At 38.0% G+C, this 144,179-nt stretch overlaps 3 protein-coding genes across 3 annotated transcripts; 1 reads left to right on the forward strand and 2 right to left on the reverse strand.

Moving 5' to 3' along the window:
- Positions 1 to 13,497: 13,497 nt before the first annotated feature.
- On the forward strand, positions 13,498 to 59,655 carry LOC149287590 (dual specificity calcium/calmodulin-dependent 3',5'-cyclic nucleotide phosphodiesterase 1A-like). Its single transcript, XM_089492775.1, has 12 exons — positions 13,498 to 13,634; positions 25,713 to 25,895; positions 26,208 to 26,274; positions 31,715 to 31,831; positions 35,910 to 36,050; positions 41,686 to 41,786; positions 42,419 to 42,544; positions 47,503 to 47,604; positions 48,682 to 48,802; positions 51,965 to 52,046; positions 56,286 to 56,406; positions 59,433 to 59,655. The coding sequence occupies exons 2-12, from the start codon at positions 25,810 to 25,812 to the stop codon at positions 59,653 to 59,655; spliced, it is 1,287 nt and encodes a 428-aa protein (XP_089348901.1). The 5' UTR covers positions 13,498 to 13,634; positions 25,713 to 25,809.
- Positions 59,656 to 63,450: 3,795 nt separating this feature from the next.
- On the reverse strand, positions 63,451 to 82,932 carry LOC149287591 (protein phosphatase 1 regulatory subunit 1C-like). Its single transcript, XM_089492795.1, has 5 exons — positions 82,852 to 82,932; positions 80,947 to 81,010; positions 75,253 to 75,290; positions 73,760 to 73,814; positions 63,451 to 63,536 (listed from the first exon to the last, which is right to left on the reverse strand). Exons 1-5 carry the CDS (start codon positions 82,930 to 82,932, stop codon positions 63,451 to 63,453), a joined length of 324 nt encoding a protein of 107 aa, XP_089348921.1.
- An 8,283-nt stretch (positions 82,933 to 91,215) lies between these two features.
- Positions 91,216 to 129,208, reverse strand: LOC149287592 (protein ITPRID2-like). Its single transcript, XM_089492776.1, has 17 exons — positions 129,073 to 129,208; positions 126,003 to 126,048; positions 118,626 to 118,681; positions 117,542 to 117,598; positions 113,675 to 113,717; positions 113,483 to 113,581; positions 113,045 to 113,253; positions 112,043 to 112,731; positions 106,571 to 106,643; positions 106,167 to 106,255; positions 101,903 to 103,066; positions 101,261 to 101,323; positions 100,998 to 101,125; positions 100,414 to 100,564; positions 99,979 to 100,044; positions 99,033 to 99,458; positions 91,216 to 91,314 (listed from the first exon to the last, which is right to left on the reverse strand). Exons 4-17 carry the CDS (start codon positions 117,594 to 117,596, stop codon positions 91,216 to 91,218), a joined length of 3,354 nt encoding a protein of 1,117 aa, XP_089348902.1. The 5' UTR covers positions 117,597 to 117,598; positions 118,626 to 118,681; positions 126,003 to 126,048; positions 129,073 to 129,208.
- Between the last annotated feature and the right edge of the window lie 14,971 nt (positions 129,209 to 144,179).

Consider the following 144,179-nt stretch of genomic DNA (forward strand, 5'->3'; position numbering starts at 1 on the left):
TGCTTTGGTTTAACCTTATTTACTTGGTTTTCTTTCTCTATTGTTATTGCTAAAAACATAATACAGGGAAATGGGTGAAAATATTAGCTAGTGACACACCACCATAATTGATTTCTTATATGGATATTTAAGCAGATTTTCGGTATATAATAGCTAAAGCTTGGTCACATAACTTTATACACTTTTCTTTCAGTCATGGGAATGAATGTAACTAAAAATGGAATCTCCCAAAAATATGTCTTGTTAGTGCAGATGGAGGAAATATTTGGGTTTGCCAAAACAAAAAAAGTTACATAACACATTAGAGACACACTTTTCCCTGCAGGATCTGGCAACATATTTTCATTCCACTAAGTTTCATCAGACCAATTTAATGTAAAAGTGCATTCTATATGTAAATCAAAATATGTTACCCTTATTGCTTCAGTTACTAATTACCAGTGAAAATATGCTTACTGTTTAGTGGAAGAGGCACTTGAAGAAATGCTCCACCTAGAAGATTTCAACTAACCCTGCATAAAGTTATATATATATATATATATATATATATATATATATATATATATATATCACTTTAACAGCTAGTTTATGCAGTTTTCACTGCAAAAGAGGTTTCTCTTGGAAATTCTGATTAATAACTACATACATACATACCTCTTAAAAACTGTAAGGACTCCTCCACTTTTAAAAACTATTTTTTCTGCAGGATTGGTGCCACTGCTGAAAAATAACCCAATATGTGTTAATCAACATCTCCAAATTACAGTAAGATCCCACATGAATATTTTTTGTTAATGTTTTGCAGGACTCCTTTTTATTTAGGGTTTTTTTTTTTAAACACCGTCTCTCTATTGGTAGGGATAAAGGTAGATGTTTTCTTTCTTATTATTTTTATTATTTTGCACTGGTCTTAATGCACAATGAGTAGAGATCCCCTTGGGAAAATCTTGGTTCTTGGGAACCCGAGAAATGTCGTAGTGATATCGCTGTATAGTTTTTTTTTTTGTTTTTTTTTTTAAATGTTTACATTTATAATGCTATTTATTCAATTTTTGGAGAGAGAAATGTTGTCTTCAGGATGCTTACAACCTGCACAAATTATATATATATTTTTTTAAATTTAAACTGGAAAAAATATATGCTATTTTATTGACAGTTCTTCATTTTGTTTTTACTGGAGTTCCCTTTCGGGTCTTGGTCTTTTATTACAGAACAGCACCCCATATGATCTCATTGTGACATTATTGTGGTCTGTGTATTTATTTTTTAAAATACTATTTTCAATATTTATTTATTTTTGAAGAAGGAAAAGCTCTGTGTTTCTCCCTTTCGTACTTTGTGATCAGGAAGCAGGGCTCCATAGCACTACATTCCTGATTACTATAGCAGCGATGAGCCAGCAAAGGGGAAGGTGGGATCATTAGAGATTCTAGCAGGATCTGGGAATGTTTTTCATTTTTTAAATGTTTTCAGCAGTTTCTTGTGTATCAGCATCCAAAGGAAATTTGTGATGCCCTATAGTCAGGGCCGGCCCGACAATGGAGCCGAGTGGGGCAACCGCTCCAGGCGGCACTTTTGAAGGGGCGGCACTTTGCCGCCCCAAGCCCTTTTTTTTTTTTTTTTTTTTTTTAAAGCGAAAGAGAGAGAAAGGGGCGCCGAGCTTACCAAGCTGTCAGTACCCGCTCGGCGCTCCTCTCTCTCTCCTCTGCGGCGAGTCTTCCTGTTCGGTCTCGGTGCCGGCTTGTAATGCTGAGTGCCGGAAGATTTCCGGCGCTCAGCATTACAAGCCGGCACCGAGACCGAACAGGGAGACTCGCCGCAGGACTGCTGAAAGGTAAGTACAAGGGGGGGGGGGAAGGGTAGATAATGGGGGGGCGGCGAGGAAGGGTAAATAAGGGGGGGGCGGCATTTTAAAATTCGCCCCAGGCGGCATTTTGCCTTGGGCCGGCCCTGCCTATAGTGTATCAGTATTTATGTAGAGATGCATAGCACCTCAGATGTCCCTTAGAGAGCTCTGAGGTCCTGGAATCTCATATGACGCTACATCTTATTGGTCAGCAAAAATGTATCACCATCTTCTTTAGACTATTTTTTAAGAAATCAAAGTAGCATTTCATATTTCTCTCATACTAATAATGCAAACTATGGTGGAACAGGGAAGTGTTTGATTAGCTTTAGTATCCTTGATGCCAAAACTGGCTTTTATTGGTCGCATTGGCACAGATATGGCAAATAGGCCCACTGGCCATTTGTCCAGACTTTGCAGATGTACATCTTTAGCTGTCTAGTAAGGTATGCGTACGTTTTTACTTTTTCGATAATTATTTTGAAATGTTAATTAATATTTAATTAAGAAATAAAAGAATGTGCATACCTCTAAATTTGTTAATATTTAACTTAATACAACATTAAGATGTTAGAAATGTTAATCAACACTGGCCAAATATATTAGATGCATAGCTTGTTAAGGGCAACAGTAACATTAATATTGACTTATTGGCAATATTGGAAAATGTTAAAGAATACTATGTACAGAAATACATTGGGTGCCCTAAATGTATAAACTTTCAAAACATAACTTTCTTTTTTCCATAGTTACTTTCCCTTTATCTTTCCACACAACACTCTAAGTGTTTAGGAAAGATTTAAAATATTTTGAAACGTTTGTTTAGTGCTTGCAAGACCTGTCCTATGACTGAATTATTTATTTTTGAAATAATACATCTTATAGTTTTATGGTACAAACATATCTCAGTATAAAATTCTATATACCTCAGTTATATTTAGATGTTTCCAATAGTTAAATGAATGTTGTGTCATTGTAGATATTTTTGAAAACTGAGGGCATAAAAAACATAGCTTTCCATATTAAAAAAATATTGTATTATTGCACTTTTTCCATCCGAATTTCAACAAAAGACATATTATAGTTAAAAACACAAATAGTCACTGAAGGACGAAGCGTGAGTAAAAACCGGGACTTAATTTGGGTGGGATCCAAGCTGTGAAATGTATGTTCTTCACCTGCTTACTGTCCAAAGGATGCAATCTGAATCCCTTATTGTGTAAGACCTCAATAAAAATAACATTTGAGAAAAAACAAATAGTGTTAATTTAGCTGTTAACAAAAATCATCTACATGAGAAGACCAGAAGTCTGACTAAAAACTCAAATATTTAAACAAATGGCAATAATTACTTTGTATCAAATATTATATTCTTTACAATTTAAGGATTTTACTTTTTACATTGCATTTTTTAACCTTTTTCTGCTAGACCCTGTTCATATTAACTCAAGCTTCCCTAGCCTTCCCTAGTGCTTAGTGTTCGATCATTGTATCCTTCCTTGGGGTTGTGATCCTGGATCTGCATTTGTTGACTGCTTCCCTAGCTTTAGACCATGGTTTTGTGCATTTGTCTTGTCCCACGGTACCTGTGATAGGCTTCCTCATTCAGTGCATGACCCAGGCCAGTGTTTGCCTGTTGCTTGGCACCTAGCTTGATTTTGCTTTGCATGGAAACTAGCAACAGTAGCGCTACACCAACTGATAGACACATTCAGCAGAATGCTAAAGGATTCTTCTCAACAAAAATGACACCAATTGTTGACATTGATCCCTTAGAGTAAGAAAAGCGATAGAGCGGCCGCAGCATCAGCAGTAGGACAATGGACAGGCAGTGGCAGAAAGACACATCTAGAAGCATCATTATGAATTGCTTCATTAGAGCAAAGAAGTTGATAGAACCTCAGCAGCAGTAGGCCAGGCACTGGCAGATAAACACATTCAGCCACATGCTATAGAACCGATTTTTCCCCAAACATGCTACGCTGACATTGACCCTCAGTCTAACACTCTCCACTTCATGCTAGGATTGTATTGGCTACTAATATTTATCAATCGTGTCCCTGTGATTGCTGAAAGAGCTTCAGAACAAATGGAAAATTTATATTTTTTTGTTGGGGGTCCCTCCTCTACTTTGTAATTCTGCTGGAGTACTAAATTGCTATGGCATACTTACATTGCATAAGAGCTAGGGAGATTTTCCTGTTTTCTGTTTAATTTATTTTTCCTTTCCACTAAGGGACCTTAAAACATCTCCAATAATAGTTTTTATTTTGCTCACGGGAGAGAACATTGCAGAACTAATTGGGTATTGAGTCAACGCCCATCATGATTTTTCCAATTAGAACAGCTCTACTCAGTTTTCAATGCTTGGCAATATAATTTTATTAGTATTCTATGTTCTTTAATTCATTATTCTGGAAAAGCAGACATTCTGCACTTGCCATTTGTCCCAGAAAAAAAAAATATAAATGTGATAGCCATATAATGGGTGTATATTCATCTAAATGTTTGAGCATGTTCTCTTCATGATGAAACCACTAGTAAAATGGAGAAAGTCAAAGTCATAGATTGCATTAAACACATACGGTTCACTTTGTATATGAATAGAATAAATAGGCAGATCAGAGGTGGGAGAAGAGTTAGTGGAGTTAAACATTTCATTTTGTTTTTGCTTGGTTCAAAAGCAAGAGGCGGTTCCTTTTTATTTTTGCAGGAAGTCATGACAATGAAACATATAGTTTTGTACAATTTCAAGTTTATGTATATAGTATATAATGACACATAATCTAACTATATAATTACCTGAACAAGACTCGTCTTTCAATGTACTGAACGAACATCTAATGTAGCATTTCAGAATGAACTGCACACTCTTTGACAAGTTAAATAGTAAAGTAATGCTAAGTAGGATTTAAATTGCAATATAAAAATATTTGCATGGACATTCCTGTAGCAAGTGGGACACTTACTACATCATTCTATAATGATAATTTGGCATGGTGCCACTATACAGTTAAAGTGCACCTGTCATGGAATAATACTTTGTAGTAATATATATATATATGTATATATATATATATATATATACATCCCCCGCCCCCATCTTTTTTGATACTTGGCAAAAATGTCCATACCCGGATCTGTTTGCAGCTACCTACCCCTGAACTACATCATCAGATATTGGCAGGAAACAGATGACATCAGGTTGGAGGGAAAACATACAGATAGTAACATCATATACTGATGCTCTAAATGTTAAGAATGAGCAGGGCCAAGTAAGTTTGCCATGGAATCTGTGTCAGTTATCCTTTATAGCTGGCTCGTAGGCAGGAGGACAGTGTCTATCTCTGACCTGCCCCAATATGAGGAGCAGAGTATACTCATAGAGTATGATCTTCCCAGGTTATACAGAAGAGGGTCTGGAGCTGCTGTCCTAGACCTAGTTGGCCAAGTCCAGAATTCTCCACAGGTACCTGGTATTCCCTCTCAAAGATTTTAAAAACACAAATCCCCAAGGTATTCACCTGTGAGACTGCATACTGATGGATGGGACAATCAGACGTGGAAAGCGTTTTTGCAAAACATCTGGTGGCAGGCAAGGTTAATTAATTTAGCAATTACAGGGATGTGTCAAGAACATTAGTTAATAGTTAAAATGAGGTGCAGATTTGTGGTATGAATTACAGTCATGGGCACAGTGAGTTGCACAGAACTGTTCTGCGAGTCATATCCTGCAAAGGCTCAAGACACAGACACTTATCATCAATTTTCGGTAAATATACACAGATGTACTTTTTCCCATGACATTTCTTTACTGATGTCATACTAGCATGGAAAACAGCCTCTCCAATAATTTATTATGTTGTTACCGTAGGAAGGTTAGGACTTCCATCTGTTGAGTCTACAATGTCTTGGTTTAATCTATTTTTTATAATGTTTCTCTGGTTAAAAAGATTATTATATTTAGATTTTTTTTCCAGTTTTCATATTTTAATTCTCTTTCCTAGTGTAGGAGGATTATGTTTATTCCTTATGCCTAAATTGCAAGGCTAACTTGCTTAACCCCTTGATGACGATTGCCGGTCCAGGCACGTCACGGAAAAACAAGTCGTTTACCACAAATGACGTGCCAGGACCGTCATTTGTTAAAACGGGTGAAAAAAATCGATCCGTAATCGATTTTTTTCACCCAAACGACGTTGCTATAATGCCTTGACCTCGAGGCATTCAGCAACGCCACGATCGGCACCAGGGGCCATGTCTGGCCCCTCCCCGGGGCGTCAACATCCGCCATACAATGTATGGCGGCGGACGCCCGTTGTAAAAGCGTTTAGGAGGCGATCAACGATCACCTCCTAAACTTAAATGGTGTCGCTGGAATGCCTTGATCAGGAGGCATCCAGCGACACCAAACACTTACCCCAGGATGGACTGTGACCGCTCCGGAGAGCGGTCACAGCCGCAGCTGCACGCAGTCTTCACCATCCGCAAGATGGTGGCGGCCCGGGAAAAAAAACAATAAAGATGCAAAAGTTCGCTAGAAGGTGTCCAGACCCTCTAGAGAACTCTGGATCCACTTGCAGGTTGAATACAGGTACTGCATTCAACCATGCAAGTCAATGGAGCCCAGCTTTCTAATCACAGTGTGATTAGTAAAAATAAATTAAAATATAAAATTAATAATAATTAGAAAAAAATAGTAAAAAAAAACAGTAAAATGTAAAAATAATTTCCCAATGATGTCACTATCAGGGGAACCTTCAAGTTGAAAAAAAATGGCAAAAAAAAAATAAAAATATATATATATAAAAAATATATTTTTGTGAGCAAGTCCTAAAATTAGCACATTAGCTTAAAACAATTCTCGCATGGAAAGAGTTAAAATACTGGCATATTAAATGCCCATGGGGTGTCTACTTTTAAAAAATGTATGATTTGATGGGGTAAATTGAATTGGCTGGGTTCAACAATGTCCCAATAAACACAGGGGGAAGGATGGCCACACATCTAATTTCCAATTAGAAAAATGCACACGTACCAAATGTGGCCTTTTAGTTCCCCCAAAAAATGACAAACCCATGCATGTGGGGTATCACTGTACTCAGGAGATGTTGCTGAACACATATTGGGGTGTCGTGTGACAGTGGCATATACCAGGAGCTGTAAATTCATACATAACATAGGTGTGTGGGGGAAAAATATACACACAAAAGAATACTACTGCAGACTTCGAAAAAATTCTGCTGGTAAAATGTGTGCATGCAAAGAGTTAAAATACCAGCATTTAAAATACCCCGGGGTGTCTAGTTAAAAATATATGGTTTTGTTGGACACACTGAAATGGCCTGGCTCAAAGATGTACCAAATAGGGCATGGGCAGTGGATCCCCAAATGCCAAAGTTCAACATTGAAAATGTGCATGCCCCAAATGTGGCCCTTTTGCCCCCAAACAGCAAGGCAAAATCATTCATGTGAGGTATCGCTGTACTCAGGAGATGTTGCTGAACACATATTGGGGTGTTTTGTGATAGTGACATATACAACAACCTTTTAATTCATACCTGAAGTAAAATGTGTGTGACAAAACAAATGCAAAAAAATGACTACCACAAAGTTTGACAAAGACTGGTGGTAGATATGGTGCATAGAAAGAGTTAAAATACTTGCATTTGAAATACCCTGGGGTGTCTAGTTTTCAAAAATATATGACTTGATGGAGTAAATTGCATTGGCCGGCTTCAAAGATACCCGAAATGGCACGTGGGGGGAAGAATTACCAGATTTGGAAAAAATGGCTTTGAAATAGCAAAACGCTACCTGTACTTATTGTCCTATAATGTGTAGAAAAAAGCATAAAAACATTGGGTAAACTCAGGACAAATAGTAGAATCTATTTAGCAGGTTTTTTCATTACCTTTTATAGATGAGTAAAAGATTTTTTTTCTAAAGTTTTCACTTTAATTTTTCATTTTATACTTTTTTTAATAGTAAATAATATGATACAATCAAAACAATGTCATCTAAAGAAAGCCCTTCTTGTCCTGAAAAAAACAATATCTAATGTGTGTGGGTTCAGTAAACAGGAAAGAAGAAAATTACAGCTAAACACGAGCAGCGCAGGAATGTTAAAACGGCCATTGTCACAAAGGGTACAAAAAGTAAAATCAGCCTTTGTCATGAAAGTGTTAATCTGCTCTGTGTTGATTTCTTGTTTATTTGGCATCTGCTACATTTCTGCACTCTTACTTGAGTTTTGCAGTTTTATGTGTAAAATAAATCATTACATTTTTATGGTTGTACACTTGAGAATCTGATCCTATATAAGGTTGTCACATTATACTTTTACATTTTCCTACACAAAGGTATGTGGATAATGCTTAGTTATCTATTTTTAAAGTATTTAATCAAAGGTGATTAATTTGATTCCTGAAGCTACATTTTCTGACAACATTGTTAGGTCATTTACTGCGCAAAGGGTTTGGGGGTGCTTCACTGTGAAACAAAGCATTTCTGAATGTGATTCTAACGTACTTAAAAAATGCCAAAAAAAATAAAAGTTTCCTTAAAGTGGCAGTCATGTTTTGATTTCAACTTTGTTGGCTTCACTTATCCCTGTATTTACAATTAATGAGCATCTTAGAAGTGCAATTTTTTGCTATAGCCCACCTGCTGCTTCCTTACTACAGAATGTTCAATCAGGTCACTAATTACTTGCGGTTATTGAGAGTGTGCAGTCTTGCACTTGACCCATCTGACTCATTAGAACCATTTGGTAGATATTGTTAGCAACTCCAAAATAATAATTGTGGCAAACCATTAACCCTTTGCGTGCAAGCTACATACAGACCTATGTTTCTGTATGGCAATAGAGTCTTCTGATTGGCATTTGAGCTTATCCTCGAACCATCTTATCTACTCCCGACAGAAGAGAAAACAACAAAAAGAAATACAACAAAAACTTTGATCTGATAGTTGGCTTTAGACATTAAGGCAAGATAAACATAACCTATCTAGAATAAAAAAACATCAACCAAGTTGTAACAGTTACAATTCTGAAGAAATATGAAGCCAAGTGGAATGATGTATATCAGCAGAGTCTACTAAATAATAAATGGTTTCAGATTTATTATGTATGAACTCTCTCCATTTTAAAAGTTTTATGTCAAGCATTTTTGCTAAAGCCCTGGATGTCCCGTCATCTTATGAGATTTGTATACATATTCATAGAAGTTTAACAATGTAACAGTAAATATATATATATATATATATATATATATATATATATATATATATATATATATATATATATATATATATATATATATATATACTATTAGAATTGAATTTCCCTTTATCCTTAAGTAACTTTTTCTTAGATGAAATGCTGCTGTAGGAATGAGTCACCGGGTTAAATACTCCAAACCACTATGCAGTATATTACATTATAGAAATTGATGGGATATCTGGTTAGTGAATGAACTGATAATCCATTAAAATGTCGTTGTTAGTATACAGTATTAACTTTTAATGATAGGGCTTGCCAGATGTGATCCTCCAAACTCTACATTTCTGGAGGTTAAATTGAATTACCCTTTTAAAATGTGTAAATATGTTCTGAGAGTAATTGACTGAAGACTTAGTTTTGGACAAAAGTTGAGTGGCTCCAACTAAGATGTGAGCACAAAGCAAGATCACTACTGTATCTCGCAGAGAAATCAGAAGTACAATTGCAGCAGCTTTACTATGCTTTGTGTATCAAATATGATGTAGTCCCAAGCAGGGCTATGTTCATTGCGACCCATCAGTGACTGCAATCTATGTTGCCTAGTGTGATATAGGAATCACACACCCATCTATAGCTGGAATGTGGATATCTTGCTTGGAGCCCGTAGCCTGGCTCCAGGTGTAAACAGCACTGTGCTGACTTAGGGCAGCACTCCCCCTTTAGGGTGAATAGTTTGGACAGCAAAGCAATGGATGGGGTAGGTAAGTATAAAACGGACAGCTTGTAGCCTAAAAATATATTTCATATTCATATACAACATAAATATATTTTAAAAACTCAGTGCTAAAATTAATACTTAAGTGTCCTCTCCCCAGTCACTGATACGCGTTTTGCCCGTGGGCTTCCACAAGTCGGTATGATACTGATGGTCGCACCACCATTACCTTTGTTTATACTATTGTTATTATGGGATTCCCATAGAACAGGGGCGTCCAACCTGCGGCCCTCCAGCTGCTGCAGGACTACATCTCCCATAATGCTCTTTCAGCTAAGGAGCTGGCTGAGGAGTATGGAAGATGTAGTCCTGCAGCAGCTGGAGGGCGGCAGGTTGGACGCCCCTGCCATAGAATGTTGTAGTGTGTGTATGCTTTTACCTATTGTTTTTACTTTATCCAAAAAGTATATGGACACCTGATCATCGCGTTCAAAACCATGGGCATTAATATGTAGTTGTAGTCTCCACTCTTCTTGGAAGGTGATCCATCAGATGTTTGAGTGTGTATGTGGGAATTTGTATCCAAAAAATGAGGATTTGTAAAGACAGGCACTGATGTTGGATAAAAAGACCTGATACTAATTCATCCCAAAATCTTTTCAATGGGATTAAGGGAAGTACTCTGTACCGGCCTCTTGAGTTCCTCCACACCAAACTCATCAAACCATGTTTGTGCACCTCGTTTTCTGCACAGGGGCAAGGTCACGCTGCAACACGAAAGGGCCTTCTCCAAATTGTTGCCACAAAATTCAGTAGCATATAATTGTCTAAATATTGTATGTTGTAGCAGTAACACTATCCTTCACTGGAACTAAGCAGCCTAGCCTAAACCCTGAAGAACAGCTACAGTCTATCAGAATTACAGATGAAGCATGGTTACTCCAAAAAACACTGCTCCAGAGTTCAGTGGCAATATGCATAGTGTTCTTCAGCTTGTGTGCAGCTGTTTAGCAATGGAAACATAGGAAGTTTCTGATGCAGAGTGGTTATGTTGATGTTGCTTCCCGAAGAAGTTTGGAACTCTACAGTGAATGATGCTTCAGAGGAAATGGAGCTTTTACACGCTATGTGCTTCACCAATTTGCAGCCCTGCTCTGGGGTGTGCATGGTCTACCATGTTGTGTCTGAGCTATTGTTACTTCTAAATGCTTCCACTTCACAATAAAGCACAATGGACCGGGCGGATCTAGCGGGGCAGAAATTCCCAAACTGACTTTTGGCAAAGATGGCATCCTATGACCGTGCTATGTCTCAAATCACTGAGCTCTTCAGTACGATCCCTTCTACTGACAATGTTGGTATATGGGGATGGCTCCCTTTGTGCTTGGTTTACACCTTTTAGCAATTAATGTGGCTGGGAGGAGGCAGACAGACACAGTGCCATGCAGGGCCTTTAAAATGCAAAAAACAATAGAGGCCAGTAGCACACAAAAGTGTTGAGTGAAAAAAATTGTATGAATAGGGCCCTTTCCCATTTAAATAGTTTGATGAGGGGACTATTCCTTCATAGTGTCCATTAGTCATGTTAGATATTGGAATACAAAGGAGATTGATGGACTTTTGCCTTGTACTGGAGTGTTTTCACGCTCCTGGGTTAATGTCGTTGGCATAAATCCGTTCCTGGGCAATCTTGCAGCTCTTGGAGTCAGTGTGGGAAAAGAAGGCCATTTGTTGTAAAACCACTCGATCGCTTCAGCGATAGTAGAAATTGCTGTCTTCTGGGTCTTCCACTTCTCTGTTCGTGGTACTCCACACTTGCGCACTATGCGTTTTACTGCTGATGGGCTTCCTCAAAGTGCTATTGAGTCCCTTTCTTCCTCTCTATAAATACCCTGTTCTTATGGGTCTGTTCTTCGTATGGAGCAGTGCCCCTTTGATGAATGGAAAAGACTTCACGTGTATGTTTTTACAAATCATGAATCCCATACACAATTCAATCTTAATCAATCAACTTCCCAATATGTATATAAAATATTGTTAATCATGTAGCCACAATTTTTGGAGCAGTTACTTTGTATATTAAGTTTGCAATTGAAAGACTTCTTTTTCCACATTGCATTATTTGACTCAAAGAACTGCGAGATTACATATTCATGTAAGCGGAGAATGTTATTTTTATTTGATATTATTAAGTTATACTTTTAATCGTCCCCCCCTTCTCTCTATTTCTTCTTCCCATGTATCTCTACAAAGCTGCCTGGCAAAAGATTAATCTAGGAGAGTGGAAATACTCCAGTACAATGGAAGAGTCCATCTATTACCCTTGTATTCCAAAATCTTACACAACTAAGCAGCACTTTTTTGTGCTTTGTTTTTTTTCTATTTGACATACATGATCAATGTTTAACCCTTAAGAACTGTGAAGGAACAGTCCCCTCATCAAATACCCAATTCATACAATTTATTTTCACCTGGTGCTCAACACTTTTGTAGGCTACTGGCCTCTATAGTTTTTTGCACCTGTTTAAGTACAATTGGTAGAATATATTATAGTGTTTAGTAGTACAACAATATTCACTTATTTAGATGAATATTATTTGCCCTTATTCACGTCACCTGTTTAGGACCTTCATAATGAATTGTCCTAACTGCACAGTGACCACATTTCTGCTGTGACCTCCCTGATCAACATTATATAGCATGTAGCCAATATCAACAGAGACATGTGCGGGAGTCTGATGACTGAGCAAAATAGACTGTTACAACAAATAATGGAACAACTATATGAAGGTTCAATGTCATCCTTCATAGTGACGCCTGCCTACACCCCTGACCCTCATAGCCATGGTTTACAAGGAGTATCCAGAACTAGCAAAACACATCAAAAAAAGGTTAACATCAAAAAAAGGTTAACACATACTATTTTTGTTATGTAACATTTATATTTTGTTTTCATGTAATTTGGTCTCCTTTTTAAAAAAAAAAAAATTGCCCATGTTTAAAGTGACAGTATGATGATGCGAACAGCCTTACCAAACATGAATGCATATTAAAGTACTTAAGTACTTACTATAAGTATTTTCCTTCTGTCAAGGGGCCACTGTCCTGCATTTGTGGTAGTGCCCATTAAGCTGTGAAAATGATCAAAGTCTATGTTTTTGCTCTTATGTAACCTCTTGTTATGTCTAGTAGCAGAGGGGAGTGATATGATGATGTTATGTTTTAATACATTGCAATGTGTACAAATATGTATTAATAAGTTGGTTACCTGTTTGGTAACATTGGTCAATGCTGAAGCAGAGAACAATTATTGTATATTACAAAATAATTTTAAGTCTATAAAAATACACATCAAAGTATCAATTTACTTTTTTACTGTACCCTGATTTCACATGCTTAGTTAAATTACCAAACGTATCTCTATTATTATAACCATGTTTTTTCTATAGATATGACATACCTATGTGTATGGTTTTATATACCTGTTAGCATTGTGTGTTTCTGAAACACCTAAACTCAATAATTTGGAGGGGTGTATACAAATGTAAATAAATACATTGATTGATTGGTTTTTATCTAGACCAATATGCCCATATTGTTGTTTTCTGTCATTATGTTCAAAATGTGGCTGTATCATCTAAACTGCAATAATGTTATTAAGCCAGTTTGCAAAGGCATACATGTTACCTTATTTATTGATAGTTTTTATTAATTGTTACTTTTGTTTCTTATAGATTAAGATGTTTGGTAAAGCAGCTCGAGAAAGGAGACATTAATGTGACCGACCTGAAAAATAACATTGAATATGCAGCATCAGTGTTGGAAGCAGTATATATTGACGAAACCAGGTAAAATTATTTTTATAATTATGTACAATTCTGGAGACCCCATCTCCAGAATGATATTGGCATTAATGTTGAACTGACTAGTGTGAGCATGGATGTGTACTTTTGTGTGCGTGTGAGCATGGATGTATTATTATGTGTGTGTGTGTGAGCATGGATGTGTACTTTTGTGTGAGCATGGATGTGTACTTTTGTGTGTGAGCATGAATTTGTGTGTGTGTGAGCATGGATGTGTAGTTGTGTGTGTGTGAGCACGGGTGTGTACTTTTGTGTGTGTGAGCATGGATATGTACTTTACTGTGTGTGCATGGATTTTTGTGTGTGTGTCTGAGCATAGATGTGGACTTGTGTGTGTGAGCATGGACTTGTGTGTGAGCATGAATGTGTAATTGTGTGTGCATGTGAGCATGGGTGTATACTTTTGTGTGTGTGAGCATGAATGTGTACTTTTGTGTGTTTTAGCAGAACTGATTTTAACTTGTGAGGTGGGAAAGTAATTGGTGTGAATTATATTCATTACATTTATGGATTGGAATATGCTATTTGGTATGCAAACTCAAGTCAGGTATTACCCACCACGTCAAGGCACACTTTCAATAGGGTGAGAGTAAGTTCTCACCCTATTGAGAGTGTGCCTTGATGTGGCGGGTGAGCTTAATTATGCTTTGGCCAATTCATATAACCAAAACCTCTCATTTATATTATGTTTATATATTTGTTGCCAACTTTATTAGGGTAAGAAGTGCAGACAGTTTTTGTTTTTTGTATACATTGTACAGCCAATACACTGTATTTGCAGCATGCTTACACCTGTTTGGTAGGCCTTGTATTATACATTCGTATTAGTTGATCCTGAAACTAGCTTAGCGCCCCACCATTTTTTCTTTTGTAAAGTCAAGAATTGTTTGGAGTCTATTTATGTGATAATATTATACTTAAGTTTCAAACGCACTGTATTATTATTGCATATGTTTTAGTTACCCTGTTGCCCCTGTGACTTCATTTTTAGACATTGTGGAGATGTTTTGAGGTGGCTGAAGACCTCAAACCAGTAACTATACTCTCTTCACTAAAAGCTGAGATTCTGTTTGGTTGAATGTTATATGTCCCACACACTGTACAAGTGTTGGGCAGCAACTGAAATGTGAATGTGTCCTGGAAAAGTATGGCTTTCATAAGCGATAAGTCTCACTAGTCAGTTCAACTGAACTGTCCCCTTTAAGTGTGCAGTGTCCTTTGAAAGTACTGAATTACCCAGTGTAAATGATGTAGACAGCTATCAACTTAAACTGCAGAAATATAGCCACAAACAGGGGAGGGCTGGCAGCCTAAGGCCTGGGGGGCAAGTCTAGTCAAGTGGCCCGTTGCGCCACCGAGTCAGCACACCATCCATGCCCATCTTTTCCTGATTTTCTAACGCATATTGATGTAATGTGATGGGACTGGGAGTAAAAAAAATTATGTTTAATACATTAAAAAAAACAGCTAATCTTTGTAACAAAATAAAATTGTCCCTCATTCACTAAGCCACACCTGTGTTTTACTTACTCCCTGTAGTTCAGGTATAGATCAAATAAACAACACATGTAAACAGCACGTGCATGTATAGATCAACTGAATAAGAAATACAAACCCTGCATTTGCAGGTGTACATAAATAATGTATGGAAACATAGCATAGCAGATACAGAGCAACAGAATAACACACAAACCCAGCTTTGCAGGTACAGATCAACTGGAAATCACATAACAACTAAGCATTAAAGATATAGATAAAACCCCCTAAATTATAGGCATAGATCACAGGATGCATACCCCCAAAGCCAGCCCTGGTGTCTACACTGCCCACATAGAACCCGACCAGCACCAAGATAACATTAACAAATTACAGTCCAGAGTAAGCAAACTTTGTCCCCAAACAGCCCAGCGTGAATTAATTTTGTCCCCAAAAAGCCCGCCCTGACACCAGGACAGGCTCTGCCACACCGACACCCAAACAGACACACCAGGACAGGCTCTGCCCCACAGATACCAGGAAAGGCTATACCACACTGACACCCAAACACACACACCAGGACAGGCTCTACCACACCGACACACACACACCAGGACAGGCTCTACCACACCGACACCCAGACACTCACACCAGGACAGGCTCTGTCACATCAACACCCAAACACACACCAGGACAGGCTCTGCCACACCCACAACCAAACACACACCAGGACAGGCTCTGCGACACTGACACCTACATCCAAAATGCTTTCCACACTGGTTTGCTGTTTGTTTGATGCCCCAGCCAGCCCCCCCTTTGGTTTTAATGTATTTCCCCCCACACCCTTGTGTATTGTCCCATGTGGATTTGTGCCCCCAGCCAGCCCCCTTTGTACATTATGTCCCTTGTGTATTGCCCCATGTGGATTTGTGCCCCCAGCCAGCCCCCTTTGTACATTATGCCCCAACACCCTTTTGTATTGATTTATGTGATGTCCCCAGCCACCCCCCCACCCTTGTGTATTGATTTATGTGGTGCCCAACCACCCTGTTGTGTACTTATACCCCCAGCCACCCCCATTTTGCATTTAATTGTTGTCCCAATGCAGCCCCCCCTTTGAATATGGCTCCCCTTCCGCCTATTACCCCTAACAATTTTTTTAATACTTACGTTTTTGCTGCCATCCTTCACTGCTGCTGTCCTCCAACGTGCTCTTCTAGCTGTCACGAGGAGCTGTTCCGTGTGGCTCCGCCCCTTGAGCGGCCCATCACATTGAGAATGTGACGTGCCACTCAAGGGGGCGGAGTCACACGGAACAGGACACAGGGTGGCACTGTGCAGGCACGCTGGGCGCTTAATGATTTTAAAACGGCCAGTGTGTCTTACCGCCGCTTTAAGAGTCACAGCCACATCGGCTGCAATGGCATCTCGGTGTGTCGGCCAGTTCGGCGGATGCTGCGGGCATTAAAGACGGTCCTGGCGTGGCCGAATTGGCCACTTAAATGGGCGGCCACGCGGCCATTTAATGTAGATTCAGGGCGGCCTGGGGGGGCAATTACCCCCCTGCCCCCCGGCCCAGCCCGCCCCTGGCCACAAACTTGAAAGGAACCTCCACTACACTTCCCAGTTGCCTGCAAACACTCATTCTTGTACCACTGCCTCCTGGTATAAACAAATGTTTACATTTTTTACTCATCAGTTCAGAGCACTTCTGCCATTTTTCTGCACTCCAGTTCCTGTGTTTTTGTGACTAGCTGAGTCGCTTGGCCTTGTTTCCACATCGGAGATATGGCTTTTCGACCGCACGCCTTCAGTTAAGATTACTTCTGACCAGACTTCTCCAGACAGTAGATGGGTATACCAGGGTGCAACTGTTTTCTGCCAGTGCTGAATGCCCATTTCTTTGTGATTTTTGACTTAAACAAAACATCTGAAAACCCATGTCTTCCTTGAAATTTCTGCCTGAGTGCAGTTTAGCTACCTTGTGTCTTGTTGTTGTTCTCAGTCTTGCCATGGTGAAGACTTTAAACATTAAACTTCAGAATCTTCTCTGTCACCCAGTTTCACGGTTTCCCTTTCAGCTAATGATTGTGTTTCAATCTACTTATTACATGGATGCTCATTAGAACATATTTTGTATAATTGTTTAATCACACACCTAACTATATGCCTACAAAATCCCTGACTTTGGAGGTGTACATAGAATATTTGATGCTGTTTTGAAGGCAAAGGGTCACATCAAATAGTGATTTGATTTAGATTTTTTTTCTGTTCACTCCTTTTCTAAATTAATTTTATAATTAAATAGTAACATGTCAATTTTTGAAAACATTTTTACTTTACAGCACACCATTTTTCAAACCTGCCTAAACCTTTACACAGTAAAAAAAAAAAACATTTTCCTGATGTAAGAGGTTTAAACCCCAATCGGTTTTTAGTCAGGTCCTATAGTGAGGAAAGCTTTATGTCTATGGGATACTGTCCCATTAATCTTCTACCCTATGAGTAAAGTAGAACTTTCTTACGTTACATCTAAGCCACTGGCATTCAGGTTTTATACCCTGACCTCTTGCCCTAACATTGCTACTCCTTTCAAATAAGCTTGCTTTCTGTACTTTATTAAATCCCTTTAAGTATTTAAATGTTTCTATTGCGTCCCCTTCTCTCTCTTCTTTTCTCCAAGCTATACGTATTAAGATAATTTATCCTTTTCCTGATAATTTCTGTCCTGCAAACCACTTACTGTGTTTGTAGCTCTCCTCTGAACTCTCTCCATTGTGTCAATATCCTTCTGGAGATGGAGTCTCCAGAACTGTACGCAATACTCTAGGTGAGGCCTGACCAGAGATCTGTAAAGTAACATCCTTCTTTCTGCTACTAATGCCTCTCCCTATGCAACCAACACCCTGCTTTCTTTTTGATGTACTGTATTGCATTGTCTGCTTACAGTGGCGACTCTAGAAACAATATATAGGGGGGGGGGCACACAAGATACCACAGTCAAACTGGGGGGGGCAGTCATAATTTCCAAAAGTAATGTGCTATGGAATTATACTTTTGTTATTGGGCTAAAATAATACTTGATCATTCAACATGGGAAGCCTGAAGCCACAATTGAGTGCGACTAATCCTTGAAATAAATATTATAACACAATAAATAACTTTTCCACTAAATGATTTCAGGGCCTTGAACGTTTTGTCCCCTGAAGTTACTACAACTTCAGGAGGGCATTTTATCTCTGGATAAATATAAATTAAATAATTCCTACTGTAAGTTAAGTGCCAGGAAACAGATGACCAAACACACACACCAACACAGGCTCTGCCACACCGACAACCAAACACACACCAGGACAGGCTCTGCCACACAGACACCCACACACATCAGGACAGGCTCTGCAACACCCACATCCAAACACACACACACACACCAGGACAGGCTCTGCCACACAGACACCCACACACATCAGGACAGGCTCTGCAACACCCACATCCAAACACACACACACACACACCAGGACAGGCTCTGACACACTGACACCCAAACACACATCCTAGGACAGGCTCTGCCACACCAACACCCAAACACACACAGGACAGGCTCTGTCACACCAACACCTATAGACACATACCCGAGGACAGGCTCTGCTACACTGATAACCAAAAACACACAAACAGCAGAACACAATCTACGTCACAGACGTCTACATAAGGATGGATTTTTCACACTGCGTTGTCGTTTATATCCCCATTAGTGTTTTTGCCCCTTGTGTATTGATGCCCCTGCTGCCCATATATATTAATATTAGCCCCAGTTGCTGATAGCAGGTATAGATCAACACATTAACACACAAACCAAGCTTTGCATGTATAGATCAACTGAAATTCACTTGTGATCTCAGCACTGAAGGTATTTATCAAACAGAATCAGACATACAAATCCTGTATTTGCAGGTATACAATAGTATAGGAAACGTAGCATTGCAGGTATAGATCAAATAAATACATGGAAACAGCATTGCAGGTATTAATCAACTGAATAAGACATACAAACACTGTATTTGCAGGTATACATAAATAATGTATGGAAAACCAGCTTTGCAGGTATAGATCAATTGGAATTCACATAAAAACACCTCATTAAAAGGTATATTTAAAACCCCCTTAATTACAGGCATACATCACAGGTTCCACACCCCAAAGCCAGCCCTGGCGTCCACACTGCCCACACAGCAATCACACTCCTGTCATACCCAGGCAACCAGTAAATGCTGGTACCTAGGCATGATGGGACTGTGCTTGCTGTGATTGCTGTTAGCAATTACACTCCTATCATGCCAGGTCAGCCAGTACATGCTGGTACAGGTTGGCTGTAAGTGATGTGTAGACCCCATACTGCTGGCAGCATCAATACACATGGGGGGCAGCTAGCTAGGTTTCAGCATGTACTGGCTGACTTGGCATGATAGTAGTGTGATTGCTAACAGCAATCAAAGTCCCATCATGCCTAGGTTCCAGCACTTACACATCCAACCAGTAAATGATGGAACCTAGGCATGATGGGACTGTGATTGCTGTTAGCAATCACACTCCTATAATGCCAAGTCAGCCAGTACATGCTGGTACAGGGTGGCTGTAAGTAATGTGCAGACCCCATACTGCTGGCAGCATCAATACACATGGGGGGGGCAGCTAGCTAGGTTTCAGCATGTACTGGCTGACTTGGCATGATAGGAGTGTGATTGCTAACAGCAATCAAAGTCCCATCATGCCTAGGTTCCACACACTCATTCATTCATATACTCATTCACTCACAGATTAATTCCCTCAATCACGCATACTCATTCAAACACCCTCTCCACCCCCTTACCTGCACTGCAGCTCCTCGATGCCGCTCACAGACTTCAGCAGAGGGCGCGGCCTCCCTCTGCGTTCTCTGGTACTGCACAGAGGAAGCAGGACTGGAGCAGAGTCATGTGATGTCACGTGAAATCTGCTAGGTTCCGCTTCCTCTATGCAGTACAGAAGACCCTCCCACAGGTAAGTAGCAGGGCTCGAGGTATGGCCCGCGTAAGATCGGTTGCCGATCTTATGCGGGCCGCACCCTCTCCTCCGCATTAAAAAAAATAAAAAATAAAAGATGGGATTTAAAGTCGCATTTCGGCAGGGGGGCCCCCCCTTGCCCCCCTGTAGCGACGCCACTGTCTGCTTACCTTTAAGTTATCAGAAATAATTACTCCTAAGTCCCTCTCTTCTTTTGTTACTGACAGTACAGTGCCATATAAGACATATCATATAAGATATTATGTAATATTATTAATAAAAATATTAAAAAGTACAGGTCCCAATACAGACACTGTTAGAAGCATAGTACGGGCCAGAAAAGGAAGCTATCGATGGCTGCAACCAGATTTCTGAGAAGGCAGGTTGAGAAAACCCTAAAATGACTGCAAACTACCTTCAGCAAGACTTGATGGCAACAGGCACTAAGGTTTCTGTGAGCATAGTAACGCACATACTAAACGTAGAAGGTTTCCATGCAAGAACCCCAAGGCATATACCACTACTGACACCTGAAAGCACAAATTGGCTCTAATATGCTCAAAATCATATGAATAAGCCACAAATGTATTGGGATTCTGTTCTGAAACAAAACTGGAACTTTTTGGCCTGATAGATCAGTGGTATGTCTGGAGGAACAAGAATGAAACACATGCTGAAAAGAGCACTTCCTACAGTTAAACATAGTGCTCTAGGGCTGCTTTGCATCCGCTGGCACTAGAAACCTGCAGCTTATGGAAGCACGATGGATTCATTGAAGTATCAGGAAATCCTAGGAGAAAACTTAATGCTGTCTGTGAGGAAGCTGAAACTTGGACCTTCCAACAGGACAATGATCACAAGCATATCTTAAATTCCACCAAGTCTTGGTTGAAGAAGAAGACCTGGAAGATTTTACAGTGGCCACCACAGTTACCTGACTTGATCTCCAGCTCAGTAATATTCTTGGATTTGAAGAAAGCGGTCGCAGCACACAAATCCAAGAATATTACTGAACCATTGCTCATGAGGAATGGACTAAGATTCCTCAGGAACTCTGCCAAAAGCTTGTGTCTGGCTATGCATGTCGTTTGTATCAGGTCATAAAAGCAAAAGGGTGCTCTACTTTGTACTTCCCATGCTTGCCATGAAAGGGTTAAATCATTTTGAGAGTGGAGAAGTCATTATAAGTTGCATTTTCAGTTGAATTTGGGGAAACCACTTGAAGCATTAATTGTGCTGAGCTATTTCGATTGCTTTTTTGTTTCATTTGTTCATTGCTAACAGCTAAAAGTCTATAGACAATAAACCTGATTTGCAATGGGGGTTGAATAATTTTGATTGCAAATATATATACACACACACACACACACACACACACACACACTATATTAACAAAAATGTTGGGAAACCTCACCAATACTGGAAATACATGTAATTATTATAAAGAAGTATTCATAATTTTTCTTAAAGAAGGACAGCTGACTATATAAAATAGGATAGCATTAAATATCGTTTTCTAAAAATAAAATAACAATGTAAATTCATGAAACAATAAATTATGTTTCACAAATTTCAGTCTTGTAATGGTAAATGAGTCACACAATAATATACTAATACATTATGTATAATTTACAATGAGTAATATATATGATATAATATGAGTAATAATCATATTCAATGACTAAACTGTTTCATTTGGAGCTTGGTCAATAATTAATACCGTGTAATTTAGATATTTTCACAAGAAAAATCTGATCAATACATGTACAAAAATAATCTGCAGAAAACAGAATAAAGGGACTTTTAAAGTCATTTTTTACAGGCTCTAAACAACTATTTTAAAATGTCATAGACCCTCAGTTTTGAAAAAAAAAATGGAAGGGGAGGAGTGCAGAGGGAGGGATGCATTCAAAAGAGGTCTGTGCTGGTAGAAGAATTTCTTATTTATACTACTCGATTCATAAGCATTACATCTACATGAATAGGTATGGAATTTAGACACGATGAGCAGTGTTTCGTGGAGTGGGAAGCGCAGTTCTGGTGGCATTCACAAGCTCAGAGTTATGAGAATTAATATGACAACCTTTTTCTTAACAAAAACCAATTCATAATGTGTTAAATGAAACTGCAATTAGGCTGGGAGCAATTGGAAGAAAAATATTGACCATTTTTATCAAAGATTTACATGTCATTATTAGAAATGGATATTAAAAAAATACTTGATTATACCATGAATCTTATATATTTTGTAGTAGTTTTATCTGAAACATGGGAATATTGAAATACATTAATTATTTCCAATCCAAGAAAATCAGGAAAACAATTTCACCAGAAATCTGGAGGCAAAATCCCTATATCACTGATATTAAAATAGAATGTGCTTCTCAAGTAAATGCAGATTATTTAATTGAACTTGATACCTTTGAAGCCAGCATAGAAAATATTACATCCGTATTTGGGACCCCCGGTCTCTTCTTCAGATGAAAAAACAGTGATGTATTTGCCTTTGACACCACCCTAGTGCCAAGCCAGGGCAGCTCCACCAGCCGCCCCCTGGATGCTGACATGTTTTACTGCTGAGTTACTAATGGTTGGTTTAACATATAATTACCAAAAGTTCCAAGCCATTGTATGCTTTGTTACTGAATTTATCTTTGTTACAACCTGTTGTATAGTTTGAATATTTGTGGGTTTTCAATTCTGGGCAGCTACAAGGCTATGCATAATTATTTTCCACAGGTTTAGATACACCCAATGGTATCATATGATGACATATTGCCGTGACATTTGCACACAATTGGGGATAATCTCTTTAAGACTACTTTGCCTTAGACCAAACTTTCTTTATTGTGGGGGAATTTTCACCACATGTGTTGTTCTTGAATACACTCACCTTCATGTATTGGGGGCATTAGGAAACATATGGGCTAACTTGACTGGAACATAGTACCATCTGTAAAAAAAAACAAAACATTTTCTATTGGCCTCCCAATGTGTAATGCACCCAAAGAATCCAGACATATTTTTACCAATCTTCTTTTGAGAAACTCATTTGGAGATCTCTCTCCATTGGATCAAGGGTAGTATGGGCTGAATCTTTTGAGTTCTATGCAAATCATAACATCTACAAACAGCCCTCTTATTATCTTTACCCTGCAGACATTTACTTATTAATATATGTGGTCTATTCAAATTTGTTCCCATCAGACTAAACTGTTGTATGATATCTTTGACACATAAATATTTAAATATGTCAGAAGGTGGGAAAGCAAACTTCTCCTGTAACACTGGGAACAGGATAATCTCAAAATGCTTAAGGATATCTTGGACACATAAAATGCTATTCTTTTCCAATCGTGTAAAAATAATTCAGTTGTAAAACACCGATATAGGTAATAAATAGCTTTAAATATAGAAGGAATCAATAAAAATTATCTAACGTCCTAAATGGTGAGCAAGTATTTTGTAAAATGTAGCCGCTTGGAAAATTAGGTCAGTCTTGCTTAGCCAGCCATAAAAGTCTTAGAAATGTCAATTAATTTAACATAATTTTCTATGGATACCCACAAAGTGGTGTCAGTGTGAACATAGGCCACAATGGACTGTGTTATATATATAGATATATATAATAATATACTGAAATGTGTGGAAATCTCACCTTTGTGTTTGCATGATGATTTTTGATAGGGGGGATCTTTTATTATTCCTAATTCAATTTATGAATGCTTTTTGATATTTATGCTTTTTGGAACATGATGCATATCATCATTTAGGAAGGATGTTTAATTTAACCACCTTACACCGCCAAGAAATGCATTGGCTGGTTGTTTAGTTACTTTTATACCAAGATATGTAATATCGTCCGTACACTATTCAGAAGGAAAGAGGTTTTCTAGTAATATTAGAGGCAACAGTATTTATTGGCTGAACTTGAGTTTTAGCAACATTGTTTTTATAAAAAGACCTACCATATTCTTCTAAAGTTGAATGTAATACCTATAGTGACATGAAAGATATCTAATAATATATCATCAGCAAACCATCCAAGTTTATGTACTTGATTTTTGATTGTTATACCCTGGATTACACTACTTTTCTTTTTCCTAATAGCTAGCGGTTCAAGCACAACACAAAACGTAATGGGGATAATGGGCATCCCTGTCTTGTCTATTTCAGTGAAAGTCACTGTTCAAAGAAGGCAACTCTCCATAAACCAAAGGTAGCCCTTTGGATCTATTAGAGGTGGAGATACAGGCAGATCCGGTGTATTGTCTGTGGGGAAATGTAGAAGAGGGGGAAACATATGAGTTTTCATCCTAAAGGGTATATTGTTGGGCCATCATAAACCATGGCTGAGCAATACCCAGGAGTCAATTTCTTAGGATCCGCAGAAATTGTACAGATAAAATACCATTTCTCCAGCAAGCAGATATTCTGCAAAACAAACTAAAAAAAAAGCTGCCGGAAAACAATAGTGTTTAAAGGGACCCCTAATTTGCACAAAAGTGGTGCCATAACCATAGAAATGGTTAGACGCAGCCCATGTAGGTGACAGCACACAACATTTTGCAGGCAGACATAAGAGTGGATGAAATTGGAGCAAAAGAAACAAAATATAGGTAAGAAATACATCCACAAGTATGATCTGCTTTTTTGCACCTTTGCTGCACGCACTTTTCGCAGCCACAAATCCCGATTACCTCATCATCATTCTGGCTAAAGGTGATGGGAGTTGTAGTCAAGAAAAACCCATCAGTTCATTTTAGGGTTTAAAAAAATTTATTCTTTGTAATGAATTGTTAAAATTCAAAATTAAAATAAAGGTAGTGTTTTGAAACTTAAAATAAACCTTGTATAATAATGGATAGTTTTTAAATATTTTGGATTAGCTCATAAAAATAGTTCCTTTTATTAATAAATGCACTATTCCTGGCTGTTTTGAAGGAAAGAGTAATTTAAGAAACCATTTTCCCATAAGCCATGACCTAAAGCCTATCCTTGCTGAAAGACTTGTCTTAATATAGTTCAATAAATATCAAAGCTCTGTCCATACATGGTTGTGTTCAATGCTCGTTTGTTTGAGGTATTTTGAGATAATTTTTAATATATCAGATACAATAGACTGCTGGAAAAGCCTGATGTGTCTTTATAATTATTCAGTTTTTGAGAGCTTGATTTCAGCAGCTGAATTATATGTGGGGGTTTTTTCTGCTAAACATAAAGTTAGCTTAATTTAAACTGTGAATTTTTTTAATCATTTATGTAATTATTCCTGGGTGGTCTAGCTACTCATATTGTTATCATCGTAGTAAGAAGCCTTCTTGCCCATGATGTGTCTGATTTCTGTGCGTGTTCTAGAATATGATGGCAGATAAGAACCATCCAGCCCAGCTAGTCTGTCCATTATTTCTGCTATAAAGACTCAAATCCATATTGCTCCTTGGTCATGTCTTGTATTCATGACTCAATGCCATGTGGACTCACAAGTCTGTTTATAGCAAAAAATAACCCTAAATACTTGTGGTTTTCTTTATAACGTTCTAGACGACTACTTGACACAGAGGATGAACTTTCTGATATACACACTGACTCTGTTCCATTGGAAGTACGAGATTGGTTAGCATCCACCTTCACAAGAAAAATGGGAATGAGGAGAAGACGTCCAGAGGAAAAGCCAAAGTTTCGAAGCATTGTCCATGCTGTCCAGGCTGGAATATTTGTTGAAAGGTGAAATAACAGTTTATTATTAGTTTGGTGAATGTATTATTTTTAAGCTATGTACAATTCGATTTGTATTAATTTGAGTATATGCACATTATATGACCACTGATCAGTGACTGTCAAAGTTTAAAAAAAATAAAAGCTATGTAGGTTTAAAACGCTCCAGGGAAATACGTTCTGAACATTAGGCACTTAACATTTTATAAGATAGAAAAAACAGCTTTATTGTTGCCTACATTTCAATTTCAATATGAATTTGTTTATTTCTAGACAAAAATATTTTAATTAATTAAAATGCTGTCTCATTTGCTTTCTTAGAATGTACAGACGATCCTCTAATATGGCCGGTCTCACCTACCCATCATCAGTGATTGCATCATTAAAGGTGAATTACAAGTGTATCTGTATATGGTTAAGGGAGAGTTGACAAGAGTGTTGTGGTTTCATGTTTCAGCCCTTTATCTTCACTACACATTATCAAAGTGAGTGAGCTTCTGGGGGAGCGTGACTAGCATTTTATAATGCATAGTGAATTCAGTGACATTTCTTCAAAGCCTCCTCTCATATTGCATTATGCATTAAGAGCCAGCTCAACCATTCTTGTTGGAGAAACTTGACAATTATGGCCCTTCATAATGAATAGTGACGTTAGGGAGTTTAAACCTCAGTCCTCTTGCAAACTCTCTCACCAACTCTTCCTTTAGTGAATAGACTTCTGTGGTTCCTGAGTACACATGGATCATGTTTTACATGTTGTGCTGATTGTAATCGCTGCAGTGATGGTCACTCTACTGAACCAAGAGATGTTTTGTGCAAACTTTTAATAGGCATTTCATATTTGTCTATATGTAATGATCTATCTATCTATCTATCTATCTATATATTTCAGAAGCTGAAAATATGACATCTTTGTTGGGGGGGTGATAAGAGATAAGTGACATATGACTATGTGTGGACAGGGTGTAGCTAGAGGTTGGGCTGGGACTAGACTTGGCTCTTACCTTGTCATGGATTGAAGGAGAATGCAAGAATATGACAACATACTGTATGCTTTCATGCAACTTCACTGTGACACAAGAAGCCCATGTGGGCGCTGTGATTGAATGTCTGTTCTGCTCATTGCATGCTTGATAACTGTTTTTAGATCAAAAGCTGAATAGTAGTATTTTGAGCTGTAGTTAGCTCTAAAATAGCAAATGTAAAGGGATTTGAGATCTTTTCACTACATGACCTGTCAGAAACCGCTCGAGAATAGTGTTTTTACCTTATTAAACTTTGCAAAAAGCATGTTACCAATATTATTAAGATTGAACCTTGATGTGCTACAAAACTAAATGAAGGGTTATGAAGAAATTTGATTGTCATTTTTTGAAAAAAACATGTCATAATTTGCCAATCACTGGGCAAAGCTTGGCACTGTGTTGTTATTTCTTAAATTAGCCTGTTTTGATGCACAGTTAATGTTCTGTGAAGTTAATGAATGCTTTTGTCAAACTTTCACATGAATAAATATGAAATGTACTTTATATTATATATAGTTGTTTTTAGGTGACTGTGTCCCTACCGATTAAACGTGTAGCTCCCACTCACTATTCCGTTTCCTGCCACCACACGGAGAACATTGCCACACTAATTCTTGCTCCTGTCTTTCCTTGATGCCTGTGCTAGACCAATGCTGTTTTAGACCAGTGTGGTCTAACTGAATGGCTGCAGGCCCTATGAAGCCCATTATAGTTAATTTGTGCAACTATCATCAAATTAAATAGATACTATTTATTACATCATTTACTCAATTGCATTAAGCATCTGAATGGCATGGGGCCTTTTGGGTTAAAAAGCTAGTTAGACAGCAATGCTCTAGACTGAGTTAAAACTAGGGCTGAAACAACGAATCGATAAAATCGATAATAATCGATAACGGAAATCGTTGTCGACGATTTCCGTTATCGCTTAATTGAGTGATCGATTCGTTATTGGAGCACTCGGCTCCTTTTACTTACCTCCGCGAGCGTTCCCCGCTTCCGCTACACGCGCCTTCTTTTAGTTGCGGTTCGCTCTGTGCGAGTGGCTCCGTTCGCACAGAGCGGTTGGCTCTGTGCGAGTGGCTCCATTCGCACAGAGCGGTTGGCTCTGTGCGAGTGGCTCCATTCGCACAGAGCGATTCGCGGGGGTGGGGGTGGGGTTTCAGGGGATGCAGGGCAGAGTGGGGGTGGGGGGGCAGGCCAGGGTAGGAGACTGAGTGCAGGGCAGGGTGGGGATGCAGGGCAGGGTGTGAGTGTGAGGGCAGGGCAGGAGACTGGGTGCAGGGCAGAGTGGGGGTGGGGGTGCAGGGCAGAGTTGGAGACTGGGTGCAGGGCAGAGTGTGAGTGTGGGTGCAGAGCAGAGTGGGTGCAGGGTGTGAGTGTTGGGGCAGGGCAGAATGTGGGGGCAGGGCTGGGTGCAGGGCAGAGTTGGAGACTGGGTGCAGGGGCACAGTGCAAAGTGCTGGGTGCAAAGTGCCAGGGCTGGGTGCAAAGTTCTGGGTGCAAAGTGCCAGGGCTGGGTGCAAAGTGCTGGGTGCAAAGTGCCAGGTCTGGGTGCAAAGTGCTGGGTGCAAAGTGCCAGGGCTGGGTGCAAAGTGCCAGGGCTGGGTGCAAAGTTCTGGGTGCAAAGTGCCAGGGCTGGGTGCAAAGTGCTGGGTGCAAAGTTCTGGGTGCAAAGTGCCAGGGCTGGGGCAAAGTGCTGGGTGCAAAGTGCTGGGTGCAAAGCGCCGGGTGCAAAGTGCCGGGTGCAAAGTGCCAGGGGTGGGGCAAAGTGCTGGGTGCAAAGTGCAAAGTGCCGGGTGCAAAGTGCCGTGTGCAAAGTGCTGGGTGCAAAGTGCTGGGTGCAAAGTTTCTTGAACAGTAATAGTCCACCTCTTTTCAGAATGTTTGGGGTTATTTTGTTTCATAAATATTGTGTTTGGGTTTTTGTACTTTGAAAATATTGTTTTTTTATTACATCATAACAAAATAAGAATGTTAATGTAAATTTTAAGTTGTTTTTTAACATCCAGTTCATTAAATTATTTTAAATAAACAAAAAATTTGCATATTGTTTTTTTTTATCCGATTAATCGATTAATCGAAAAAATAATCGGCCAACTAATCGATTATTAAAATAATCGTTAGTTGCAGCCCTAGTTAAAACACATTGCTGTATGACGAAAAAACATTTATGAATTTTGCCTTATTAAACTACATTGGGTGGATTGATCCTTAGTTTTCAAAGAGCAAAGATAAACATTTGTCATACAAAAATTAAATGGTGTGTTTGATAAGTCGTGTGCATTAGATCAGCAGTAAAAGAGATAACATCTCACATTAACGATAAGAAAAAAAACCATCTGAAAATGATTAAAACATGAAACATCTGTGCTTCCAAGAATATTTTCTATGAGCTATAGTTTTCGGGTGTCCTAAATTTTATGACTTGATATGGTTTTGACACCTTTAGTTCAAAATTATGAGATGTTTTGCTAACGATGGGACCAGCAATATTTCCAAGGTGTGGCATATATTAAATAGATAGTGGAATCATAGTGTTCTATTATCTTTTATTTACATAACACCAGCAAAAGTTGTAGGCAGGTGTGAAAAAATGCTGAAAAGTAAGAAGGCGTTCAAAAATAGTCAAAAATATGTGCTTTCAAACATAGACATGTTAATAGTTTATTTTTCTGGTTTAACAAAATGCAAAGTTAGTGAACTGAAGAAAAATCTAAATTAAATCAATATTTGGTGTGACCAGGGGAGTAACTAGAAACCCTGGCGCGTAAATTGCAACAGCTGGTTGGTGCCATCATTGTCAAACAATGTATCTGGGCCTTCTTTGTCCCTTCCAACATACACTCTGTGTCAGGGTTCAGCCCCAGCCCTGCAAACTGCCAGGCGTGGCCACCCCTTTAAGTAGTCTGCCTGGAGTTAAACTCCTCTCCACAGCTTGCTGTCCTGTTTATTTCTGTCTGTATTTTATGTACCTTTGCCCTCTTTCCCTTATACATCTCAGTTCTTCGCTCCATCCCCTGTGTTCTTTGCCTTGTTGCCTGTCCTTTGTGGCATCCTGTACCATGTATGCATGTCTTGCTATGTATATAATTAATGTGCTGTGTATTTATGTTCAGCTGTGTTTTGTTATACCATTACCCTGCCTCCCTCACCTGAAGCCTAGACAACTCACACTTGATCTGATTAACAGGCTTTATATCCCTGCCTCCCAGTAACAGAGGTGTGAGTTCATTAAGTTCTTTGGAGCCATAGTTCATGCCAGACGCTGGATCTGCCTGTTGGATTTACATGCCTGCCTGTTACCTCTTTCACCCGGACTGCCTACTGGATTTCCATTTTTTGCTTGCTACCTGTCCCACACCCTTTTGAATACGTACCTGGACTTTTCTACTCTCATACTCCCCAGCAGTCTGTATGCATGATATGCCTCCTACTCTGCTGCTTCTGGTGAGATGTCTTGCGTTGCTTTTGTATTATAACCTATAACCAAACATTCTGCTTGTGTCATTTGTTCCTACACTCCTGCGCTCTGGACTCCAACATCCAGTTAAGGGCTACTATGATGAGCCTGACACTCTGGCACACATATATAAACACACTTACACAAATAACACACACTTACTCATACTCACTAACACACACACATTGATTCTAATGCACACTCCATCTCACTTACTCATACATGCTTACACACAAACACTTACATATACACAATTACACATTTGTGCTCTCACACACAATAACACATTTGTGCTCTCACACACAATTACACATCCATACTCACACACACCATTACATATCCATGCTCAATCACACACAATTACATATCCATGCTCACAAACACAATTACATAACTATGCTCTCACACACAATCACACATCCATGCTCAAACCCACACAATTGCACATCCATGCTCACACACACACACAATTAAACATCCATGCTCACAAACAATTACACATCCATGCTCACATCCATACATATATACAAACACACATACATACATTCCCACCCTCGCTTACCTCTCACCTTTCCTGCAGCTTTCTGTCTGGCTGCTTGGACACTGTGCGGGCAGCCTCAGTTTCACTGCGGTGTCATGTTACGCAACGTAATTTTTTAGACCAAAACATGTGCTAATGATTATCAATTTATGATGTATGTTGAAACACAATCATTAACTGAAACAGAAACATCTGAGGAACAGCCAAACTCACCACCAATTGTCTCGCTGAAGACAATGTTTAAAGTTAAAAGTCATACACCATGGCAAGATTGAGCACAGCAACAAGGCACAAAGTATACTGCATCAGCAAAGTCTCTCCCGGGCAGAAATTACAAGGCAGACAGGGGATTCCAGATGTTCTGCCCAAGCTCTTTTGAAAAAGCACAAAGAAATGAGCAATGTTAAGGACTGTATACGCGGTGGTCACCCAAGGAAATTTAGTACAGCAGATAAAATAAAAATCATGCTTACTCCACTTTGCAATTAGAAGATGTTCAGCAGTGCCATCAGCTCAGCATTGGCAGAAAAGAGTGGGACCCCGGTACACCTATCTATTGTCCAGTGAAGTCTTGTCAGAAGTGGTCTTCATGGAAGACTTGTGGCCAAAAAGTCTGTCAGTGGATTGGTCCCTCAAGTTCCCCACAGTTACCTGTTAACTCAGATTGCATAATTTTTAATTATTTAGTTGGCATAATTATTTAAAATCATTTAACTAATGTTCATACTTTTTTGTTTTAGATTGTGCTAATTGCATAATTCTGTTTACGTGTAATATATGTCTCCATTTTCTTTAACAGGATCTTGACCGTTGGTCTTTTAATGTGTTTTCCTTGAATGAGGCAAGCGGAGAACATTCTCTTAAATTCATGGTCTATGAATTGTTTACCAGATATGACCTTGTAAATCGCTTTAAGGTAAAAATGTTTCCTTTTTCCTAAAATAGCACAGTTGCCTATTCTGCACAATTTCTATTTAATGAGAACTAGTTAAAAGAAACTATGAAAATTAATTCATAGCAAGTGACATGTTAAGGATCTGTTTTAGATTTTAGTTATATCTATGCATATACTGTACTGATGAATTAAGAAGTACCCAGCTGTAGCCAGAAATACCACTTTTTTATGACATACATGTTGGTAAACCTAATGTAAGTTTTAATATAAACTTATAACTATCTTAAAATATAGCCCATTATAACACCATTTGTTTAATTACAACATTGCAATATTATATTTCATGCATTGTGTTAGAAAGACACACAAAGTTTATTATTATAAGAACAATAAGGATATCAAATTCATACCCACAGAGGTTATCCTATCAAATTCAATAGCAGCCTTTAACTATGGGCTGTAATATACAGGGATATAATTGGTTATAAGGCCATGGTTTGTTATCCTTTTTTGATTAAGTGAGAAATCCAATTGCCATTTTAGAGCTAAGAAAGGATTTTTTTTTCTTCTCCTGCATCAACAGCAAGGTGGAACTTAATGGAGATGTGTCCACTGATACTGGCACCCTTGTTACATATGAGCAAAGAAGGCTGTGAAAAATTGTCTTTATTGTTTAACCTTTTGATCTTTTCTTCAAAAAATACTCTGCTCTCATGGATATAAAACAATTGCAAACACAACACAGTTTTATTCAAAAAAATGTTAAATATATGTGTGGCACAATTATTGGCACCCCTATGAATTCAAATATTCCCATTTATATTTTACATTTTTTAGTACACCTGGTTGACTAGGAACAGAAAATTGTTCAACCATGACCTCCTGTTTCAGAAGGGTATAAATATTAGGTAATTCTGTGATTCTGTATGGAGGAATGGTCTCAGATCCCTTGCCATGTATTGTCAAACCTCATCAAGCTTTATAGGAAAACGATTTTCCTCTTGAAGAAGCCAGTGCCGAACCGTGCTGAGGACAGTGGATCTTATTTGAGGAAAGTGGACTTCAAAGTGACTTTCGGTTTATTGTATTTATCTATATATTTTGAATGGCCAAATGCTTTTGAATTAAGGCACCTATCACTTTAATTAAAGTAAGTGGCTTCAATATAGTGTCTTAAGGAGGCACATAGCACTTTAAAGAAGCAAAGGTACTTTAGAGGCAGAGTGGCATATACGGGGTTAAAAGGCATTTATGGAGACAGAGTGGTATATAGGGGTTAAAAGGCATTTATAGAGGCAGAGTGGCATAAAGGGTGTTAAAAAGGCATATCATGGGGCACTCTGCCTCCTGAATGGGGACAGAGGTGACACTGGGGAGCTGAATGGAGACAGGGGTGACACTGGGAGGGGCTCATTGGGACAGAGATTACATGGGGGGCTGAATTGGGACAGCAATGACATGGGGAGGCTGAACATGTGAACACATACAGAGATTTCTTTTTTTGTTTAATCATTTAAAAATAATTAATTTAAAAAAGCACACTTACATACACACACATTTTTAAAAAATACAAAAAAATATTATACAGTTTGTACAAAAAATAAATTAGTTTACTGACCTTCTACTTCTTCCACTTTGGGGCTTTTTCATCTTGTCCTCCGTCCTCTGGTAGCTGCAGACTGCCGTTTTCTATGGTAACAGGATGTCACTGACCCGACATCAGGTGCGAGGGGGCGGAGCGTTCACCCCTCACCCTGCTCTCAGTCTCATCATCACTAGGCGGCCATCAGATTGCTGGAAATTTTATCTAAACGGCCGGTGCGTGCTGATCCTGCCGGCCAGAGCTACTTTAATCCTTTATTTAATTTATTTCATATGCCGGATCGGCTTGCCATATTAAAAATAAATAAAGTATTAAACGACTTTTTTCTGACTTTTACTTAAAAAATCTTGTACTCATCTATAAAAGCTAATTAAAAAACCTGCTAAGTAGATTCTACTATTTGTCCTGAGTTTAGAAATACCCAATATTTTTTGGGTTTTTTTCTTGTTTTTGCAAGTTATGGGGCAATAAGTACAAGGAGTGTTATTGATTGATTTTTCCAAATCTGGTAATTCTGCCCCCATGTGCTATTTGGGACATCTTTGAAGCTGACCAATGCAATTTATACTAGGGTATTTCAAATGCTAGTATTTTAACTCTTTCTATGCACTTTTTCTACCACCAGTCTTTGTCAAACTTTGTGGTAGTAACTGCCAAACAACACCCCAATATGTGTTCAGCAACATCTCCCTAGTACAGTGATACCACCCATAGGTTTGTTAGGTTGCTTCGGGGGCAAAAGGCTGAATTTAGGGCAATTCACTATTTTAACCTGGAATTGTGTCCCAATTTAACCCTTTCCAGGCACTAATTCTACTGCCAATCATAGTCAAAATTTGTCACATTTGGGAAGTGTGCATTTTTCAAATTGGAATTTTGACATGTTGAAAATTCTGCCCATGTCCTATTTGGGAGAACTTTAAAGTAGGTCAGTTCAATTTACCCCATCAAATCATATATTTTTGAAAACTAGACACCTCAGGGTATTTCAAATACTGCACACCCTTTTCATGCACACATTTTACCACCAGCCTTTGTCATAATTTTTGGTGGTATTTTGTGTGCTTTTATTTCCACACACATTGTACTTCAGGTATGAATTTACCGCTCCTGGTATATGTCACTTATGTCACTCAGGAGATGTTGCTAGACCCCAATATGGGTTTAGCAACATCTCCTGAGCACAGTAATACCACCATGCATGGGTTTGTTGGATTCTTTGGGAGGTAAAAGGCCACCTTTGTGAGGTGTGCATTTTTTTGGAATTTTTGACATCTGGTCAGCCTGTCCTATTTTTGGAACATCTTTGAACCCTGGCCAATTTGATTACCCCTTAAAATCATACGTTTTCAAAAACTATACACTCCATGGGCATTTAGCATGCCAATATTTTAACTCTTTCCATGCAAAATTGTTGTGAAGATATAGCGTTGATTTTACAACTTGCTCATAAAAATAAACTTTTTAAAATATATATATATATATATTAAAATTTTATTGGAACTGGAAGGTTTCCTTGATGGTGGGGAATTATTTTTACATGTTACCAATTATATATATATATATATATATATATATATATATTTACATTTATTTTGACAATCATATTGTGATTAGAAAGCTAGGCCCCATTGACTTGCATGGTTGAATGCAATAATGCAGAGTTCTCAGGAGGGTCTGGGGAGACTTTTGATCGCCTCCTACGCGCTTTTAAATCTGGCGACCATCACCATACAATATATGGTGGACATTGGCGTCTGATGCCACACGGGGCCCCTGCTACCGATCTCTGTGTTGCTGAATGCCTCGACAACAAGGCATTACAGCCACACCACTTGGGTGAAGAAAGAAATTGTAGATTGGAGTCATGATGAACATCTGAAGATTATATTCATGTGCGTGCACCATTGTGAGTAGTTTGAATTTCTTTACCCTTATTTTGCGTTTGTGATATTGCACAATAGGATGTGTTTCTGTTTAATATTAAGGATCGTAGAAGTAAAGATATGGTTTTTTGAAGAGCCTTTTCATATTTAGAGTTTGGTGAGTGCATAGACACACATTCTTCTTTTTTATTTTTTAGTTTGAACATTCTACATCTACACTATGTATTTTTTCTTGTTTCTTTTCCCTGTATGTTATTTGGAATTATTGGAAAAAACCCTCTTATATTTAGGTAGCACAAAGTATTGACGAAATACAATAATTGTGTCACACATATATTTCACAATTTTTTAGAAACCTGTGTTGTGTTTGCAGTGTGCAGAATATTTTTAAATAAAAGATAATAAGTTTAAACAATAAAAACTATTTTTCATTGCCTTCTTTGCTCATATTTACCAAGGTGCCAATATTAGTGGAGGGAATTGTCTATATGCAAAAAAAATTAACAAGCACATGTTCTGTTCAAGGCAATGGAAATTCTAGGTGTGCTGTCTTGCTTTCTTTAGATAAGTTATATGATAACATTATATATATAATGATAACCTATTTCAGATCCCTGTTGCCTGTCTTGTTTCATTTGTGGAAGCTTTGGAAGCTGGCTACAGTAAGTACAGGAATCCATACCACAATTTGGTTCATGCAGCTGATGTTGCCCAAACTGTGCACTACATAATTCTTCATACGGGTATCATGGTAAGTAAACAGGTTAAACAAATCTGATTATTTTTGCCATTGAAAAATGTCCTTCTGCAATTACAACCTCTATGTCCCTTGTATGAAAGTGATTCTTTCTTTGGTTTCTCATTCTAAGCAGACCCTTATGTCAAACATAATTTTCATGCATTTAAACATATTTGTTTTTCACAATACCAGGTCTTTTGTTTTTTATTGTATGTAGTGTTTTTTTATTAATAATACTAAAAGGCATACTGCACTCTAAATTTCCTTTCATTTTAAATTATTTCAGTAATTCATAAGCAGTGTATAGTTACATTTGTAATTTTATTATGTTTACAGTAAAAACAAAAATAAACTAGGTAAATATTAAAAATGGATGACGGTGCAAGTTTAAAGAATTGTTTAAAAATGCTAGCAACAAACAAGAAATTGACCCAGACAAGTATCATTTAGAAACAGTATTAAGAAATGGGTTTTATTGCAAGGGATTCATGCAAGTGCATACATCCATGTATATCATAAAGAACACCTCATAATCTTACAATTGTGGATTGCATTTCACCTATTTTACATCCTATGCCAGGCTGAACAACTACTTCGTGTTCGTTTTCATGTTCGTCGAACAGAGCAATGGAGGGCACTCCAGATGAGTCAACCTGGGATGTACTTAGATAGGATGATGAGGAAAAGGACACCAATGGTCTATGTGCCTAAGCCATCTGTGATATTACTAGTAGACTTCATTTTATCATGTTGAAGCTTCAAATATATAAAATTTAAGCAAATATGTATAATCCTTTTCAAATCATGTATTTTTTTAACTCTCCATATAATTTGCCAATGTTTATCTAATATGAATGAAATTTCTGGCGCAAAGTTATTTTTGATAACAGCCACTTAGTTATCATTCACTGCAAATAAAGTACATTTTATTAATGACAGCACTACTTGTTCCTGGCAAGCACATTTGGCTAAATCACCTCAGCATTTCTTGGCTGTAAACACGTTTTCCCTATTTTGTTTTCCTTTCATTAAAGTTATTTGTGGCATAACACATAGGAACAGAATACCTTCAAATGTTTGATGTTAACGTATTTAATGCTCATGATTCTTGACATATGCAAATGTGGTTCACAGGTAGCAGAGTTACTAGTCATTCTGGCATAAATGAATGCAAGCTGTTTTCAGAAGTGCATAAAATGCTTAAAACATTATTAAGAAAAAAATCATTACATAGGAAATACTAGTGAAACGAAATTATTACTTTTCAACAAATTATGTAAATATACACTATCCAGGCAATACATTGACTACTTAGGCCTATAGCTATGCCTTTCTAGGTCAATGGCAGATGAATCCGATCCTCCTTCCTCAAGTCCCTATGCCGAAACACAAAATCACCTAACGTATGAAACATACACTGCCATGTTTAATTTCCTGTGACCTCACTTTAAACATCTACCCCTATCAATTACAGACCAAAGAGGCAAATGAGTATTATCAGGACAGAAAATAGTCACCTCTATGAATAGTGCATGTTATCATGGAACAACATTTACATTACACGTAGATAGATATTTCTTTAAAAACCCTTAAAAGGTTCAGACATGTTCCTGCATGCACCAAGAATGTTCCCAAGCCAACAGTCATGACCACCCTTCCTTAGCTATTCAAGACATCTCATAAATTAACAGGCACAAATACTCCTGAGGAAAGAAAAAAAAGTTAAACAAAATAGTCTACTACTAGGCATGCACATTTCTTAAGTCTATAATTATAGAATATTTACATCCAGCACAATATATATGTACATTAAATCCCCCATATGGCCACACTTGTCAGTAAATTTGGCGATTCATAAGAAGCCACAAAAACGAGGCCAAACCCCTCCTCTTTTCTCTTCTACCTTTAATCTGCTATTTTCAGTTTTCTATTCTCATCTGCATCTCTGCGGTCATAAATTGGATTGGAGGATCGGCAGAAGACATCACTGGTGCTGCCATATTTACCTTAGGGCAAAATGACAGAAGTTTCAGTGATGTTTTCTACTATAATTAGAGGATTTGGGGAGAGGACGTGACCTGAAACACCACCATTTTGGCTGAGGTTATGTCCATGGAGATGCGGATGAAGATAGAAGATGAATAAGAAAAAATGTGAAAGCAGAAGTGGTCAGGAGAAGCAGATGTGGTAGGGAAACATTTAGAGGGTGTGAAAGAATGAGTAGGAGGGTGAGAGAATGAGTGAGAATAAACATGGGCACCAGGCAACAAATTATGTTCCTGAATTAAAAATGCTCTAGAATTTTCAGGCAAACCGAATTGGCGAGAAACGTAATCCATTGCCTCAAAATAAATGGGCCAAAAACAAATAAAAAAATGTGTCAGAATCATTTTTGGTCAATTTGAATTGGCTGCTAAAACCACATGAATAGCACCAAATATAACACTTTGGAATGTCAGTTTGCCTGAACACCCCCTATTAAATTATGATTTTATACTAGATTTGACTGTAAACTGTGTGAGCTTTTTTTTTTAAATAGCAAGACACTTCTGGAACAAAACACAGAAGGAATGTTTATTAAAATGAGACCACATGAGCATAAGTGGTAATTTCTTTGTGAATTAAAATATGAGGCTAATGTCCAAGCTCAATGTTTTGCTTCACACTTACAAAGAAAGCAACAAACTTCTGATTATTCTAGTAAGAAACAGTTATTCTTAAAGTTCATTAAAAAATACATATTATAATACTATTTATAAAGGATTAATCCAGTAATATATATATAAGACCTGTCACTGTAGGAACTGTTATTCCTACATACAGGTCCAATCATAGTGGATGCTGAGTCTGTCAAGTGCCATTGTGGAATTTCTACATAGATAAGTAATAGCTATCTTAAAGACTACTATAACAGAAGGGGTTGGACAGTGGTCTGAAATGTGAGTGGAAGCTTTAGCTAATATAATGTACATATAAAAAATACATCAGAAATGTATACATTCTAGAACAAAAGTTACATATGTTCTTTTGGAAGCTTGTGGTCTATATGCAGTGCCACTAATATTGGCAACCTTGGTAAATATGGGCATAGAAGACTATGAAAATATGTAAAATTGAGGATGGATGAGGTTGGAGAATACATAGCAAGAAATCTAAGAGACCATTCCTAAATACAGAACCTCTTGTGGACTCTCCTCTTCAGGTCACCCTACATATTTTTTATGTGGTTCAAATCTTGGGACTGGGGTGGCCATGGTAGGAACCTGATTTTGTCATCAGTAAACCATTTTTGTGTTGGTTTAGATGTATGTTCTGGATCATTGTTCTGCTGGAAGATCCAACCACAGGCAATGTTAAGCTTTTTTTGGTAGAGTCTGGTGTTGATATTTGATAGAGTCCATTATGTCATGTATCTGAACAAAATGTCCAAGTCCTCTGTTAGAAAAACAGCTCCATATCTAACCTTGGGCATGAGGTACTTTTCTACATGGCTATCTCTCTGTGTGCCACCTCTAGTATTTATTGGCCAAAAACTCTATTTTGGTTTCATCTGACCTAGAACCCGATCCTGTTTAAAGTTCCAGTAATGTCTGAAAAAATGAAAATGGTTGAGTTTGCTTTTAGATGAGAGTACAGGCTTTTTTTCTTGAAACCCTTCCAAACAACTTGTGATGTGGGTGATGTCAGATTGTAGATTTGGAGACCCCAAGAGCCAATTAACTTCTGCAATTCTCCAATTGTGATCCTTGGAGATTTTTTGGACACTCAGTCCATCCTCTTTACAGTGCATTGAGACAATATAGACACACATCCTCTTCCAGGTTGATTCATAACATTTCCAGTTGACTGGAACTTCCTAATTATTGCCCTGATTGTGGAAATTGGCATTTTCAGTGCTTTGCTATTTTCTTATAGCCCATTTTGTAAAACTCAACAACCTTTTGCGGCACATGACAGCTATATTTCTTGACCTTACCCATTGTAATGAATGACTAAGGGAATGTGTTACTTAATAGTTTTACCCCTGTGACTAGTGTTTCTAGTCACTCAAGTGTACTAAAAATGTAAAATATTAGTTGAAATATACTTCAAATATATTTTTGTCTTGTGAATTCACGGGGGTGCCAATAATTGTGCCACATATATATATATATTTCACATTTTTGGGGGCAAAAACCTGGGTTGTGTTTGCAATTGTTTGAGAGAATGCAGCATATTAAAAGGTTAAACTTTGACCTTGAAGGTCAAAGGGTTAGAGGGTTAAACAATAAAAACACTTTTTCACAGCTTTCTTTGCTCATACTTACCAAGGGTGACAAAATTAGCAGAGGGCACTGTAATGTTGGGATCTAGTCATCCGTTTATGCTGTTTATATGCAATGACTAAGGATTATCCAGACATAAAGCCCTAACTCACTAGGCCTATACTGCTGTTATGGGTGGACATTTTCCCTCTGCACTGGCACAATGTAGTTGACACTCCAAAATTGGGACTTATTAAGCATTAAGTGTGTTTTCAAATTTGGAAATGTGAAAGATTGTTCAAATTTGACACTATCCTGATATCGTTAGACAAGAATTTAATAAGATTTAAGTAACCAACAGAGTCGCTAGAGATGCCTGCTTAAGGGGTTAAAGGTCCGTATGAGCGACCAATAGAGTCACTCGTGCAGACCTTTCATCTGACGCTGAAACTTGGCCTGGGGAGGGAACAGGAGTTAAGAGCGACTCTATTGGTTCGCCGGCAGGGGCCTCCTCTAGCATCAACCAATGATGGGCAGCTGCCCTTTATTGGTAGAGTTGCTCGCACAGACTGTTAACTCCTGTGATGCTGCGTAGACAAGGTAAGCTAGAGGGGGAAGAGACCAGGGAGATTAGTTATGAGATATTAACAAAGACGAAGATGAACATGAAGATTCTTTGTGTTGTACGTCTTAGTGTATGTTTTGCAGCGGCCATGTTCGTTTCTTCAGTATTCAGGCTGAACAACTAAAACGCACCCTTCGTTTTCGTTTTCATGTTCGTCCGAATACGAATGCAAAAGTCTATTAAAAAATAATATCTTAAGGTACTAAATAATTAAAAGTATTTTAAAAATATATGGTATTAGATGTGAACGTGGCCCATTCTGCATGTAAATTACAGCAAAGGGTTATTGTCCTTGAAATAAATATTTTATTAAGATGCATTTGTTTGTTGTTTTCTTGGAAGCAGTGTTCCTGAAAGAAAGCAAAAATCCATCCTCTAAATCCTATATTGATGGCCCTAATCCAGCTTTCCCTTTTACCTCATGAGTAATTAGAGTTGCAAACCAAAATAGACAATATGGACAACTCCAGAAACTTGTTAAGAGCCGTCGGCATACTGGGTACTCTAGAGGTACCATAATTTTGCCTCAATTCAAGGATGAACTTGAATTGTTTATAGGAAACATATTCTGATCCTGCCTGCATCCTTGTTTATTTATTTTAATGATCATTAATGACAAATCACCCATAGAACCCCAGGGTTTGGCTTGTGTAAACATACCTTAGCATCCATATAGTCCTGGTTTGGTATGAATATGGTTTGCATATTTGTCAGTATATACACACAAAGTTGTGTATGTGTGGGTGTATAATAATATGTAGGTACTTGAATTTGACAGCACTGGCTCACAGAACTGGAAATTTTGGGAATGATCTTTGCTGCTGCTATCCATGACTATGAGCACACTGGGACCACAAATAACTTCCATATACAGACTAGGTATGTCCATTTTTAAAATGTTCTACTTAAATGAATTAATTTGCAATAGAATGTTTAAACCATACTAATAAGAGTACATAGATAACAGCATTGTTGCAACTGTCTTCTATAAGTGCAGAGTTTGGTCAATACCAGACCAGAATATAATATTTAAGGTCAACAGAAAACAAAAATTAGTACTGTTATCTTTAATTTGCTGTTTAATGGTATAGGTTAGAAAACTGTCTCCCCCTCACCGGGTTTTGGTACAGCAAATAGTTGGGGGTTTTTTTGGTGTCTCAAAACTAGCTAGCACTTATATAATTAACTTAACAACTTGGTCATTTAAGTTAGGAGATATGGGATGGCATTTGGGTACATTTAGTGGATAGTGAAAGTGTGAGGTATGGTTAGATGTCAGGGATAGGTTAGAGTTAGTGTATAGTGTTGGAGTTTTGAAGGACATAGTAGTTTCAACTCACCATCTTAATAATACATTATGAAAAGTCACGTTTTTACTGGAAGAAAAGGTGAGCAAACACACCTTGCAACTCCTGATTTAGTCAATAAGCTAAGGACAGTGCTTCTTTAAAATTTTTCTCTGTTTTACATATTTTCCAAAAAATGGTGTTATATTCCCCCTGTTTCTGTAGGTCAGAGGTTGCAATATTGTACAATGATCGTTCTGTTCTTGAAAATCATCATGTGAGTGCTGCCTACCGAATTATGCAAGATGAGGAAATGAATATATTGATAAATTTGTCCAAAGATGATTGGAGGTAAGACAGAGTCATTTGTAAGTGTTAAGCTTGTCTAGAGGGCTAAAAACAGGCAAGGTTTTTTGAATAACTCAGCACACCCCTAAAACAGCCTGCCTGTGCCACCGCTGCCCATTTAACTGCCTGCCTGTGGCACCGCTGCCCCTGAAGCAGCCTGCCTGTGCCCCAAAATAGCCTGCCTGTGCCTCCTTGGCCGCTGAAACAGGCTGCCTGTGCCACGGCTGCCCCTGAAGTAGCCAGCCTATGCCACTGCTGCCCCTGAAGCAGCCTGCCTGTGCCCCAAAATAGCCTGCCTGTGCCTCCTCGGCCGCTGAAACAGCATGCCTGTGTCACCTCACCAATATGTATTTATCAATGAAAATAACAGATGATATCATAGAAAGATTATAAAAAATAACTTGTCCACAAATTACAAGTTTGTCTAGTTGAAAAAAATGGACAACTAAACTCCACTCAGGAACAGGGGAACATGTCTGCTGCAGTCCCTGTAATACACTACAGTAGTTACTACAGCTTCTCCAATCCTCTCCACAACAGTAAATTGTCTGCACTAAAATAAAAAAATAAGGGAAAAACTCCCACAGGTTGCTGGGCCCACCAATCACAGCCATAACCATCCTGTTTTTTGGCTAATTCATTGATATGTACACTTCCACACACAGTCCCTCCCGCTTTACCTTATCAAGGAGCACCAAAATGGCTTGTATTGGCAGCAGCTACACATGGGGACAGATGGACAAATCATTGTAACATGTTGGCACTTTTGCGTTTTTCCCTCATTTTTGTTGATTAATACGAACACACAATACAAGCAATTTTCATTATAAATAAAGTTTGTACAAAACAAATGCACAAGTCTAATGAATATATAAAATGTTTAATTTGTTTGTGGCCCTTTAAGCTCAGAGTTGGCTACTCCTGTAATAGTTTTTGGTGAGATAATTTGCAAGCAACTACTCTCTGCAAATTGGGTTCCAATATCTTAGCAATATATGTTTTAAGACTCCATAGTAGACTTCATTCTTACCAACTTTGGGCTAATTCGTACAATCAAAAGAAAATGAACGTTAAATCTCTGAATATTGGCACTCTTTCAAGTGGGAAAAGACTGTGTCTAGGAGGCTACAGAATAAATGATTGAAGTAGCCAAAACAATCTTGGCATGAAGTAGCTGTGATACTTCCAACAGCCTGTGGGTTAATCATAGACATATACCCATACTGATCCAATTTTAACTCTGGGCAGCCAGAAACAGATGAGAGTTAGAAGTCAGACGTCAGTGGAGTCTCTAGGGGGGCCCAGAGGGCACCATGGCCCCCCTAAATAATATGCTGCTCCAACTGAAAACTTCAGCCAGCAACTTTTTATGCCGTACAGCCCGTGCAGAGATGCAGTGTGATTTTTGTACTCTATTTCACGCTGACATATTTAAAAGACACCCACGTTTTGGCTGTTCGGGAAAGTTAGTCGAGGATAGGTAGTCAGCCTGTCCAGAGCAACATTGTAGAATTAGTGAAGGGTATCCAAGCAAGCAAGTAAGCAGAGAGCAGAAAAGCATGCGCAGAGGACCGCAGGGGTATGGTGTGTGCATCCTTCTGTTTAATATAAATGAAAATGCTTTTTTATATGCATGACACATGTTATTTAAATGGGAAATGGGATTTAGTTTTTGGTGATTATTTATTGGGTGGGGATAAATGTAATCTTTTATTTGGTGTTTATGTATTTGGTGGAAATTAGATTAATCCCCATCCAATAAAAAAGAAACAAATAAAATAAATCTTATCTTCTCTGTTTTATTTTGGAAAAGAATGCACATCATCCAAGTCTTTCATTCACATTAGCAGTACCCCTCCATCCAGTCCCTGCAGACTCCTACAATTGATGAGGGGGACTGAGGTTGCTGGAAATCAGACTTTAAATTTATAAATGCTTTGTAAATATAGTGTGTATAGGTATCTAAGGTATCTGTTCCTTAGCAGTTCTAAACATTTGGTAAAACCAACTTCAGATGAACAACAACACATGACATATTACACCGTCATGATTTATTCAACAAAAGTAAAGCCAAAATGGAGAAGCCATATTTACCTAAATTTTAGACCTTACTAAGAAACAGATGATTGTTATTATGTCCTGATATGTAAAAACATAGAATTCAAAGAGGGTGTGCTTTCTATTTTTGCAAGACTATAGATATATAGGGTCACGTCATCTCCTTGTTTTTTTTTGGGGGGTGGGGTACTACTACTGCAGAAAATTTACTGGGGTGTAGTGGATTCTAGAAGCTGTAAAACTACTAATATTTTACTACCCTACTTGGACTGCAGCCAAAGGCTTTTTCATTGTTTTTATTTAATAATTGATTATTTTAGGGCTCTTTTTTAAAGTTAAAATTAGATGCCATTTCTTCAAATGTTTCACCAAATCATCAAATCTTTGTAGAGGATTAAATAAATAAATAAGAAAATATTGTTCACAAAGCACTGCCAGTTTGGGCTAGGCCATCACCTTATTTACCTGCAGAAAATTAATGACTACCTGGAATGCAATGAGATCAGACATCTGAGGGTTAAAACGCTGATCAGGAGGCTAATAGAGGAGCTGAGAGGTTGCATGAAAGCAATCATATACACACCAGAGTACATTCTAGCCACCCTTTATGACCCAAGGCTAAAGGGCAAGTTGACCCTTAAAAATAATAACTTTAAAGCTTGGAGGGGCATAATTGTCCATAACGTTTATGAGATGTAGCACAAAAAAGTGCATATTTAGCAAAGGAGAGAATGCAGCTCACCTTGCAGATGGCTTTCCTAAAACTCAGTCTGCCGCAATTAGGTTACCCATCACTCAATATTCAAACTGAATGAGGCTCTGGTATTGCTGCTCTGTCACCTTCCTTACCCTGAGGAATCAATTCACCAAAGTTATCCTGTTTCGGAGGAAATTCAGTCTCATCCATGCTGCTTGGTGTGTTTGTCCATTGATGTAGTGCTACTGTTGCTGGAAGTGATTATCCTGTAATGCAAAACCTAGTCTGAAAAAACAAATTGACTATTTATAAACATTCAAAGCATAAATATGTTTTTGTAAAACCTTGTGTTTAGATGAACTGTCATCTTAAATACTGAAATTGCCAGTACATGTAGTATTAATAAACTCAAAGGATATTGTCATAAAATTTTGTTATCTAATTGTAAATAGTGACCTTGATTTTCTTGTGCAGACAGTGTTACAGAATCATTTGCATTATTTCTTTTAAAATGATATAGAAAACAAAGATCTAAGATTTATATACCAGTTGGTATTGAAAAGAAAAAAATCCTTGGTCTAGTATGTTTCAGTCTAATTATCCATTAAGTGTTTGCTGGTCATGCTCTGGAACTTAGCCTTAGGGGGGAAACAACGCATAACCAGTAAGACGTGCTTATTTTAGACTGTACACAGGTAATTACATCACAAAGTTAAAGTAGTATATGCAGTGCTAAAACCTGTCTAATCTGCACCAGAGTGAGAATATATATACGTAAACTGCCTCAAAATAAACAAAACAAGGGTGATTTTCATGTTACAACACATAGAACCAATATGAGATTATTCATTTTCTTGAAACTTCCCATAAAAAGTGGAATTGCCATTTTTGGTATATGTATTACTAATAATAAGTAGTATTTGATAATGGAAAACTTTTAATAAAAAGTATATAAATGGCTTGCCTATTCTGTAAAAAGACTCTGCCATGTGCCATGTTATTCTCTTTAGCATCATGGGATGTCTATGTTTATCAGTACATACATGATTATTATTTAAATAGCATGGCTGCTAAATTTCTACCTGAAAAAGTTATCTTTAAATGGGAAGTGCAATTAACTGCAGTTTGATGACATTATCACATCTGCTTGAAGCTGCCATCTTGGACATTTGCATAGGCAACATGAAAATGAGTGTAGTTACAGCAAGATTTTTTTTCTTTTTAGAGATGTCTTATAACACTCTTTATATAAGAAAACACAAATAGAGTACAGGGTGAGTTGATGTAGAATATTTTATCTCACCATATTAAAGTAGCGGTCATGTCCAATTTGTTTTAAGTAAGCCGATAAGAAAACTTATTTTGTGTCACTTTTCTTGTGCTTATCTTATGCCTATGCAAAAGTTCAGTTTGGATTTGAATAGCAACTCTTTGGTGTTGATCTAGGCGTTACACAGGGTATCACTTCCTCTGCTGCCCCCTCCACGACTGCAGTTCCTAGTGCTGGGATATGACATCATATCTGTTATGTGTATTTGCATGTCTATTATGGACATGTTGTAAATAGGAACATCGTGCTATAGATCTCCCTTGTAACTTGGAGTCTGATCACTCAGTAGGGCACTACTATGTATAGGCTGGGCAGTGATAAGCATACCTGGGAACTTCTGGGCTCCAGCTACCCAGAGCCTTCCCTTGCGGGACACGGCCAGGAAGTCAGTGGGCGGCCCCCCTGATGTCAGTGGGCGGTCCCCCTGACATTAGTGGGAGGTACCGATGATGTCAGGGGAGTTTCTACGTTTCTATTGGAACACCCCCAATGTCAGCGGGAAGCACCCCCATTTAAATGAAAAATGGGCAGGGAGCAGGGCATTTCAAGAGCCTGCTCCCGCGACCTGGAGGATTCGGGTCTTGACTCTGAGAACCGGAGAAGTGGTTCTCCCCATTTGGTGATAAGTCAAATGGGGAGAGAGACTTAAATGCATTCAATTGAAATATGTACTATATAAACTATATTGTAGTTATGACTACGTTTGTTTCCATGCTTGCAATAAAGAATGCACACAATGCAATACTATTTTTTTCCAGCATTTTCTCCCATATTTTTTGTCCAACTTTTTTTTATTTTTATATTTCTTAGAAAATATACAAATATACACAGGTTGGTGAACTTTGTAACAATTTTGTATTTTGTTATTCTTTGCAGAGACTTAAGAACACTGGTGATAGAGATGGTTTTGTCTACAGATATGTCCTGCCACTTTCAGCAGATAAAAACCATGAGAAGTACATTGCAGCAGCCAGAGGGGTAAGTTACAGTATGTTCTATTACAGGGCAGGTAAACTGCTATTCTATTTTGGAAATCATATCAATAAATGACTGTACTATTTCACTGGAAAACATGCTAACCATTAAAATGATTTTCCATCAAAAGCAGATGTAATAAAATGGCAATTCTACAATTGTGCTTAAAATATTTTTCAAAGGGACTTTATCATAATACACAACAATATATTTTAATATTCATAACCTAATTTTGTTGTAAAAAAATGAATTCATATAAATCCCTGACTTTATACAACTTTGTTTTTCAAATACGTTTAGGTCACTCTTAGTTTGTTCTAAGAAAACCCAATAAAATATTACTATATTACTTAACACAGCTGCTTCAAATATACTTTAGAACTCTCTGGATTTCACCTGTAGGCTCTAGAAATCAGAACTGATTACGGGGCATCTGGGATAGCTCAAAGTGATATATAAGTAGTGCATGTGATTCACAAGTAGGGTCCGCAAATATTTATAAAGCTATTTTTGAGTCGGCTTCATGAAAAATGAAAAGTGATCTTATTTATATATGTATCTTTATACATGTTTTTATATATACCGGTATATAATATAAATGTGTGCTATTTTTCTAGATCGCCTTATTGCGCTACAAATCTCTACTGTCTCTATCTGTGGCTTTATGTATACTGTATATAAAAAAGTCAAAATGCATTACAGAAATAGCTTAAAAAATATTTTGAAACACATTCAGACAGCTTAACAAACAGCATTTTACCACATATGTTAAATATGAGTTGGATAATCATGGTTACAGTTAAATAGCACCGTTATCAATGGATATGAGAATTTCTGCTCGCCTCTTACCTCAGCGGTATCTGTCTACAACCAATAAAAATGTGAAGTTATAAAAGGAGATCAAACTGTTTTTTTTAACACAGAGGGAATAGCAACTTATGTGATTTATTAGCAGGTATATACAGAAAAGTGGGTCAGACTAACATCACTTGAGGTCACTTCCTGTAATTTTCTCCTCTTTGCCTGCTGCCAAGTTTCATGTTTATGATAATTGGATTATTCATGTTCTTTGTTTGACAGGATAGATAAAGCAAAAGCCATGTCTTTGATTCTTCATGCAGCAGACATCAGTCATCCAGCAAAAACATGGGATATGCATCGGCGATGGACCAATTTACTGATGGAAGAATTCTTTCTACAGGTGCTAGTTCAATATTCTATTTTATACCCAATACCTGTTTCTGGACAGATGGACTTAAATTGATCTAACTGACCCCTCTGCGGGCATAGAGGTCCCAAGAAACCTGTACTAACCCGGGTCAGGACGGCTACACAATCACAGCTGTGTCCTCGTCAGCTCGAAATGCCTGCAAGCGCAGCTGGAGGCAGGGCTTGCTAGGCGCCGGATTTAAAAATCCGGAACTGCTCAGCACGGGCACCCTGTTGTGGTCTTGTCTGCTATTCTTTGTATTGAGTTGGCATTCGTGTTTGCTGTTATTGGCTTTCCTGACTACTCTTCTGCTAAGTGATCGTGATCCTGCATTGCCCTACCTGTGTAACGTACCTGGCTTGTCTGACTACCTGCGCTGTGTACCAACCTCTGGTTTGTATGACTGCACATTTAGTGTATCGAACTTGACTTTGTCTGACCATCTGTTCTGCGATAACTGCTGGCATCCCGTTTAACCAATCTGTGACTTCAACCTGCAGTATACCTTTACAGGTTTCTGGATCTGTCTGTGCATTGCCTACTATACTCAGTACTGAACTTTACCTGCTTAAACCTGAGCCTCCTCACTGTTGGGTTTATCAAAGTCCCTCTCTACTTAGTTTGGGGCCCCATACCTTGCTAGGTAACTCAGAGCTGAAGAACTTCTTGATGGCAGACTTGACATAGATAATTTAAGAAAGTGATATTTTTACCATATTGTTTGTATCCTCTAAGACTTTACATCATATTCATTGTAATGAATGCCAACCTGATTTGCGCATTCGGATTCGTAAACATTTTAATTTAAAAACAAGGCTAAACAAGCTTTGATTAGCATTTTTGGCAGCATTCCCAGAAAATGTGGTCAAAGTTCAAAGTGGGTGCATGTGTTAAGTATTCAACAAAGCAGTCAAATAAATCTAACAGGTGCTGCTTATTAAGATTAGCAAATACAAACTGCCCAAGAAACAATCAAGGACATGGTGCAAAAGGTTACATACAGAAAAAAGAAAAAAGGCTATCGTTCCCCATTCCATATCTATGCTAAAAAATCATCTATGCTGTCTTTCTCAGCTTGTAGGGATAGCCTTTACATGATTAGTGTCTCTACATCATTAGTTGCCTACTGGTACGTAGTTTTGCTAGTTCCCAATTTAAGTTTTTTGAACGGGTGGACTAACACTCTGGATAGGCAGTTTCTGTTGTCTTCCTTCGAGGCATATCACCACTAAATTTGTTTATGGGTTACTGCGAGACGCCTCTGGTGGTGCCCGCATTTCTAAAGGCCTGGAAGCGTGGATGACTCGCTTCTCTGACATTGACAGGTCGGATTTAATCAGCTCTACAGTATCGATGTGTAGGCTGCTGGGTGCCTGATTATCCTACTGCGACCAAAAATCTTTGGGGCCCAGTACATGCTTAATGACTGGGCTCTGATGCTCCTCCCATAAGCACGCACCATGACCATCCCACTGTCCCACCCACTGCCATTCCCAAACAACATACACTGACTCATACACACTTTAACACCATGCCGTGACAGACACACACTAAAATCATATGCTCAGAAACATTAACACCTTAACCCACACATGCTAACACCATATACTCATACAAAGCCATGCTAACCCCATACACCAATACATACACACTCTAACACTATATGCAAATATACACACTCATCCTAATGCCATACAGTAACATACACAGCATCATACACACATGCTAACACTACCCAACAACATACACTAATACACACCCACTGACTCTAACACTATACATATATACACCGATCAGCCATAAAATTATGATTACTGACAGGTGAAGTGAATAATTGTGTTATCATGGCACCTGTCATTGGGTGGGATATATTAGGCAGCAAGTGAACATTTCATCCTTAGGCTAGGTTTCTACTTGGTTTTTTTTTGCTAAAAACGCCCATTAAAACGCCAATAGCGCCACCTGGCGTTTTTTTTGTGAAAAAACGTTGCAGCCAGATGTTAGCTGTTCTTCAATAGGAAATCGCAGAATGCCATATCCACTTGGCGTTTTTCTGTTTGGCGTTTTTTCAGTCCTCTTTGGCGTTTTTCTGCTTTTTTGGGCTCTGTGGCAGTTTTTCAAAATCGCAGCATGTTGACACTCTGGCGTTTTTTGCAAGGAAATCTTGGCGTTTTTCTCCAATAGAAGTCTATGGGAGAGAAAAAACGCCATGAAAAAGCCATGTGGGTTTATTGCCTTGGCGTTTTTTATGGCGTTTTTTCCCGTTACAATGCAGAGGATGGACCCAGTATCTGTGTGTCCTACGAGAAATAGGCTGGAAACAAACAGTTTCACACAAAACAAAGTTCATATTGAATTCTACACCATTTGGAACAAACATGCCATTACAAACAAACATACGCAACGCATCAACTGGATCCTGCTGTGCCAAAAGCAACAGCAAACAATTTGCACCATCATTTGGGGCCAATCTTCCTAGAGGAGCAGACATTCGGAATAAAGCATGCCTTACAAACCACAGAAAAGTGACATAAGGGTCCGCCGGGGCGTTTAAGTAGAACTCTACCACGTAAATGACATCAGGGGGCAGATACTTGCCATTTATCCTAATCCCTTTTAGCTGGGTGAAACTTCTAACTTGTAAAGGCTGGAAAAACTGCCTAAGGTCAAAAAAAGCAATTTCCACAGAAAGGCTAAACCGCCAGAAAAAACTCCAGAAAAAAACGCCAAAACGCAGGAAAATGCAGTTTTCTTGGCGTTTTTCATCAAGAAAAAAAACGCAGGACAAAAACCCAAGTGGAAACCTAGCCTTAAAGTTGTGTTAGAAGCAGGAAAAATATTAGGATCTGAGCGACAAAGGGGGGACCAACTATATTTTAATGTCTATGTATTTAGGATGCAATGTCATAAGAGTCCCTGTTGGTGTAAACAGACACAGGCACTTATCATATGATTTCGTATCATATAACAAAACATATAAAAAACATCAAATGCTATACGGATTAATCAGTCAACAGTTCTAGCACAAAAGGGGGTAATCTTTATAGACTGGAAAAAAATACTCAAATAATACTATGTCTTACATATATATGTAATTCTGCATGTTTTTTTAATATTAAAGTTGGCAAGCTTATATCAGTTTTGCATTTACAGGGGGACAAAGAAGCTGAATTAGGTCTTCCATTCTCACCACTCTGTGACCGTAAATCGACAATGGTGGCACAGTCACAAATAGGTAATACCTTTATTTTTTATTATTTTATTTTGATTCTCGAGCAAATAATGAGCTTTATTTGAAAATGTATGCTGCCTTACAGGGAGCAGTTAAATTGAATTGTGTTTTTGGTGATAAAGTAGAACATTCCATTGTAGGGGAGTTTCATATATGACCATGTTCTCCAGGTCCATGATGGAACATTTGGTTTCAGCCTTTGTATCACTGCAGAATTTGATAATGTTATTTGTTTTTGGTTGCTAGAATCAGCCATTGATTATGTTTTTACAATATAATTGTACATGTGCTGTTAATTGTATCAAACATTTTATCAAGGAATCAGTAACACACAAGATCAATCTCAGTCAATCATGGCACAAGGATAGACACATAATATAAGTGATGACTACTGGCTGAGATCTCTAAGTCAGAAGTTTGCAGCAAAGTTAAACAATTCAGCTCCCCATCTTCACTGCGTTTTGAGAGGCTAACACCAGTGAACCTCACCTACTAGATGGGATGGGTTCCCTCTTTGTAATGTGACTATGCATTCTGCAGGGCCACAGTCCTGATTTTCAGGTATGTTCCTGCTATCCTGGATAGCTGCCCCCCTTTCTGCCTTTACAGGTTATGGAGAGCATTGGCTTTTTAGGGAGATCTTCCGAATGCCACTGACTGGCCCAGGGGAGTGAAAATAAGCAGTAGCAGCAGCTCTGACTTTACCTTGTAGCCATGATAGTGCTGTGGGGTGGCTATCCAAGGGCCAACTCTTGCCACACACCCCCAACACTGGTATCTCGATTTGGGCACTTGAAATGTAAGGGGATATGGAGCCAACTCAGCCCTTATTTTAGCAGTTTGTCACTAGAGTTGACTCTCATCATTAAAAAAAAAATACTCTTTTGATTCTATGTTCTCTTGATAAGGCTAACAAATGGAAAAGCTGAACAAATAATACTTCCAGATGATCACACTCCATAACATGTATGTAAGTGTAATGAAACATACTGTAACATTTTCCAAGCTGTCATCTGTGACTCTGAGGAGCAGTTTGCCACTGAAAAGAAGTTGGTCAGACCTGACATATATTGTAGTTACAGCAGGTTGTCTTTGAATAACATGACTGTACATTACTTGTATGACAAAAAAACTCCTCCACAATGAGAAGCAACATGCACATTTACATAATGATGATCATCAAAAGAGTGTTTTTCATGTGTATGTTTTCCCATGTTTTATATTTATCAAATTTTTAGTTTAAAAAGAGAAAAACATTATTTTGTTATAACAGTTTTTTTTTTAAATATATGCATCAAGAATAAAGTGGTATGGATCCACAGAAAGCAAATGTCTTTATATGCAAGATTTAGAACTTGTGCATTGAAATAAACAATAAACACATAAGGATACCATTGTCAAAAACATGGTTTTGTTTAATTTAGTTCTAAAAAACCAAAACAAAAAAACCCTCACTTTATTCCCAGACCTGGGGTCTGCAATTATTGTTCATGTGCTATTTTGGCTAACTTTCCCTGCTCAGACACCACACTGAGCTGATTTTTTATGGCAATGCTAATGAAGTCTGTTTCTTCCTAAATTTTCATTAGTCAGAATGCCCAGCTGGTTGGTAAAGACTGAACAATTGTGTTTTTAGTAGATTGGTCTACAATAACAGATCTTTAACACATACAAATAGAGAATTTGCAGCTGCCTGAAAATATTATGCAAGAAGTAAATAAAACGATTTTTTAAAAACTGATATTTAATCTGAAATGTATACATTTGGTGGGTGTTCCCTATTAAACAAGATTTGGTTTGGTGAACTACATTTTATTTGTCTTAGGTAGACATAATGCAGAAGTTGATGACCTTACCTAGGATATTTATCAATTAGGAAGAGATTAATATATATTTTCACAGTTGTGTAGGATAGCATAGGCATCTCCCTCAATACTACTGTGTCTTGAATATGGCCTCAGTCATGCTTCCAGATTTATGGTTTCGTAGATAGAAATTTAAAATATTCATGCCCATCAACAAGGTGTTATGGCTTCCACACTCCAAGAGGTGTTTCTTCTCTATCATACCCATCATCTCCCTAATGCAGATATGGCATGTTTCAGACAAGGTGACCTCATCCTGTTACTGTTTGCCTCAGTATGTAATGATAACAATTATGCTGTTCCCCTGTCAATGTCTGCCTCAGTATATAATGATAACAGTTATGTTGCACCCCTATCAATGTCTGCTTCAGTATATAATGATAACAGTTATGTTGTGTACCCGTCAATGTTTGCCTAATGATAGAAGCTATGCAAATTTAAAGTGTGTGTGTGGGGGGGAGGGGATGTGCCACATACAGGATCCGATGCCCCAGGTGCCAAATACTCTAGGTACGCCCCTGATGGGTGGCATCCCAGATCTATCTCTGCATTTCTAGGTGAATATGCTTTTAGGGAGAATTTTCTAGGTGTTTTGCTCAACTACAGGAAAAGTGTAATTAGAACCCCAGGTGTAGGTACCTTCAAATAAAATACTATACTCCAATACAAACTAATCTGTTTCCGTTCAAGTGAGGTTAGCAAACATTATTAAATCCATTTCATTTTGGTCAAAGGGGGCCATTTCATCTTGGTGCAAATTCTTCAACACCCAAATTTGATTAAATGCAGTTTTCTGGTTAAATCTACTAGCATTCAACTTGATATACCATATACCATTCGTTTTCGTACAAACTTTATTATTAACGAAAATTGCCTGTTTTGTGTGTTCGAACGAGTCAATGAAAACGAAGGCCATCTCCGGCGAAACAGCAAAAGTTCTGAAAAGTCATCAAGATTCATCCATTTGTAGCTACGTGTAGCCGCTGCCATCACAAGCCGTTTCGGTGCCATTATAAGCGCTCGTTGATGAGGTTAAGTGGGACGGATTGTGTGTAGGAGGGTACATATCAATGACTGTAGCCAAAAAATGGGGGGTGGTCTCATTGACGGCTATGGCTGTGAATGATGGGTCCAACAACCTGTGGACGTTTTTCCTTACTTTTTTCACTCTGGCCAATCAGCATTTACAAGGGAGGGGACAAGCATTAGACATATAAGTGTGATGACGGCATTTTGATTTGTCAGTAACTTGGTTACAGGCTAATGGAGTTGGAGTGTGAGACAATAACAGTTAGCTTACCAGAGGCCGAGGTAAATGCTCATTGCTCACCTATCATACTGCAAGTTAATAGTTTATTTTAGTGCAGAAAATGTACTGTTGTAGGGTGGATTTGAGAAGCTGTAGTCTCTACTGTGGTGTACTACAGGGACTGCAGTAGACATTTTTCCCCTATTCCTGAGTAGAGTTTAGTTGATCATGACAGTTGCCCACTTATGCTACTAGCCAAATCTGCAATTTGTGGACGAGTTATTTTTTATAATCTTTCTATCATATCATCTATTATTCTCCATTGATAAATAGATATTGGTGACAATATAACATGTATAATATATAATATTGAATATTAAATTCAGTCCTGCTGCGCGGGGCTGCATGCGCCTATCACCTGTCAGTGTCTACCTGCCCAGTCCCAGTGTCCTACTATGACAGCTACTCCTCTTTGACCTCTAGGTTTTAAAAAAAAAATAAAAAAAAATCTATAATATTGTGGTAGAAATGTAGTCCTGCTCCATGGGGTTGCATGTGCCTATTATCTGCCAGTGTCTGCCTGCCTAGGCCCAGTGTCTTGCTACTACTACTGCTGCTGTACCTATTTGACCGTACTAACTCTATAATGAAAGGTGAGTCCAGAAGAACTCTGGAATACTCCAGGAATACCCCTGAATGTCGTTCTGAATAAAAAAAAAAAAGGGCCCTCAAATTTCGTCAGAGCCAAATGGCCATGAAACAAAATTTGCTGCCCAAAAATGCTGTCAAAACGAAACGAAAATTTTGTGTGAAGCGATTTTGCTTGTGGTGTACATGTCTTTTACATACCCCTACATACTGGCTTTCGTAGCTTTGCGTGGTACCCCTTCTATGGTAGTAAACACCAGGACTTTAGCTTACATTTTTCAGCTTAATATTAAAATATCGTCTGTGGATCTGAAACTTTGCAAAGGGATCACTCTTTATGAATAATCACTGCTGACTATGACATACATGGAGTGATCTAAAAACGTACAGTTCAAAGTATTGTATTTTGTTTTTAATTTTTGTTGTGCTATGCTTTTCTTAACACTACTTAAGAAATATCAACTGTTATGTAACTTCCAGGTTTTATTGACTTCATAGTGGAGCCAACATTCACCCTTCTAACTGACTCAACAGAGAAAATTGTTATTCCTCTTATAGAGGAAGCTGCAAAGCAAGACCATTCAATCTTTGATAAGTCCAGGTTAGTTATTCTTTTTTGTAAGCGCAATTACATTTTTTTATTGCTAAAAGTCGCCTGTAATAGTTGAGTTCTAAACTGTTATACAGTAGTGCCACCTAGTGGCACATTAACATATTAACTGAGTTTGTTCTTCCCATTTGTTGCCTTCTAGAAGGCCTGAGAGTTTAACTGTATTAGAAAATTATTGTGAGTTGACCCGATAATATATACTTATTTATTTATATTTATTATTTGTTTTTATTCTTTAGACTTGGTTACATGAGCCCACACATTTGCATATGCCTTCTGTTTTTTATTTACAGCCTTTAAGCACACCATAGGGTCCACAAGCTAAGCTTTACATCTACAGACAGACTATCTCAGTCTATATATATATATATATATATATATATACATATATATATATATATATATATATATATATAATCAGTGCAGGTTAGGAACAGCTTCCAACATATGCAAATAAATCTTGAACAGCACATAGCTAACAATTTATCATGCTTACCATTGTACAGAGCACTTTATGTCTTTGAGCATGTTCAAAGAATTAATTATGTGGTTGGCACAAAAGGGCTTATGTACCAACTACGTATAGCACTTTCTGATCCATTTAGGTATGACTAGTGTATATTTTCTATAGGTATTGGGGTTGCATATTGGTTATATAGGGGAGAGTCTTGTTTATATTTAATAAACTGACCAGGTTTTTTCAAGGGAATCCAGGGACATTATTTGCAGATTTTCTTTTCTTAATTTGGTATCAGTAATATTTTATTTAAGCGTAACAATAAAGAGAAAAACGTCTGTTGTGAATTTTTGTAATGATGTTAAATATGCTACAAACCTCTGATGTGCCCCTGTTTTAAGTGAAACTGTGCTCCTTTGGGACTCAAATCCCCCTTTTCCTCTTTTCTTTTAATACGTAGAATGCTTGCTGGGTATGAGTGTATTACAGTGTTCTACAGCCATAAAAGTTCCAATGATACCGATCAGGAGGGTACAGCTGATATGGCTTTAAGGTGCCCAGCCACCGGTTATCCCAATCCCCTCAAGGAGACACAAAGACCCTAACGTTTTGTGCCTACCTTTCTTTCATGTTGTGTATGCAGTGTGTAGAGCTGTGCGGCAGCAGGAAGCAGGAGATAATCCTTGCGATGTCAACAGCCCTACACTGATGTCACACTTTGCACTTCCTGCAGCTGGGCTCTCCTCTACATACCAGGTCCATGGCAGGAGCAGATTGGTATGCAGATGAGTGATGGGAACAGGGAGGGATTGGTACAGAGAGTAGAGACACTATGGAGGAAGGAGGAAGGCAGAGGGGTATGGACACTGTGGGGAGGGAGGAAGGCAGGGGGAAACTGAGTGGTGTGGTGTGAACACTGAGGTATGAAGTGAGATAGCCACTGAAGGAGAAGATAAATGGTCGAGAATATGGGGAGCAGTTGTGATAATGATGGGGGCCCAGACACATACATACAATGACGAATACACAACAGAGGTAAAGGGATTAGGGAATTAACACTAAACGATAGGCTAGACAGTCATTCCTGAAACACATTGAATTGAAAAACAAAAGAGTGGAAATACAAAACTATAGCAATTTCATAAAATTTCAGTCCCTATAATCTTCGTTAAATAGGTGTCCAGCGTCCGTTACAAACTGTACCAAAATACTTTTTTTACAGCAATCATTGTTACTCTGCCTAAGCCGGGAAAGTTCCCAGATATAAACCCTAACTTATTGTTTAATAGCGTTGGCCCACCAATGCAAAATTCCAAATGTTTGATAGGGTGACCTAGTTTTATTTGCATGTGGTTTCTTCAAATAGGGTCAAGTCGAAGCTCTTTTTATAATTTTGGGGCGGATCCCATCAGGTCTCATTAATTTGTCTGTTTTTACTTCAAATAGAACTTCTTTCTCTGTAATACATCATTATCGTATGTTCTGGTCCTTGAACTGCTGGTGGTTATGATTCAGAGGACATTCAGGGCCTCCTCAAACAGGAGATAGGGATCTTTACACATATGTAATGATATATTACTAAAGCTTTTGAAGCCATTAATATTCCAAATCTGTTGCAAGCCTCACACCAATACAACTATGTGTAATTTCATCTGGTAAATGGATCTAAATCTCAGGCTCTGGGGATCTACCTATCTACTCATATACAGGCCCAACTGAATATATTTTGTTTTGATGGAAAAACACATTAATTATCTGTGTGTAAGTTTCCATTGCACCTGGATACATTATTCAAGATACATTTTAAAGTGGAAAGATTTTCTTAGAAGACTAGGCACCTTCAATAAAGGTACTATATTTAATCAGAAATTAATCTGGTTTCAGGTCAAGTGGTTTTAGCAACCAGTATTGAAGCTATTGCATTTCAGGTATCTGAACCATTTAATCTTGCTACAAAATGGTTCTCCTACTTCCAAACTGGATGAAATATAGTTGTATGGGCAAATGGGAGAACAGTCTCCCAAATGCCAAATGGAAACTCTGTTGAAGTTGTTGTTGTTTCAATATTATTAGGTCCCCCAAACAACTGTAAAACATAATTCATTTGTATCAACATGAAGAATTGTTCAGATATGGGCAAATTATATTTGCTGCCAGTGTCTTCCAAAATGTCCCTAATGCCTTTTCCCCAGTCAGGGGGGGTCCTCATTAAACATATTCATACCATGGAGCATATACACTGTGCTTGTATGAGAGCAAATGTACTTGATCTTTTGGCTTACGTGAGTTGGTAATAGCAAATATTGTGATTTTGCTTTAAACATCATTGTACTACTGTTGTTGATTTTATTGGTAACATATATTATTTGAATTCTGTTGTCTCTATCACATGTATAATGATGATAACTCATAACCCCTACTCAGCGACCCTTAAATTACATTGTAAAGTTGCCAAACTGAATTCAACTCTGTGAAACAACATAAATATATCTTATATGCAAAACATACGTTTGCTTAATGTCTTTACCATTTTAGATTGATATATCTCTTATTATTTTAGTCAGAATAATTCTGAAGTTGGACGCGGTACTGACACACAAAGAAAACCTACAGTACGGACGACACAAACAGAAGGAGGATCTACAACAGAATACTCGTTAGCCACTGTAGATTTGTACAATTTCAAAAAGAATTTGGTTGAAATTATTCAAGCAAATAAAGAACGATGGAAAGAATTGGCACTTCAAGGTACAGCTTATAAAGGGCAAAATTACATGGGGTGAAAACATGCCAATTGAAAAAATCGTTTTTGTTTCCCTGCACTGAATAACCCCATGTAATGGTGTGTACAATAGATATCTTTTAAGGCTAACAAATTAGCCTGTAGGTATGGGGCCGGGGCACTGGTTATTTAACCAATGCTTCTACCTCCAGCGAGTTGTAGTTTTCCTCCCTTGGTTCCCTCCCTTCTTTAAATTCTCTCCTCTTTTATCTCTCCTTTGCTTTCATTTCTTTATTTCCATAAGGGATTTCTTTTTTTTCTTTTTACCTCCTATATCCTCACCCTTACCAATCCAGCTGAAGGCATCAGGATCCAATTATCTATTTTCATTGGTGTCATATTTTGTTCCGTCAGCGGCCACCTTCCAACCTGTTCTCAGGTCTTATCCATTATATCCGCATCCTTCATAGGCTCAGTTGACCATTTAATGCTTAATTATTTTAAAAGGAAGGGGTTAGTTTAAGGCTGTTTATAACCCCGCTCCTTGAATATTTCCCCTTGATTATGAAAAATGTATGCATTCATTATTGCAACCCTGAAAAGTACATGTTTAAGTAACACTTTTACTACTGTCACCGGTCTGGCTTCAGGGCCAACTTTTTTGTTCTGTCCACTCCCTGCTTGTTTTAGCCCCCTTCTTTTTTCCCCACTTGTAGCTAATGTCTAGAGAATGAAAATTGTGCAAAATATAATCATGAAAAGATTCAACAATAGGTAAATTAGTATTAAAAATCGATTAAAAAGGCTATTACAATTTATTCACAAACAATATCATCTAATTTAATTATATAAAGCATATAATTCCCTGCTTAGACAAAAAATAAGATATATTCACTTACTTACAAACAAGTGCTCTTATTGTTAATTGAATGCTACACTTGCATTTTTACATTTGTGTCACAGCAAGAAATCTATTTAACTGGGATGACATGACTAAAGATATCAGCTAATTTTAGCTTAGTTTCATATGTGAGAAAATATATTAGCAAAATCTGCTATCTGTGTAAAAGCAAAATTTAACAGTAGCGCATGGCAATATAATTAGTCTGATTAGACATGTACATCATGTTTTAGACAGAAGGAGATGTAATGAAAACCCATTACCGATACTAGCTTAGTGTGGAAAAGTGCAAATCTCTGTAAGGAGACTCCTTGGCATTTAAACTTATAGGCTAATGTGCTCTGCTGCAATTATCAAGGAGACAAAAAGCCATCTGCAATCCATTAGTGCCTACGAAATACACATTGAATCAGGTTTCCATACCTTCTGTATGTAATTTGGTTTCTTCTTTTTTTTGTTCACCAAGGATGCATATGTTTTATATAGAAGCTGCTTTGTATCTAATCGTTGTGATGTTTTGGTAAAATTTGCTTTAATTGCCATTGATCTGTTATATAATCCAAATTATATCAAATTAAAAAGTTAAACTATGTTAAAAATGCGCGGGATTTGGAGAAGGGGCAGATGACATTAGCAGCCACCTCCTGGTGTAATATTGATGATTACTTTTTTTTCTCTTTATCTCTCCCCCCCTCTCTTTTCTTTCTTTTTTTCTCTCCCTCTTGAGCGGTCACTGACATAATCTTAAAATTATTTTAATAAGAATTTTGCAATTTAGTGTAATTGCTTTGGAGATGAGGTTTAATAGTTTGGGACTCTTGTGCTTTATTGGAAGCCACAGTCTGCAGAAAAAGATAGCGGCTTTGATTGTAAATACATAAAGTGGGCTTTTAGAACATAAATACCAAAAACCTACTTTATGTATTTACAATCGAAGCCAAAATTAAATATATATACATATTCATATATATATACAGACTACATATAGTGATGGAAGTGTTTAGACACTAATAGGTTTCTTAATTGTAATAGAATTCAGAATATAATATTTGAGAAAAAAAATAAAAACGTGTTTAATGTCTAACCTTATAAGTGATATTTACTTTTTTTTATAAGAGAGAAATTCCAAATCAGTAAACAGCAATGAAGACAGTCTTGGAGAAGCTTAATGGTTACAATGATCCATAGAGGAAGCATAGCCATAATAACCCGTGAATATCAGAAAAAAAGCTCTCAGACTTCAGGTGCTGGCACGACATTCAAATGCTTAAGAGGGCAAAGGCGAAGAGGCATGCAAAATGGCTCCTGGATTTAAGGAGGGAACTGGAGAAAAGAACATCTATCTGATAATGTTTAGAATTTAGTTTTTCTACAAATTTAGGAAACTAGGAAAGAACGCACATACACCCAATAAGGTGATAGCTTGGCCACGCACAAATTATTTATGAATGGGATACACAATTTACAAACACAGTAAAAGCATGTAAATATTTTGAGTGTGTAAATAATTAGTTTACTTGTTGACCTATGCACATTTTCCATATTTTATTTTCCAAAATGTTTTATTTGTCACACATGTTAGGGAAAATATGTTGTTTCTTTGCATTGGCTTCCTTGTGAACTTGATCTTTCCACTTTTCAGACTGTTAATAAAATAATGTTTATTTGGTTTGGGTCCTTTCTTACTTTGGCGCAAGTTTTAAATTATACTTACCACTCTCCTACAACACACAGTGGTCTTGACATAGATCATCTTGGTGAAAATGGTTGAATTTGTACTCTTTTTGTTATTTTAATTAAATTATCTCTTAAAATAATAAATAAAACATTTGAAATGGTGCACAAAATAACAAAATATATAAGTAGGTACTCTGTATCCATGCTTAATATAAAGAGAGGAGGAGGTGGGGCCTAAAGAGGAGGGTGGGACCAACAGAGGAAGGAGTGGAGTTTACATTGGAAGGGATGTGGACTTGGCAGGAAAGGGTGTGGCAAATTAAGATTAGGGGGCGTGTGAGTGTAGTCAGGCCTAGGGCAAAACCTAAATGCACCACTGGGCAAGAGTAATTTGCTGCCCTGTTGGAGGCAGGAGGTAATTCTTCCAGTAACTTGATGGACCCAACTACAGTTCCACTACCTACAGGGCCGGCCCGACAATGGAGCCGAGCCGCCCCAAGCCCTTTTTTTTTTTTTTTTTTTTTTTTTTTTTTTTTAAAGCAGAAGAGAGAGAGCCCTCTAGCTCGGTCTCGGTGCCGGCTTGTAATGTTGAGCACCAGAAGATGACTTCATTTCCGGTGCTCAGCATTACAAACCGGCACCGAGACCGAGCAGGGAGACTCGCCGCAGGACTGCTGGAAGGTAAGTACAGGGGGGAGGGGGAGAGGATAATGGGGGGGCAGCAGGGTAGATAATGGGGGGGCGGCATTTTAAACTTCGCCCCAGGCGGCATTTTGTCTTGGGCCGGCCCTGACTACCTACAAACATTTTTTTTAGTAAAAGTCTTTTGGTACTCAAAGTGTTAATCATGAAAAATCAAGTTTCAAATGTATTGCAGATTGTACTCTTGAGTCAAATGTACAAAAACTCAAAATCTCAGTTTTCTCTAAATATTTATTTATATGGCAGGTTTATTAAATTAATTCTATTTACAGAATCATTTTAAATGATTGCAAACATCTTTTAGCAAATCAGTAGGGGTAATAATATGGTTAAGTGGCAAACAGGATATTCATGACACTGTTATGGAATGGCAGTTTGATATAATTATACTGTATGCTAGTTATGATTTTTGATTAATTGCTCTATAGATCTTGATCAATGAAGAAACACCATTCCAGAATGCACAATTGTATATTTAGGTACAAAAATTTAAAGATTCTTCCATTTAACAAGACTGTCTACAAAACAGACTGGAGATTATTTAGTACAAATAAAAAAAATCCACCAGATTTTTGTTCAGTGGTCACATTCGTCCTCTTCATCTTCACCTTCGTCTTCCTCTGGAAAGGGAGAATCATTCTTGTTTTTTATCTGCTTAACCCCTGTGAACACACAGATCCAATTAAAACGTTTTCCTTTTTGAGCCAAACTAGGTTTCTTTCCTTTTGTGTTATTGTTTACCAGACCTTTACATATATGAGTTCTAGAAAATGACTGCCACACTTTGCACCCATCATTCTATTTGACCATACACAGTGCCCTTCACTAATATTGGCACCCTTGGTAAATATGAGCAAAGAATGATGCAAACAATTCTCTTTATTGTTTAGACCTTTGATCTTTTCTTTAAAAATACACAAATTACTCTGCTCCCATGGATATCAAACAATTGCAATGGGAAAGACCAAAGAATCTTCCTGTGATGTGTGGCAAAAGGTTATAAAGATTCACAGCATGGGCAGTGGCTATAAGAAAATAGCAAAAGCATTGAAAATGCTAATGTCTGCCATCAGAGCAATAATTAAGATGTTTCAGTCAACTAGAAATATTATGAATCAACCTGAAAGAGAATGTGTGTCTATATTGTCTCAATACAGCGTGAAGAGGGTGCTTAGAGCATCCAAAAAAATCACAGCTGAAGGATTGCAGAAGTTAGTTACGTCTTGATGTGAGAAAGTATCCAAAAGTACAATCCAACGTCACATACATTACCACAAGTTACTTGTAAGGGTTTCAAGAAAAAAGCCTCTACTCTCCTCCGAAAAGAAACTCAACTGTCTTCAACTTGCCAGACACTACTGGAACTTCAAATGGGATTAGATTCTATGATCAGGTGAAACCAAAATAGTGCTTTGTGGCAATAAACACCAGAGGAGTAGCTATATGAAAAAGTACCTCATGCCCACAGTTAAATATGGTGGTGACTCTTTAATGTTTGGAGGCTGTTTTTCTGCCAGAGGACCTGGATATTATGTTAGGATACATGGCATTCTGGACTATCAAATATCAACAGATATTAAATGAACACCTGGCTGCCTCTGCCTGAAAGCTTAAAATGGGCAGTGGTTGGACAATGATGCAAAACATACACCAAAGTCAATACAAAAAATGGGTTACTGGCCATAAGATCAGGGTCCTACCTGACTTGAACCCATAGAAAGCCTATGGGGTGAACTGAAGTGGAGAGTCCACCTTGACTTTGAAATTGGAAGGATCTGGAGAGATTCTGTATAGCAGAATGTTCTCAGATCCCTTGCTTGTTTTCTCCAACCTCATAGGAAAAGACTTAGAGCTGTTATCTTGGCAAAGGGAGGTAGAACAAAGTGTTGACCAAAAGGGTGCAAATAATTGTATTATCCATATATTTTGCAATATATTTTGGGGGGATAAACCTGTGATGTATTTGCAATTGTTTGATATCCGTGAGAGCGAGTATTTTTGTGTATTTTCTAAAGAAAAGATCAACAATAAACAATAGACATTTTTTACGGCATTCTTTGCCAGTATTAGTGGAGGGCACTGTACATACTTGAGCATATTTATATAAAATGGCAACACAAACTACACAGCTCTGTCAATGAATAATTTATAAACGCAAAAGTATGATGATGAAATTCCAAGAATAGATCTGGAGCATGTTGTTCAGTTATCCAGTTATTCATCAAGGCTCACGATAATTTGATATAAATAGAGCAGCCAAATGTGTTCACCAGTATAAACTGCGGTCCAATGACAAACTGCTAAAGGTAGCTTTAGAGCTCATGCTACTGTTACATTATCAGTACAGAGAATTAGCAAATTTTTTTTCTAAAATTCAGGATATAGTCTATCTTTAATAACACCCAATTTAAAAGGCAATCCTGAGCAAACTCACATGATCTTGCATGACACACATTTATAAAATATTATTTTGAATGTATTCACTAATAAACTGCAAGTACTACAGATTGGCAGTATACATGTAGTAAAATTAAGCTGGTTCAACTTGCATTTTCACTACTGCTAATTCACATTTACACATTCATTAAAAAGTACCTTACTTGCATCATTGTTCATTGCAGGGCAAGTTCAAATGGCATCTTGTTAAAATGCTTTAAAATAAGAATGTTTTAAACAATAGACACGTTGATGGTTTATTTTTATCATTTAACAAAATGCAAAGTGAGTGAACAGAAGAAAAATCTAGATCAAATCAATATTTGGTATGACCACCCTTTGCCTTCAAAATAACATTCATTCTTCTAGGTACACTTGCACACAGTTTTTTTTAAAAACTCGGTAGGTAGGATGTTTCAAACATCTTGGATAGCTAACCATTGTTCTTCTATGAACTTAGGCAGTCCCAGTTGTTTCGTCCTCTTGATGCAATCCCAGACAGACTTTATGATGTTGAGATCAGACCTCTGTGGGGGCCATGTCATCACATCCAGGACTCCTTGTTACTCTTTACGCTGAAGATAGTTCTTAATGAATTTGGCTGTATGATTGGGGTCGCTGCCATGCTGCAGAATAATTTTGCAGCATCCTGATGATAACGCACAATGGGTCAGTATGTAACTGTACTTCTCAGCATTGAGAAGACCATTTGTTCTGACTAAATCCCAAAATTCCAACAAACTGCCTTCTGCTACAGGCAAATATTTCACATTTTGACTCATCAGTCCAGAGCAATCGCTGCCATTTTCTGTGTTGTTGTGAAAAGTTGCTTGTACTTGTTTCCAGGTCAGAGGTATGGCTTTTTTGGCAGCAAGTCTTCCGTGTTGACCACTTCTGACCAGACTGTAGATGGGTATACCATGGCCCCACGATTTTGTGTCAATGTTGAACTGATGGCATTGTTGGATATCTTCTGATTGGGAAGGGACATAAGAATGGTCAATGACTGCACTTATGGTCCTCAACATTGTGTTTGTCTGTGATTCTTCAAAAGAGCTTGGACAGAACATCTGGAAACTCCTGCCATCAGATTTCTGCCTGGGAAAGACTGTGCTGATGAAGTATAAGTACCATGTGTCTTGTTGTCAAGTCTTACCATGGTGTATGACCTTTGTCATTCAACTGTCTTTAGCAAGCTCAACTTGTTAGTCTGACTGTTCCTCACCATGTTTTATTCTTCCTACTCAGCTGTTTCTGTTTCAGTTTATGTTTTAACCTATATATTAAATTGATGATCAAAAGCACAAACGTTGGTCACAACAATTATTGATTTGATTTAGATTTTTCTTCTGTTTGCACTCACTTTCTATTTTGTTAAAAGATAAAAATAAACTATTAACGTGTATTTTCGAAAGTATTCTTATTTTACAACTTTTTTTCACACCTGCCTAAAATGTTTGCACAGTACTAATATATATATATATATATATATATATATATATATATATATATATATATATATAATCTTACACATTTGGTTACATACCTCCTTCCCAAGCTTTATTAAACCAGTTGCCCTGCTTCCCAACCCCCCCAACTTCAACAGCTAGTCTGTGCCATCATTGCCCCCACACAACCAGTCTGTGCTTCCTATGCCCCCTTCAAACATACAGCATATGTAAACACACTTACACAAATTACACACACTCATACACTCATACTCACTAACACACACTTCATCTCACCCCACTTACACATCCATGCTCGTACACACACACACACAGTACACATCCATGCTCAAACACACACACAAGTACACATGCATGTTCAAACACACACATATATATATCCCACCTCCCGCCCCCGCTTATCTCTCACCGCCCCCTGCAGATTTCCCTCTGGCTGCTGCTGTTTCACCGCGGGGTCACGTACCTGTCTCCCTGTGCCAGTTCAAAATAGTTTAGAAAGGGGCCTTCCGACCTGGAACAATTTGGAACCGGTACGAGGAAACAGGAAGAAGGGGTCGCAGGGGCCAGGTGCGGCTGCTCAGACCCCTATAGTTATGCTAGTGATCATATTAGATGCATCAAGTTTTCTTAATTTTATTTTCTTATATGTCATTGTTTTTTTAAGCTGTAAATGTTGCAAGTTGCAGTCACAGAAATGCACATTGTGAACCTGACAGCAACTTGCAAAATTCATGGTCCCATGCACTAGCATCTACTTGCAAGAATCTTGTCAATGTGACATGTCTTGCCCCAGGGTAGTGACCCAGCCTCCCTTCACCTCTTATCTCCACAGCTGCCATCCTCTAAGCTGAGTGGCTGGATATGTTACATATGCAAGCCTGTTGCATTTTAAAGACGTGTGGCTTAGAGTGAGGGTTGTGCTCACTATGTGCTCACTATGAGGGTTGTGCCGGTTAGTCACAGTGCATCATATCATATATATGGAGATCCCTGACCTCCCCAACTGGCCCATGGAGCAAAGAGCCCAGTGGGTATTGCATTGAATGAAAACATATTGCTTAGCATATTTCTGCCATTTTAGAAGGTAATTTGGAGATTTAATTTTATTCATCTGTATGTACCAAATAAATCATCATATTGACTGGCAGAATACATTAGATCCTATATGCTAAGAATATAAACTCTGTTTATAAAAGGGCTTATAAACTATTAATAATTTAATGAAAATGTAACTTTATGGATAGGTCTGTCTGAATGCATCTGTAAGTCAGTGTTCAAAATAAGAATAGTATGTAAAAGTAGCAGGAGACAAGGTCAAATAGATCATTGCCCTAAAATGCAGTAAGAGTAAAAATTGCCCCAAATGTCTTAAAACTGTTAAGACCATCACTGTTATTATCGAAAAAAATCTTAAATCATAGATTTTTATGTACAAAATGGATTGTGTTATTAGTGGAAGATTTATCACACCAGTGTATTTTACTTGTAAAACTATTGAATCACACCCACTCCATTTAGCTATAATTTTATGAAACCAGTACAAATTGTATACCATTACATTGCTAATGGAAGCCTTTCTGTCTCTACTTTATTACAAATCCAATACGCAAAACTAACAAGCCAAAATGGAATTAGAATCGAAACATAGCAGCTGTAAGTATTGGTTTTTATTTTTAGGTACAGGCTATGTGTGCAGGTATATAAGCAATCTTTCTTCACTTTCAGATAGATGTGGTGGGACATTATTTAATAAATAGTACACGTTACTCTTATTAGGTATAAACTGCGAATCTTACTGAAGAATAGCAGCCACTTTTTAAAATGCAGTAGATTAATTTCAGTATAGAACGATACATGGCATTTACTCCGAAGAGTAGATCTTCTCTGACTTTGAAAAAGGCATTTATCTAATGTGAATATATATACATATATTATATGTGTAACATAAAATTAATTTTCTTTAAAATCTAAATCCATCTTGTACTGTCCCTACCACCCTCATGGGGAAAAAATGTGCAACTTTAGGTAGCTTTGTTTGGTAACTGGAAAACCTTATCAAAATATTTTTATTTTTTTTTTAATCTTGTTGAAAATGTACTTAGATGTTATTAAACAATGAAAACACACTTTATTCTTATGGGGTTATTATTGTTTGTTCTTTATCCTACTGTAGTTCCATTTTTAAAATGTAAGATATTCCATCATAAAATTTACTTTTTAAAATTTATAATTTTTTATAATTTGAATGATGCTATTGAATGAATTAAATCACATGGCATCTCAGCTTTAAATAATATGTCTTAAATGGTTTAATAATAATCTATTAGTTTAGTAAAACAGGGAGATAATCACAACTATCAACAAGACTATGATATCCTTAAACTATGCAATGAGCATGTCAATACTTGAAAATTTGACTACAATGACAGTATATATTATACTTAAAGTATTTGTTTTCTAATGATTATTATTATATCTGAAAAAAATCAATATATTTACTCTACATTGCCTCTTCATGAGCCTTGTCTGGGAAATAACGATTTATTTTGACTGGGAATTAAAACAAATATCTCATTGAATATGTATTCCTTTGTTATTGAGAAGCATTTCCGTGGTGACAATATTTTATTACAGAGCTAAATTGTTATCTGAGGCTGAGAACCAGATGGAATCATTGTCAAAGTACATTAAATATTTATTCTACATTACTCATCATTTATATTGTGCTCTTATTTATCAGAGATAGATGTACAGTCAACTATGAAATAAGAATATAAATGTAATGAAAACTGTAATGTCATGCTGACAAATATTCTAGGCCAGTGATTCTACATTGTTTCCTTTTTGAGGATCACCTGTAAAAGAACCACAATATCCTGAGGCCGACATGAAAATGTCATTGGAAAGAAGGCTGGTCTTTTCTAAAACTTTACCATCACACCTACAGAGGCAAGAAAAAGTAAATAAACCATTTCTAATTATCTGGTTTTCTGCATTAATTGTGTATAAAATGTGATTTGATCTACATCTAAGTTACAAATATACACAAACACAATGTGCTTAAGCTAATAAGACACAAATAATGATAATCTTTCAGGTCTTTATTGAACACATCCATTAAACATGCACATTGAAGTAAGTGAACCCTTGGATTTAATAACTGGTCGAACCTCAAACAAGCTCTTTGGGGCTGCACATCAGACCGGCAAAACATTCAGGAGGAACGTAAGACCATTCTTCCTTACATAACTGCTTAAGCTCAGCCATATTCTTAGGATGTCCATAAGAACAATTCACTTAAGGACATTCCACAGCATCTCTAATGAGTTAAGGTCTGTGCTCTAACTGGGCCACTCCAAAAGGCAGATTTTCTTTTTTAAGCCATTTTCTAAAATGTTTAGGGTCATTGTCTTGCTGCATTAAAAAACTTATACTGAGCTTCAGAGACAAACTTGGGAATTCATTGCCTCTTTCGATGATGGCATGCTGTCCAGGGCCTGAGGCAGAAAAGCAGACTGAAATCATGATGCTCCCTTGACCCTTAGGGAGGATGTTTTTATGCTGGTATGCGGTGTTGTTTTTACACTATACGTAGTACTGCGTGTTCTTCCTGAACAAATCAACCTTAGTTTGGTCAGTGCACAAAACATTTTCCCAGTAGCGTTGTGGAGTGTCATGTTGCTCCTTTGCAAACTTCAGGCACACAGCAGTTTGAGTGGCTTCCTCTGAGGTGTCCTGCCTGTTCAATGTTTTGCGAAAAGTACACTCATGAACAGTGATGTTAACAGTTCCAATAATTCCTTCAATCCTTTAGCCGTTACTCTAGGGTACTAAATTGTCTCCATTTATAAACAATTTGTCTAACTGTGGACTGATGAATATGTAAACTGTTTGAGATTACTTTGTAATCAACAACTCTCAATCGTAGGTCTTCTGAGATTTCCTTTTTGTGAGGCATGGTTCACATCAGCATAGAAAACTCAAAATAGCTCTAAAACACACACATCCAATACCATTTTATTGATTGGACTCCAGGTTTGTCATCTCCTGACCCCAATTCGATTTTGATGAAGTGGTAAGCCTAAGAGTTCACCTACTTTTCCAACCCACATTGTGAATATTGGAATTATGTATTTGATATGGACAAGAGCAATAGAATAATTTGTGTTATTGTTATAGCTCCTTATTGTAACTTAAATGAAGATCATATGATATTTTGAGACTGATTTATACATAAATGCTAGCAATTCCAGTTCACTTACTTTTTCTTGCCACTGTATATGAGCTTACTGGACATCACAGTACAACTCATTCCTCTGTCAATGTTTGTCTATGGAGATGGCATGCCTCTTAGCTTGACTTTATACACCTGTTAGCAACGTATGTGACTGAAACATTTAAACTCAAAAATAGAAGTAGTGTCCACTAAGGAGACGAGTGACTTCTAACAGGGCACTGTCATAGGATGCCACCTTTAAGACTTTTGCCCTACTGGATTTCCCCCCGGTACAATGTAAGTCCTATTATTGTGAAGTGGAAGTGTCTAGAAGTAACAACTGCTCGACCATTAAGTGGTATACCACACACACGTGTCAGAAACTGGGTCCATACAGACGACTGTAAGGACCCAGCGTGCCCAAAGATTGTGAGCAGGAGTTACGGTGCAGTAGCGGAGTTTGACAGGGCCTGGTGCAGGGCTACCGCACTCACCTGGGTGTTGAGCACCTAGGGTTGTGCAGCCACATACCAGCACCCTGACATAGCAGCTGATGTTGTCCAGAGCAGAACGAAACTTGGCTAGATGTGGAAATCTGAACAAAACTTAGATCTGACAAAACGAACAAACTTGGAGATATCCTGCAGGCACCCTGGAGCAGGCATGAAACATATAGAGATTCCGTCACATCATATGGCCATAGTATGCTTAGCCCACCACTACGCCAAAGTACTCCAATGACGGTGGGTCCTAACGCTAATCCCTGCTGACAGAGGTACGAAACAAACCAAACATGTAATCCAAACACATAGCACTGAGACATACATTTAGACTGCAGACTGAGACAAACAGAACACACAGGTGGGGCACACCTTATAAAGGAAACAGAGCTGAAGCAAAGAGCTGAAGCAGAAGCAAGGAATGGAAGATCAGAACAGAGCAAAAGGAAATCCAGGAATGGATCGAAGCAAAACAGGGAAACTGAAGCAAGAGCGAGATATGCAGCTCCACAGCCTGGGTAGGACGTGACACACGCACAGAGCAGGATTGCTGAGTGTTGAAGTGTGCAACTAGACTTGTCCACTGGAAGCAAAATCGATTTGGATCCATTTTTTTTTCATTTTTGACATGTTCGTTTTCAGGCATTAAATTCCTTTTTGACTGTTCAGTTCGGGCAAAATTTGGAGGCCTTTTTTTATTCGGTAATAACATTTGAAGGGAGTTCCCAAAGAGAGAGGTCCCTGACACCTTCTGGACTCACCTTTCACTGACAACAGCACCATCTCAAATTTGATGAATAGATAGCTCAGAGTAAGACAATAAGGCAGCAGAAGCAGTAGTAGCAGGGCACTGGGTAGATACTGACTGGTAGGCATTACTGTGCAACTGGATGTGTCCCCAAAATTAGAAACATATGTAAAGAATTGATATCTCAATGTAAGGAAGGAGATTGAGCTTCAGCTAGGCATGAGTCTAGAGTGTAGATCTACATGGAGGAAACTCCTCTGCAGAGGACTGGACTACCTTCTGCTGGAGATGCAGGACCAGCAGTGGGCAGCTCAGTCCAGTGCAAGACCTCTGTCTCACTACTCACTCATTGCACTCATAAACCAGGGCTCAGCAGTCAAGTCACGTACACTGCACCAGAGCAGCGAGACAGAGGCCTAACCTCAGGAGTTCTAACCTCAGGACTTCAGCAAGGTTATCTAAATCCAGGTCATTGTAGTCAACAAAATTATTGATAACCATATCCTTTTCCACTTGGGAACAAGACGGAGTAAGGTCTACTCCTACTGAAGAAGCAGACCTTCACTCTTCTTCCCCGCTGCTGCTATTATCTGAAAGTGCCTGTCCATCTTTGCTCTGGGGAGTGCTGGCAATGTTGCTGTAGTGGTAGCACCAGGGGCGGTTGTGGTGGCACTGGTAAGGGTTTTATTTTGTGGTTCACCCACCATAGAACAGCTTTCAAACAGTCATCACTCTGGATCCCACCAAGTCCTTAGCAAATTACCCTTCAGTTAGCCCTTTTTAAACACTCTTGCTGCCAGCTCTACCCAACCCAAGAAAACTGGAATCATTCCTTCTCACAGACATTTTCATTTTCATGTTTTATACTTTCCAGTAAAAATGAAAAATTAAAATGTATAACGCTACTCAGGAATTTCACCTGACATTTATGGGACCAGGTTGGGAACTTTCCTGCTCCAGCATGACTGTTCAAGACATGTTTTGGCAGGTTTGGTGTTGAGGAACTCAAAAAGCCTGCACAGATCCCTAACCTTAACCCTATTGAACTCCGACTGTGAGCCAAGTCTTCTCATTCAACTTCAATGCCTGACCTTACAAATGCTCTTTTGGCTTAATGGGTAAATTCCCCCCCACACACGCCAAAATCTTGTGAAATGCCTTCCAGAAGAGTGGAAATTGTTATAGCTGCAAATGGGAGCTATCTCCATATTAATGCCCACGGTTTTGGGAGATGCCCAACAAGTGTGATAGGTGTGATGTCAAGTGTTCACATACTTTCCACACCATTCTTTCATATCAATATGTCAAGAATACATTGTATAACCTTTGTAGTAGTCTTAGACATCTTACAAAGAAATTGCTACTTTTTGAATATTGCATGAACACCAACTTTTTTTCTCCCCAGTCACTCTATATTGTAAGAAATTGTTAATGAACATGTGACATTAAGGTAGATATGTAGTAAGTTACAAAAACAAGTGTATTAATTCATAACAGAACAGTACCTGAACAGTACCTTTCATGGCTGGGGCGGTATATACACTTTGCTTCCTCTGCTTAGGAGACACATTCTGTATAAAAATATATATAAAAAGTACACTTAGACTGGTACCATAATGACTCTGTTTTGTTCACAAAAACTTCTCTTCTTCCCAGAACACTAAGCTTTGAACTCCTCTTAACAACCTACCATATTACTTTATAGCAAACCTTAGGAATTACTAATTAAGCCATTGGCTTTGCTGTGGCATGATACATGTAGTTATACTGCATTTCAGAATACCTGCAAACCACTTTTATTTAATCAGTTTTATATAACTTTCTAAATACAAAATAAGTTAATTTCTCAGTTTGTCAACTTAAACTATATTTTAAATGTAGGCACGGTATATACATCTGCCAGATGATTAATATTAATTAATATTAACCAGAACAATATCGAATCCTCAAGGTGCGCTAGAGCGGGCATTTTCGAAATCACTGATTTGAAGAATGCTTGTGAGCTCTAATTTTTTTAAGTTAAACAAAAATGAATAAAGCAGCTGACCAGGCAGAGATCACTTTCAGAGATAGTTTGATAGAAAATAAAATTTACAAAAGAATCAAAGCACCCCTATAGCACCCATATATATTTTCTGCAAGGGAAAGCTAAGAAGCCGAAACACAACCTCTCCAAAGATGGCATATACCTTCTACTCAACATGTTAATACATTTTAAAATATTATCAGCAAATACTAGACATGTGCAATTGGCCCAAAAACGATCCAAACTAATTTGAACAAACTTTGGTTTGTTTTTGGCCCATTTGTTTTCAGGCAACACATTTTCATTTTCTGCCCATTCGGTTTGGCAGAAAATTGGGATGGTGAATATTTTTTATGTGGAAGTGGTCAGCAGAAGCGGATGTAGTTGGCAGAGAAGGTAGGGAAACATTTACAGAGCATAAGAGAGAGTGAACAGCAATAAGATTGTTTGGGAGAGTGTGAGAGAATGTGAGTGAAAGGGCCCATGGATTTCAGGCAAACATTCAGAGCTTTTTGCTTTGTATTCATCTGCTTCATGGGGGGGGGGGGTCTGGCTTTGTACAAATCGCTGAATTTGTCAAAATTCAGTAAATTTACAATTTGGATGAATCCGAATGCACAAGTCTACCAAATACCAAACTATATGACATATTATAAAAAGGGGTTAATATAACATATTATTAACATATCCACCTATATAAATAAATATTGTATTGGCTTAAAGACATTACATAAAATACCCATTCATAACAATTTTAGTCATTGTGAAGTATAAATCATTTAAAAATAATACTAATTTAATTTTGGAGTATTTTACCTATAAGACTTCAAAGAAAACATATGTGTTTGCCATTTTTAAAAAGAAGAAAGTTTTGGTTGAAGGGGGAATTATTATTGCTAAGGTTTTCAAAAAAATTAATGTACATTGTTAATACTGAAAATACTGAAAAATGTATATTTTGCTAAGAACAGAAACAAACTTACTTCTTCATGTGTGCTGCTAATCCTCTTGTCATCTATTTCTAAATGGCAAAAAGCATAAGAAAATGTATTAATTTCTACACTCACATAGCTCACAGGTGTTTGTCAGTACACAGACAAAACTCTTTTTTCTTCACTCTGACAGAAAAAAACAAGAGCGATAACGAATCTGTGCAAACTGAAAGATTAATGAAACAGAAAAGGTTAAAGTACCGTGAGAATACTTTCTCTAATGTTCTTCTTTCTTTGCGTCTGCATCTCACCATTATGAAGACTGTGACAAAATTTGCTTAATAATCAATGAAAAACTGGAAACTATTCAAATATTATGAGCTAAATATGATATGCTAATGTATATATATTTTTTTGTTTTTTGTCTTGGCTTTATAAAGGCCAGTTGACCTTCAGCTAGATACACATGACCGAACATTAAATTTTTATACTATGTTATACTGTTATTACATTATTTTATGGTGGCTGCACACTGCAGGACCCTATATGCTCCTGAAATGGGTAAGTATGGAGTCCTGTTTACCAGTGGCGTACTGTGCCTCTTGTGTCAGATGGCCAGTCTGGGCCTGACACAGTCTATGTATATATATTCATGTTATATTACTGTGAAGATTGGGTAAGAATCAAGGGAAACTGCCTTATTTATTCTAACTCTTACACTGTGTTCACAATATATGCTCCACATAACAATGTATATGTGCCAGCTCGGGACATTGCTAAACTAGAGCTGCATTAAATGACCACATGGGTTTTCATATAAATAGAAGTATAGATGAACCGGGCCTATTTGTCTTTTTTAAACATTGAATAAAAGAAGCACCTCTTTGCATGTTAAGTAATTGTACTATTTACTAGCATTATCTTCATTGTTGTTACGTTAACACTCTAAAAAATGAGTGGAAACTGATTTTTTTTTATTTTTGCTTCCTTTTGGCTAGGTTTCCCCTTGGGTTTTTGTCCTGTATTTTTTTCTTGATGAAAAACGCCAGGAAAAAACGCCAAGAAAACTGCCACTGCATTTACCTGTGTTTTTGCGTTTTTTCTGGCGTTTAAGCCTTTCTGTGGAAATTGCTTTTTTTGACCTTAGGCAGTTTTTCCAGCCTTTACACGTTGGAATTTTCACCCAACTAAAAGGGATTAGGATAAATGGCAAGTATCTGCCCCCTCCTGATGTCATTTCCTTGGTAGAGTTCTACTTAAACTCGCCCCAGCGGACCCTTTTGCCTCTTTTCTGTGGTTTGTAAGGCATGCTTTATTCCGAATGTCTGCTCCTCTAGGAAGATTGGCCCCAAATGATGGTGCAAATTGTTTGCTGTTGCTTTTGGCACGCAGGATCCAGTTGGGTATGTTTGTTTGTAATGGATGTTTGTTCCAGATGGTGTAAAATTCAATATAAACTTTGTTTTGTGTGAAACTGTTTGTTTCCAGCCTATTTCTCGTAGGACACACAGATACTGGGTCCATCCTCTGCATTGTAACTGTGGAAAAAAACACCATAAAAAACGCCAAGGCAAAACCCACATGGCGTTTTTTCTCTCCCATAGACTTCTATTGGAGAAAAACGCCAAGATTTCCTTGCAAAAAAAAAAAAGCCGTGTGGCTGAATTGGCGTTTTTATGGGCGTTTTTAGCAAAAAAAAAAACAAGTGGAAACCTAGCCTTTGTCTTGCAATAAAGTTGGCATGTGATCTAAAATATACTATTCTTTGTATGTGTAGATTGTTACCTTTACATTTTCCAAATACCGTATTTTTCGCTCCATAAGACGCAGTTTTTTTCCTCCCAAAGTAGGATGAAAAATCAGCCGCGTCTTATGGAGCGAAGATGCAGGCAGGGAGGGGGGGGGGGCAACGATATACCGTATTGGCTCGAATATAGGCCGCACTTTTTCCCCCCACTTTAAGACTTTAAAGTGGGGGTGTGGCCTATATTCGGGGTCCCGGGCGCCGGGCAGGCAGCGGGGTTAGGATACAGATCCCCCGCAGCGGTGCAGGGGACCTGCATCCTACTCCCTGATACGCTCAGACAGCCTCCCCTGCCAGCACTTCCCACGGGGGGGGGTGCCGGCACGGGAGGTTGTCTAAGCGCATCGTGCGGATGCGTTTTACCTCTGCACCCCCCGCGGACTTACCGGAGCAGACTCCCGGGTGTCTTGCGGGGTCGGCGGGGGATGCCGCACCGGAAGTTGTATTGCGTAGATGTCCCCCGCCGGCCCCGCAAGACACCCGGGAGTCTGCTCCGGTAAGTTGGGGAGGGGGGGGCAGAGGGGGACAGTGGCAGCGTATCTCGGGGAGGGAGGACAGTGGTAGCATATCTCGGGGAGGGAGGACAGTGGCAGCGTATCTCGGGGAGGGAGGACAGTGGCAGCGTATCTCGGGGAGGGAGGACAGTGGCAGCGTATCTCGGGGAGGGAGGACAGTGGTAGCATATCTCGGGGGGCGGGGGGGGCAGAGTGGCAGTATGTTTTTTGGTGCTTTTTTAAAGAAAAAAACTTTTTCTTTAAAAAAGCACCAAACTTTTAGGGTGCGGCCTATATACGGGGGCGGCCTATATCCGAGCCAATACGGTACTCACCAAAAGTGTCCCGGACAGTCTCTGTCTCGCTTCGCCGTCCAGGGGAGGTCTTCATCTGGAGACCGCCGCCTCTCCTCTTCTCTGGTCCGTTGCGACGGCTAAGGGCGGACTGGATGGAGAGGACGGGGGGATTTGACGCAAGCGCCGTGTCACGTATGGCGCCGGCGCATGCGCAGTACGGCGCTTGTAGTCCAACTACACTTCCCATCATGTCTGACCAGCTTTTTTCTGTGCAGGCATGACGGGAGGATGATGTCCTTTTTTTATAGCCCATTTTTTAGCTCAAAATATTTTTTCCTTTTTTTTCTCCTCTAAAATCTAGGTGCGTCTTATCAGCAGGTGCGTCTTATAGAGCGAAAAATACGGTACCTCTATAGCAAAAGTAGTCTAGTATTAAAATCCAATGACCTTACATGTATAACAGTACAAGATGAGAGAGATTGTTTCTGTTAGAAAAAAGCTGACGTCACATGAACTCTTTAAAAATATAAGTTCTCAGAAGAATGAAACACAAAATATTTTCCCATATTGAGAGCCTATTTTTATCTGTGCTTCTAAGACGCCTACTTCCTTTCAGTTACAGTAAAATATAAAATTTAACTGCCAGCTATAAAATATTAAAAGGAAGCAGAACACCAAGAAATGAAGCTAAAAGGTTGGATCTGCGCCAAATAACACAATACACCATTATGTGTGGGTCTCTAAAGATCATTCTAAAATTGGCTACAGAGATTAAAGTCCGTTAATAGTCATACTGCTGTAAGCAAAAACAAACAAAAACTTGAAGTTAACATATTTTTAATTTTAACTCCAGCAGTAATTTTAATTCCTTATTTGTTAAATTGCCATTGTAACTCTGTTTTTTGATGATATTGTCATTTTTGCCCCTTTTAAGACTTTTTTATTGTATATTTAGACCAAGAGTTCAGCCTACACTCAGCACCCAGTTAAGACAGACAACACAGTCATGATGGTGTTGTAGTCATATGATTTTGATACAGAAATATAAACAACTACTATGTATGCATTGTTCATGGTATTAGAATGCACTGCATGGATGCCTTGTGGGTGTCCGCACAACCTACAGACTAGCGAAGATAAAAAACCCTATTCAACAATAGCATTATTTCCAATCCATACACCCACCACCAAGTACTTGTTCCTGAACTTTAACTAGCCAAAGAAAGTTCTTATAAGTTCAATAACATTTTCATCCATTGGAACGTTCAATACATAACCTTACAAGGTTTGTGATATCTATATCCTTACTATATTTCTGATTTCTGTATTTCTGACAATGGGATGGGGACTATTAACTACTCTTTTGTTTCAGCTCACTTTCTTTAGTATCTCTGTTCCTTACACCAGTCTCCCAGGTCAATAAGAAGTAGGTTAAGTATAAGACCAAATATTTTTTTTTTTTATATATCTTTTAATTTATTTTGTGAACTGAAATTCAAGCAAACCATTCAAGGCACAAATGTGTTTATGTTGCCTTCACTTCCAGCCTGCCATCAGTAGCCCAGCTGGAGAAACAAATCCCAGGAGAACATCTCCCATTGCTATGATTTTGTTACTTAAACAGTTTTTGTGCAAATGTGGCATGAAGGTGTTTGTCTATAGAACAAAAAAATTACACTTTTGTTGTAGAGCTACCACAACTGGGGAGAAAAAATATATAAAAAATAACAATATACAAAATTCACAAAACCATTAACACCCTCGAGTTATACTATTATTAAGTAATCCTTCTCTGCAGCTATAAAAATATTTACTGCAGTGATCAATAATATATCCTGCCCTAGGCCAAGGGGGCAAGTTCAGGAGGTGTCAGCACTCCTGCAGCAAAATGTGAATTTTCAGAAATGGAGAATCATATAACAAGAATAATATAACATACGTATCCACACAGAGCATCAGGGGTGTTGCTAGCGGTATACATTTTTCTACGGCTTAAGCCTATACTAGCTTTAACAGAACATTTACGTTGGTAATGTGTTTTAGGTAAATAGATGGTAGATGTATTATAGGTATAAGCTGAATTACATATGCATATTCTGTGTGCTGACAGCTGCTGTCTTTCAGTAAAAACAAAAAATAGAGATGTAAGATGACAAACCACAAAGTAAGGCTTTAGCTGTAAACATTTTCAAAATAACATGATGGATTATCACAGGGAAGGTAAAACTAAGCTTGGCAAATCTTAGTTATGGCATCATTGAAATGATTGTTGCTTACAATAAACCGACGTATACCAGTTGCATCAGGTATTTCTGTGTAGTATAGCTAAAAGTGCGAATTATTCTTTTTAAATCGGGACGATAAGCATTATCCTCACACATTTTCCTCGAGATTTTCAAGTAATGAATTTACCCCCCCCCCTAATTTCTTGTCATCCTCATCTATAGAAGTTGTTGGTTAGATTGAGACATAAAGGGCTAGATTAGACGACGTGTCTAAAAACTAGACTTTGGCGGTAAAAAATGTATCAATATAAAGACTGTTTCAACGATGAAAAATTTTATATTTTTGGCATGCAGAAAAAATAAATTTTTATAATTGGTGAAATAACCTTCTAAATAACATTGACACATTGCAGCAAGTTGAGAAACACAAAGCTGTGGATGTGGTTAGTTAAATTGATACTTTGTAAGATGGCTTGTATGAGTCCTAGAAATCAATTCAAACCATCTGAGCTAGTAGTATAAAAAGATGAAAAAAAAAATGCTGGCACAATAAAAAAAGGGTTTTAAAGACAACCATTTAGGGCCTAAATCCCTCTGTATTTTTTTCTACATATTATGAACATATCCACCTATATAAATAAATGTATTGGCTTCAAGACATTACCTAAAATACCCATTCATAACAATTTAAGTCATTGTGAAGTATAAATCATTAAAAAATAATACATTTCATTTTGGAGTATATTACTTTTTTTGTAGTTTACCCAAACATTGGAATGCAACCAATATAGCGTGTGAGCCCTGTACATTTTGCACCATTTTAAATGTTAAAGATTAAATTATAGCTGGTGTTGGTTACAAACACTATCCATTACTTGTGGGTTTGGCTTAGACATAACAGAATAGTAATCAAAATACTTAATAACCTGGCGGTGTGCAGTGATCATTCAAAATAACCAGTGATGCTGGTGTCGGCCTTCTCTTTCTTATCTGTGTAAAACATAAATGCAAAAACTTCAGACATTAACAGCAATTTTATTTCCCATGAAGCAAACCATATTTTTGTAATGCGTAAAATACAACATTACTAACAAAATATTGCATTGCAATATATCTCTTACTTTATATATAATATATATATATATATATATATATATATTACTTGTCAGTTACTAATTCTTATTCAGAAAAATACTCTTTTATTTGTGTCTTGTTAATTCTAAACTGCAGTCACGTGACGCGTGAACAACATGGCGTATTTTGCCATAGCAACATGAATCATTTAACATTTTGGCAAATTTAAGTTCATCTAGACTTCTATTTTTCCTTAACTGATATAATTTAATTGTCTTAACTTGGCATGATTGGAGGCGTTACTATGTATATGGCAAGATCAGATTTGTATTTCTTTTTTGTACTACATTTTATTTATCAACCTTGGGTGGAATGTTTATTAAGGCTGTCTGAAACACTTTGCCATCTTTCAGATGCAAAAGAAATCATAAAGTCCTATTAACCAATATCTGTTAATAGAATAGTTACAGATTCTGTCCAAATGTAGAACTTTCATAGCGAAATGCAGCATTGGAATAATTTGTCCTTGTACTGTTGAATACATAATGCTCACTTTTAATATTCCTATGCAATTTTTGTGATCCAGATTGTCAAGATAAAAACACAAACAGAATAGGGCATCATAAAAGGTCTTATAATTTTAGGCTGTTGAGGTATCTATTTATTAGATATATTAACTTGGACCACTTGTTTAGTTACTAAGTTAATTGCTGCTTGTTTGGAAAATAAATCATTAATACTTGAACTAATTTGCTGTTCCTCAGTTTTCTGTCTATATAATTTCTTGATGAATAAGATTAGGGTTTTAGACAATTAATAAACTATTAAAGTATCCAAGTTCTCATATTCGTACAGAAATCAATAACAATTTTTTTTTCCATGTTAGAAAATTATCCAGAACAATACAATGCATTATCCTTGTACTAAACACTACATTAGCCATAAATATTTAAGCAATATTTTCTGTTATGTTTATATTATTTAAGAGGCTATATTTAAGTAAATCTTTACATCACTTGACTTTCATAAAGCCATTTTATGGTGCAATAACTATCATTTTATTTCTTTTTGTATTGTAATTGAATAATATAAATAATTGTTTTTATTAACATTGTAAATTACTCATGCCTTTTATTGGCAAAAAGTTTATTTAAATAAAAAGCCATATTAAAAGCAATCAGAGAAATCTGACTGCCATTTTGGGTTAGTGCAAAATTGGAAAGAGCGAAACCGGTTTTTTTTTTTTGCCTTCTTTTGGATCAACAGCAACAAATTAACAGATATAGGAAAGGCTGAACTTGATGGACGCATGTCTTTTTTCAGCCTATGTAACTATGTAATACTATGTAAGTACTGGTAATTTGCAATGCCCTTGTTTGAAAGTATACCCTGTACTGAAATTTTACAAATACCACCAAATTATACTATACAAAAGTAAAAATGTCTTACTCGCCTATTAGGTGTGGTGGCTCATCCAAATATAATAGCCTAATTAATGTTTGAATATCTACTGGTTATTTACACACTCTAGGGCAGTATTATAATTATTATTTATAAAAACTGCGAGGATAAGAATTGCAGTTATAATCATTCATCGTAAAAACTTAACAGATTTTACAAATCAATAGACAGATCACATTTTAAGACATTAAAATACAATTTTCTGGATGGGACATCAAAACATTGTTTTCAAATAAACAAATGAATCCAAGCGTTAGAATATAGTCACCATTTAGAACAGAAAAATTAAATGTTACCTGTTCAGATGCTTCTGGATCCAACTGGCTCTGAAAAATTGGGACAGAAAACTGTATCTTTTTAGGGCTATTGGGTTCCATTTTGCGGTGATGGTAGATAGAAACAGAACCTTCCAGTAAAAATAAGTAGTTCCTATGACTAGTCCGTGGCACACGCCTTCAAATGGCTGGTACTTGAGATTAACTGTAATTCCAGTATTTGAAATATAGCTGTATGAAAAGAGCAACTCCCTTATTCAACATCAATAGTTGTTCTTCTGTTCTTGTGGCTGGCTTTTTTCCTTCAGCCCTTTAGATCTCTGCATAAAGCAGAAAGGAACAATAAGCTAATTGTATACCAGTTTTGCTTCTGCACATGCCAATGATTCACTCAGTACCTAATTGAAAATGCACCGCTAGCCTTGAATGGCCTGGTGCCTTGGGATTTGAAAAAGTGGCTATATCCATTGTACATTACTGTCTACTCAAAAATGCAATATAAGCTCCCTTTGAGCATTGCTGATGGACCATCAGATACCATTAATATCTGATTATGAACAGAAGTGGATCCTAGAAGAGTATCACCCCCCAGGTTATATTTACAGTATATACACTGCATATATATATATATAGGTGGTCACACTTGCTAATGATCAATTAATCAAGGGCATTTAATTAGCAGCACCTGTCTATTTAGCATCGTAATTCCTATGGAAGCAGTGAGGGTATACTTAGTTTTTCATACATGGCGTCTGCATTTTGGCTTTATTTTTGTTGAATGAATCATGACACATTGTAATATGTCATGTGTTGTTGTTCATCTGAAGTTATACTTGCCTATTTTTTAGACCTGCTAAGGAATAGATGATTGTGATTGTGTCCTGATATGTAAAACCATAGAATTCAAAGAGGGTGTACTTTCTTTTTCACATGACTGTATATACACTATATGGATACACCTCTTAATTATTAAATTTAGGTGTTTCAATCAGACCCATTGACATAGGTGTATACAATCAAGCACCTGGCCATACAGTCTGTATTTACTAAAATCTGTAAGAAAAATGGGCCGGCCCCAAGAGCTCAGTGAATTCAAGTGTGATGCTTTGACAGGATGCCACCTTTGCAATAAGTCAGTTTGTGAAATTTTATCCCTGCTAGATTATCCATGGACAGCTGTAAGCAGTATTATTGGAAAATAGAAGCGTTTAGGAACAGCAGCAACTCAGCCATGAAGCGGAAGACAGCGTAATGTCAGCAGGGTCACCGAGTGCTGAGGCTCATGGTGTGTAAAAGTTACCAGTCCTCTGCTGATTCCACAGCTAAAGAGTTCCAAACTTCCCCTGGCATTAATGTCAGCACAAAAACTGTGCGGCTGGAGCTTCATGGAGGGGGTTTCATGGAACGGGTTTCCATGGCCTAGCAGCTGCATGCAAGCCTCACATCATCAAATACAATGCAAAGCGTTGGATTCAGTGATGTAAATCACACCGCCATTTTGGACAAAGCTATGCTTCCAACTTTGTGGGAACATTTTGGGGAAAGCTCAAGTGCACAAAGCAAGGGCCATAAAGACATGGTTAGATGAGTTTCGTGTGGAAGAGGCCTGCACAGAGCCCTGATCTTAACCCCATTGAACACCTCAGGGATAAACCGGAACAGACATTGGAAGCCAGGTCTTCTTGTCCAACATCAGTACCTGACCTCACAAATGCTGTACTGGATGAATGGGTAAAAATACCCACAGTAACACTCCAAGTTAATCTCGAGGAAAGCCTTCCTAAAGGGGGGACCAATTATATATTCATCTCTATATATCAATCAGCAAGATGTCTGGCTCCGAGGTGTCTTTTATAAAGGTAACAAACTGAGATCAACCTGGCCAGACCCTATCACAAAGTCAGTGGAACATGAAAAGCATCCCTGCAGTACATCTTCAAAGGATGCCAGATGTCCTGTCCTGGGTGCCATAAAATCTTACAGGGACTAGGCACTAGTTTTTGCCGTGTTAGTTTTTAGGCAAGGAATTTCCTTTACCAGCCATTTGACTTGGTTGAAATTCAGGGGGCCTTTTTTCAATTGGGGGAGGTCCCAGGCACCTTCTGGATTCACCTTTCATTATAAAGAGATACAACAGCAACAGAAATAGTAGTGCTCTGGGCCTGGACAGGCAGACACTGGCAGATGACTGAATGTCCACCACAATATTATATATTATAAATATTATATTGTCACAAATATTTATTGTCACCAGTATTTAATCTTAAAACATGTTATGTAACATAAAATACTAGTTCTGCATAGTTAAATCCTTAACCATACTTTTACTGAGGCCTGTAACAACCTCATCAACAAGTGCCAGAATGGCTTGTAAAGGTGGAGGCTACATGTGGCGACAAATGGATGAATCATGAAAAATTCTCTGAACTTTGTTTTTATCAGTTTCGGCTGTTTGTAGGAACATAACATGCAATTTTCGCTAAAAATAAAGTTTGTATAAAAACTAATGCACACATCCACTAGGCACTGGGGTCACACAGGGGAATAGCACATAGTATCTATAGATTTAAGGTATGGTTAGGTTTTAGTAGAATCTAAACAGGAAGTTGTTCTGTATGCTGACAGTGTGACCCCCCCCAGAATGATAGGAAACATGGCAGGATGAGGTTCAACTGTGCCTGAGAAATAGAAATGTGTCATCATGCTAACGTTGGGGGACATGACCATCCCAGAGTTATTAGCGCACAAGGTACCATAACAACAAAATATGCAAATAGGCAACCATTTGCTGTCAGGTTTTAAGACCCAACTCAATAAGAGTGTCATTAAGTGACTGAGCTACACATTCCCCTCCCATGTCACACCAAACCGGAGGTCTTCTTGAGACAAAGATAGAGACTTCCAAAATGGGGAATGGGGAGGAAAGATTGAATTTCCTTATATAATCTTGACAAGGAACTGTAACATCAGGAGATTCCCACAGATTTTTTTAGTTATGTTTTAAGTTTTCTGTTTATCCTTGTCTATTTTAATACTATTCTATATCCATTTTAGTATATTTTATACCATTATTTTTTGTAAAGCACTGTGACTCAGATTAAATATGAATTCATCAGTTATGTGTTTGTGATCTAATTTTGAATTTATAGCTTTCAGAGAGCACGTTACCAGGTTTTTCTGTACATTGAGTTGTTCAGAGGGTTACTGAAGCCCCCCTAGGTATTTGCAAAACATTAAATAGAACTTGGTGATGGTAGAGAATACAGTTTTAGAGTTGTAAGGTGAACAGGTGTAGGGTTAAGGTGTAGTCACTCTGTGCCCTGAGGTAAAGGACTGCACTTGTGGGCGATCTTTCGGGTGCTGCAGGCAGGAGCAGGCGATCAGACAATGTTCCTGCGGGTCCCGGTAATGCCGCACAGTCCTGCAAGGCTGCCTTCGCGTTGCTCCCTCACAGCGTCTCTTCTCTTGTTCCGCCCAGGAACCCAGCTGAATTTTGGCCCATTTTCTCAGCAAAATTGTTTTAATTCAGCCACATTGAGGACTTTCGAGCATGAACTACACTTTTAAGGTAATGCCAAAGCATCTCAATCAAGAATAGTCCATTTCCAAACCTTAATTTTGTTTCTTTTGAGCCAGATTTGGGACTTGATTGTGTGGTTCAGATCATTGTCCTGCTACATAAGTAAACTGTACTTGAGTTTTAGGTTGCATACTCCTTCAGGATTTTCCAGTAGAGAGCAGAATTCATGGTTCCATCAATTACAGCTAGTCGCCTAGGTCCTGAAGTACAAAAGCAGTCCCAGACCATTAAACTACCACCTCCGTGTTTCACTGTTGGTAGGATGTTCTTATTGTAAAATGCTGGGTTAGCTTTACGTCAGATGTAATGGGACCCCTGTGTTCCAAAAAGTTGTACTTTTGACTCATCAGTCCACAGATTATTATCCCAAAGGTCTTGCATGTTTCATGGCAAATGTGAGACAAGCCTCTGTATTTTTTTTTTGCAACTCCATGGATGCCTTTTTTGCATAGTCTTCACGGAGGCAAGCGAGGCCTGCAGTTCTTTACACATTAATCCAGGTTCTTTTGTGACCTCCTGGATGAGCCGTCGGAGTGTCCCAGAGCCTCAGAAATGGCTTTTTATCCTTTTCCAAACTGATAGACATACTTGGGAACTTCTGGGCTCCAGCTACCTGGCGCCTTCCCTTGCATGATGCGGCCAGGCCTGCCCACTGACGTCGGGGGCGTTCCTGGTGACGGCAGCAGGAAACATCCCTGTCAAGACCCCGCTACCCGGAGGATTCAGGTCTTGACCCGGAGAAGCGGTGCTTCACCCAACAATCTCCGGGTCAAACCCAGAGAGCTCCCAGGTATGCTGATAGATGTCAATGACAGGGTTTCTCATCTGTTCTTGAATTTCTTTAGATTGTTGTTTTTTGAAACCTTTGAGCCTACATCACTTTGCAAGACAGGTTCCATTTAAGCGACGCTTAGACTCAAATATCACAATATTACATTCGGTTGATTTAGTAAGCATCGGGGAAATTACTTTTTCAGATAGGGCCAAGTAGAGTTGGAAAGCTTTTTTTCTTCTATACACAAAATCATTTAAAAACAGCATTGTGTTTTTTCAGGTTATCTTTGTCTAATATTAAAATTAGTTTAATGATCTGAACATTTACGTGTGACAAATATGCAAAAACAAAAGAAACCGGGAAGGAGCAAATTCCTTTTTTTACAGAACTATATGGTGCAGATGTAGCAAACCAGGGGTTAAAGTTTGGTGTACATTTTTCCACGTCTACTACTGATCCTGCAGGTGCTGCAAAAGATACACAGAGGGTGAAGCATTGATGATGATTGTACCAGGTTAGAGAAAAACCTTCATTTAGAGCTGGCGATGTCATGTTCTGCCTTTCCCTCTGTCCATGTGTCACTCAGTGGGTGGTGGTTCAACAGGATCCACAAAGTTTAAGTTCTTTGTGGCGTTTGAAGGTGACCTTCAGCAGTCTGTCATTGTAGTTTCAACCTTACCCCAAAGTAGAAAAAAGTGAAATTGGAGAGACTTTTTTCATCCTGGTGTGTGGAAAATATATTTTCAGTCACCAAAGCCATCTGTGCCACAGTTTCTTGAATTTATCCAAGAATCCATGATTTGACAAGGGCCTTTGCCCTTCTACACTTAAGGTACATGTTTCAGCTTTAAATGTATTTTGAATATTTACTTGGCAACATTGCATGCTCTCACCTGAAACATACAAAATTTTAAGTCATATGCCCTCACACACACAACTTGCAGATTAGTGAATGTGCTAGTTGTTAACATGCAAGGTGAGTGCAACTCAACTGACCACTCACCTTTTTAGTGAATGTCAGCAGGGGCAGCTTTTTACAACAAGGTACACCAAATGGCTCTGTTTTGATCCTCTTTCTTTGTCTTTGTTCCATCATGAGTTTACTAATGCAAGGAATAGCAAAGTAAGTGTTAGGAATCTACTTACCAGGAATGTGTTGCTCTTCTCTGGCTGCATACGTTGCCATTTTGCATTTACTTTTTGGTATTTTTTTTTATTTATACATGGGGGAGCACTGCATGATCTTGATCTGCCTACTTTGTTTTCCACTCTTCAGATTTCTTAAGTCATGTTTTTGGATCAAGGACACTGCACATTTCATATCTGCTCTGGGACACACAGGTTAATAGTAAGTTATAACATTTTAAATGTCTTTTAAAGAGGCACTTAAACAGACTTAAATGCGTAAGAGCTGCATGGTCCAGTTAGAGTTTTGTATAATCGCTGCATTTGCTCCTTTTCATAGCTCCTAGCTAAATGCCTTGCTGGAGATGTGTATCATGATATACTCACCTCCAATCAGCTCATACTGGATGGGGTTCTGTTCAGGTGCTGCCATTTATTTCATAGGGCCACATTGAGGCAGATTCAGTAAATTAACTTTGCCCACTGCACAGGCACAGTCAGACATGCATGCTATATCTTTTCGGCTGTTTGTTGGAACCAGGTGTAGGTTTTTAACTTGAAAAACGTTAGATGGTTGGTGCATATATAGTAATATTGACTGACACACTGGTCAAAGATAAGAGAAGCTGTGCCAATGTGAAGGATAGGCCTTTAATGATCTTTACCTCAGGTTCTGTTTTTTTCCCTCCATCAGAACAGTCTTACACGGGCATAAATGGCATTAAACATTTATACATTTTTTCCAGAACAAAGGGACAAAAAAAAGACAGTTATATGCAAAATAAATACTTTATTGTTTAATAAGTTTAGAAATAAGCCCTTGTGTTTAGTGTAACAACTGTTTACAGTTTGTTAGACCTTCCCACATACTTCTATTCTTCACTAGTCTTCTGATTTAAGCTCAGCAGAACAGAACAAATTTACGACAAAACCACAAATAGTTTTCCATTTATGATAGGGTGCCATAACATGCCTGGTTCAAACAAATCTCTCATAAAATATATAGATTTATTTATCTTCGCCAAATTGCATGGTCCCTTTACCCAGGGATGCTTATAAAGATGCACCATTATGGAATAATGACAATAAGAATCGCCAGAAAACAAAAGGGAGGGAAAAAAAAACAACAAAAAAAAAACACAAAAAAAACAAAAAAAAACACATGGTCACCTTAATGTAGCAGGAAGTCAACAAAAAAAACAAACAAAAACTACAAACACTAGGGAAACGGTCCTCAAATATATAGTGTTAAAATATGGCACACCAAGAAGCCTGTGAGCTACAGGAAAAGTAATAAAACATTTAAATAATCTTGTGTATGAAGATGTACAGATTTCAGTGTAAGAACTTAAAAGTAGTTTAAGGCAAACGTATGGAATCTATAACATGCAACAAAATTGCTTAAAAAATTATAACATAGTAAATCTTTGGAAGGCTTGCTCAATGTGGCACTAAACAGCAGTAGAAATTAGGTTTGTTGTAAGCTCTTAAAATTGATCAATTATTGCACAGTCTATACCTCATGGAGGTCAGTGTTTGGCAATATACTGTTTCGCAGCATTTTTTTTTTATATTCCCACTAGCAATTAAAATGACAAACACATTTTGGGGAATTTGAGGAAAAAGAATAAGGGAAATTCAAGTTTCAGAAGAAAGTATACATGAATATCAAGAGGAAAAACAGTACATTACTATAAATATTGGTTGAAACCTCCACAGTTCCCTTATTGGAAAAAATAAAATAATCCAAGCAAAGTGCCCAAAGGAAAACGAGCATACGTCAAAAGAAGGAATCAAGATAAGACAAACAGTAGATCGTATGATCAGCAGCATAATTCTTGTGAATTTGACACGGCGACCAGCTTCATCCAGGGTCTAAATGTGGAATTGCCAAAAATCTGATCATTTGATGTGACATTTCATGTAGACAGCCTAAAATAAATAAAAAGCTATATTCAATCGAATATAAAAATGTGTATGTCAATTGCAACTCTAATTGTATTAAGCACTTGAGCAAGTAATATTCCAAATTGTGACTCTTAAAGTACACACCGTACATCTCATGTAGTGTGCGTTTTTACAAATTACACAAACTGTATGAAATCAGGTCAGCTCAACCCTTCTTGCTGGATATCACTAGTGGTTGTCCCTTTATAGAGCGATAGAGTTGAAATGTTCAATTCTCCTACAAACACCCTCTTAATTGAAGAGACCCCGCTGTGTTGCAGAGAATAATGAAGTCATGCAGTTTACCAAATCCTACTCTCAAATACCTTGACTTGAAAGTTATCAGGGGAGGGCTGGCAGCCTAAGGCCTGGGGGGCAAGTCAAGTGAAGTGGCTCCGCCCCCTCGCACTCACCTTTCACCCCTCACGCTGCTCCTATCACTATGCGGCCATCAGACTGCTGGAAAACGTATCTAAATGGCCGCTGGGTGCTGATGCTGCCGGCCGGAGCTACTTTAATCCTTTTTTTTTTTTTAATTTATTTAATATGCCGGATCGGCTGGCCATATTAAAAATAAATAAAGTATTAAAGTAGCCCCGGCCGGCAGCATCAGCACCTAGCGGCCGTTTAGATTCGATTTCCAACAATCTGATGGCCGCATAGTGATGGGAGCAGCGTGAGGGATGAAAGGTGAGTGCGAGGGGGTGGAGCTTTCACCCCTCACGCTGCTCCCATCACTTGGCGGCCATCGCATACGGCCGCTGGGTGCTGATGCCGCCGGCCGGCGCTGCTTTAATACTTTTTTTTTTCTTCCATTTAATAGCCGATCCGGCTTGCCATATTAAATTTAAAAAAAAAAGTATTAAAGTAGCGCCGGCCGGCGGCATCAGCACCCAGCGGCCGTTTAGATTAGATTTCGGGCGGCCCCTGATAGTTATAGGACCCGAGTAACCTACCTTCATTTTTTCCCATCGAATGATCTAGTTGGAGAAGACACTGCTGCAAGAAGTCCACTTACAATCTCGCGTCTGATATCTCCAACTATAGATTCCTTTATCTGAAGCAATATAAAAAAAATATATAAAAAAGATAGAAATAAAACCATTACAGAGTTGGAGCCATGAATAACTTTACGAGTTACCGATTGCAGAGGGAAGTTACCAAATGACCATAACAAAGGTGGTAAAAAGCTGGAAAACCTCGCTGCCACTATACTGAGCTACAGTACAACAACATGTTATTAACAGAATATTGCTTTAAAAAACACACATCAGGATTTGTGTTAAGCAGTATTAAAATAGAAATAAACTATACAATTTAAACATGGTCTCAAGCACGCAGTTTTCTATTAAACAATTATTTTCATGGAATATATCTTAGTCCAGGAATAGAAAGTGGTATATGATATAATCCTGCCTAGAAATCAATTTCGCCAAGTTGCTATGTGTGTTTAACCCCTTAATGACAATTGCCGGTCCTGGCACGGCACGGAAAAGCATGTGCTTTACGACAATTGACGTGCCAGGACCGGCACGTCTTTAAACGGGTGCAGAAAGCGATCTACTATCGCTTTCTGCACCCAAAAAGCGTTGCTGAATGCCTCGACCTCGAGGCATTCAGCAACGCCGCGATCGGCACGAAGGGGCCATCTCTGGCCCCTCCACGGGGCGTCAACATCCGCCATACTTTGTATGGCGGCGGACGCCCGTTTTAAAAGCGTTTAGGAGGCGATCGACGATCGCCTCCTAAACTTAAATGGTGTCGCTGGAATGCCTCGATCAGGAGGCATCCAGCGACACCAAACACTAACCTTTTGATGGGCTGTGACCGCTCCGGAGAGCGGTCACAGCCGCAGCTGCCGGCAATCTTCGCCATCAAGGAAGATGGCCGCCGTCCTGTAACAGGAACCACAAATTTTAAAAGTTCGCTAGATGGTCCAGACCATCTAGAGAACTTTGGCTCCACTTGCAGGTTGAATACAGGTACTGCATTCACCATGCAAGTCAATGGAGCCCAGCTTTCTAATCACAGTGTGATTAGTAAAAATAAATTAAAAAATAAAATTAATAATAATTAGAAAAAAATAGTAAAAAACAGTAAAATGTAAAAATCATTTCCCACTGATGTCACTATCAGGGGAACCTCCAAGTTGAAAAAAAATGTTAAATTTTTTTTTAAAAAAAAATAAAAAAAATATATATATATATATAAAATATATATTTTTGTGAGCAAGTCCTAAAATTAGCATATTAGCTTAAAACAATTCTCGCATGGAAAGAGTTAAAATACTGGCATATTAAATGCCCGTGGGGTGTCTACTTTTAAAAAATGTATGATTTGATGGGGTAAATTGAATGGGCCAGGTTCAACAACGTCCCAATTAACACGGGGGGAAGGATGGCCACACATCTAATTTCCAATTAGAAAAATGCACACGTACCAAATGTGGCCTTTTAGTTCCCCCAAAAAATGACACACCCATGCATGTGGGGTATCACTGCACTCAGGAGATGTTGCTGAACACATTATGGGGTGTCGTGTGACAGCGGCATATACCAGGAGCTGTAAATTCATACATAAAGTAGGTGTGTGTGGGAAAAATACACACACAAAAATATTACTGCAAACTTTGAAAAAATGCTGGTGGTAAAATATGTGCATGCAAAGAGTTAAAATACCAGCATTTAAAATACCCTGTGGTGTCTAGTTTTGAAAAATATATGGTTTTGTTGGGCACACTGAAATGGCCTGGCTCAAAGATGTACCAAATAGGGCATGGGCAGTGGATCCCAAATGCCAAAGTTCAACATTGAAAAAAGCGCATGCCCCAAATGTGGCCCTTTTGCCCCAAAACAGCCAGGCAAAATCATTCATGTGAGGTATCGCTGTACTCAGGAGATGTTGCTGAACACATATTGGGGTGTTTTGTGATAGTGACATATACGAGAACATTTTAATTCATACCTGAATTAAAATGTGTGTGGAAAACCAAATGCAAAAATGGAAATTTTTTTACTTACCGTAAATTCCTTTTTCCTTAATACAGTGGCAGTACCAGTGGGTAATGTTCTTTCCTAGGGACAAGTAGAATCTAAAGAGAGTAAAGAGTTAAATTGCCCAGAGCCCCTCCTCCTTACCCATAAAACCCGGGACCTCTCGAAGAGAATCAGTAAGTAACAAGACACACACAGAAAGATGCTTGCCAAAATATAAGTTTATTCCACCAAAACAGGGGAGGGAAACCTGTACTGCCACTGTATTAAGGAAAAAGGAATTTACGGTAAGTAAAAAAATTTCCATTTTTCCTGGCATACAGTGGCAGTACCAGTGGGATGTAGCAAGATCCCGGAATTGGGAGGGAAAACGCATCAGGAAACCACCGCCTGGAGCACCTTACGCCCAAAATCCGCCGCAGAGGAGGAGAAGATGTCTAGCCGATAATGATGAACGAAGGTGGAGAATGAGGACCAGGTAGCAGCTTTACAGATGTCCTCAGGGGAAGCTGCGGCCTTTTCTGCCCAGGAGGTTGCCATGGCCCTCGTGGAATGGGCCTTGATGGGCCATTGCAGAGTGAGGTTATTGGACTGGTATGCCATCCGGATGGCGTCCACCAACCACCTGGAAATGGATGATTTCGAAGCCGCTCTCCCGGCCGAGCGCCCGAAAAAATTCACAAACAGCTGGTCCGAGGTACGGATGGAGGAGGTACGAGCAATATAAATCTCTAAAGCCCGTTTTACATCCAACGTGTGCCATGCAGACTCTTCAGGAGAGGAAGGAGACGGGAAAAAAGTGGGCAGAATCAAGGGCTGATTGAGACTGGACCTGGAAATCACCTTAGGGAGAAATGAGGGTTTGACATGTAGAACAACCTTATCCTCATGAAAAATGGTGAACTCAGGAGAGGAAGAAAGAGCTTGGATTTCTCCAATTCTCCTAGCCGAGGTAATAGCCACCAGAAAAATCGTCTTCAGCGAAAGCAGCTTAAGGGACACTTCCTCCAGAGGTTCGAAAGGCGCTGAACAGAGAGCATGAAGAACAAGGGAAAGATCCCATGATGGAAAAACAGACCTCCTAGGAGGACGACGAATAAGGGCGGCCTTGAAAAAACGTCTAATAAGCACGTGAGATGCCAAATCCGAGAGAAAAAAATGACTAAGGGCCGAAATCTGCCCCTTAAGGGTCGAGACACTAAGGCCCAAAGCCAGACCCTCTTGCAAAAACTGAAGGATGGAGTTGATGGACAGAGGGAAAATCGAACGATTCTTGTCGGAGCACCACAGGAGGAACTTGGTCCACACCCGCAAATAAATTCTGGAAGTAGAAGACCTGACTGAAAATTAGACATATCTTCGTCCAGACCCTGGTAACTCAAAATCAGCCTTGCAACAGCCAGGCTGTCAGACGGAAGACCTGAAGAAGATCCGGAAGGACGACGTTCTCCAGAAGCTGGGACGAAATCGGCAGTTCCCAATAGGAGACGGTCAACTGCCTGAGGAGGACAAACCAACTCCTGTTGGGCCAGTACGGAAGGATGGCCAAAACCCTGGCCTTGTCGAAACGAATCTTCTGCAGCACGCGAGGAATCAGAGCCACCGGCGGGAAGACGCAGGCCAACCGGAAATTCCACACCATGGACAGACCGTCCAGGACATGCGGCGAATCCCATCTGTTGAGAGACGCGAACACCGGAACCTTGCGGTTTAGACGAGTCGCCATCAAATCCACTTCCGGAAGACCGAAACGTGCCACCAACGTGCAGAATGTTTCTGGGGTCAAGGACCACTCCGTCTGAGACCATTTTGACCTGCTTAAATCGTCTGCGATTAAATTGTAGCGGCCTCTGATATGAGTCGCCGAAATATCCGACAAATGAAGTTGGGCCCATTCCATAATCACTGCACACAGAATCTGAAGACTCCGTATCCGCGTCCCACCTTGTTTGTTGACATAGGCGACGGCCGATGCGTTGTCCGATTGGATCTTTACCGCCTGCCCCTCTATGAAGGGCCTGAAGGCCAGGAGTGCCTGAAGAACAGCCTTCAGCTCTCGGAAATTTGAAGAGTGGGCCGCATCCACTGGAGCCCAATCTCCTCTTCGAAAAAGGGAACCTAAATGGGCTCCCCATCCGCGGCCGGAGGCATCTGTAGTGAGAATGATCCAACTTCTGGGACGGAAAGAGAGACCTCTTGTGAGATGGGTCGACTGTTTCCACCAATTTAAGTGGGACAGGACCTGGCCACTTATTGTGAAGGACGAATCCAGGTCCTCTTCTTGCTTGGACCAGCTTGAGAGAATCTGCCACTGCAAGGGACGAAGCTGACACCTTGCCCAAGGTACTGCCGGGATGGAAGCAGTTAGCAGACCCAAGACGCTCATAGCCTTCCTGACCGAGCAAGTTGGACACCTTTGAAGTGCTGCAATTTCCCGTCTTATCTTTATCTGCTTGGGACGTGGAAGATAGACGCAAAGGGACCTTGAGTCCACCAAAAAACCCAGGAACAGAATCTTGGAAGAAGGGATAAGGTAAGATTTTTGCTTGTTTATCAACCAGCCGTGTTGTTCCAAAAAGTTCATTGTTGTGGACAGATCTAGTAACAATTTTTCCCGGGAAGCTGCCATGATCAGCCAGTCGTCCAGGTAAGGAATGATGGAAATATTCTGTTCCCTGAGGTGCGAAGTCAACGGACAAAGAATCTTTGTAAAAACTCGTGGGGCAGATGCCAGACCGAATGGAAGGGCCTTGAATTGATAATGATGCACCCTCTGATTGACCCGTAGAGCAAATCTCAGCAAGTATAAAAGAAATTTTTTATTTTTTTTATTTTTTTTTTTTTTGGAGGGAAGAGGAAAAGAAAGAGCAAAGATAAAAAAATATCTTACCCTAACCTCCTCTGAACCGTGTGGGGGGGCTGGTGACACGGTTGCACTGTACTGACGAAAGCTCCAGCAGTCAGACAGGCAAAGCGCATTATAAGCAATTTAAAATTGCCGCCCTCCGGAAGATCCGACTCGCGCATGCTCAGTAGCACGATCGGATCTTCGGTGGAACGCAACGACACCCGGGCGTGCGTTCCACCAAACTGCGCATGCTCCCGCTTCCTGAACATCAAAAGGAAGACTCACCACATCCTCCGTAACGCGAACCGCTACGGAGGGACGACCCCTCTCTGCTCACCACCCGGGGAGCAATCGGAGGCAACGAAACCCCCAGGCAGCAACCCGTGCGCCTCACCAGCTTGCCGAAAATGTCCGGACCTGACGATTCCACCTGTCCGTCCCTGAAAGGGACAAGAAAAGAACTGATTCTCTTCGAGAGGTCCCGGGTTTTATGGGTAAGGAGGAGGGGCTCTGGGCAATTTAACTCTTTACTCTCTTTAGATTCTACTTGTCCCTAGGAAAGAACATTACCCACTGGTACTGCCACTGTATGCCAGGAAAAAAATGACTACCACAAAGTTTGACAAAGACTGGTGGTAGATATGGTGCATGGAAAGAGTTAAAATACTAGCATTTGAAATACCCTGGGGTGTCTAGTTTTCAAAAATATATGGGTTTATTGGGCACACTGAAATGGCTCGGCTCAAAGATGTACCAAATAGGGCATGGGCAGTGGATCCCCAAATGCCAAAGTTCAACATTGAAAAATGCGCATGCCCCAAATGTGGCCCTTTTGCCCCCAAACAGCCAGGCAAAATCATTCATGTGGGGTATCGCTGCGCTCAGGAGATGTTGCTGAACACATATTGGGGTGTTTTGTGATAGTGACATAAACTAGAACATTTTAATTCATACCTGAAGTAAAATGTGTATGACAAAACAAATGCAAAAAAATGACTACCATAAAGTTTGACAAAGACTGGTGGTAGATATGGTGCATGGAAAGAGTTAAAATACTAGCATTTGGAATACCCTGGGCTGTCTAGTTTTCAAAAATATATGACTTGATGGGGTAAATTGCATTGGCCGGGTTCAAAGATACCCGAAATGGCACATGGGGGGAAGAATTACCAGATTTGGAAAAAATGGCTTTGAAATAGCAAAACGCTACCTGTACTTATTGCCCCATAATGGGTAGAAAAAAGCAAAAAAACAAAAACATTGGGTATTTCTAAACTCAGGACAAATAGTAGAATCTATTTAGCAGGTTTTTTCATTACCTTTTATAGATGAGTAAAAGATTTTTCAACTAAAAGTTAGAAACAGTAATTTTTTTCTAAATTTTTCACCATATTTTATAATTTTTTTAATAGTAAATAATATGATACAATCAAAACAATGTCATCTAAAGAAAGCCCTTCTTGTCCTGAAAAAAACAATATCTAATGTGTGTGGGTTCAGTTAACGGGAAAGAAGAAAATTACAGCTAAACACAAGCAGCGCAGAAATGTTAAAAAGGCCATTGTCACAAAGGGTACAAAAAGTAAAATCAGCCTTTGTCTCGAAGGGGTTAAACAAAGACTGCATTCAAAACACATCCATGTTATTTTCCATGAACAATCTTTTTAAAAATGATATCTTATCAGTGGGGGTGAATTTAATATAGTGTTGGTAAGCATTGTATATTGTGGGTCTGTCTCGGTTAGGATTTATGTACACAAGTTAAATATTGTATACCATACTATTTATTGCAGGGTCAGACCATCACCCACATTATAAAGAAATATTCCCATTGCAAAATATTTACTTTTGGTTTATATGTGGTGCCATGTCTGTTCTAAAAATATAAAGCTGAACTCAGTTATTCAGCAATAATGTATATCCAAGGCTTGGTGCTAGTTTTAAAAGAGATTTATACTTGTGTTCTTCAACAGGGTACATGCTACGGAAAAAGCTTATGAACAAGCCTACCACCGACATATTTAATGTCACTATTAAGGAAGTTATTTGATGTGGTTAACCTTCTTTTCAGTATTAAAAAGTATTTTGTTTGAACTTGTCTCTAACACAAAACTGCATGCATGTGCTGAAGGATGCAAACAGAACTCGCCCACAAAACAGAAGTTGTTGGATGCCGTGTTGCGCGTGGTACACGGATGGGTTTGCCCTTTGCCACTGTAGTCAAGGCAACCATTTCACATAATTACAGCTTAGAAAGGTTACACCTGAGAACTAGCAGCATGTTTTCATTGACTAAGTGTTCAAGGTTCTAGAGAAGGATTAGCGTGGGCAGCAAACTATTCACATATTTGATCAAACATGCAACCCAAACACTGACACAGTACAGCCTTATTCTTTGTCTCGGTCACATGGTTATTGGGCTGAAGGGAATACACTGAAAACAGAGTTTTGTTTTTTTCTTAATACCAAAAATCAGTGTAGTATAATTGCTGTCAAAATCCTAAATTCAGAGTTAGAATAGTTCGCAAAAAATGTTGTATGGTCAGTAAAATAAAGGCTGGGAAGTTTATTGATCAACCTTTGCTCATTTACAGATGTAACTGTCCTTTTTTCAGTAGAAAATGGACATTCCAGTAATCATATGCTCTGTATTGCATTAGAATATATTTTTAAACCACTATTCTGTATTGTGCTCTGGTAGAATTTCCAGATGCTCCTTACTTTTCTTCATATTTCCCAGGTCAGGACAACCAGATGTTTAGTTATGATTTTTTAAATTGATTTACTCTTGCAAAACTAGAAAGTGCCATTTGACAATGCAAATAAATATTGGAACCACATCGTAAAGTAACAGCCTTTTCTAGTATGGCTAAAACACATTCACAGCTTACAAAATGGGCATCCAATTATACAGTGTAGAAGAAATCTACTTACCTCTCGAATTACTTGTTGCAGTTCTTCGTTCTCTTCAGCAGTCCACCTAGGACTCCCGTCTGTTTCAGAAACACTGGGAAGTGGTTGATGTTTTTCTGCAGATCCCATCTTTGACTTTTCAGGATCTTCTGGCGTCTCCACATTTTTAAGGTTTTGTGATTCACTGGATCTAATTGGTGGGCTAGGCGTCAAAGCAACTGAAGCACGATACACTGTTTTGCTTGGGTGTGTCTGAGGTTTTGGTTTATCAATGGGATCAGAGTTTATTAAGCTTTTCTTAACCTTGTGACGTGGACTTGAAGAAACAGAAGAAGAATCAGAAGCACCATGCGAAAATAAAGACTCACAATGCTCAGCATCAACACCCAGGTCTTCAAGTCCCAGTTCAGATTTAAGATGAGTCTGTTCTCTTATGAGCTCAGTAACCTATGACATTCAGGAAGGTAAAAAAGGCATATTACATATCACAAAAATGTGTTTGTTTGTTTTTTTGTTTAGCAATTGGATTAAACCTATGACAAAGACAAAAAATGGTTTAACACGTCAGAAAAATCCTACTGCAGAGATTGTATACACAAGTCATTTAGTAGTACTAGTTACCTTGCATACATTGTCAAGAACATTATATGGTATATGGATACACACTTGCATGCCTACAGGAATAGACTAGGGTAGAAAATTGTGTGTGGCTGCATGCTTGGCACCAAGAGCGTGTAAAAACACTCGCATCCCAAGCCGATGGCAGCACACCGAAATACCTGATCTACCAACGTAGAGTTAGTAAAGGCAAACAACCGTTCGGTAGGGTCTACATAAGCTCTCTCTCTTGGGTCCCCTCAACAGCCACCACAGTCTAAGTGGTTGGGCACCTTTCTTTTTTAAGCAATCTATTCTGACAGTTAATTCCATTAACACAGTTTGCAAAGCCTATACCGAATTCACTTACTGGTTCAATGACGTTCAATGGAGTGGAATACAATAAGCTGTCTGTGCTTCTTCCACCAAACATTCCCTGCAAAAATAATACCATTATAAAACTGCAACCTTTAACACAGCACCAAGCATTTAAGGGACCGCAATGGCATTTGCTCACACCTCTCATTTTCTATACCTGTAACTGAACAAGGGAGTTTGCAATAGTCCATATATTTGAAATGGCTAAAATGCTTCATTTCCACTCTCTACAGAGTTCCACTCTCTACAAAAAGCACTAACTAGTATTTTTAGATGCCTTTACATTCCAAACAAAAGTCGTTTTTCCTTCGTCATCTTAGAACACCTATTAAAAAAAGTTTCCAGCCATTCAGTGGACATAATTTTATAAAAGTATGTTTGCTTCTTGCATCAGAGTCAACATAAGAAATGTCGAAATATTATTCACCATCACTGAGGGACGCTGAAAAGGAGAAGACGCGTGAAAATTCCTAAGCTGTTCCTCAAGCACTAGCAGTCGTTCATCCAGCTGAAGTTCAAGCTCCTGCAATTCCATCCGAACAGAATTCCTTAGACCCTGCAGCTGATCAGCTTCATACCTAAAGAAATAAAAAAATAAAAAACAAAAAAACACCCCACATAAGTAAATTCTATATACATTTTAAAACCAGTGTTTTTACCAGCAATTTGGACACTCAAAAATTCCAGTTTTCTACATCACTAACAGTACAAAGAATAATGAAGAAATTAGAATTATAAAATACTCTTCATATGGATATTTTGAAAGTAACTGAAGCCACAAAACAACAAAAATATTTTAGTGGGACTGTGTAGACAGGTTTTCTTTTAGTATTTTTCTGACAAACTTGAAGTGTTTCTTTGGGCCTCTTAACTGAAGCTGTCCTTCAATCAGAGGGCTCTAGGTTGGATTTCCAATAATGATATTTTCCCAAATTTAAGTAAGTATATGTGGTTTAGAGCCATTAATCTTCTGTAGACCTAATGCGCTGAACAGTAATATGGACTGCTTACCTCTCTCCTTCAGTAAGGTGCTGGTACACCATGGTTTGCTGACGCAACATATTGAGCTCCAAGTCCATCATTTGGGTTCTAAACAGATTTAAACTCCTCCTCATTATCTGCAGCTCTTGGAATGTATTCTACAAATTGAGATTTTTAAACGTTTATTACTTTCTCGCTTATCTTCCATAGATTACTTAAACAGGAAAAATCCCACAAAGATCAACCAAACAAGAAGAAAATGAAGGAAGAAAGAAAAAAATACAAAAACCTACTTCATAAAGAGGTAGAACAGACGATCTCTGGGATTCCCTGTCATTTCCACGCATGCCAGGATGCTAAAAATAAAAATATCCAATTTAAATTTATAATAAATTATATAAAATTAAAAAAAAAAAAAAAAAAAAAGAACCAGAAGACTAATGGATTCCAAACTGAACTACAGAAATAAAACCCTGACGAAAATAACTGTCACTGCTATTTAAAAAAATAATATATATATATATATATTTTTTTTTTTTATTTTCTTATAAATACAATCAATCTATAATTTAAAGAAAACCAATGTTACATTTACATACAGTTAGGAATGCTACGGTGTGCAGTCAAGAATTACACCAAAGTATAATATACAGTGTCTTATGTAACCATTGCATATTCTGGAAAAAAATGACAATAGTAAAATGAGGGTCAAGAGGAATAAGTCTTACATTTAGTGTTTGACATGTTAAACCTTAAAAGTGGCAAATGTTACAAAACTTGCAGTTATGCAGGTTATTTTTTTTAATTAGTTTAGAATTTAATTTACTTCACCAGAACAGTTATCTAAGATGTAAATACAAACTGACTAGGGGGGGGGGAGGAGTGGATAGTTATTGTCATAATTAAAGTATAAATATGCTTCAAGGTTTTAATACCTGTGAAAGGTTTTGTAGTGAGCTTCTTATATCATGCAGTACTCTGCGCAGCTGCATTTCAGTAGTAGATGGGGGAGCGGTCATAGGTAACATGCAGCCAGAGCATGACCTATGAAGGGATCCATATGCAAACCGCTGAGAGAGGGGGCACGCAAATGGAGACATTACAGAACCACAGGAACCCCCACAGAAGTTAGGGACACTGTGTGTACTCCACGTTCTTGCATGTTCACACAGTGACCTTTCATGGCAGTCCGACTGAAGAGAATGGAGAGAACAGGATGACTGAGACCTGTGTGATGGAGCATGTGCAATGCAGGACTGAGACCTGTGCTGTGAACCTTCAGGTAGCCTACTGAGGCCACTTTTAAAGACCTCCTTAGACTCTGACTTGGGAGATGCCAAAAGTGCCGATTCAGAGTTAGTGTTTCCATCTTCATTTGGTTGTTCACTTATTTCTTCCTCATTTGGTGTATACTTGTAAGAAAACGATGGAGGACTACAAACGGTTGCCTTCCCTGATGTTAACACAATGTTTACTTTTGATACTACCCTGACAGGACTAAGCAGCGCAGATGGCAAAGACTGTGTTCTTCTTAATGGATAACCTGAGCTTGCATATTTGTGCCTGCGTTTCAACAAGTCCTTCGACGAAATCATGCTTCGCCCAGTCCTTGTTCCAGTAGCCTCAGAAGAGCTGAGAACTTTCATCTGAGCCCTTTGTAATGCTACATGAACACGTTCAACAGAACAAGAACTTGCTCTTCCAAAGTCAGACTTCGTATGGTCGTAATCTGAAAAACAGTCCATTGACTCGGATATGTGATGCGTTGTATAAGGAGTGGCTTCATATTCATTGCTTATTTCCATCTCACTATCGGCACTACATTCTTGTCGTGACCCAGAATCATCTTCATTGTCACTAGATTTTATAACCTCAGGTGAATTTATCTGTGGAGGCTCAGTTGGCAAATCTGCTGTGTTCATATCCCTCTCGCCAAAAAACATTTTACAAGCAGAGATATCCCTTGGTGTCAAGTACTCGTCATTCTCAATGTCACTCGACTCTAGCAGGTCTGTAGTTTTTGGCGACTCCGATATTACAGTGTTTTCACTGTCACAACTGTCTGCGCTACTTCCCATGGCCTGCAAAGACTCTTGAAGCTGAAAAAAGAAACATAATACAGAAATCACATACAGTCTAAAACGTATACAGAATATATTAGTTTAAACAGTTATTTTGTCACATAAGACACTTCAGATATGCTCCTAATATATGGGAATCTATACTTAACCAAGTTTCATGTGTTCAGTGGACAGGTGGAATGAAATTCATATTTTCTCAAAACTATTATTTTAACACATGTATCTTTTTTTTCTTGCATGTTTTCCTGTAGGTGCTATGTCATGCATCATTCAACAAATAGAGCTTTTGTAAAGGATGCTGCAGATTAGAGGACTGCATTGGTATTGGGGTCCCACGGGATTCTGGTGTTGTGGGCGCGAGCGGGCGGTCACACAATATACCTGCGGGTCCCAGTAATCCTGTGCACTCCCGCAAGGCGGGCAGTAATGGTAAAAAATTCAGCGGGATTAACAAAAAAGTCCCACGCAAGGCTCTACTGCAGATCATAGATGTGATCGACGCAGTTATCAAATTTTCACCAGATGTATATATTACCAACCCAACGGCTCATTGTATTTTATGTATGCGAGATACATTCACACACACATTGTATATGCAAGGATCTACAAAGTGTTTTGTTACAAATATATATGCGTTTTTTTTTTTAACTTTATATAGATTTGCTAATCCATTCAATTCACAAAAGCTATATTACACCTATTGTGTAACTACGATTCCCAATATGCTCACCCAGGCATGGTCCTTTTCTATTAGGATGCTAACTCAGCAGATAAAGAGTACAGCTGCTACCCCTACCGTATGCAAGTCATAGAGATGCAGCTATTAGATTGGTTTGGTTACAGAATGCAGCGGTGTCTTCACTATAAATATGTCTGGCATGTGCATATATGAAAGGAGCCATTCCACATAAACAGTGTTTAAATCTGAAATACACATGCATCAGTTCTACATTCAGCAAAAGTTTAAACTGTTTTGTGCTATAGCATTTCCCAAATATTTGACATAACTAATCGTAAAGCAGGCATGTAAACGAGTCTTTCAGTGGTGGATGCAGCTTTTTTGAAATTTATCAGTGCTCTATCTTCACCACAACTAAAAGTATTTGAAGGCTAATTTATCAAGATACACACAAAAGATATACATTTTCTGAGAAACTAGTGTCACTTTTATAAATTCCCTCCCCTCTTCTATGTGGCCCTAAGCAGCATCTTAATCCAATTATATGGTATCACCATACCTGCCATTTATAAACAGTCAATACCCTACAGCCACCTTAAAAGAAAAAAAAAAGAAGAAGAATGAAAGCTTACAGTATCTAAGACCATTCTACATATTAGGTGAGTACCAGCACAAGGTTTTTTTTTATTTTTATTTATTTATTTTTTTTAAACATGGAAAGCTTCATGTTAGTGTGTGCAGCTTACACTAAAATGGCCAAACTATTTAAAAAATTGTGAGCTATTTCAACGGATAATGTACCAGGTATATCATTTTATGACACACCTAGTAAGGGTTAATAGGACATTTTTAATAGGATCAGATAGATTTTTTTAATATATATATATATATATATATATATATATATATATATATATATATATATAAAAAGAGTTCTAGTTTGGCACAATATGTTTTCAGGAAGCTAAATAATAGCCATTGTATTTGTTCTACTTGTTTTATTTTAGCCATTTATCATGCTGCCTGTGGTAAACAATGAAACCGTTTAGTCTGGTCCACCTAGGCTGACTTAGGAAAGGCTGCGTAGGAATCGATTACGTGCGTAGCGTGATAAGGTAGACAGGGGCATGACTCCGGGCGAGTAGGAGGGACAAAAACGCTGCACAATGCTGGAAACGGGCTGATAAGGAGGTGAACCGAGGAACAAAAACACAAGAAAATAAGAAAAGAGAAATCTGGTGATGTGTTGAAAGAGATGGCTTCAAAGAAGAAAAGCTATAACCCTAAGAAGGATAAAGACAAAAAAGAAGAACAAATGTAGGACATCAACAACCTCTTCTTTTTCACCCCAATCATTGAAAGACTAAAGCAAAAAGGAAATAAAGACTCAAATAGCACTCTCCAAAACTTATCAGTAGAATTTTTTTTTTTTTTTTTTTTTTTTTCTTTTTTAAAGAGATCCTAGATCCTCATTTAACAAAGCTTAAGCTGAAGATCAAAAAAGGCACTCTGTAAGATTGAATCCAAGATTGGAATAAAGCTTTGTATAATGTAAACAAGTGCGTCCATGGCTTGACCTTGGTGGAGAGCCTCTTTAAAATAATCTATAAATTATCAAGAATGGCCAAGCTTTATACATATTTACCCAACACTTGTTGGGGCTGTGGTAAGGAAGCAGCGACATAAATACATTTGTGGTGAGGGTGTAGAAGAGTTAAAAAAATCTCTGGGACAAGGCAGCAAATCCAGTAGTAGAAATAGGAAATATTCAGAGAAAGATGCACCCAAAGGCAACTCTGGTGAATAAAGGCTGGGCTCCTCCAGACAGACATTGTTTTGCGGCTGTAAAATTTTTAATTGCGAGAGGATGCAACAAAATAAGGGATTCACACTTTCGCCGTTATAAAAAGCAATTATTTTGGCACTTTAAGACGGAGAGAGGAATAATCTGGTATGCCTCAATAACCAAAATAAACAAATCAGAAATAAGATTTATGAAGTAGTAAGTGTCTTCGGCTAATTAGGCTCATGCCAACAACTACACTCTATTCTTTTATTTCTTCTTTGCGATCTATGTGGCAAAATTATTACACGCTAGTGTTATACGCAGTAACAATTATTATTTAGATTTCCAGTGTCTTTTTGTATGTTTTGTAAGTATACTTGTTATGTTTTGATTTAATAGTGAAAAAAAAAGTGTTGGAGCAGGAAAAATCACCCAAAATATTACATGACTGTATAAAATGGCTCCAGTACCACAGATAAAGGAAGTTTATAGGAACATGAGATAAAACCAGGTATTTAAGTTCATTATTTGTTATAGGATTTCCCACCTGTTTTTGTCATTTGAATAAGCACAAGAATACATTTTAATGCACAAAAACTTAAAGCACATAATGCTTCTAACTCATGTTTTAGAGGTTGCGTAATAATTCTTACCTGAGCCGAATTCATTAACGCACAGTCTCCGGAAGTATCTTCAGCAAATCCACTGCTATCAGAATGTTGGCTTGCAGTTCTCAGCAGATCTGTAACGAGGAGAAAAAAGCTAATCCTCTTCAAAAAGTTTAAATCTTACGTACCACTAAACACAAAGATGTCATACGTGGCCATTCACATGAGGAGGAAAGACGAAGTACCTGACCCTCCTCAATGTTCCCTTTAAGCTGTGCATTACATTTATCCATACATACACACATATATCCACTCTTTATACCATACATGCATTCACCCACTCTAAATACAATCAATACACGTTGGACATTGGGGGAACATTCCTTGATTTATGGGTGAAAAAGCATTGAAACACACACTTTCATGTCCCCGCAAAAAAAATACATTACCTTTGCCTATTTTTTCAAGAGTTAACCGACTTATCGAAGAAACATTGGGAGGTTCTTCCTCGGAGCTCTGTAACTGAAACGATATGGTTTTACAAGGGAAAGAAGAAAAAGGTTAACCATATAGCAGGATGTCATCTGCCAATTCATTGTAGTTATTTCGAGTTCTCATAATGCTGTTGCTAAGATAAAAGTATCAGAGCTTTCCAGAAGGTCTTTCTTCCAAAAAGTCTGAAATATTAGTGGAGAATGATAAACAGGATCAGATGGACAGTACACTCCAAAAGCATTCGAGCTTCCAGGTTTTAACTTGGAGAAAAAAAAAAGAATGATATGATTCATACTCAGACTTCCTTTAAAACAAAGATGGGATGTTGTTTAACTATTTTGGCAGCAATCAGCCGAGAAACTGTAAAACGTATCTGGCAGATACGATAATAAACCCATATAGCGTGCCACTTAAGGCAAATGGTAATCCCAGTGTTTTGAATCATCATATATAGTGGGAAGAAGAAGAAGAAGAAGAAAAAAAAACAAACACATAGGAATCATGAAGTCTTTGGTATTGGAAATAGTTTTGTAGTCTTTAGGGTGTCCAGTCATTAAGAAAAAAAAAAAAAGATCCAGAGTATTGTCTAACATTCTTACATTTAGGAATCGCTGTACTTTATGTTAGGTATAGTTTATCATATCTGTATTGTGTAAATAAATAGAACTGAAAACATTGTTAATACATCTAACTACCATGAGATGGCAGTGTAAACAAACAGATATATAGTATGTTATAAGGGGATTTTTACATTATACCATACTAAAAACCTAGAACATTTACTTTTGGTGGTAAACTAGCAGATGGGAAACGTTAAAAAAATAAAAAATAAAAAAAAGCCCCAAAAAACACTTAGAATAGCATTCTTTCATTTTATCCCTTAAGAATGACAATGCAAATGTATCAAACCAAATTGCTTCTCTGTGCATAAGAACAGGACATTGGTGACAAAATAACTGAAAATAAATTTTTCATTAATGTCTCCCCACACTCTGACAACAAAACTATTCTCAAAACTTAAATCATGGAAAACAAATAACCCATATCAACCATAGCCCAGTTTTCTCATTTTGTTCCATCAAGCATCCTCTATTTGCATACCTAGGGGTCGCCACTGTATTCAGTTGTGAGATAGGTTGGGTGACTATCCCTGCTCAAACATGACTCAGATTATTTAGGGCAAAGTTAATAAAGTACATTCCTCCATAGACTTTCATTTGTCAGTGCCCAGCTCAGTAATTAAGACTGAGTCCATTACTTATCACAGACAGTATAATAAGGAGTCAGGGTGTTTGTCTGGTACATTGGGCTACAGAACTAGAACTCCTTTGCAAATTGCCAATATGTAGCTTCCTGAAAACATAAAATAAAACGCTTTGAGGGGGCTGATAATTGCCTTAGTTTAGCAACACATTCTTTAAGACATTGGTGGGAATAGGCTAGTTTTCGGTTTAAAAAAAAAAACAGAGGCTATGGTAAATGGACATTTTCATGCTTTGAGAAAAAATATTCTTTATGTCCAATTTTTCAAATAGGATATATTTTTTAAAAATAAACCAGATCTTTATTGTGAAGATTTTGAAAGTATCTGTTCAATCAGCCGACAACCAAGCAGAGCCAACAGATTTGGTTTTTACCAGCATTTTGTTTGGCGAGTCCAGCTCATTCACAAACTAAATATATATACTGGTTCAAAAAAAATAAAAAAAAAGTTACTTTAAACAAAAAGGTAGTTAAAAAGGAAATGTAAGCTTATCTTAAATTTGCAGCAAAACACATGGCATTGATGGACCAAACCCATTTCAAAACAAATGACATTTAAAAGTTCTGGGGAAAAAAAAAAAAAAAGTTCTAAAGGGAGAAGTCTTCCTTTGTTTAAATAAAATGTGTGTGTAACTAAACTTCTGTTTCCTGTCACTGTGGTGTCTACAATATTTGAAAAATAAAAGATAGAATTTATTTTTTAAAAAAAACAAAGAAAAAAAAACAAAACAAAGGATAAAAATAGTAAAAAAATAAATAAAAAAAGTTAAGTTAAAATTGTGGAATTTGGGAGAATAAAGACATACAGTCCATAATATCGTAAAAGCTTCAGCAAGCCCAGTTCACCTAGCATGGATGACAAATTGATCAGGAATAGTATCCCTTTAGCCTTGTACAGACAAAACATTTCAGCTAATAAGTACAATTTGAACGTGTGCGTGGCAGATCTACTTAATTTGGTTTAGAAAACAATTATTTAACACATTACCAAATACATTTAGGAGTTGGCACACTTCTTAGGAAGGGTGGAGGTATGGTTAAGCGTAGATAAGAGTGGAGAGAGCAGGAAAACAATGCTCAAGAGCAAAGTGGGGAACAAGTGGGTGGCAGAAGAATGATAAGCTATTCATACCCACAAGGTTGTCATTTCCACCCACACATCAGTTTTAATTGTTTTTTGGTCTGACAAACCAGTTTAAAATAAATGACTCATTCAAATCTACGTGATAATCCTGTGTAGCTTATGGCAAAATGATTAATTCTCACAGTACTGCTGCGACTGCCCAGAGGTTTTGAAACGGCTAAAACCTAATCACGTTGTGTTTGATCAGCAGACTATAAATTGAACCCTTTCCAATATTCCAAAAGAAAGGCATATATTTAGTTGAAGTGTGAGAATGTTTATCCAAACGGGTAAAGTGAAATACGGAGAGACGCAGGAAAAGGCCACATATTTACATTGGGGCATCTACAAAGAAAATACTACATTGATTCACAGCACGACGCAAACAAAGCTAAAATCAGTAGCATGCTTTGTGCCTAAAACAAAAGGTAAAGCACTTAAGCAGTTAATGAAACACTAACCACATGCACATTTTTATAACACAATTTGATTGGCAAGGGTTTTACAATCAAGTACTGCCACTGTCTTGGAGGAACGCCGGTTATACCGGCCGTGAAATAAATCATATGGTTATATAACCTGGGTTATATGTATTAAAGCTAACGCTATTGAGAATAAAGCAGGCAAACATGAATCAATGGAATCAATTAGCACTATATTACTAATTTCTATCTTTTTTGTTGAGGCAAATTTCATCTCCAGTAGCTAAACATCAGCATTGTTTAAAGGGGTCAATTCACATATCAAAAACGGCAGACACGTGTTTTCCACTTACGGTCTATAACCATTGCTTTCAATAGAACATCTCACCCAAAACCAAACATTTAAATGTTATGGGACTTAATTATTTTTCATTTTTAGCTCACTGGAATTGTAACTTTTTGAAGATATAAAAACGCCAACTACTTGTATCGTTCACTCTAGCATAGATTAAAATACCTTTCTACTCCCGCTGTAACGTTATTCTAAAATACATCCTTAAGCAAGTGGAACTCTTTACGGTACAATTCTTCCTTGAAATTTCACTAAAGAAGATCAAACAAAATAGATACAACATAAAAGAAAACCACATGCAAAACCATGACAAAACTCAGGTTTTTCGTCATGTCATTGAAATGACAAGGAAAGTTGATTTTATGTATAAACGAAGTGGACAGTTTTATAATCCATCCATCCATAAAGTACACAAAAGGCGCATTACCGCACTTATGCAAGGTAGCAAATCTGTTTTCTAGGCTTGCTTTCTAGGTTTAACTAGCTGTAAAGCCGATTTAGAACAACAGGTCAAAGAATGACTATATATGTCTCGCAGCACCCAGGGCAGTAGCCACTTGGATTTTGGCTCAATCACGTCAAGTATTTGAGGTCCACATTTCATAAGATTCGTTACACTTAAAGTACTCACCAACCAGGACAAGTGACGCAGCCTTCTAGTTACTTCCAGTTGCTACACTATTTACAGTGTTTGAAGTTTTGAGTAAATATTAGAGCTTCAGCTTCCTAAGAGTACATGTTCTGAAATTACGCAGACTACGGGCTGGCAGTTTACCTACTCTGGTGGAGGAATCATAAGTTTCACTAAAGAAGTCAGCAGAAGCGATACATCCACCACTTCCATACACAAACCTGTCTTACAAAAAAAACCCAAAAAAAAACAATTGTGTTGTAACGCCACAATTTCGAAGCATTCAGCCACTCTGAGATCGGCATCAGGGGCCATGTCTGACCACACCCCGGGGTGTCAACGATCGCCTCCTAAGCTTTAACTGTGTCGCTGAAATGCCTCAATAGAGTGACATTCAGCGACAAGGGGTCACAAGCACCATCAGGAGAACCATCCAGTTTCAAAAAAGTGTGGGTTCAGTAAATGGGAAAGAAGAAAATTACATCTTAACACGAGCATCGCAGAAATGTTAACAGCCATTTTCATGAAGGGTACAAAAAACTAAATCAGCCATTGTTACGAAGGGGTTAAGGGCCAAACGAAGGGGTTAAAGACCAAACAAATCAAAAAGCTTTAACAGAAGATAACATCGAAGTTGACCCTTTTTATAATCTCACTTTGGGATCTAACATACCAGTGTATATAAAATGCAATTTATTCTTTCTGGATGCCTCGGGTGACAAGCCTGCTTTCATAACAAATATACAATTATTCTAGAGTATGCTTACCATCTATGTCCCTACAGAAATGTGAGTTTTTCCACATCATGGCATATAGTTATAAATGGAGATTTCCATATATTCCGCTTATCATGCGAGATTATATTTTGGTCAACATCCTAAATAGGCTTCCTCTTAGCCCATCAGCGCTCTCAGTAGAAAAGAGGCATATCATGCCATTTTGCATCCCCTAAAATCAAGATATTATCCTTTTGACCAGCTTTTCTTGCAGTAGCTCTACTTAAATGTGGACTTCCCTACCCTTAAGCTGTTTTATTGCCAATCCGTGGCGTTTACCGACAGTTTACTGCATTAAGTACAATCAGTGTTTTAACTAGCCATTAAACTTCCAATATAAAATACTCTAAAATGGGCAATGTATATAGTATTAAGCAACCTTAGAAATGGTATGCACAGACCATTACTATTTAATTACATGCATTGGAAACCAAAATTATTATTCCAACCACTAATTTCTTGAGTGTGTACTTTACCTTGGGTTAATTTCTGTAAATCTGAAATCCAAACAAGCGAATTAGAATGTCACAAAACTCAACTATGTAAAGAAAAATGCGCACACATGTCCTATACAAGATGGCACATATATCATACAAAAAAAGCCTTCACGTGTTAAAATAATAAAAAATTATATATATATATATATTATATATATATATTTATATATTTACACCTACACAGAGGACACTGTCTGCCAATAAACAATAGGAACTGAATCCACATGTTTAATGTGCAGTTTTAAGCTACCGTAGCCTTCAAAGTGCAAAAAAGAAAAGGGCTATATATAAAATGAATATAAATTTATTTATAAATACAAATAAAACCTGGAATTTCAAAAGGAAGAGGGATGTCCACTTACCTCTTCAAGTTCAAAGGATTCTTTTGGTTGGCTCACTAAACTCAGAGATTGACTTGGTGCATATAATTCCTTGTCTGGTGTAGATGTGTGAGGGTTTTCTTCATCAATAGATATTTCAGCCTCCAGGTCAGCAGATACGCCAAGATCTTTACTAGACGAGGAGTCCACAGTGCTAGGACTGTCACATTCATTTTGATTGTTGGATATCTCTTCTTTGTCCATATGGGATTCTGTTAATATGATAATTGAGTTACCAGTATCTTCATCCTTTTCCACGCTAGAAATATCAAGAGGCATCAAGTCCGTGATTAGCAGTGGATTAGATGCCTCCTCTTTAACTGTAGCCAAAGGTGGAGAATTTTTCTTAAAAGGCTTTTGCAGTTTCTGTTCTATTTTATCATCCTGATTTTGAATATCATTTAGAGGCTGCTCTTTATCATGCGATGGTGTTGTAGGGCTGAATTCACCAGCTCCCCGAGACCCACACAAATTCAGTTTAGACAAGGTTTCCATAAGCCGAACTGCGGTTTGGCTTGCAGTTCTATTCAGAGGTGCGGGCTTGGGAGGCTCATTAACAGACAGAGATTTTGAGCTCCCAATTCTTTGGAGAGGTGTTCCAGAAACTTGTGAGTATAAAGAAGAGAAAGCATTTGCCACATCAGTGAGAACCTTAATCTGGCGAAAACGACCTAAAAAGTAAAAGAAAGCCAAGATTGGCTATAAATATGCCGACATACAAATCAGTTTCAAGAAGTTATAATTGTATTCACCTGGAAATTCTACATTTATGTTGAAACCCTTTACTAAAAAAATATATAAAAAGCCACAAGGGATGCAAGAAAACCTAAACAAAATAGTTAAACAATATAAATATTACGATTAATAGTAACAAAACTGCTGCATACAAAGCAAGCTATAAAAACTCTAATTGAACTAAAGACTGCAAATATATGCCACATCATTAAACAAAAACACAGATTTTCTAGAAAAAAAAAAACCTACTTGTTAAGGCATAGTTAGGGTTTTCTACTTCCATTCTCTGCACCTGAGCATTCAAGAACACTTTGATATCAATCCCATGGGCCAATGAGGAGTTGCTGAAAAATCTTGATGGGATTTTTGAAGCAATATCTGGCTCATCTCTACCAAATCCAAGATTGTAGAGTATTTCTTCTGGGTCCTCTTCATATAGATCTAATAATTCTGAAACACTGAAAAACAGAGTTTGTACTTCAACATAACACAATAACAGAAACGGCGGGGCCTGGAGAAAATGTATAGACTTCAGCAAAGCACAGCAAAGGGCAAGACAAAAAGGTGAATTATAGACCATGTTTTCTCTTTCTGTAAAAACGCCACAAAGGTCGATAAAATTACAGAATGGATAAATAGCCTTTCCGTTTAAGCAGTAAATCACTAATTGCTACTTCATATATTTACCTTGATACAGTGGCACTGCTCTTCCCAGACCCAGTGGAGTTCATGCTTCTTCCTTTCTGGTGAAACTGAAGCCTTCTATCTCTTGCCAGTAAGCCATTGCTTAAGGAGAAGGGTGGTGCGTCAAGAAACAACAAATCAGTTTCAGAAAGCAGGTCATCTACAGAAAGAGAAGCTAGAAAACATGTTACTTACCAAGGAGGCTCCATCGGCAAGTTTCTTTGATGAAGGTGATTAGCTAGAAACAACAAAGACAGAAAAATTAGTCATGCTTTTCAGTTACTATAGATACACACTCTTCAGGTCTTGTTGGCAATCAGGAATAAGCTCAATGAATACCTTATAAATGCCCAACCTGTCAGATTTGTACATACATGCCACTTACAAATTCTTCCATATAACTTGAACAATTAACCACAGCACGCTTCATTCATAGGACATGTCTAAAATCTATTACATCTAGCTTTTGTTTCATAAATAAATCCTGTAATTGATTTAAACTAAACACCAAATTCCTCTTATAGGACGATACATAATAGGTACAGATTAATTTACTCTTTTACAAAGCTTATAACTCTCTCGTGCCAACATGTGCCCATTTCATTCGCGCTGCACATAATGTCCATATACTATGTAAATGTCATGAAAGTTCACGTAAGCTTTATGTGAATGTTTTTTCTTAATTTTATTTATGCATTCAGATGAATCATTAACATGCTCTTGAATGGCGGCCAAATTGTTTTACTTGGTGGGCTCAGTCAAAAAAAACTAAATTTTCAACAGCGGGGCATGTAGCAAGAAAATAAAAGTTTGCACTGACGCATTGTCACCAAACGGTACTCGTGTTGTAAAGTTTCAGCAAAAGTTTAATTTGCATTGGAGTTAATCACACTAATTGAAACTTGAGCTTTTTAGCTGAAATATTACATTTCAAACAGTTTAGTTTTTACTTTAAAGATAACCTTTAAGCTATAGTGTAACCATCTAGTTCACAAAGTCGCTTAAATTTGACAGGATCACGTGAGAAGAGAGGTAGCTTGGTGTGGAAAGAAGATGCATGTGCATTCCGGTAGCTAGGCCCAAAGTTTGTATAGTCACATTGCAAACTATCACGGTATGCTCTTTGTTTAAAGCTAAACAGTATTTGAGGTTAAGCAAATATATTCGTTTTCCAGGCCAGAATTTCTGATTTTTGTTATCTGTTAGCAATGCAGCATGTGTGCTTTCACAGACGCGTTTAGTACCTGCTTACAGATACAAAAATGAGAAGTACCCATAAAGGGTATTACATTTATTAAAAAAAAAAAATGTAGACATCAGGTTAATTTTGTGTATGACAAAACTAGAATTGACGGACTAAGACACACCAATACATTGGGTAACAATTCTGCATTATACAAGGCTAGCTCATCCCTTCTTACTAAATAAATGTGCCTGTGTGCTCTTTATAAAACCTTTAATGAACATACATTGGAACCTTCCGGGTTCTGCCTGAAGAATCCCGGAAGTAGAGCTGCTTCTCTGGGTTAACACTCTCCCAAGTATGATAGTGTAGTGTAGGAGTATAAATCACAACTCAATTTATTAAATAAACCCAGTGACAAAAGAATTAGACTACTCCAAATGAGAGCCCTCCTGGTGGTTTATTAAAGTGTAGCAGGTAATACACGTGTTTACTTTCATTGCCCCAGGCCAATGTAATAGCTCGGTTCTCCACTAGTTAATGGTTCAGACGCTCCTGGGAATTACCAGGCTGAAGGAGGCATTAAATGTGCTGTTCCACCTGCCAGATGTAAACACTTTTAAAAAAAATAAAAAAAAATAAATAAATACAAAAACATTAGAAACTATTTGATGCTGCTGAATGTCGGCTAAAGGCAAAAATAAAGGGCCCTCCCTGTGTAATGCCCCGGGCCCAAAGCTTTTTAATCTGGCTTTGGTATCATACCATTAAGTATCTGTATAGCCAGATCAACACTCATGGACAGCTGTTTGATTTTATTCAACAACTATACATACATGGTATACTGGCGCAGAACACAAAATTCAGCAACATACAGCGATGGAATTTGTATACTGTCAAAAACCAACAATATACTTAAACCAGAAAGTCATGGAAAACAGAGATGCGTCAGTAATCACACATTTACCACTTCCAGGTGTGCTGAAATAGTGACGTAACTTCCACCTGAGGAGGGGGAAATCGAGAGAGTGAGGACTAGGGATTATTCCTCCCTTGCGACAATCATGGTATAGTCTCTGAGCAAGGATAAGCCAGGGACACACCATGACCTGTTCCCTTACCAAGATCAGGCAGTCTCTGGCAAAGCCACCCTTGACATATTAGGCACCCCGCTTTTCCTATGGTACCCCCTGTGAGAGTTCCAGGAAAGAATCCATACAAAACCGAATGGTGTAGAGTCTGAGTTTGTTTCCAGGGTTCTCAGCAAAGCCTGTGCGTGAGCAGGGATGTCCAACTGTGTGTGTGTGTGTGAGCAGGGATGTCCAATTGTGTGTGTGTGTGTGAGCAGGGATGTCCAATTGTGTGTGTGTGTGTGTGTGTGTGTGTGAGCAGGGATGTCCAACTCTGTGTGTGCACACGAGCAGGGATGTCCAATTGTGTGTGTGTGTGAGCAGGGATGTCCAATTGTGTGTGTGTGTGTGTGTGTGTGTGAGAAGGGATGTCCAACTGTGTGTGTGCACACGAGCAGGGATGTCCAATTGTGTGTGTGCGTGTGTGTGTGAGCAGGGATGTCCAACTGTGTGTGTGCACACAAGCAGGGATGTCCAATTGTGTGTGTGTGTGTGTGTGTGTGTGTGTGTCCATCCAGGGCTCTGTGGTTTCTAGTTATGCCCCCGACGCAGCATATTTGTAATACAATATTTGTTTACACTGCCATAAATGCAACTATATCCTATAGCTTGGATAAACAGCAGCAGCAGAAAAAACAAACAAACAAAAAAAAAAACCCAGGTATGCAAGATCCTTTGTACGAGTGGCCAAAGTACAATCTGCCTGCACAAACATTAAACATAACTACAAAAGTTCTGTGAAAGTAGTGGAAATAAAAACAGAACAACCCACTTTTCTGGAGCCATTTCCAATTAACAAAGTTATTTGTTGCCAATATTAGAAGCCAGTTAACATATATTATAATTGGACCTGGACCAGTACAAGGCTTTTGTATCCTGTATGGAAGAGGCTGTGAATGTACCGTTGGTGACAAGTCCTTTCCAATAAAAATTAAAAAGGCACTGGTAAATAGAACATAATATTTCAACAAATTAAAGAAACCAGACGTTCACGTACCAGTCAAATTGTCGACCTCGTAGTAACAGAATATATTAACTAGCTTGCATTATATTGTAGTTCTAAAGGTGCGATTACATAATGGCAGAGTAACTTGAAATTCAGCATGGTTAACAAGCCTATACAGGAGTCGTAGCCATAACAAGGTTAATTAAATCTATCAACTTCTGCGTTGTGTCACGATGTATGACTGGATTCTCCTGTAGACACCTAGTGTGCTTGCTTTAAAACAAATCCACCCATATGATGCATTCACCGATTACAGAACACACAAAGTTTCGACTTTGCACAGCAACTTAGAATGCTATTGTTTATTGAATGTATTATTGTTTATTGAATGTGTATTAATATAAAACAAGCACATCAGCAACTGTTACAGGATCTTAAGTACAGTTGGTGATCCAAAAGCTACTTTAAGCAACTTCTTATGTTGCACAGCATTTGGGTAAAGGACACAATTTGCATGTGTTTGCGTTGTTAGGCATTATTAGAATCTAAAACTTTACATTTGTGTGCTTTATCCTTCATACATATTAAACATATTTTATGTAAGCATTCCTGCACCTCAGGCACCTTTCCAGAGTGTCTGTTTTAGTGGTAAGAGTCTGCTGTGTTTGTTTCTCAGTACACTTTCATCCCAATTAGAGTGTCAGGTAAAGACAGTATGGCAGAAAAAAAATTATTTCACATTTAGAATTGTTACAATATTTTCTCACAAAAGGGTGGTATGGAAGTACCGGTATTTTGCTTACCTTCTGCTCCAAGGGACAAGTCATCTTCAAAACTGCCACCATTCTTTAGGATCATTCCTAGGAAGAAAATCATGTAAAATAAAATATAGAAGAGAAAAAGAATAGCTAGAAGTGCTACATATTTTTGCTGATTAAGATCAAATGCCTGCAGAATTATGAAAAACAGCAGACAGAGTTTAGACTCTACAGAAGAATAATGAGGGGGGGGTGGTTTGTGTGTCACGGAGTTTCACTTCCGTCTTCTAAAGAGTAAGTTAAATAAGGCAAAGGAAAAAAATCCTTTGCATTTCTCATTCCCTCTACATTCTCGTTTTGAACTAAAGTCCTCTGAGAACAGAGGTAAAAGGTGTGGCAGGTTCACGGAGTATATAATGCACACTCTGCTTGCAACAGATCTCGTCTATTACTCTACCTCTATTCTACTCCAACTACAGCAATTAAAAGATCAAAAAACACACAGAAACCAGACTGCTTTATCCTATAACCCGAGGGCTTCCGGCTCACAAAAACAATTAAAACACTTAAGTATTTCTAGCACATGACTGGGACAAAGTGTGCAGCACCCAGAAAATTCAGATTTCCTGGTAGCATTTGGGATGAAAAGCTAGGTACAGGGAAACTGGAAAAAAAAACTAAAAAACAAACAAACAAACCAAAACCTTGAACTTGAGTTATATTAGAATATTTGCCAAGGACCTCAACACATTTTTATATTCATTTTGCACACACACACACACACACACCTAGAGGAACGTGGACATGGGAATATTTTAATGCAGGGTATTGAGCAAAAGTACAAGATAGAAGCATACTTCAAAACTGAGAGACAAGAGGTCATAGTCTGAACTGGGGGGGGGGTCAAAGGCTCAGATGTTTTACTTTACTGAAGAAATGTGGCAGATAAATGGAGCCACCCCTAAGGAGAAGTTGTAGATATTAATACATTGAAACAGAGGTGGCATAATTAATAGCAAGTATTGCCATGTACAACATGTTAACGTGGATGTCCCCAGTTAAGTCCACAACTATATTTTTATAAAAATAAAAAAATAAAAATACCCACTACATACAAATAGATCCTTACCCTTTAAGAAGGCAGCAGGAGTGTTTTGCTCATCTAAAGAAGCTCCCAACGGTGTTCTGAAACCACAAGATTGCATAATTATTTTGTCTGATATTCTCTAGAAAACATATGCTTCACATCCTTCCTTTATGACACAAAGTAAGTATATGATAAGGAGGGTGAGGAACTGTCCCTCTTCATACACAAGGGTTCACAGAAAAATAACTTTGTAATTGCAGGATTAATCTTGCACATCATGAAGACTATGCAATGATTATGGCCATCTCTGCTAAGATTCATAGCTCTACAGTATATCTGCTGGATTTGGAGCCATAGACAGAGGCCAGTGGAAACACACTTGCCTGTAAACATATGACAATAGCTCAGTGAGTGGAAAAAAATAAAAATAAATCGATTGATGGGTGAGGAACATTAACCCTGGAATAGCCACACACCTACAGGAGAGGATTTATTTATTTTTTAATACAAAAAAAATTGTGCTGTTTGTTCAAATTAAAAAAAACAAACAATGTACCTGAAAGTCTGTGGTTGCCATTTCCAAAGGTATTGAGTGAGTGCTTATTATTATTATTATTTTATACAGCACCATCATAGTTTGCTGAACTATACAATAGGTAAACAAGACATATGTATATAATATGTATATGATTTCAGGAACAAAAGATGAGCCCTGTTCAAATGAGTTTATAATCTTGTCTAGAGACTTGCTAAATGGTATTCTGTAAAACTAAATTTGGTAAATTATGCTGGAATACATGCAGCGACATGTCAACGTCACATCCGTGCACTTCTGCTTTCAATGTTTGTTAACATTTTATTCCTCATACAACCACAAGGGACATCCTTAAGAACCAAGCCAATCTTTATGATATAGATATATGAATATATGAATATTATGTCTGTGGTACCTTATCCGGCTTCCTATCCTAGTAAAATTTTGAAGTCAATTGGAAACAGCATACATACTTTGTACAAGTGTACATTAATGGTAGGCTTGTCCACATATAAAAATAATTACTTTCACATCTATTAAGACTACCATCATATACTCATGCTCTCTTTATAAAGTTACTGTCATTTTGGAGATTTGTAGTTCACATAATGCAAGCAGAGATCTGTCATTGCATGTGAAACAAGCATAAAATGTCCTGTCCTGAAGCCCTCTGGCCTCTCATCACCAGAGCTGGGAACATACTGGGCTTCATCTCGAGTCACAGGGCAAAAGATTGCTTGCCCTGCTCTCATCGGATTGAGAGTGGCATTTGGTCACATTAAGGTTGCGACTGCTCCTTGCCCAGAATCTGACCACTCGTCTGCTTACTGCAAACTTCCTACAACTTTAAAATCTAACTGGGGCTAGCCTACCGCCATTCATGTCTAACCTCACCACCTTGTTGTAGCCACACAACCTACCTGCATTCTTTACAGAGCAGAAGGGGAGCTCAGGGGAGTGAAGCCCACAGAAATTCCCAGGCATGATAATCACCCATCCTTACAATGAGTGCTTGCATCAACAATTAGCAGTTTAACAGAATAGGGACATAGAATTTAGTAAATTTGAATAATTATGCAAGTTGCAAGAACAAGTTTAAAAAAAGTGACAGGTAGATTTTAAATACAAAATAAAGAACTAAATGTATTTCTACTTGTATGGCGACATCTGTTTAACGGCCTTCATGAAACCTTTAAGATGAGATAATTTCAGATCACAAGAGTTGCTTATTCTCATTCAATCTCAACAGCATCAGTCTTTATCAGCACAAAGACTCACATCATAAGATGCTATGCTGCAGTGCTGTCAGTCCTTGTTAAAGTTGGAGCCACGCAAGTATTATTTTACAAGGATTGTAGCTTTTAAATGTATGAGTTTTAGTACCAAGTACCAACAACAGCTGAAAGAGTAGTCAGGAAGTCACACTTCTTTTTTCATAAGTTTATCCAATTGTTTTAATAGAACATGCATACAGGGGCAAGAAAAAATAAATTAACTCTTTGGAATTACCTGGTTTTCTGCATTACTTCTTCATAAAACGTGATCTGATCTACATCTAAATCACAAGCCTAGACAAACACAATGTGCTTAAACTAATAAGACAATGATAATCTTTATTCAACACACCCATTAAACATTATGGTGGGAAAAGTAAGTGATGCCTTGGATTTAATAACTGGTCGAACCTCCTTTGGCAGCAATGACCTTAAACAAGCGCTTCAATATCTACAGTTCAGACCTGCACAATGAATTTTAGACCATTCCTCCTTACAGAACTGCTTAAGCTTAGCCATATTTTCTTTTAGGATGTCCAGATCTCTTGAGGTCATTACACAGCATCTCTATTAGCTTAAGGTCTGAGCCATTCCAAAAGGATTTTTGAAAAGTAGATTTACTTTGATGTTTAGGGTCATTGTCCTGCTGTATTACAGCAGGCAGATAGCCATTCTGACATTATCCTGTAGGATACCTTGATAAACTTTGGAATTCATGGCCCCCTCAATGATGACAAGTTATGCAGGCCCTGAGGGAACAAAGCAGCCCTAAATCATGATGCTCCCTCCACCATTGGGATGATGTCTTCAGGTGGGTATGTATAACCATATATAGTGCTGCATGTATAGATGCACCGAAATGGAAATTCTGGACCGAAACCGAATATGATCCCCCCCCCCACCTTTAAAAAAACCCAAACAAAAAAAACAAACAGACCAACCACACCAAAATTGGATAAAAAAAAATGCGAGATATATATATATATATATATATAATTGCTAACAGCAATCACACTCCTATCATGCCCAGGCAGCCAGTAGATGCTAGAACCTGAGCATGATAGGAGTGTGATTACAGCCCCCCAGGGGAAGAAGGAATGGAGCAGAGTCATGATGTGCATTCACATGACTCTGCTGGGTTCCTGTTTATCCTGGCCAGTACAAGAGATGCTGCTCACACAGAGCAACGCACAGGTAAGCAGCCTGGCCCCTGCGGACGATTATTTTCGGCCGTTTTTTGGGTTTTTTTTTAATTATTATTTCTGCATTTTGCCGATAATGCCCTTTTCGGCCAATATATTTGAGCCACCGATATATCGGTGCATCCCTAGCTGCATGTTCTTCCAACCTTTGTTTTATCAGTCGACAAAGCATTTTCCCAGTAGCGTTGAGGAGTGTCAAGGTGCTTTGGCAAACTTCAGCTGCCAAGGGGTTCACATACTTTTTCCAATCCACACTGTGAATGGTGCATTCATTATGGACAAGAATACAATAACGTGTGTGTTCAATATTGAAACTTAGATGAAGATCAAATCATGTTCTAAGACAATTTTATACATAAATGCTAGTAATTCCAAAGAGTCCACTTTTTCTTGCCATTGTAGGCATTTTGTACAAAACAAGCGAGCTCCTGAGAAATTATTTTCTGATTTTCTGCATCCTTGGATGGACCTACTTAGGATTGCACCCGACTAAACTTTCTATCTTAAAGGGACATTGCTTACAAATACTGTAGAGCATATAAGGTGATCTCTACACCGGCAACAGAATCATGAACCCAAGGTACTCCTGGTTAAACATTGTTTTGCATTTGACTCTATATTATATCAACATATATAAAATAAACTACTGCGATGGAAAATTCAGCTGCATGTAGAGGCCCCTGTTAATGTCAAATACAGAGAAATATATCCAAACATAGGCTTTGTTTCTCAACTTCTTTTGTGATATGTCTACACTTTAAGTTAATAGTCTAAAGCCTGTTTGGGTGACAGCATCCCACAATGACTCCAGCTGATACAATCGGCAGAAGATTAGTTACTCTGCAGCCCTAGCAATTACTAAAAAACACACAAGATACACTACATGTGCACATTACATACCTGTGTGCTAAATATGGGTTAAACGGCAGAATACCTGTTAGGGTATTAAAAAATATGTTGCACTTCAGCACACGGGCTAAATTTATAGACAGATCAGGACTGTACAGAAATCAATAGTACAGGCGGTGACAAAAAAAGAGCAACATACACTCTGTGTGATTAACCACATCAAAATAGAAATGCTATGTTATACACATATAGTTCTATTTGCATACAGGATCTACAAGGGTGCATGGCCCCCTATTGGTAAATACTTAACACTAACTCCCAATTTTCACAGAAATATATTCCCTAGAATAGTTGCCTAAAAGACACGGCAGAGCTGAAGGATCTTAATTTCTCCCTACCACCCTGTAAGTGAAGAAATAATTTACTACAATTACATAATATATGAATGCTAGAAACCGTCTTTCAAGAGTATACTAACTAAACATGCACAATTGTTCCTTTAAGGGAAGAGCCCCCCCTTAAAGGAACAGGGCTGGTGTTACAATTTGAATGCTACCCCAACCTCCTTGAAGACAGAGACGCCGTGCGAGGAAGGACCGTGAATGAGCACATGGTCAGTATATACCTTGTATGCTGTCCGCTAGGAGGCTGGTATTAGTTGCGACACCTAGCACATATATTTAGGTCATCAATGAAGCAACACAAATGGGAGCAGCTGAGAAATATTTATTTTTGACCTTCCTTTGCATTAAATACTGGCATCCCTCGCCAATCTGCCACACTGCAGGTGTATTTTGTGCAAAACACTCCGGAGAACCATTTGGTCCCACAGTGATGGCATATTAGTCTATTCAGCAGGTTAACCTACAGCTTGTACTTCACTGATAGGAACAGGCAGGGACGTGCTAACACAAGGGGCAACTGTCGGTCCACGTTTTTTCAATATAGGGCCTGTCCAAATTGGCCAGCCTACCCATGGAGGTAGTTCGATAGGATCTGGTAACACGACGCTGTGGTAATAATATCGCAGGTGCTCAAACATTATGCAAGCAGCTATTAAGGCAAGTATGGGTGGGTGATTGTTGTGTGTAATTGTGTGTGTGCGTTAGAGTGAGTGTATGTTAGTTACGAGGGAGGATGGCACTCTGCTTGCCCCTTCCTCAAGTCCAGGAGTTGCCAATCTAAGGGGAATGACAGTTATGCAAGTTGCCAGCTATTGCCACTGAAAATAGTTCCTTTTCTCTAAACCAAATGAACTCCCCAATAATTTTGTGGAGAAACAAGCAGCACAATTAATATGAAGTTAAAAGCTGCAGTGACATTCAGTGACAGAGGACAATTAATTTGGATTTCAATTGATGTAACTAAGGAGGACTTACAACATTTTAGCTGGACTTGTAGAACAAGAGCCAAGAACAAAGCACCACTACCGGTCAGCTCAAGTTTTCACTAGTTTAAACAGACCGGTATTGCCTGGATTGTTTGTGTCTACACTATGGACGTTTGTCAAGAAAGAGGCTATTGTTGAGTATGTAAGAAAACAGAAGGTAAGTCATCAGCATAGCTGCAAAACCTCAACTGCAGAATCAGGTTTTTTTTTTTTGTTGTTTTTTTTTTTTAAATTAGTTCTAGCACGGTCATGAAATTTGCATGGTTATACAAAGGAAAGTAAATACAAACATGTAACAGTCCTTGTTTTTTTAAACCCACATCAATACTAAGCTAAAATGCTGCAATTCAGATTCACCCAATGCTTAATAAATATTTTATGTAATTATCCCTTTAAAAATTATTACTAATGAACAAGCAAAGTAGTATTTACTTCAAGACCAGTATGTTAATCCAAGTATTTTTTCTCACTGTTTAAAGTGCCACTTTAGCATTAAACACCCCCAAAGGTATGATTAAACAGCTTAGAAGTTACCTGCTTGCAGACATAGATCCAGTCGCTGACTGCAGTAAGCGAGTCAGACAGCAAAAGAGGGCTATCTTAAATCTACAGAATGATGCTACATAGAACAGTCCCTAAGGCCAAGTATGGTGTAAATATTTTATCTGCACCATCATAATTGGCATGATTAAAATGAACCGGACTACTGTTTAATCCATGGTTAACACATTCTATTTATTTATTTTAAATAAAAAAATTTTAAAAAAAAAAGCAATTCTACAGCCAATTTTTTTTTTTTTTTTTTTTTTATATTTAGTGTGTGCGCGCACGTGTGTGTACTTTATCAACTTTTATACTCAGGCAGTTCAGTATTTAGTTAAGAACCGTGTAATTTGCAATGTAGTTTTTCCTCAGAGGTTTTAATAAAAACACCTTTTTCTAGAAGATAAAATAAAAACGTATTCACGAAGGCTGTACCCCTCTTGCCAAATCCTACATTTCACAATTCAGTGACTAAAACACATGAAATTGTGTTTACAGATTAAAATAAGCAAAATAGGTTTTCTAGTGTCCAATGTGTATTAGAAGCTATAAGTGTCAGCCCTTGGTTTTCTACCACTGTAGGCAACTAACATTTTGTCAGCCCAATCTCAGCATGGTAACGAAAGGGCCGGTTTCGCCACAGAGCTCCAAAGCAAATACACTAAATGCAACCGAAACAGACTGAAGCTTTAGGCTGCATAAATTATTATACCTACAAAAACCTTGAAGCTCTGATCGTTGGCAAGTACAGCTGAGCTGAGATTGGTTTAAGCCTAACTTGTGGCCTGAAACCTACCCAGCTCAAACCCCTTCTCCTCTCATTAGGCGTCTGCGAGCATCATCCTGTTCCGGTCTGTCCAAGGTGACAAACGCACAGCTCAACAAGCCAAGTGTCGGTGTCCAGCTCAGCTTCTCCTGTGCAACAGTCGGCTTTCCCTGTCAGTTACGTCGACCCCCGCCTTCCCAAACCCTTACATTTATCATTTAGGCATAACATTATGGGTCTACGTCAGTGTGAAGTGTATTGCTTACTTATCTGTATATCTGTATAAGTAAGCAATACACTTCACACTGACGTAGACCCATAATGTTATGCCTAAATGATAAATGTAAGGGTTTGGGAAGGCGGGGGTCGACGTAACTGACAGGGAAAGCCGACTGTTGCACAGGAGAAGCTGAGCTGGACACCGACACTTGGCTTGTTGAGCTGTGCGTTTGTCACCTTGGGCAGTCATTAGTGCTGCAGAACCACAGAGCTTGTAAATAAGTAGCATCTTTTGATGCCAGGAAGACTGAGGCCAAAGTTAACTATGCATGTTTTGTCCCATGGCCACTGAACTCTACTTTGCTGATGTAAAGTAATATCTAACAAATGTACAAGTTATATGTAGCCCAAATAATGATATTGAGGGGCTAAATACATGGGTAACAAATATAAATGGAATGTAACGGCTACTCAATTTCATTATAAAGAGTAAGTATAACAGAGTTACTACAATGCTTTTAATAGGCATAATCCACATCTGCTACGGCAGAAAGATATTGGATATATTATTTATTTTTATCAGATATTGCAATAAAGTCTACCATTTTCACACTACATGTAAACACATAAATCAGCCTTACTTGCAGTCTTTCAGCCATATTGCAATCTTTTCATTTGGGATATTTCCTGTAAGAAAGAAAACTTTGCATTAGTCATTGGTGTACCAAAATATCAGACAGTGCCCCACGATCAGAAAAAAAGAAGTAGACTACACAACAATGCTCTTTGTGTTTAACCGATAACGAAACAGGGCCATTAAGTCGAATGAGACAATGTGCGATAACTAATTATGGCATGTGCTGTACCGGTTCCCTTATTTAAGAGACTTTACCAAACATCAGATTTCACTTCACATGCATGAGCACCTATGGAAGATATGCTAAACTCAATATGCAATAAGAAAAAGTACATAGAATGGAAAACCCCTGAAAGGAACCTGTTCAGGGTAACTCATATTGACTCTTAACAGATCAGCAAGCCTCAACTGCCAGACCTCAAGGGACACATCTAAATATAGCCAATAACAGACTTATTCTTTGGGTTGTTCTAGTGCACTAGAGTTTAGATGATTTGTGAATACAATTTTCTTGTGCAAAAAATAAAATAGTAAGTACTTTGTAAAGGAACCAATGTGTTCCAGATAAAAAATGTGGCTACCAGGAAGGTAATTTTTTATTCTGTTTTAGCATTAACCTGAGTGCCACCTAATAAATACACTACAGAAACTGCCAACTTATATAAAACATACTAAAGCCTTAAATCATTGAAATGCAGTCAATATAAAAACAAATTTATATTTCCAGCGACTGTTAACAAGACTCAAAACATTGCATTAGTAGATATTACCAGCTGTAGTAGTACTAGTCTCTATTTGGGCCATTTAGGAGAATCATCTTGAAGTCTCAACCAAACTGTTTGTATTTGCAAAATGCATGCAGTTAAAAAAAATAAAAAGATATAAATAAAAAAAATCAAAATAATAAATAAAAAAGGAGCAACTTTTTCTGGTTCAGTCATAAAACTGAATCCCATAGTCCAATTTGAGCTCTTCTGTTGTGCAGGAATACAGATTTTTCTAATAGGAATCTGAAAACTGTGCTGCCACAAGCAAAAGTTTAACAAATCTTGTTGAGCTTAAATTAGATAACAATAAAGTCTAACCTGTAACAACTTCAGGCTCACACATTTACATTACTTAGTAGAAAGAGTGCTATTTTTGCATATCAGCTAGCGATACTTCCTCGGGAAGTATTTCAGGCCTACTAAACTCATATACAATCCCTTTGTATGCACACATATACTTTAGCAAGGATGAGCTTGCAGACGTATTGGCTCTCTGTACATAGCACCAATCTTAATGATAATGTATTTAAGTAAGAAAAAATGTGGCCAAAATGAACAAGGTTTCAACATAATAAAAATAAAAAATAAAAGTATAGAGTTGTACCGTGTTAGCCATAGAAAGGGCACATTTGGTAAAGATGGCAATTTTATTGGCTAACTGAAGTATAAAAGCCTTGAAAGCCTGTGATCCATTATACTTCAGTTACAAGTTTGATTGATAGCTAATCTTTCGTTCAACATACGCAAATCCTAGTTCCTATTAAGTCCAAGCCAAAGGACTTGATAAACAGGAACAGCTAGAAAGATCTGCCTTAATGTTTAAAGGACATCAAGACCGAATGTAATTGTACCACTATCCACCGTTTCCATGCTTTAGGGAGTGTAACAAAGTGCAATGACGCACTCAAGTTACCTTCTATGACATCTTAAGAGAGGTACCATATTCAAAGTAGTTGGAACATAGGTGAATACAGTAGTGGTGTGTGGGTTAATAAGTGACAAAAGTTGTTGGTTAAAGGCCGACTATCCAAAGAGAGGAGAAATTATCCTCACAGCCAAGAGATACACAGGATACCAAATGTTTATATTTGAAATTCAAAACGTTAATGTGAATACATATTGAAATGCACAAGTCACGGAGATAGATTTATGGGGGGGGGGGTCACTAGAATATTAATAGAAGAAAACTGCTTAATTACAGCACATTTCACAAAGGGGTAATGCCAGTGGGAACAAATCAGTAAACAGCCCCCTTTTATATATGCTAGATTTCACACATTTTCTGTAGCACGTTTTGACATGCCTAAATCAGTTAATGCACGGGACGGCATAGTTTGCCTAATGCAAGCTTTTGCTTTCTTTTCTTTTTTTTTTAAGCTATACTATGGTACGTTTCAACTACAATATTGCATTCTAGTCCCAAAATGTAACTATACCCTCACAATATTCTGTTATACATGGAAATAGTTCATATTAATTATCATGTATGATGGTAACATTAAGAGGCTCATCAATAACCGCAAACCAGCTGGTAGAGACCCACCATGCCATATGGCGAAGGTAAAGGTGCGTTCTACCGGAGAAGTAACGCAGGTTTTTGTTTTAAGATAAGAATTAAACATACCAGCTATGCCCGTACCATGGCAAAGCTCAATAGCTTATGAACAGATAGATGGACATTCATAGCTAATCATTTAAAGCTTACAGCAAAAAAAATAAAGACAAAAAGGGAGGAGCTGGGATACGTTTTAAAAACTAGAACACACACAGGTATCCTCAAAGAAGGTATCTGGTACTTAATGTTTCCCTTCTTTGGTGATGATCCATCTGTTTAGGATGGTACAAATAAGTTGAAATTATCATTTTATTTAAAAAAGAAAAGGATTGCCTACACACACATACATGTATTTGACACATTATCTTTCACATTAAACACATATATATTACATTCACACTGAAAGACCAGGCAGAGTTTTACAGATACTATTATTGCAGAAAGGAAAGGGACAGCACAGAACAGCAGCAGCACTCAAAGACAGCAGCTTCACCCATCGCTACCTGTCACGTGGGATTACCAAGTCACACACACTTCTGTATACCCTGTAAAAGTCTAAGGGGTCGTTGATTAAAAACTTTAAGAACAATGAAGGGAGTCCAACTCCAGACCATCTCCCACAGTAACAAAGAGAACCGTAAGGACGACGCTCCAGCTTTCCAGGCTAATGCCTCCGCTGTATTAAAGTTGTTACGGGATCGCAGGCGTTGCCTCCCTAAGGCATTTGTAGAAGTAAGCGGAGAAAGGCTGACCTGATCCCTCCAGCTGGAGCTTCCCTCGTTCAGCCTGAGAAATCTGGCTGGCTTCCGCCGAGACATCCTCTGCCTCCGATGCCTGCCAGGAATCCCTGCTCTTAGCCCAGGCCTTTCTCTTCTCCGTAGCCACGGCCCTGCTCTGATCTTCCTCGGTGACAACTTCATCCATGCCTGGAGCTGGCGCGAGTCAGTCAGTGACTATAAAGCAGCTAAAGATCCAACCTGCAGATAAAAGGCACAGGCACCGACCATTATTAAAGCCCCATCATCCCGCTTCCTCAACCTAACCACCGAAAGTAACAAAGCTCCAGAACGTTAGAACTTACATGTCAGTCACTCTGCGCTCTCTCTCCCCTCTCCAAGTTACTAATGTTTTGTAAGTGCCCCTCGGAAGCTTCCCCTTCACTGCCTTCCTTGCTGAATTCTTAATTTCACAGCTCCCGCCCGAGCGTCTTTCTGCTTTCCTCTTCAATTCGCCCCCGCCTTTCCACTGCAATTTTTTTTTTTTTTTTTTTTAAAACACTTGTTAAACTGCAGCAGCTTAAAACTTTTTTGACGTAGTCATGACGAAAGGAAATGAACGCGCAAGCGCCGTCTTATTGTTACTAAGGTTTTAGAAGGAACACCTGAAAGAGGTGGAGGAATAAGAGTTTTGCATCCTCCCCCTTTCCCGCCCGAGTGCCAAATTATCGTGTAAGGGGAGAGGGTTAAACAAAAAATTTATGACACAACAGGAATGCATGTTTTGGAGCTTTTTTTTATTATTATACAAGAATACAATAAGTGGTAAAATTTGTAACAAGCTATGTAAACACAAGGCCACAAAATGTGTAAATAATGGCTTTATTTAAATTAACACCAGTCAGTGCACTTAAAGTAGTTCTCATTTTTTATATTAATGCAAGTGTATGTATTATGATTATTATTTAATTTATTGACTTATATAGCCCTTTGATATTCCACAGTGCTTTACAAATTATTGGTGGAATCACCAATATTGGTAATTCCTTTGATTTACTAAATGGATGGAAGGCAAACAGCCTCATAAATGCAACAAGATGTTGTTAAGATATGTTGAGCAGGTGTCTACTTTAATTGGGACCCATATGCATGTACTGTGTTTTTGCCTGGTGTGCTGGATGGCTAGTCCGGGTCTGGATGGAGCACCAGTGATTTAAGAGAGGTTCTCATTATTTATTATTAATTGATTTATATATAAGCATCATATTCCACAACACTGTACAATGGGTAAACGGGACATAATAGCAGTGCATAGCAATTTAGAAGTCCGATGATAAGCATATAATAAAGGAGATAAAGGTAACATTTAGGAGCTATATAAGTAGGCTCAGAATGAGGGAGATAAGCAAATTCACTGCTAGGCTTAATGAGGCAAAATGCATTATTTATCCAAATAGAGAAATTACATTTTTCTTGAAAAGAAAGTAGTAACTCTCAGAAACAGAAACTAGCTAGTGAGTAAAGAAAAGGGTCCTTCTATTTCAATGATGAATGTGAAGCATAACCTTTATTAAAAACCAGAGTAGGTATGAGCCTGCTGGCTATGTAAGTATCCAATAAATGGGTTTGTATGGGTTTGTGATTTGCACTGACCTTCTATTTTTGTCAAAACTAGAATTGACAGACTAAGACAAACCCATACAAAGGGACAGCTCACAAGCTTACAATCTAACGATACTAAACCGAGTATCAGAGTGACCTAAAAAAAATAATGTATTCCTCCCACCAGATAATGGAGTGTCCCACTCCAAGCATACATCATGAAAAAATGAAAATATGCGAGTGCCCTCTGAATTTCCATGTTGGTCCAGATGATGTGCAGAGGTTAGGACTTTGCATTGATTTTTGTTTAAGGGGTTCATTGAAGTGATGTTGTTTTGTATTTTGGGACTATAGGTCCTGTTTTGTACATGCACTTTATTCTCTTTTTCCCATCTATTTAATTAACTAGTGAGCAAGCACCAATGACTTGACCTCTGGTTTTCTAGGGGTTAAAATCAGTAACTGGTCTGCAGACCTATACGAGTCATAGCAATCTGTAGATAGTAAGTTAATGAATAGTTAGCTATTTACTGTGCAAACTCTGACTCAATATGAACATGTTTTGTTTTAACTGGTAATGACGTATGGATTTTCATTTTAATTCCAGGTGGCAGGCACCTCCTTCATTGACATTGCTATTATTATATAGGTTTCCCAGCTGGAGATCAATAATATCACTTTTATGTTATTTAAATAAAAGCATGTTGATGTTTCAGAATTCCTCTCTCTCCTGTTACATGTATTATTTAAAGGGATACTATGGTGTCCTAGGCTGGTTCCTCACCAAATTAAGTATTGCTTTAATATGCATTTAACCAAGTAATTAAATAATTGACTTACCTGTAGGAAAACCTGCAGAGGAAACTGGAGCCAACAATGGAGTCAACCAGCAGTAAGTATATCACTTGGCACAACATCGCCGTTGACGTCTATGCTGAGAGTTGGGGTATAACTTCATAACCCTGTGCACTGGATTTTAAACATTTGCGACACAGAGCCAGATCAACCAGCCAATGGGCTACATTTCCCCCAGTTTTGCCTGGAACTACTGCCTTAGTTGACATGAGCCAGAATACGTCACTGTATTTGATGACTGTCCCTTTCATAAACAAGCCAGCTTGCCACACACTCAAAGGGAATACACACTATCATTCACGTCCAATAAAGTTCTTGTACTATGTTTCAGATCAATTACATATACAGTTTTGCTAAATGGTTATTCTCTCTTCAGTCTGAAAAACAGTACAGATCAACACAGCAAATTTTAGGGTGCTTTGCAAATGAAGCTAAATTATTTTAACTATAATGCTCTGTTTCAAACATCTCTTCTATTTGGGATTGTGTTCACTTGTACACTGGGCTTTTGTTTCCTTATTTCTCCCTTGATGGCATTATCTGGCATACAGCAGAATGATATCTACCAAAATATCCAAGGCCAGTAAATGTTTCATACTGGGCTGGCCCAAGACATAATGCCACTTGGGGTGAAATTTAACATGCCCCCCCCTGCCGACACCAGGGATCATTATCTACCCTTCCTCTCCCTCCCTATTATGTACCCTAACCCCCCCCTTTGTCTTAGGATCTGGTATACTGTCACAGGCTGCACATGTGTGTAATGTAGCTGCAGCCATTAGAAAAAGGTTGTAGCCGTATCACTGGCCACCAGAACATGACTGCTGGGGTATTCTTGGCTAGAGGGTCCAGCATTGTTACATTGTGGTAAAATGTTTTTAATTATAAACATTAATAATTCTTTATTCAGCAGTGTTAACATTATGAACTTAATCTTCACTGAATTTCCATGTTAATACTAAGCACGTTGCATAATGAAACACGAGATAAATGTCCTCTAACTACATTCCATACCCCTGCTTTCAATAAAATAGTTTATATTCAATTAATGTATAATGTATAATGTATTTTTTTCCTTTGAGATTGTTAAATAATTGCTAGACAAAATTGTCTACAGACCGCTATAACATGATAAGGCGTTAAGTAGGAGTAGACTGTAAAAAGATCTAAGAACCGTCTTTTGTATTTAATTGAATGTATTAAATGGTCGTTCAAATCATATTTAAAATGATCTACAGATTAGAGATTCATCAATGGTGAAAAAGACTACTATAATAAATCATCATATGTGGCTAAATATTAAATTCATCTGTGTAATGTTTTCATAAATGGAATTTCCTGCTACAACACATTATATTGTGTATGGCTGCTCCACTCTCCACTTTCTCTGGGCTTCTGTGGTCTCTACCTGTCTTGTAAGCCTCCATTTCAGCTTTTCCCTTGGAACGCTTGCTGTTTTAGTAGGAATAGCATCTAGACTTATAGTTGTTTCTCCTGCAGCTTTGCATTTTCCAGGTCTTCTATAGTAAGGGTTAATTTTACATTGCCACTCTCAGAGGGAAGCGTGACAGGACACCCTGTTTCCTCTTCACCTTTCTTAGACATGTCTGCAAGCTTTACGTTTTGCTGGCATTTCAAGATGTTTTTCTTGAGAAGCATCCAGTTTATTCTGCAAAGTTACATTTCTTCCTCTAATTTGAAAATTGTTAGGAATGATGTTCCATGTAAGTCCGATAGTTCCTTACCTCCTTTCCATTTCACTATTTTTTTGGGAAAAAAAAAAAATAGAGCAGCCTTAGTTTTTGCATAATATTTTAAGGCAGGTTGCATAAAAGCCATTTGTATATGTTCTGGCTCTGTTATCTACCAGAGAAACGCCATGACTTCTCATCATACTACCTTGTGATACTAGAATGGCTTACCCAGCCAGAAATACTGGCTAAAGAATTGCGTTTCAGCAGGAAAAGGCACCCAAAATATCACATAACTGACAACAATGGCAGACCTGAAACAAAATTAGGTATATATTTTTTTTATCAATACTAACCTAGATTACAGCACTGTATTTTATGGGGAAAACATTTTTTCATGGTAATTCGACTTTAAAATGCACTACTCAGGGGATACATCAAGATCTTCCGGAACGTCCAGGATCTTTTCTATACTTTATGAGGAATCAGCATTCACTTTTTCCGCCTGCACCTGGAATTCTCTGTTTATTCCAGATGCAAGTGCTGTCTGAAGATTTGTTTATGCTAATTCTTCATGAGAGCCTGCCATTTTAAACTTTGCAAACAAAAATTGAATATAATGTACACAATTGTACAAAGAAAAAAAAAATATAAATATTGCAGTTTACAAGAGAACAGCACTGAAAGTAGATAACCACATTCTTGACAGTGTTCCCTGAAAAATATATGAAGAAAGAATCACTGCATTTCTGTGTTTATCATACATTCTCATCTGTTTCTTAAGTTCTGACTAATTTATCCACTGCCAAAGTGTAAATATGAGAACATGACCTTTACATGTAGAGATTTTGTGTTATTTGTATCCCACAATATGCAGCTTTATACGTACAATTAAGTGGTTTTCTTTCAGCAGCTAGTAAAGAGTAAGGCTGTTAATAATTGGATAGCAACAATAGTATTAGATTAAAACATGGATGTTTTTTTTAATGATTTTTGGTTAGGGGCACAAAAAAGAATGAATCCAGTCTGCTGCTGGATAACTTTAATTTATTTTTTTACTTTTTGATGATTTTTTTTTTTTTTTTTTAACTTCACAAGGACTTCTTTGCACCTGAGGGACTCCCCTGCACCGGGGACCATCATTCACAGGAATCCAGTCTGCTGCTGGATACGTTTTTTTAAAATTATTTTTATTTCACTTAACTAAGGTTGCTGATTGGTCTCTGACCAATCTGCATCACTCACTACCCATGAGAATGTGATACTTCATTCATAAAAGAAGACTTGCGTGATTGCACAACAATTCCGGTGCATAGAGGGCCAACGGCGGTTTCTGAAGAATGCCTCGGTAGCAGTGTACACGAGTGAGCACACTGCTACTTTATTCATGACATCCCATGCCGTTTTTGAGCCACTTTTTCCATGACGCCATGGAACATCATGAAGTTTTTAACAGGTTAAGAACATACTGGTACAGAAAAACAAGAGAAATAGTAACTTAACGTGGTATTCACAAAAAGATGGATTTTAATGCAAATACATTTATTAATTCTTCTTAATGGCAAAAGAGAAGGGGAATTTTCAGTAGCTCCGGGAGTCTTTGAGGATTTTTCTTCATGAGGTAACATGGGGAATTTGGTTTATTTCCTTCTTTAAAATCAACAAACTGATGTATTGGAAAAGCCCGGCCTCAAGTTTCCATCTAATTATCTAGGTAACTATGTTGAAAATGCAGTATCTCTAGGCATACAGGTTATTTTACAAACATTAAAGATGGACTTGTTTTGTCTGCCGTTTTATGACTTCTTTTAAGTGTTTTTCTTTCTGTGCCTGGTAATCTAACAGCATTTTTGTAGTTTTCTTGTTGTTATTAGTCAGTTTAAGATTGACCTATGATTTGGTACTCCAGGGCGTGAACCCTAACACACAAAAGAAAAGATAATAGGATTGTAGCAGCACATGTTTAAAACTTAACTTTTATTGGATATTGGATAGTAGAAATGAATCAAAATGAAAAATAACTTATAGTTTAGAAACACCGATGAATGCTGTAGTGAGTGGCAGCATTATCCCTATGGATAAAATAATCCGGTACTGCCGTCTACTACACTACGAAACTATGCTAAGCCTTTTAAAGACAGCTCAACCTAAAATGCCTACTTGGCATTTTCCATCTAATTACCTAGGTAACTATGTTGAAAATGCATTGTCACTAGCCATACAAGTTATTTGGCAAACTTTAAAGATGGACCTGTAAACCTAAAAGGCCTACTTGACAAAAACACCCACAACACATACACTACCCAAGCAGGAAAGCACCAAACTCTGCAAATTACTAAATTATTAAGTACTACCTTGGAAAACCGCTAACGAGAAGCCCAACTAGAGATGCTGCTAATCATTCATATATGGCTCCCAATGTGAGTGCTGGCTATTGCTGATCAACTATTAAGTGTGCTGAGCTCCAGGGAGCGGTCACAGCCACAGCTGCCGGTGATCTTCGCCATCAGCAAGAATGATAAAGATGAAAAGGTTCGCTAGACGGTCTCCAGACCCTCTAGAGAACTCTGGCTCCACTTGCAGGTTGAATACAGGTACTGCATTCAACCATGCAAGTCAATGGAGCCCAGCTTTCTAATCACAGTGTGAAAAAAGAAATTAAAAATAAAATAAAATTAATAATAATTAGAAAAAAAATAGTAAAAAAACAGTAAAATGTAAAAATAATTTCCCTCTGAAGGGGAACCTTCAAGTTGAAAAAAGATGTTAAAAATGTTTTAAAAAAGGCAAAAAAAATTTAAAATATATATATAAAAAATATATTTTTGTGAGTAAGTCCTAAAATTAGCACATTAGCTTAAAACAATTCTCGCATGGAAAGAGTTAAAATACTGGCATATTAAATGCCCATGGGGTGTCTACTTTTAAAAAATTTATGATTTGATGGGGTAAATTGAATTGGCCGGATTCAACAATGTCCCAATTAACACGGGGGGCAAGGATGGCCACACATCTAATTTCCAATTAGAAAAATGCACACGTACCAAATGTGGCCTTTTAGTTCCCCCAAAAATGACAAACCCATGCATGTGGGGTATCACTGTACTCAGGAGATGTTGCTGAACACATATTGGGGTGTCGTGTGACAGCGGCATATACCAGGAGCTGTAAATTCATACATAAAGTAGGTGTGTGTGGGAAAAATACACACACAAAAATACTACTGCAAACTTTGAAAAAATGCTGGTGGTAAAATGTGTGCATGCAAAGAGTTAAAATACCAGCATTTAAAATACCCTATGGTGTCTAGTTTTCAAAAATATATGGTTTTGTTGGGCACACTGAAATGGCCTGGCTCAAAGATGTACCAAATAGGGCATGGGCAGTGGATCCCCAAATGCCAAAGTTCAACATTGAAAATGCGCATGCCCCAAATGTGGCCCTTTTGCCCCCAAACAGCCAGGCAAAATCATTCATGTGAGGTATCGCTGTACTCAGGATATGTTGCTAAACACATATTGGGGTGTTTTATGATAGTGACATATACCAGAACCTGTTTATGCATACCTAAAGTAAAATGTGTGTGAAAAAACAAATGCAAAAAAAATGACTACCATAAAGTTTGACAAAGGCTGATGGTAGAATTAGTGCTTGGAAAGGGTTAAAATACTAGCATTTGGAATACCCTGGGCTGTCTAGTTTTCAAAAATATATGACTTGATGGGGTAAATTGTATTGGCTGGCTTCAAAGATACCCGAAATGGCACATGGGGGGAAGAATTACCAGATTTGGAAAAAATGGCTTTGAAATAGCAAAACGCTACCTGTACTTTTTGCCCCATAATGTGTAGAAAAAAGCAAAAAAACATAAAAACAATGGGTATTTCTAAACTCAGGACATATAGTAGAATCTATTTAGCAGGTTTTTTCATTACCTTTTATAGATGAGTAAAAGATTTTTCAACTAAAAGTTAGAAACAGTCATTTTTTTCTAAATTTTTCACCATATTTTATACTTTTTTTAATAGTAAATGATATGATACAATCAAATGTCATCTAAAGAAAGCCCTTCTTGTCCTGAAAAAAACAATATCTAATGTGTGTGGGTTCAGTAAAACGGGAAAGAAGAAAATTACAACTAAATACGAGCAGCGCAGAAATGTTAAAACGGCCATTGTCACGAAGGGTACAAAAAGTAAAATCAGCCTTTGTCACGAAGGGGTTAAATATGACATTGTTTATATGACCTCATTGTACAGGCAGTATAATCTGTTGGTGCTATATAATTAAGATAACATTATGACTTAATCATTCCACTGTTTTTATGCTAGTGTTCATAAATACAAAAATTAATGTTTGTGTAATTAAATCTAAAACTGAGGTGTTATGCTAAGGCGGTCTAATGTGATATTTCTAAAGTAAGAACATCTCATTCAATGGACTCAGCATGTTTCCTCTGCATTTTATACCTTGCTAAGAACAATGTAAAATGCATTGTAATCCCCATGTTACTCATATTAGACAGAAAGTTATTTAAGGAGAATAGGGTAGAATTTAGCAAACTCAGAATGAGGAAGATGAGAGCAAATATAAAGCTAAAAAAAAGTGAATGGCACTATTAGATGTGCCAAAACTCACACAGAGGAGACAATTGCTAGGTTAACATTAAGGGTGATTTTTTTTAGCTATATATATGTGAAATGAGAAAATGCAATAAATGAATAATTAGTTTAAAAACAAATGAAGGGATAAAGATCTAGGCTCACTGCCTAAATAAATAGTTTTTACAGAGGAAGATGAGAGGGAGGGATCTCAGTTAGAAAGGAGAATCAATGAGACATGTAAACCATGTGTGCTTACAGAGGAAGACGTTCCAGTTGAACTCTCCAAAATAAAATCAGACAAGTCTATGGGACTTGATGGGATACGCCAAAAGTTTTTAAAAGAGCTTTGGAGTCTCCTGGCAAAACCAGTAGCAGGCTTATTTAACCAGTTACTTATTTAACCAGAGCAATGGAAGTTCGCAATTGTAGAACCACTTCACACAAACATGTAGCAGGGAAGACTTAACCAATTATATACCAGTAAGACTTATGTTAGTAGTTAGGAAATTAACGGAAACCATGCTAGATCAGAAACGGCACAGGTTTAATGCACGGAGGTCTTGTCAAAAAATGTAATTTGTTCCTTTGACTGGGTAATTAAAATAATAGACCAGTAGATATAGCCTATCCGGATTTTAGTAAGGCATTTGACACTGCCCCATAGGAAACTAATAAATACATTACAAAGTGTGGGTTTGGATGTTAAAATGGATAAGACAATGGTTGAGCGGCAGGAGCTAGAAGGTTGTAGTTAATGGTTTATATTTAGAGGAGAGTCTTATTACTAATGAGGCACCTGGAGGATCTGTATTGACATAAATACTTTTTAATAGTTTTATTATCGATATTACAAAAGATCTTTATGGAAAAGTATGTACTTTTGCAGATGATGCCAAGGTCTGAAACAAGGCAGATATTCCTGCTGGAACAAGCCAAATCATAAGTGATTTAAGTAAATTCAGAGAATCGTTAAGAGTGTGGCCGCTGCAGTTTAATGTTGATAAATGTAAAATAATACACCTAGGACAAAAAAATTCAGGGCAGAATATAGCATTGGGGCACTGTTCTGTCAGTGACAACAGAAGAGATTACATAATTACCTCAATAATAAGGTAATAGGTCCTCAATAATTATTTCTGAGGACTTAACCCCTTTGTGACAAAGGCTGATTTTACTTTTTGTACCCTTCGTGACAATGGCCGTTTTAACATTTCTGCGCTGCTCGTGTTTAGCTGTAATTTTCTTCTTTCCCGTTTACTGAACCCACACACATTATATATTGTTTTTTTCAGGACAAGAAGGGCTTTCTTTAAATGACAGTGGATCCCCAAATGCCAAAGTTCAACATTGAAAATGCGCATGCCCCAAATGTGGCCCTTTTGCCCCCAAACAGCCAGGCAAAATCATTCATGTGAGGTATCGCTGTACTCAGGATATGTTGCTAAACACATATTGGGGTGTTTTATGATAGTGACATATACCAGAACCTGTTTATGCATACCTAAAGTAAAATGTGTGTGAAAAAACAAATGCAAAAAAAATGACTACCATAAAGTTTGACAAAGGCTGATGGTAGAATTAGTGCTTGGAAAGGGTTAAAATACTAGCATTTGGAATACCCTGGGCTGTCTAGTTTTCAAAAATATATGACTTGATGGGGTAAATTGTATTGGCTGGCTTCAAAGATACCCGAAATGGCACATGGGGGGAAGAATTACCAGATTTGGAAAAAATGGCTTTGAAATAGCAAAACGCTACCTGTACTTTTTGCCCCATAATGTGTAGAAAAAAGCAAAAAAACATAAAAACAATGGGTATTTCTAAACTCAGGACATATAGTAGAATCTATTTAGCAGGTTTTTTCATTACCTTTTATAGATGAGTAAAAGATTTTTCAACTAAAAGTTAGAAACAGTCATTTTTTTCTAAATTTTTCACCATATTTTATACTTTTTTTAATAGTAAATGATATGATACAATCAAATGTCATCTAAAGAAAGCCCTTCTTGTCCTGAAAAAAACAATATCTAATGTGTGTGGGTTCAGTAAAACGGGAAAGAAGAAAATTACAACTAAATACGAGCAGCGCAGAAATGTTAAAACGGCCATTGTCACGAAGGGTACAAGAAGTAAAATCAGCCTTTGTCACGAAGGGGTTAAATATGACATTGTTTATATGACCTCATTGTACAGGCAGTATAATCTGTTGGTGCTATATAATTAAGATAACATTATGACTTAATCATTCCACTGTTTTTATGCTAGTGTTCATAAATACAAAAATTAATGTTTGTGTAATTAAATCTAAAACTGAGGTGTTATGCTAAGGCGGTCTAATGTGATATTTCTAAAGTAAGAACATCTCATTCAATGGACTCAGCATGTTTCCTCTGCATTTTATACCTTGCTAAGAACAATGTAAAATGCATTGTAATCCCCATGTTACTCATATTAGACAGAAAGTTATTTAAGGAGAATAGGGTAGAATTTAGCAAACTCAGAATGAGGAAGATGAGAGCAAATATAAAGCTAAAAAAAAGTGAATGGCACTATTAGATGTGCCAAAACTCACACAGAGGAGACAATTGCTAGGTTAACATTAAGGGTGATTTTTTTTAGCTATATATATGTGAAATGAGAAAATGCAATAAATGAATAATTAGTTTAAAAACAAATGAAGGGATAAAGATCTAGGCTCACTGCCTAAATAAATAGTTTTTACAGAGGAAGATGAGAGGGAGGGATCTCAGTTAGAAAGGAGAATCAATGAGACATGTAAACCATGTGTGCTTACAGAGGAAGACGTTCCAGTTGAACTCTCCAAAATAAAATCAGACAAGTCTATGGGACTTGATGGGATACGCCAAAAGTTTTTAAAAGAGCTTTGGAGTCTCCTGGCAAAACCAGTAGCAGGCTTATTTAACCAGTTACTATTGGCAGAATTTGTTCTAGAGCAATGGAAGTTCGCAATTGTAGAACCACTTCACACAAACATGTAGCAGGGAAGACTTAACCAATTATATACCAGTAAGACTTATGTTAGTAGTTAGGAAATTAACGGAAACCATGCTAGATCAGAAACGGCACAGGTTTAATGCACGGAGGTCTTGTCAAAAAATGTAATTTGTTCCTTTGACTGGGTAATTAAAATAATAGACCAGTAGATATAGCCTATCCGGATTTTAGTAAGGCATTTGACACTGCCCCATAGGAAACTAATAAATACATTACAAAGTGTGGGTTTGGATGTTAAAATGGATAAGACAATGGTTGAGCGGCAGGAGCTAGAAGGTTGTAGTTAATGGTTTATATTTAGAGGAGAGTCTTATTACTAATGAGGCACCTGGAGGATCTGTATTGACATAAATACTTTTTAATAGTTTTATTATCGATATTACAAAAGATCTTTATGGAAAAGTATGTACTTTTGCAGATGATGCCAAGGTCTGAAACAAGGCAGATATTCCTGCTGGAACAAGCCAAATCATAAGTGATTTAAGTAAATTCAGAGAATCGTTAAGAGTGTGGCCGCTGCAGTTTAATGTTGATAAATGTAAAATAATACACCTAGGACAAAAAAATTCAGGGCAGAATATAGCATTGGGGCACTGTTCTGTCAGTGACAACAGAAGAGATTACATAATTACCTCAATAATAAGGTAATAGGTCCTCAATAATTATTTCTGAGGACTTAACCCCTTTGTGACAAAGGCTGATTTTACTTTTTGTACCCTTCGTGACAATGGCCGTTTTAACATTTCTGCGCTGCTCGTGTTTAGCTGTAATTTTCTTCTTTCCCGTTTACTGAACCCACACACATTATATATTGTTTTTTTCAGGACAAGAAGGGCTTTCTTTAAATGACATTGTTTTGATTGTATTATATTATTTACTAATAAAAAAAGTATAAAATAGGGTGAAAAATTTAGAAAAAATGACTGTTTCTAACTTTTAGTTGAAAAATCTTTTACTCATCTATAAAAGGTAATGAAAAAACCTGCTAAATAGATTCTACTATTTGTCCTGAGTTTAGAAATACCCAATGTTTTTATGTTTTTTTGCTTTTTTCTGCACGTTATGGAGCAATAAGTACAGGTAGCGTTTTGCTATTTCAAAGCCATTTTTTCCAAATCTGGTAATTCTTCCCTCCATGTGCCATTTCGGGTATCTTTGAAGCCGGCCAATGCAATTTACCCCATCAAATCATATATTTTTGAAAACTAGACAGCCCAGGGTATTCCAAATGCTGGTATTTTAACCCTTTCCAAGCACTTATTCTACCATCAGCCTTTGTCAAACTTTATGGTAGTAATTTTTTTGTATTTGTTTTTTCACACACATTTTACTTTAGGTATAAATAAACAGGTTCTGGTATATGTCACTATCATAAAACACCCCAATATGTGTTTAGCAACATCTCCTGAGTACAGCGATACCTCACATGAATGATTTTGCCTGGCTGTTTGCGGGCAAAAGGGCCACATTTGGGGCATGCACATTTTTCAATGTTGAACTTTGGCATTTGGGGATCCACTGCCCATGCCCTATTTGGTACATCTTTGAGCCGGGCCATTTCAGTGTGCCCAATAAAGCTATATATTTTTGAAAACTAGACACCGCAGGGCATTTCAAATGCTAGTATTTTAACTCTTTCCATGCACCATATCTACCACCAGTCTTTGTCAAACTTTGTGGTAGTCATTTTTTTGCATTTGTTTTGTCACACACATTTTACTTCAGGTATGAATTAAAAAGTTCTCGTATATGTCACTATCACAAAACACCCCAATATCTGTTCAGCAACATCTCCTGAGTACAGCGATACCTCACATGAATGATTTTGCCTGGCTGTTTGGGGGCAAAAGGGCCACATTTGGGGCATGCACATTTTTCAATGTTGAACTTTGGCATTTGGGGATCCACTGCCCATGCCCTATTTGGTACATCTTTGAGCCGGGCCATTTCAGTGTGCCCAACAAAACCATATATTTTTGAAAACTAGACACCCCAGGGTATTTTAAATGCTGGTATTTTAACTCTTTGCATGCACACATTTTACCACCAGCATTTTTTCAAAGTTTGCAGTAGTATTTTTGTGTGTGTATTTTTCCCACACACACCTACTTTATGTATGAATTTAGAGCTCCTGGTATATGCCGCTGTCACACGACACCCCAATATGTGTTCAGCAACATCTCCTGAGTACAGTGATACATGCATGGGTTTGTCATTTTTGGGGGGAACTAAAAGGCCACATTTGGTACGTGTGCATTTTTCTAATTGGAAATTAGATGTGTGGCCATCCTTCCCCCCGTGTTATTTGGGACATTGTTGAACCCGGCCAATTCAATTTACCCCATCAATTCATACATTGTTTAAAAGTAGACACCCCATGGGCATTTAATATGCCAGTATTTTAACTCTTTCCATGCGAGAATTGTTTTAAGCTAATATGCTAATTTTAGGACTTGCTCACAAAAATATATTTTTTATATATATATATTTATTTTTTGCCTTTTTTTACATTTTTTTAAATTTTTTTTCAACTTGAAGGTTCCCCTGATAGTGACATCAGTGGGAAATTATTTTTAAATTTTACTGGTTTTTTACTATTTTTTTTCTAATTATTATTAATTTTATTTTTAATTAATTTTTTGTAATCACACTGTGATTAGAAAGCTGAGCTCCATTGACTTGCATGGTTGAATGCAGTACCTATATTCAACCTGCAAGTGGAGCCAGAGTTCTCTAGAGGGTCAGGAGACCGTCTAGCGAACCTTTTCATCTTTATTATTTTTTTTCCCGGGCCGCCGCCATCTTGCTGATGGCGAAGATCACCGACAGCTGCGGCTGTGACCGCTCTCCGGAGCGGTCACAGTCCATCCCCAGGTAAGTGTTTGGTGTCGCTGGATGCCTCCTGATCGAGGCATTCCAGCGACACCATTTAAGTTTAGGAGGCGATCGTTGATCGCCTCCTAAACGCTTTTAAAACGGGCGTCCGCCGCCATATAAAATATGGCGGATGTTGACGCCCCAGGGAGGGGCCAGAGATGGCCCCTTTGTGCCGATAATGGCGTTGCTGAATGCCTCGAGGTCGAGGCATTACAGCAACGCCGTTTCGGTGCAGAAATGACGTGCCCGGACCGGCAATTGTCATCAAGGGGTTAAAGGTACATGGAGTCATGGGCATAACTAGGAAGTATGGGGACCTGGTGTGAAAATTCTTCCCAGGCCCCCCAACTATAGCTGGTCTTTGCCCTTTGCACCCCTTCCAACATGCAACATATGTAAACACACAAATTACACACACTTAGTCATACTCACTAACACACACATCCATGCTCACACACACAAGTACACATCCATGCTCACACACACTCACACACAAGTA

The sequence above is a fragment of the Sceloporus occidentalis genome, unplaced genomic scaffold (genome assembly GCF_023333645.1).
Source record: "Sceloporus occidentalis isolate IW3139 unplaced genomic scaffold, rSceOcc1.0.p SCAF_59, whole genome shotgun sequence".
Taxonomy (NCBI): Eukaryota; Metazoa; Chordata; class Lepidosauria; order Squamata; family Phrynosomatidae; genus Sceloporus; species Sceloporus occidentalis.

Bases quoted from the DNA above. Each gene is read 5' to 3' on its own strand.
- LOC149287591 (XM_089492795.1), bottom strand. From the start codon at position 82,932: ATGGAACCCAATAGCCCTAAAAAGATACAGTTTTCTGTCCCAATTTTT. The intron at 73,815-75,252 runs GTAAGTTTGTTT...ATTTTTATACAG, and splicing joins TTAGCAGCACACATGAAGAA to AATGTGTCTCCTAAGCAGAG. The intron at 63,537-73,759 runs GTACTGTTCAGG...GTGTGTTCACAG, and splicing joins TACCGCCCCAGCCATGAAAG to GGGTTAAGCAGATAAAAAAC.
- LOC149287590 (XM_089492775.1), top strand. From the start codon at position 25,810: ATGGGAATGAGGAGAAGACGTCCAGAGGAAAAGCCAAAGTTTCGAAGC. The intron at 31,832-35,909 runs GTAAAAATGTTT...AACCTATTTCAG, and splicing joins ACCTTGTAAATCGCTTTAAG to ATCCCTGTTGCCTGTCTTGT. The intron at 41,787-42,418 runs GTATGTCCATTT...CTGTTTCTGTAG, and splicing joins AACTTCCATATACAGACTAG to GTCAGAGGTTGCAATATTGT.
- LOC149287592 (XM_089492776.1), bottom strand. From the start codon at position 117,596: ATGATCCTAAAGAATGGTGGCAGTTTTGAAGATGACTTGTCCCTTGGA. The intron at 113,582-113,674 runs GTAAGTAACATG...CTTCTCCTTAAG, and splicing joins TTGCCGATGGAGCCTCCTTG to CAATGGCTTACTGGCAAGAG. The intron at 106,644-112,042 runs GTAAGTGGACAT...ATATCGTTTCAG, and splicing joins AATCCTTTGAACTTGAAGAG to TTACAGAGCTCCGAGGAAGA.